This window comes from Carcharhinus amblyrhynchos, chromosome 5 (genome assembly GCF_965287045.1).
Source record: "Carcharhinus amblyrhynchos chromosome 5, sCarAmb.v2.hapA, whole genome shotgun sequence".
In the NCBI taxonomy this organism is placed as follows: Eukaryota; Metazoa; Chordata; class Chondrichthyes; order Carcharhiniformes; family Carcharhinidae; genus Carcharhinus; species Carcharhinus amblyrhynchos.
This window is the reverse complement of record NC_137328.1, coordinates 22965826-23110004: the sequence shown is the minus strand read 5'-3', so window position 1 is coordinate 23110004 and position 144179 is coordinate 22965826. Positions and strand designations below refer to the sequence as shown.

Genomic DNA, 144179 nt, shown 5'->3' with positions numbered 1-144179 from the left:
TTGATCTGGTGTTTCGAACATATCCATCCTACTTGGCAGACAAGGGTCAAAAGGTTCATATCTCACAGGGATGAAAAAACAACTATCCGGTGGTTTTATTTCACCCTGTGACTAAGGAAATAGAAAAGAAAATTGCATTATGGTTTACTTCAGACACCATGGATCAATCTGTGCATCACAAAACCCTACAGTCTTACAATCTTAGATGGAGGCCTTGATGACATATTTGGGGCAATTAGATCACTCCTTTTGCACTCCGTCATTTCACGTCGTTTCAGTTCTTCGATAGTCTGAATGGCAGACGTTGCTTCAGGATTGTTGTCGTAGACATAATTCTTTAGAGCAAAGTGATATTTGCCATCTCTTGGATAGAAGTAGCCTACAATTCAAAATGACACCATTATTGTCTTTTATATAGTAAGGAATAAGTGTTTTGGCTTTCTATGTTCAGACAACTTACAATGGGGAAAAGAGGGGTGGAAATAGCTGTTTATTACTGCAACGATAATTAGCTGTGAGCCCACTGCAAGTTGCTGAGGAATAAATAGAATAAAAGGCATACAATGTATAATATAAAATTAAAACAGAAAATTGCTGTAAATATTCAAGGCTGGCAACATCCATGAAGAGAGAAACAGGGTTAACGTTTTGAATCTGTCTGACTCTTCCTCGGTGTTAATGAGAGGGAGAAATGTGATGGATTTTATACTGCTTAAGATGGGGTTGAGCAGAGTAGAATGTCAGTGATAAGTGAGAGCAAGGAGAAAGTTAACAGAGATACTTAGGGTACAAGACAAAGGTGCTTCGGTCTGCCTTGTTGTCCAACAAGGGGCATACACGCGATGGGTCGTATGAGGGCTGCTCTTGGTTGTTTCGAGAGTAACCTAGTACTTCATGTTGTTAGTGTATGCTTAAACTGGACCAGATGCTGGGCAACACGACAGCTCAGTGACTATCACTGTTTGCTGTGCAGATACATGGATTTGGGCCAGTGTCTGCGGGAGTTTGTGAGTTTGTGCATTCTCCCCGTGCTTGCGTGGGTTTTCTCCGGGTGCTCCGGTTTCCTTCCACACCCCAAAGATGTGCTGTTAGGCTGATTGGTGTAACAAATTGTCCCTAAATTAGTCTTCCCTCAATGTGGAATGCCATAAGCATTGACAAGGGTCAAGGGTGGAGGGGGGACTCATAATGTTAAAATGGCGGCGCGGGCTCGTTGGGCCGAAGGGCCTGTTTTCCGGGCTGTGTTGGTCTTTGTTCTTAGGTGTAATGGCAGTATTAAGGGCTATAGAAAGTGCTGATATTGGCACAAATGTAAGGGAGCAGAGTATGTCAATAGGAGAATAAAGGTTAGTGCTCAGTGAAAGCAAATCTAGAGAACAAGCAACAGATGGCCCAATGTGGAGTTCAATGGGGGGCTGTTGCAATGGGACAAAACATTTTTGGATTTAAAAAAAGGTGAAAGTGGAGGAAAAAGCTCACAGTCTAAAGTTGTTGAACTCAATTTTGAGTCCAGAAGGCTGTAAAAAACTGGAAGATGTGGTCCTTCTGTTTGCATTGAGTTCCACTGGAGCAAGCCAAAGATGGACATGTGGGCTTGAGACTGGTGTGCTAAAATGGTAAGTGACAGGGAGATTGGGGTCAGGTTTGTCGACTGAGCAGAAATTCAGTGTTCAGCAAAGCGGTCACCTCAGTCTGCATTTAGTCTCCCCAGTGTAGAGGAGGTCACATTGTGAGCAGTGAATGCAGCAGACCAAAGTAAAAGAGGTGCAAGTGAAATGCTGCCTCACCTGAAAGGAGTGTTTTGGGCCTTGACTGGTGAGGATGGAAGAGGTAAGGTGTTGCACCTTCTAAGATTGCAAGGGAAGATGCCAAATAAAAGATAGTTGATTCTCATTTAACTGAACCCTGGTCAACTGTTGTTCACTGTCTCTAGATAATGATCTGGAGTTAATGAAGGTAACAACAGTATAAGTGAAAAGATAGACTGATTCAGCTGTCGCTCACTGGTAGTGGTCTCCCCTCTGAGTCAAGAGATCCTGGTGAGAATTCAATCCCAAGACTGGGGTACAATATCTAGGCTGACGCTTCAGTGCAGTACAGAGGGAGTTAGAGGTGCCGTCTTTCAGATACAACATTAAATTATCTTTTTCTTCTCTAAGTTCTCTCTAAGAGTTCTCCCAATAGCCTGGCTAACATCTGTCCCGTAACCAAGGTCACAAAAACAGATAATGTGATGACAGTCATATTGCTGTTATGAGAACTGCTGTGCTCAAATTGGTTGCAGCATGACCTACATTACATCAATCACACTTCAAAATTAATTAATTTGTCTTTAAAGAACTCAGGACATCTGGGGTTATGAAAAACGCTGTATAAATGTAAAGTTTTGCCTTCTTTTTTCCCTTCTACCTATTCTAGTAATGTCCTCAAATGTTGTCCATCGTCACAGACTGAGGATCCCATCAGTTTGGGTATGTGTCACAGAACACAGTGTATTTGCTCAGTGAACCATCCACAGGATCTTGTAACCTGTACACAAAATTCTACACAGACTACTCAAAAGGACAACTTGCTGTGATAAAGCACAATTAATATAAAAAGGTGACCAAAGGTGGAAAGCAGCATGGTCAGTAAAAATAGATATGGTCTTAAAGCAGATTGTGGGATGGGAGGGCAAAAGCTTGGCCAACGAAGTAGATTTGGAGCAGGACTTTAAGAATGGAGAGTGAGGTGGTGAGTTGAAGAGGTAGAGAGGTGGTGAGGTTTAGAGGGTGATTCTAAAGGCATGATGGTGCTAGAAAGGAAGAAAAGGGAGGAATAAGGACAAGTGGTCCAAGTCAGAGTAATGCAGAGTTCAAGGATTGGAGGACAGGAGAAGTTTACAAAGGTAGTGAGGCAGAAGGGATTTTAAACGCAGGGTGAGAATTTTAAATAACCAAAAAAAAATTTAATTGAATCGGACAGGCAGTCTAATGTTCCTGTATACCTAATATCAAAATTACCCAGCTGGTGATTTTCGGTACTTACACACATGTAATCATGAAATCAAGTAACATTTTATAACATATCAGTCAATATTTTAGAATAAATCTTTGACGGATTAGGCAATTGGGAATCAGCAATAAATTCTGGCATTGCCAGAAATGTCTACATTCCACCACCTTTTACTTATGATTTTCAGTTATCTTGTTTGCAAGTACGTTCAAGCAACAAGGAATCCCATTAGTCCCATATTATTCAAGCTCTTGAATAATATGGGACTAATTTCCGAGGGATCTTCTTTCTAGAACTTGTAAAACGAAATCCTTTTCTGATATTTGAGTATTATTTCTTTTACAGTGTGAGATGACATTGAACTAAACATTTCTTGTGCTTCTTACGCATCAATTAATTATCACAAAACAAGCCTCAATGAATCACAAAGATCAACGTTACCATTTTTAATGTTTGTATTCTGCACCTGTCCCGCGTACGTGGTAATTTCTGGATGCCCGTAGGTCCTATTCAGCAGGTGCCGTGGAACCTGGGGATTGTACAGTGGTTTGGTTTGGGTGAGAGTTAAACGTGGTGACTTGGGCTGCCCAGGCTCATATGATAGTAGTCCTAAAGTAGCGTTGCCATAGGTCTCTCCGAAGCGGCTTCGTAACTTCGGAATGTATCCTCCATACCTGCAAAATGAACAAAAAGCATTTTCAAGTCATTTTTCTTATACAGGGAAGGGCAGGTATTTCAGTTCCAATCTGACTATATCACAATGCAAAGGAATTACTATATGAAACACGTTATGCAGCCTACCTAAATCGTCTTCTACCATCCTTTATGTAGAAACAATGGAACATTCAGTGTTTCCTAGCCTTTTCTGCCATTTTGGCTAATCTGTATCTTAACTCCATCTCCTTATTCCCTAACCCTTAATACCATCAGTTAACAAAAATCTATCAACCACAGTTACATGAATCAACATCAATAAAAGCAATCATTCTCTATTGATGAATCCACAGTGGACCCAGAAATGACGAGAGGAAAACTTCAATGGTGGAAAGTTCCTGGAATCACTGGTCAAAGGTTCTTCTTTAAGATTATTTATGAGTTCACAAGTAGGCTTACATTAACACTGCAATGAAGTTACTGTGAAAATCCCCTAGTCGCCACACTCTGGCATCTTTTTGCGTACACTGAGTGAGAGTTAAGCATGGCCAATGCACCTGACCTGCACATCTTTTGGACTGTGGGAGGAAGCTGGAGCACCCGGAGGAAATCCACAGAAGTCACCCGTTCCTCCTGAACATGCAACACACATCAGATGTCACATCCCAAATTATCCATTTACAGTATCCTAAAATGTTATTTTCTGAAAAGAAGTTATTTAATGTTACACTCGGATACTCTTAGATTCATAGATGTATATTTTGTAGTACAAAATAAATAGGTACAATCTATACCTTAACCCCAAGCATTCCCCTTCTCCACTTAATCAACCAGGTATTTATTTTTCTCACTGCTCGTGGTTACCCAGAGACATGAGGAGGTCATTCAGTGAGATCATACTTAATTTCTATCTCACTCCATTTACTTGTATTTATTCAATATCTTTTGACGACCTGACTTAATACAATTAGGTCAGCCTCAGTGCTCTTTCTGGGAAAGGGAGCTGCAGGTTTCCATTATCCCTTGTGTGACAAAATGCTTTCTAATTCACTTCTGCTTCATCCAGTTTTTAGATGTAAGGTTGTGGCCCTTGCGCTCTAGAGGAAACAACTTCTCTGTATCTATCATATTAAATTCTGTTATCATTTGAGATACTTCAGTTAGATCACCCTCAACCTTCTAAAGCTGTCTACCCAATTTTTTTTATTTCTATTTCTAGATTTCCCTCCAATTTTCTCTTCTTCTGAAGACTCATTTTGGGGTTTGTTTCCAAAAGCCCATAACTAGCACTTCCTTCAACACTGGGAAAACACACCAACCAGTAACATCTTTTGCAATATCTGCAGAATATTATGATTGTAACAGATAGCTGGTCATATATTTAAGTTATAAATCTACATAATTATTTAAGTATGCTGATACGAATATGTAAATTGCAGAAATGCATACAAAATAAAACAAAAATAGTCACATGCTAATCTGTATTAAGAATGCAATTATTAGAGCTGGATGCATCAATGCTAAGAAGAAAAAATTACATTTATTACATATCTTTCACAATCTTAGGAAGTCACAAAGCACTTTACAGCCAATTAAACACTTTTCAAGTGCAGCTATTAATGTGATGTAGCAAAACACAGCAGCCAATGTTTACACAGCAAGCTGAATACAAACAGTAAATGGCCAGATAATTTGTTTCTTTTCAGCGATATCAGATTGCTGGGCAACTGGAAAGGGCCTGACTGCTCTCCTTTGGATTGGTGCCACGAGATCTTTTCAAATCACTGGAGAGAGCTGATGGGAGTCTTGCTTTAAGATCTAATCTAAAAGATCCAAATGTATCTTTGACCTTGTAGCACTCCCTCAGTACTCCAGTGATGTTTAATTCTGTGATCAAGTCTCTGGAATGGGATCGGAGCTCAGCTTACTAATGCAGCAGTAAGTGCGCTTAGCATTGAGTCAAAGTTTATGAACATTTTATTTGACCTAATTTTAAAATCTATTTTTCCCCGCCATCTTATAACAGTCATCTAGCCCATGGCTAATGCCCTAATTCAGAGCTCAATGGGAAAAATGGTCAAACTCTAATGCTAGCTTCAAGACATGCTTGAATATCCTTCACAAGAATACTAAAGTAAGCAGTTCTGATCACAGAGTTGGGAAATCAAGTTCATAATAAACAACTAACAAAGGAGATCATCACAAGAACTACAAGCAAGAGAAGTTTAAAGTTTATTTATTAGTGTCGTAAGTAGGCTTATATTAACACTGCAATGAAGTTACTGTGAAAATCCCCTAGTCACCACATTCTGGTGCCTGTTCAGATACACTGAAGGAGAATTTAACATGGCCAATGCACCTAACCTGCATGTCTTTTGGACTGTAGGAAGAAACTGGAGCACCGGGAGGAGACTCACGCAGACACAGGGGGAACGTTGAGACTCCACACAGACAGTGCTCCAAGCCAAGAATCAAACCTCAGTCCCTGGCACTGTGAGGCAGTAGTACTAACCACTGTGCCACTGAACAACCCCTACTTCAAAGTGGCCTGGCCAGCTACCTCAAAATGGGAACCACCAGTTTCTCTTGAGTGATTTAGTTATATACTAGTGTGATTGCATAGATCTTTGCATGTACCTCTGATATTCTACAGGGCATGATTAATTGTCAGTGTTTTTCAGATTCTGCTTAGACTGTATCCATGAATCTAGTAATGAAGTTGAAATTATGACAGAATTTCACTTGTGACTTTGGCTCTTTTTCCAGCTACGCTTATTGGCTAACAAACAGGGTTTCTACAGTCACCAATCTCATTTTTTTGCCTCATTCTCCGAGCAAAATGATAAGGTGGGTTTGTGTTCCCTGGTCCCACATGGCACTCCTGAGTTAATCACTGGAACCTCTGTGGTGCTGGTATGAGATGCCCTGGTCCCTGCTCCGGGTACTGGCAATCAAGACTCAATATATGTATGTGCTCAACAAAAGGAGAAAATGCTGGAAAATCTTAGCAGGTCTGAGAGAGATTAGAGCCAATATTTGGAGTCTAGATGATGACCCATGATTTTGTTTCAGATTCCAGCATCCGCTTGTATTTTGTGTTTATAGACATATGTGTGGGCATTAGCAAGATCTGTGCCACTACCAATGTTGGTAGAACATTGGATCAGTGCCCATGCACAAACAAGAGTCTCAAAATTCAGTATTTCCACAACTTAAAATCTCAGGTCTTACCCAGGCATGAAGTTCGGATCAAACGTACTAAATACATTTTCTGCTTTGAGAGGTAATGGAAACGGCATCTTAAATCAATCTAGAAGTAATAAGTAATGGATCTAAAAGCAATATACTTGAAGAAATATCCGGATCAATTAAGCAAACGATTGTCGTGTCCCAAATTGCTTCTGGCTGTTAATTTGTAGTTGGGCTAAACTGCAGCAGTAACCAGGCAGCAGCATGAGTGTTACTCTTAACAACAGCGTCACGGGACTGGTCACAAACATCCCGGGAGCCTATAACAGAGGTGTAGTCAGCAATATTATATTTAAACAGCAATCATAGGCAGTTACTGCAATCTTCACTATGTTCCCAAAAGTGCAACATAAACTTCCAACTTTTCTAATAAATGGAAGCTGCATAGAACGTGCTGCTTCGATGCTGTCCTTCCCGTTTACTATGTTTCCAGTTATATTTGGGCTATTATTGCTATCTTACACGAAGTGTCTCGGTCGCTGAATTTATGCCTAAAACCAAACGTACTTTGGGGAATTACCCTCGTCCCATTAAAATCCAACTCGCAATCTTTGCACTCAAATGAATAGAGTAAGCGGTTTATTTGCATCATCTGTACTTTTACCTAAACAGATTGCAATGTTCCATTTTAATTTTACAGCTTTGTAAGGTGAGCACCTCTCTCTCACTCCTTTCCCTGTGAACGGTTCTAGCAGATGTGACAGTGTAGGCTGGAAGATGCTGTGAGGCTGAGTAACGAGAGCAAAACACAAACCTATTTGCCTATCAGTTCCCTTCCTCCAATGAATTTTAGTCCAATAAAAAAAGTAAATTACCAGCAATTTTATTATTTGAATGTACATTTTGATCGCCAAGTTCCCCATATTTCTTTTTGCTGCCTTCTGTCCCTGATAGCATTTATACTTCTAATCTCCCTGCTTCTTGCACCATGCCTCTTTTAGGAACAAAAGGTCATTCGGCCTCAATAACCTGTTCCAGGATTCAGTTAGATCACATCCAATTTTCCCACCAATGCTCTTATCACCCTTGATTTAACCCTTACATAACAAATATTTGATGATCTCGAGTAACAGCTTGTAGCCAGATACCACAACCTCTTGTCTCTCTAGTTCAATCTCAATGTCTTAGCTCCAACCTGGACATTGTGCACTGTATATATTGCTTGTTCACAGTATATATTGCTTGTTCTCTGTATGTTTGCCTTCTCCAACTTGCTTCTTTTGCATGGCCCCTCCAATTCTTCTAGTTAATCTCAGGCTCTCTATTATCTTCATTTTGTCCTTCTTGCACTAGATTACAAATGTAAGAACATGAGTCCCTCTCGAGTCCATTCTGCTACTCATTCAGATGATAGCTGATCTGCACTTCAATCCCATTTGCTGACTTTGTGCCACGTGTCCTTATATTCTTACATGATAAAAATGAGTCACTCCCAGTCTTGATCATTTCATTTGAGTAATTTACCTGAGTCTTTTTGGGAAGAGCATGCCACATTGCCATTGAATTTAATGCAAACAACTGCTTACCTTTCAATCTTGAATGGCCCAGTTCTAAATTTAAGACCACCCCTTGTCTGGTATTCCCCACGAGTGGAAATAGTCTCTCAGTATTTACTCCACTGAATTCCTTGATCATGATATGCACATTGGATGGACCCTAGTGCCCTCACTTATTGTGATTTTGGTGATGTGAGTCATTCAAGCAGGTGGCAGGATGGCAAGTTGGACCTCTGCCACTTTCCCGCCTGCACACTGATTAAAACCACATTGTGAAGAGCCACAGACAATTTTCCCACCCAAGGCTAAGTGGAAAATTGATGGCCAATGAAGGGCCTCCAGCAATTATTGGATAATTGCTGGATTATTGGTAATGTGTGTGATTATGGTGCACATAGTGGAGTTATCGCATCTACAGGTCAATTGACCAGAGTGTGTGCTCAGATAATATATATCCCAGAGGGGACTATTGAATGGAGAGATACACAAATTGAGGGATATGTACATTTTTCAGGATGTTCAGTTGAATAGGCGCTTTAAGTTCAAAGTTATTGTCCTCAATAGTTGTAACTCTCTTTTTATGTATAAACCAATGAGATCATTTGTGGGATGTATGATGGTTCGAGGCTGCTTGGCCTAGGGAAACATTGAAATCTATAAACCAACTGGAACAAAAGCAGGTTCAATTCCCATAATAGGATGAGTGATTTGAAGCATTCAAGGAAAATGCAAACCCTAGATTTGTTAGAATGAGCTTGGAGTGAGACTGGACAGTCATGTGTTACCACAAAGCTGTATCAGAATCTAATCACTATGAAATGTAGAAATTGGCACAGTGTATGTCTCTTGTTTTACCATACCGCATGTGTAATCTTTGTATTTTATCGCCTTAGTTTTTGTACTGTGATATATTTCAGTAAAATTGTACAAGTCTTGAAGTACCAATTTACCCACATCATGGCAGTGCTGAAGGAAATGGGAGATACCAGGGGGATCCAGAATTTGGGGAACATCTGACTTGCTGAGCTCTGCATGTCTGAATTGAATTAGTAGATTTGATGAATTCCCCAATGATAGAAACTAAATACTGTGGATGCTGGAAAACAGAAAATGATGGGGAGTTTTCATATCTCGGGGCCATCAGTGGAAATAGAGCAAAATATCACAGGAGTCAAAAGATGTGATTTATGGCAGTGATTAGGGATAAATCACTGCCATTAGCTTGTTGCTGTTCCCACCCAAAAAGGTCAAGAAGCTCATTTGAATTCATTGTTATATCACTAGCAGACAGTCCTGCTGTAGCCTCCCTAATGCTCAATAGTCTACCCCTGGCTTCCTGACGTCACTCCAGCGGGTGTTACACCGCCTCTTTAAAAATGGGAACCTGGTAACCTCACTTCCCAAGGGGATTTTGGAGGTAAGCACACTGGTCGGCCCTGGCCACCAAGGACCCCAAAGAGAGAGAGGCTACTGGCCAGTGCAGGTGGAGGAGCCAGCTATGGGCTCCTTCTGTGAGAGGAGGAGAAGTTGTTTGCTGTGAGTTTTGTGGATGTGGGGGATGGAGCTGCAGATACCCATGGAATGATGTGGAGATGCCGGAGTTCGACTGGGGTAAACACAGTAAGAAGTCTGACAACATTAGGTTTAAGTCCAACCGATTTATTTGATAGTAAACTCACAAGCTTTCGAGGTTTCCCTCTTCGTCGGGTGAATATAGAGTTCTGGCCTCAGACAGAGCATATAACAGCACAGACAGTTTAGAGATTACTGATTAGAACGTGAATCTTTACACCTAACCTGTTATTCAAGTCTTAAAGTGGCCGACAATGTGAATGGAAGGAACACTGTGACAACGGATGAATGAACATCGCTCGACAATCACCAGGCAAGACTGTTCCCTTCCTGTTGGCGAACTCTTCAGTGGTCATGGGCATTCAACCTCTGACCTTCGGGTAAGCATTCTCCAAGGCGGCCTTCATGACACACGACAGCGCAGAGTCGCTGAGCAGAGACTGATAGCCAAGTTCCACACACATGAGGACGGTCTCAACAGGGATCTTGGGTTCATGTCACATTATCTGTAACCCCCATGACTTGCCTGGGTTTGCAAAACCTCACTTACTGTACTGTCTGGAGACAATACACATCTGTTTAACCTGGGCTTAATGCTCCTTCCACTCACATTGTTGGCCACTTTAAGACTTGAATAGCAGGTTAGTTGTAAAGATTCGCATTCTAATCAGTAATCTGTAAACTGTCTATGCTGTTATATGCTCTGTCTGAGGCCAGAACACTCCATTCACCTGACGAAGAGGTAAACCTCAAAAGCGTGTGAGTTTACTATCAAATAAATCAGTTGGATTTAAACCTGGTGTTGTCAGACTTCTTACGATGTCCATAGAAGCCAGGCATGGGATCAGTGAAGGGTGGGACACACATCCAGGCACCGGGGAACTGTTGTTAGATAGGGTGGGCTGTGGGTGTGGAAGAAATCAGTGAGGAGAGGGTAGGGAGGCTACTTCAGAAGCACATCCACCCTGAGTTTGAAAATCATGGGAAACATGTTCCTGGAGTTGGCTGGACAATGATTCAAGGCAAGATATCAACTGCACAATGTTCATCCTTCCCAGGCAGTGATTACAGTGAAAGACATGGAACCAGTAGAATTGGCTGTGATCCTTCATTCCGTGAGGCAACAAAGTCAACAAGAACATTGGTGTGTGGCTCACTGGAGACAGCACCAGCAACCTGAGGAAGAAAGGTGGCAGGAGCTGCTCCACAGACAGGTAAGGGACCACCCAGAACAGCTGTCAGAGGCACCACTTTCAGGCTAGGGTTACAGACGGAGCCTAACTTCCTTGGAGCTGAGTGACAGCCTGTGTTGGAGGAAAGGACACGATCACTCACTTGTGCCATCTGCTCCAGGAGTTGGCACCACATGGACTTGATGGGCACCCACTACCTGTCACCATGAAGGTGACAGCAGCCCTGAACCTTTATGGAAGTAGCTCCTTACAGGGCTCCATTATTTGATCTTTATTGCATCTCACAGGCCTACGCATATAAGTGTATGATGAAGGTTCACAAGAGCGCAATACTTCATAAATCATGATTGGGATCAGCCAGGATGTGAGACCCTTGGGATTCTCCCATATTGCTGGCTTTCCACAAGTACAGGAAGCCATTCGCTGTACACACATAGCTCTCTGAGTCCCTGAACATGAAGCGAGTATGTGAGCACACAAAGCACATCCTACGGGTGTGTGCTAGGTTCCCAGGAAGTGTCCGTGACAGCTTCATCCTTGGTCACTCACAGACACACAAGGTATTTAAGGAAACAGAAGAGCTGCAGGGGTGGCTCCTTGGGGAAAAGAATTATCCCCTCAGGGCGTGGTTGATGAGGCCTGTGAGGAAGCCACAGGGTACAACAGAAACATGATATAATGAGGTTCATACAGCTACTCACACTTTGATGAAGCAGACAATTGGGATGTTGAAGATGCGGTTCTGGTATCTGGGCAGGTCAGTTAGAGCTCTGCAATACAGTCCCTAAAGGATCTTAGGCATCCTTGTTGTGTGCTGTACCTTCCACAACTTGGCATTTCAACAGGCTGAGGAGCTGGCAGAGGAGAAGATGGACAAGTGGCACATCTTCTCTAATGAGAAGGATGTCAAGATATGTAACGAGCAGGAAGCCCTGGAGGAAGCAGAGGAAGGTATCATGAGTTGGTGAGGGTTATAGGGTGCGGTGACCTTGAGAAACCCTGATAGCTTCAGTGATGCCCAGGATGTAGTTGACCACTGGAACCCTATCATGTGAGATGGTCCTTTCTGACTGTTTGCTGTACCACTCACTGAAACCTGATTTGGATCCTGTCTTGGGAGGTCACATTTGCCCCTTATTGCAGAAGGGTGACAATGATGATTTACAGTGAGGAGGGAGCATTGCTGCCAATGCCAATGTCCGACTGTTGTCTGGCTGAACGCAGCCGCAGACTCCCAAGGACCAGGTGATGTGTGTACAGACTCATCTCTCCTGATGCAGGCTCCTCCACACTGAGGGTTGCCCCTGAGGATCAGTGTGGCCATTGCCGGAGACACGGTTCTCACATGGGTCTAGGCGTGGGGACCAATGTGATGAGATGAGAGTTTCCCTATGTCTGGGTTGAGTGATGGGCTTGACCATTGTGGAGGAGATCAGCATTACCTAGGAGATGCTGGCATTATTAATGTGCTGTGTGCCTGCATTGTAGAGGGGGAAACTCTCTGTGTGAGCATTCAAATTTTCACGGAGAGATAGGCAGTTGTTTCAATGGCATTTTATGGAGAGATCCGATGAGAGCAGGGAGGCACAAATAGGGTGCACAGAGGTTTAATACATTGACTTGTAAAGTGATTTACATGAGTGCTCGCTATCTACAATTGCTTAACAGCACCGGTGCCCATTTTGTGCAACTAAACTGTCATCATCTTTCTAACCCGACTTCAGTGTTCTGGTGTACGCCCACAATCCACAGTAGAGGTGGAGGCATCTGTCTGCTATGCCTTCTTATCCATGATGACCATGGCTGGCATCCTCTGGAGCACTGGGACCTGGTGGGCCCGGGTGTGCGTTCAGGGTTCTGCAATGTGGTGAAGGGATGCTGCTTTAAAACTGAGTTGAGGAGGAATTTCTTCAGCCAGAGCGTGGTGAATCTGTGGAGCTCGTTGCCACAACAGGCTGTGGAGGCCAGGTCATTGAGTATCTTTAAGAGGGAGATAGATAGGTTCTTGATCAATAAAGGGATCAAGGTTTATGGGGAGAAGGCATAAGAATGGTGATGAGAATCATATCAGCCATGACTGAATGGTGGAGCAGACTCAATGGGCAGAATGGCCTAATTCTGCTCCTATATCTTATGCTCTTATGGATTGGGAACATTAACACTGTTCCTTTCTCCATAGATGCTGCCAGACCCATTGAGGTTATCCAGCATCTTCTATTTTGATCAATTCCTTGTGAGTAAAATGTTTGCCATCAACTGATTCCACTCCAATTCTTACCTTTCAATTTTGTGTAGTTTCCCCTGCAGTAAGATTGAGGAACACCCCCCAACACAGGAGCTTCTGAATAGTAAATGTCATCTTGATATGGTTATGCATTTGTTGTTATTGTTGTGCTGTTACATGCTCACCTTAAGAGTCCTGTGTATAATTCGTGATGCCATCTGCTGCTTTGCAGGCTTTGCCTCAGCCTGGATCAAGCCATTGTAGAGTTAACAGCTATTCAATAAACATGTATTGTCATCTGCATGCAATCCTGTGTACTACAACTTCACGTTCTTTTGTCCTGAGAGTTTGGTACATAACAGACAACATAGACATAGAAACATAGAAAATAGAAGCAGGAGTAGGCCATTCGTTCCATGTTGTAGCATGCATACATTATCAATAAACTGCCTTAAAATTGAGGATTGCACTGCATTAGAACACTGGAATTTCAGTCCTAGAGCCCAGATTCCAACATAGCTCAAAGAGACAAACACTGATATAAAGAAAGAACAGAATTATGTTTAACACATCAAGTTTCAAGTTTAACACATCATCAGTTCATTGAACTTCTTTCCTCTTCATATATTTCTGGTATTCTCTGCTTCTATTTCAGATTACAATTGTTTGTAAGTTTTTTATTATTATCTAATTGTGCCCAGCTTGTTGAAAGTCTTCTGGGAACAGTTGCGTTACTCCTCTTTCCTACCCTTGCTGAAAAATAACCTGGTGTTTGCATGAAATTCATTATTCCAGCATTATTTTGAAATATGTTCAACTGTGATCTGTTTCAGGTATTGCTCTGGTTTGCCTTTTATTCGTTGGCTGGAATGATGCCGTGTCTTCTGGAAATTTGACTTTTATTATGAGATGAGAGAAGAATTTGAACATCCAATGGAAGCCAACCACTGGGTGAATGCAAAAAATATTATTGAGGAACTGATTAAACAGGGTCACAATGTGACTGCTCTGCTGAGCAAAGTTTCAATCTTTGGGCCACATAATCAGCCAGCAAGAATGAAGACTGAAATCATGGAGCTTCCATATGGAGTAGAGGCAATGATTGATAGCATGCTACAGTTGTGGATGCATGAGAAGTCCCTACAGTCTTTCTGAAAGCTCTTTGAAATAATTAAAATCATTATGGCTGATGTAGCCACTGTTAACAGGCAACTCTGCAACGCTGCATTGAGGAATGAGGAGTTAATGGAAAAACTGAGACAATCAAAGTATCGTGTCATCCTTGCTGATCCAGTAACTGTTGGAGCTGTATTGCTGACTTCCCAGCTCAATGTTCCTTTTGCCTATACCCTCAGATTCTCCCCAGCTTCTGCAATGGAGAGACAGTGTGGTCAATTTCCAGCCCATCCTTCATATGTATCCACTATCTTGTCAGAGCTGAACAGCTCCATGACCTTCTCCCAATGGATAAACAACCTACTCTCTCAAAACACACAGGATTATTTCTTCTCCACATTTTGGGGGAAATGGGATTTATATTAGAGTGAGATTTTAGGAAAGATTTCAGCTCTTCAACTGTGTATTAATTTTTTAAATGTACAATGTAAGTATACAAGGGTAAAAAGCGATTATTCCATGATGTAATAAGCTAATATTGTTTGACTCAATGTTCCTATGAAATAGCAAACAGATATGCAAGAGGATCTTGTAAATGTCACGGAAAATGTTGCAAATGTAAGCCAGCTTCAAGATACTTTGGTTTAGATTTTCCTCTCCACGAGTTTTATAAAACTATCAAATTGCAGGAGGAATGCCATCCCCATACCCCAAATGATTTAATGATCTTGGGTAGGTATTATTTCCACCCTTTCTGGAGGATACTTAAGAAATCATAGAAACCCTACAGTGCAGAAAGAGGCCATTTGGCCCATTGAGTTTGCACTGACCATAATCCCACCAGGTCTCACCCCCATATTGCTACACATTTACCCACTACGCATCTCAGGACACTAAGAGGCAATTTTAGCATGGCCAATCAACCTAAGTGGCTGTAACAGCAGGAGCTCCAGGGTTTCTGTTTTTTATTTATGGGATGTGGGTGTTGTTGGCCAGGCCAGCACTTATTGCCCATTCTTCTTGAATGCTTCTAAAGCCAAAGAAGACTTAAGGAAGTCAGAAGTTGGATCCTAGTGCACCGAGCATAGTGCCGAATCCTGTTATTGCAGCTTTCTTTATTTAACCTGAGGTTGAACTAAAAATTATTTTAAAACAGAAAGGGTGGGATTCTCAGCCCCTGAGACATGTTTTCCAGCAGTGGCTCGCCATTGGCTGCTGGCAGGATCTGATGGTTCTGCCAATGTCTTGCAGCTTTGGCGAGGATAAGAATTTGGCAGATATTGGGGCTCTTTGTGTCTGCATTGGTCTGAAAATGGCAAAATGTTGCATCTGAAAAGTTGTAGGAAGGTGAAGGGAGCGTGATAGTCTTTAGCAGGCATAGTTGAGAATTGGAATATTTAAAAGTGGTAAAACTTGTTCTGGTTTAATCTTAACAATGAAAAGATAGGGATTAATTTTTTATTCGGAAGTATGGGATTTTGATGTGATGACATTCATTTGAGAAAATGTACTATGACTCATTTTGAAGCAAGTAGAGAGTTAACCCATTCTGTCCCACACATGGATCTTTGTGTTTTAAGATTTTGTGGTAGCTTTCAAATAGTAAAATCATTAGCTTAAATCAAAATACAGCAGAGGGGAGAGAGAGCGTTCAGGCATTAGTGAAAAGTTACATAAGTAGAATGGGAGTGTGAGTTTAATGATTGGTAGATTGATGATAAGAAAGAGGTGAGAGAAATGATACAGTGGAATATATGAAGACTTAATGGAACAGGTAAGCGAGGTACAGATGAGATGAGGGAAATGAACAGAGTAATAAAAGAGGCTTTATGGAAGAGATGATAGTAGACAGAATAGGACAGGATTAAGGATGGGATTCATTTGGTGAATGCAGACAACAACAAGAGTAATAAAAAGAGACATTTAAAGGGATTCTGAGAAGGAAGACAGTTTAAATGATAGCTATGGATGAAAGAATAAGCTTTTAAAAAAAAGATAAAATAGATACTAGTGCACAGTTGAAAGCTCACGACACTTGGGATAATTCTTAACAAATGATGGTGTTAATCATTTGTTTAATTGATTAACAAATTAATTATTTTATTTTGATAAAGTAATTTAAGATAAAATAAATCACTGCGTGGAATCAAATTTAAAGGTTGATTTCTGTTTCAAAGATGTTATTATGTTGTAGAAGTCGGTAAGGAAAAGAGAATTTCCAAGGATCACAAGACTTTTTATGTGCAAAGACTTCTCATCAGGAAGGGGTAGGACAAATATTGGAGCCTTTTAACTATTGCAGGAATTTTGTGTACTTGCCAAACCTTTACAGAACCTGATTAAGGGAGGAAAGGCTAGTAGTGAGGAAATAGTATGGGCAGACACGGAAGCACAACCCTTTTCAGATTTAAAACAAACCATGACAAGAGCCCCAGCCCTTGGTCTACAGGATCTTATCAAGCTAGTTCACATTTTTTCACAGGAGTGTGACAGAGCACAAGCTGCAGTAGTAACCTAATGGCTTGGGGATAGATAGATTCAGTAGCCGGGGAATGCATTGATGTACAAGAGCTTTAGCATATGTCTCCTGGGCCGTGAAAATATGCAAGCCGCTTACCTTGATGGGAAAAATAATTCTCTACAGCCCACATAATCATTCAGTTTTTAGAAGCAGGGAGATAAAAGAGTTCCTGATGGAAGATATTCAAAGTGGGAGGCAAATCTTTTGCCAGGAGACAAATATGTAGAGATCAGCAGAGATGTAAGAGGAAATCCTGCAGGAGAGTTAACAGTGCAAGGAACAGAGCATCAATGTATAATGGAAGTGACAAAAGGAGTGAATGAAAGGTTAGCAAAGGGACCACTCACCAGAGAGGGAATGATTAATCTGTATGTAGATACCTGTAGCGCAGGAAGTATGTCAATGGCCAACCCCGTATGGCATTTTGGTATGATATGGTGAATGACGAAGGAACAGTGATCACAGGAGAACAAATCCCAAGGGACAATTCAGCACAAGTAGCACAGTTGTTAGCTTTGACCAGTGCTTTAGAATGGGGTAAAGAAAAATGAATAAATGTGTTCGCAGACGGCCGATACGCCTTTGGCATGGTTTATGACAGATTGGGGAAGAAGGGGATTCGTAAGATGTAGCGGGGTACACATCCAGCATGAACATCTGATCAGGAATTTACTTTGGGCAGCTCACAATTCCATAGAAGCTGCAGTAATAAAACTCAGGCCCATTAGATGATTTGCATCCAGACCTGAGCAGAAAACAGTAGAGCAGATAAGGCAGCTAAAAATCTGTTACAGCAGAATTTGGAAGGAATCCAAATAGCAAGTGTGGTAGCAACACAAACTAGGAAAGTCACAGATTTTGATGTGAAACAAATACAGGAATATGTGTCAAAGCAACAGAAACAAGAATGGCAAAAAACATGGAGAACAGAGTCCAGGTGTCATATGGAGAAAGGAAGGTAGAATAGCCTCAGAATAATGCAAGACCTTATTGGAGGCATACCATGGATTAGTGCACACGGGTCAGGACTGCATGTACAATCTTGTCAAAGGTGCCTGCAGTGCTCCCTAGTGGAATCGATTTGTCCCTGCAAAGTCAAAATGGGTAATCAAACATGTCCTAAAGGTCATGATGTGGATATGCCGGCGTTGGACAGGGGTAAACACAGTAAAAAGTCTGACAACACCAGGTTTCAGTCCAACCGATTTATTTGATAGTAAATTCACTATCTTTCAGGTTAGCCCCTTCGTCAGGTGAACGGAGAGTTCTGGCCTCAGACAGAGCATATAAAGCACAGACAGTTTACAGTAATCTAATCAGTAATCTGTAAACTGTCTGTGCTTTACATGCTCTGTCTGAGGCCAGAACTCTCCATTCACCTGATGAAGGGGCTAACCTGAAAGCTAGTGAATTTACTATCAAATAAATCGGTTGGACTGAAACCTGGTGTTGTCAGACTTTTTAATGGCCTAAAGGACCATGGGGAAAGTTACAGTTGGATTTTACAGGGCTCTTACCCAGAGTGCAGGGAAAGACCTGTTACCTGGTAATTATTGATCAGTTTAGTTGGTGGGTAGAGGCATTCCCATGCAGAGACGTTAGTCAAAACAGTGGCTTTGATATTAGTAAATGAGGTAACACCCAGGGAGGCTATGCCTCTTCACTTTCTCGAGGAGCAGGGTTAACCCCTTTTGAACTGATAATGCGAAGAGCAATGCACCTCCCAGAGGATGCAATATGGGGTGGGGTAGAACTTGAAATCAGCCAAAGTGCAGTGTTTCAGTGCACAAGAGATTTGATTGATCATTTCCATTCTCTTAAAATACAGGTGATTACTCCACGGCAGTTAAATTCAGATCAGAAAACCCACTTCACAGGGAAAGTTTTAAGAGAAACCTGTAAAGTATTGAGAATAAAGCAAGTATTTCACATACCATACCACCCCTCAGAATTTAGGAATGGTAGAGTGGATGAACAGGATATTAAAAAACAGTCTAGCCAATGCTGTTCTACAGGAAGTAAACAACTGGGTGCAGGCCTCGCCTGTAGTATCGTTACAACAAAGAACTACACTTTCTCAAGGAACAGGGTTAATCCCTTTTGAACTGATAATCCGAAGAGCAATGCACCTCCCAGAGGATGCAATATTGGGTGGGGAAGAATTTGAAATCAGTCAAAGTGCAGTGTTTCAACACACAAGAGATTTGATTAATCATTTCCATTCTCTTAAAATACAGGTGGTTACTCTACGGCAGCACAGAGACTGGACAAAACTAGCAGAGGAGAACACTCCTAAATTACAGGTATAAGGTAAAGGTGAAACTCATTTCAGACAGAAAAGAGTTGGGGGTGAGGTGGGGAGGCCCTCATAATGTAATAACTGTAGGACAAACATGTGCCCTCATTGATGATAAGCCCAGCCCGCGATGGTGACACTTGAGTCAGTTAAAATCTTATCTTAATGAGTAATCCTGAAATGGTTAGTATCCGTAGATTGCCCTCCAGTGGATTTATAATCATACTGAATAGGGGGTAATAATGGTTCTTGTAGTTGCTTGCGCTGGAGTAATTTGAATTTGTAGATTAGCAATTAGGTTAAGTCAGATAATAGCGCAAAATAATCAGGGTAGAATTAGAGAGAAAGAGATAGGAATGATTGAATTGATAAGGAACTAACTTAATGCTGCGAGGCATCAGACTTGTTTCTGATTGAGTTGTGAGAGCTCTTGAAAAAAGAAGACAACCAAGCCCAAGTCCATATGCCAGGACTACACCCAACATTGATGACAAGAAGACCACATCAAATATACCGTGATGTAATGCAAGATAAAATTGAACTTTGCTCGTTTAACATTGACTAACGGCTGAAACTTGTGTAAAGGGAGAATCACAGCAATTTTTATAATGAATGCATGTGTTTCCATTTTTTCCAGTACTGAATATGCAGATATTGGGTCAAACTGGATTAGAATCTAAGATCATTCAGCATCTTCTTCAGGAAACACAGGTTAATACTTATATTTGACACACACAAGAGGACATTACGTAGAATCATAGAACCCTACAGCGCAGAAAGAGGCCCTTCGGCCCATTGAGTCTGCACCAACCACAATCCCATCCAGACCCTACTCCCACATCACTACATATTTTACCCACTAATCCCTCTAACCTAAGCATCACTAGTATGCTAAGGGGCAATTTTAGCATGGCCAATCAACCTAACCCGCACATCTTTGGACTGTGGGAGGAAACCGGAGCACCTGGAGGAAACCCACGCAGACACGAGGAGAGCGTGCAAACTCCACACAGACAGTGACCTGAGCCAGGAATCAAATCCTGGTTCCTGGACCTGTGAAGCAGCAGTGCTAACCGCTGTGCTATCGTACTACCCATTAAAATCCTACATATTAGGATTTTTAAGTTAGTACGTAAGGGGGTATTTTCATAACACTGAGGCCCATGCAGGAAGGCTAACTGTATGAAGAGGTACACACTTGTTTATAATTTAATAGGATTAGCTCCTTGTCTAGATTTAAAGCAGCACCTACCCTGAGAAAATCCTACTGCACAGAGAAGTTTGGAGGTTCTGGGAAAACTTAGGGGTGAGCGAAAGTGATTATACAGTAAGCCCAAGAAGTATGCTATGCCTGAACCCACCCAGTAATGACCAGTCATGTAATACATCATATTGCTTCAATGAACCATAATATCCAACTTAAAAATGGTACATTGGATTCATGGAGATATAGCCTACGCTTGGCTCACTGTTGGATGGAAGGGATCTTGTTACCATAAAAAACTTCCGCACACATATAAATTCCTTTGTCCGCCAAGACATTGGTGAGCTATGATAGAAGGAGAATGGTTTCCGGCATATTTATCCAAGAGGGAATGGTTAGAACAATGTGAGAGATAATTGTGTGCTCCATTGGGAACAAGTTGCCAACACAGAAGCTGTCCTCACGATGATCAATGGTAAGATGGTTGCCATGCATACAGAAGGATTATAATGGCATTGGATAGTATCTTTACAGCAAGGGGAGGTACATGTACAGTAACTGAATCAGCATGTTGCACTTACATGCCAGACAGTTCAGTAAACATAACTAATCTGGTTGTACACATCAGGAAAGAGGTCGAGAAACTCAAAGACCCTGAACCATTTACCTTGGGTGGTTTGCTCTCAAGCTGGATAGGCTCTCTGGGAACATCGACCCTGGAAGGGATGATATTATTTTCATTGTGATGCTAGTGTTAGAAGTAATTGTATACCTGATCAAATACGGAAGTGCACATCTTTCTAAGTCCACAGGAGGAACTGCATCAGTGATGGCAGTTAGGGTAAGGAAGAAGAGATTCTGAAACTCAAAATACTTAGCTGCTTAGCTACATCAGTTTAATGGCCTTAGTTGATCCTTGGCCAACGGCCAAAATGATGGAGTGAGATAGGGAGGCTAATTAGGCTAGTAAACACATAACCATAGATTTAGAAACACTAACATGATACTAACTTTAGAATGAATGGTCTTGGGACTATGGGAATGTAAACCAGTCAGGGCTGTTGCCATAAAAGACAGCTCTGTATGATTAACAAATATTTCTCATTTAAAACATGTATTTTGAACTTATAAGATGGATGTGTTTTGCTTTTTGTTACATTTTGTGAAACTTCAGTCAGTGATAAAATACAGGGAGAGGGAAGGAACAATAGATTCACTGAAAGCAGTGATGCTATCAGCAGTGGTCAGGAACAAGATGGCTAGTAATGCTAGCCTCATGAATGGGGTCATAAACCTCTGAGAGGTAATGCAGGTGGCGAGCAGACATGAAGAATTTCTCAGGGTCAGATGAGAATCACGTGGATTCAATTCGGTGGGAATCATTCTCCCATTTCACTGTCCAGCATCCCATATTACTGGGCAACAGAAGGGAGGTAATGTCCATAATTTAATAACAAATGAAATCCCATTAGATCACGATGTACATTGTTGTTGGCTGGAGTTAATGACAGGATGATTACTGACTTTGTATTAATGTTTACTGGATAATGCCCACAGGAAAGGTGGGCAATATGATTTTGGATTTGTATAATTGCCTTCACAGCGGCGTTGTTCTTTAGTCTGATAACCGGCTGCCTGTATTCCAGACATTGAATGCATTGAATGCAGGGCTTCCTCATAGCGTTCTCCCATTCAATCATTTAGTTAAATAAAGTCACATCTTCAAAATCAGCACATGCATTTTGAGTCTTTGTATTAGCTTTAGTATTTTGAGAGAAACCCCCATCTACACCACTGTAACAATACTATTTACAAAATAACTTTTAAATTAATTTCACACAAATTATCCCTTCCATGAATGAATACATATGAGTATGAGAACATTTTCCTTCACAAAACAAAATGGAATACAAATTGCATCATCGGCCACTAGCAAGCTCCTATATCTCTCAAAATTTTAATTTGTTCACTTATTTTGTTTGATGAGCAAGGGAAAACTCTTTGAAAGAAAACGTTCAGAATGTCTAATAGTCTGCCTCTCTTCCCTTGTATTCATATAATTCCCCGAACTATTTTGAGATCTATCCTGTTTTCTCATCAATTCTGAAAGAGCACATTTCACCTGCACCAATTCTATAGTTTAACAGCATTTGTTTTTCTGCAACTTCCATCCCAGTACTGCTAGTGGTCTTCTATTTCATTTCCAAGAAACTGCCTTAAAAAGTCCCACATTGTTACAATTGAAACATTTAAATCTCTAAATGTCATTTCCACCCTTAGTACCTAACTTTCTGATCTGAGGTGAAATTTCCTGACTTTTCCCAACTGTTCCATCTCTTTCTTCACCATCTGTTTTCTTTCCCCCTTCCCATTTTCTATCCTTCTCTTATTTAAAAGAATTTAAAAAAAGGTTTGATTCTATGGACCAGTTAATAATCATCACCTAGTTCTGCTGCCTGTCTAGCTGTTTTAATTTTTTGTTCCACAACATGCATCCTAATAAAGAACAAAGAACAAAAACAGCCCGGGAAACAGGCCCTTCGGCCCAACGAGCCCGCGCCGCCATCTCAACACCACCAGTCCCCTCTCCACCCACGACCCTTGTCTAATGTTTTATGGCCATCCAGATTGAGGGAAACTGATTTAGGGACAATTTATTACTGCCAATCAGCCTAACAACACATCTTTGGGGTGTGGGAGGAAACCGGAGCACCCGGAGAAAACCCACGCAAGCACGGGGAGAATGCGCAAACTCCCACAGACACTGGCCCAAATCCATGGGTCTGCAAAGCAATCAGTGATAGTCACTGAACTGTCGTCTTGCCCAGTATCTGGTCCAGTTTAGGCACACACTAACGCCATGAAGCACTAGGCCAATCTCGAACAACCAAGAGCAGCCCCAGTACGACCCATCGCGTGTATGCCCCTCGTTGGACACAAGGCGGACCGACTTAAAACCTGTGAATGAAAAGGAAAAGAAAATTATTATTGTACCATATCCATTTATCTTACCAGGGATGCCCCAATGCTAATGACCCTTATTTAAAACAATCTCCTATATCCATCCATCTCCAACCCACTCATGTGCCTGTCTAAGTTACTCTTAAATGACTCTAGCATGTTTGCCTCCACCACCTTACTTGGCAGAGCATTCCATACCCCCACTACCCTCTGTGTGAAAAGCCTCCCTCTAATATCTGTGTTATACCTCTCCCCCCTCACCTTAAGTCCATGGCCCCTTGTCCTATGTGTCTCTACCACAGGAAATAGCTTACCTCTGTTTACTCTATCTATACCCTTCATGATCTTATATGCCTCTATTAGAGGTATCTTCAAGTTCCTCAAAAGAATCACCTCTTTAAAGCTTCATTTTTTTCTCTATCTTTAATATTTGAATCAAAATTATTTTGCTCTCTCAAATTGAATGAGTTTGTCCAGGCTGTTCTCTTGCATTTCAAAATTTCTCCCTGCATGCCCCAGGAACTGACCCATGTGCACTAAGGATAGCTTTCCTTACTTCATCATAATCTACAGATGCCTCTGCCAACAATGATGCATATACTTCATTAGTTCTACCTTCCAACCTACTTTGGAAAAGTAATGTCCAAATATATTTGGATCATTGGCTATTTTCTCAAAAGATGTCTCAGCGTGCCTTTCATTTAATTTTGGGCGGGCTTTTACATTTCTAAAGATCACCTATTTTCCTGTCAAGAACCATTTTCCTCCACTGTCTGCTCTGACCTTGCAGTTTCTACGGCCGGTTTGCAAAATTGGAAGTCTACCTTTCAGCTTTTCTCTGTCTTCCCTTGCGGATTGCTCCATTTCTCCTTTAAACTCCTTTCTCTTTCCTCTTGTTTCCTTTGAGAAGCTCTCTCCATTTCCCATTTCTGCATCACTAATTTCTTAATTTATATGTCATTTTGGAATTAGTAATTGAAATTTGTAATTGAAGATAAGCTAATTCAATTCCCTCACTTCATGAAATATTTGGTCCATCATAGAATCCCAATTGTAGAAGGAGGCTCTTTGACCCATCTGCACCGACTCCTTGGCTGCTTAAATCCTTGGTATTTAGGAAACTTTCCTGCTTCTGCATGCAACTCATTGCTTGAGATTTATCTACTTCTGGCACCGTTATTACTAACCGCTGGACCTCAATGTTTTGCTTGCTTTTAACTCCTGGGTGCGTTGCTCAGCGCTGTCTCTTAGCATCGCCATTTTGATTGCTTTCTTGAAAGGCAACTCAGACTCAGCCAACTGTTTCCTTTGTATAGTTTTCACACCGCATACCAAATGACCTCTTAACATCTTGTTTAAAGTAGACCCAAAGTCACAATGTTCTGCAACCTGCTTCAGTTTCACAGTGAAGGCTGCAATGGTTTCTCCTAGCTCTCTCTGTTGAGTTAAACCTATACCTTTGTAGTGTTCTGGTGGCTTTAGGATGGTAGTGTCCCTTTGCTAGCTCAACTGGCTCTGCAAATATCTTTATGTCAGGAGCATCCAGGGACGTTAAACTTTGGATGAAGTTATGCACCACATGCATTAAGTAAAATGACTTTCTTCTTTTCCTCCCCCTCTATTCCATTACCTCTGCCCCTGAAAAAATACTTGAACTGCTCCACATTCTGCTGATCTTTCTCGATACCCGAGCTATGACTGGAATGCTACATTCATCACCCTCTCCTTTGCTTCTCTATAGATGCTTTGTCTGTGTAGCACACAAGAAACAATATTTTTCACTGTACACTAATATATGTGATAATAAACCAAATCATTCTGTACCCAGTTCTCAGTAGTCATGCCAATGGTTTCCAGCTTCCCAAACAGAGGCACACCTGCTCCCTCTTTTACAGGCTTGGAATGATATGATGCAGTCTTCAGTTTTGTAACCATATTCTTTCCAAATTCACGATGGCACAGCGGTTTGCACTGCTGCCTCACAGCGCCAGAGACTGCGGTTCAATTCAAGCCTTGGGTCACTGTCTGTGTGGAGTTTGCACTTTCTCCCAGTGTCTGCGTGGGTTTCCTCTGGGTGCTGTGGTTTCCTCCCACAGTCCAAAGATGTGTGGGTTAGATTGATTGGCTATGCTAAATTGACCCTAAATGACGGTTACAGGAATAGGGCCTGGTGGGAATGAGGTCAGTACAGACTCAATGGGCCAAATGGCCTCCTTCTGCACTATAGGGATTCTATGATATTCCTCTCTGCAAACAAAGTCACTCTGATTTACCTCATTGCCAATATACTAATTGTAAGGATTGACGACTACCCGTTAGTATAATGAAGTACAATGGTTTATTTACAAGCAGATGGATATACACAGAGTACTTCCACAATGTTAACACTTCTAGGATCTGTTCTGGCTGTGAAAACTCACATTCTGCATCAAGATCCCTGCCTTTGCTCCCCATTGAGTGATCAGGTCAAAGGGGCCAGCTACTACATTTTTGAACAGCAATTACTTCTTTCCACCAACATCAATGCTATAAACACTTCCACTTCAACAATGAGCCACGTTAAAATTGGCAGTTTCCATCACAGATATGATAGCAGTTTATAATGGGAAAAGTAAATTTAGGCACACAACTTTCAATATATTGTAAGAGTTACAAGAAAACTGAATCAGATTTCTAAATCATACAAAATACTATTTTAAATATACTGAAGGTATTGTCTTTTTAGCTACAATAACATCCCATCAATGCACGAGAAAGAGACAGCAAGAACACTCAATTCATGAAAAGCAGCATTCTTCTCCCTTAAATCTATTTTAATTCCATGGTAGGATGTTCAGATAATGAACTTTAGGATTTCAGTCTGTGAAGAAAAAGATTGGTGAGGCCAAATACAGGTCCCTTAGAGTCAGAAACAGGAGAATGTGTAATGGGGAATGAAGAAATGGCTTACCAACAAAATATATACTTCCATCTGTATTCACAAAAGAGGACACAAATATCAGAAATGTTGGGGACCACAATGAGGGGACGAAACTGAAGCAAATTACAAGTAGGGAAATGGGGACATTTATAGATTGAAAATTGATAAATCTCAAGGGTCTGATAATCTACATCCCAGAGTACTTAAGTGGGAATAGAATCATGTTGCATTGGTGGTCATCTTCCGAGATTATATAGATGATGGAACAGTTGCTACTGTTTGGATGGTAAGTAACGTAACCCCAATATTTAGAAAGGGAGGTAGAGAGAAAAACAGATAATTCTAGATCAGTCAGCCTGATGTAAGTAGAGGAGAAAATGCTAGGGACCATTATAAAAGATTTGATTGCAGAACACCTGGAAAATAATGACATGATCAGACAGAGTCAGCATGAAAGTACGATAGAGAAATCACGCTTGGCATATCCATTAGAATTCTTCGAGGGTGTAACTAGTAAAATTGATGAGGGGGAGCCAGTGGGTGTGGTTTACTTGGGCTTTCAGAAGACTTTTGATAAGATTCCACCTAAGAGATAAGCTTGTAAATTAAAGTGCACGGGACTGATATATTGAGATGAATAGGGAATTGGTCGGCAGACAGGAAACAAAGATTAGGAATAAATGGTTTTTCAAGTGGCAGGCAGTGACTAGTGGGGCACCACAGGGATCAATGCAAGGACACCAGCTATTCACAATGTGCGTTAATGATTTAGATGAGGTAACTAAATTTAATATCTCCTAATTTGCAGATGACACAAAGACAGACATAAGGGTGAACTGTGAGGAACAGAGATCCTTCAGTATGATTTGGACAAGCTATTTACCATTTATATAGATGATCTGGAGGAGGGAACCGAGTGCAGGGTGTCGAAATTTGCTGATGACACCAAGATTGGGGGAAAGGCAAATTGTGCGGAGGGTGTGGAGAGTCTGCAGAAGGATCTAGATAGGCTGGGCGAATGGGCCAGGAAATGGCAAATGGAATTTAATGTTGGCAAGTGTGAGGTGGTCCACTTTGGTAGGAAGAATGGTAGGAAGGACTATTACTTACGTGGCGAAAAACTGCAGCAGGCGACGGTGCAGAGGGACCTCGGGGTCCTTGTGCATGAGTCGCAAAAAAAAAACCCAGCTTGCAGGTGCAGCAGGTGGTCAGAAAGGCGAATGGGATGCTGGCCTTCATAGCGAGGGGGATTGAATATAAAAGTAGGGAGGTCTTGCTGCAGCTGTATAGGGCATTGGTGAGGCCGCAGCTGGAGTACTGTGTGCAGTTTTGGGCGCCGCACCTGTGCAAGGATATTTTGGCCCTGGAGGGAGTGCAGAGGAGGTTTACTAGGCTGATACCGGAGTTGAGGGGGTTGAGCTATGAGGAGAGGCTGAATAAACTAGGCTTGTACTCGCTAGAGTTTAGAAGAATGAGGGGAGATCTCATTGAGACGTATAAGATGATGAATGGGATGGATAGGATAGAGGTGGAGAGACTCTTCCCGCTCAAAAAAGACAGTAGGACTAGGGGGCACAGCCTCAAGATAAAGGGGAGGCGGTTTAGAACGGAGTTGAGGAGGAACTTCTTCACTCAAAGGGTGGTGAATCTCTGGAATTCTCTGCCTGTTGAAGTGATGGAGGCTGCCTCGCTAAATATTTTTAAGAAGCGGGTTGATGGGTTTTTGATAAGAGAGGGGATTAAGGGTTATGGGGAGAGGGCGGGAAAGTGGAACTGAGCCACAACAGATCAGCCATGATCTTATTGAATGGCGGGGCAGGCTCGAAGGACTAGATGGCCTACTCCTGCTCCTATTTCTTATGTTCTTAAGTTGAGTGACTGGTTTCAGTTAGGTGGTTATATTCCAAACTAGATCCTGCAAAAAATATAACCCTACAAAAATAATTACTTTTAATACAATCATAGAATCCATGGAATGCAGAAGGAGTTCATTTGGCCCATCAAGCCTGTACCAACAACAATTCTACCCAGGCCCTATCTCCATAACTTATGCATTTACCCTGCCAATCTCCTGACACCAAGTGCAATTTAGTATGGCTAGTCACCCTAACCCACACATCTTTGGAGTGTGGGAGGAAACTGCAGCATCCATAGGAAACCCACACAGTCAGGGAGAGAATTTGCAACTCCACGCAGCCAGTGACCTAAGGCTGGAATTGACCCTGGTCCCAGGTACTGTGAGGCAGCAGTACCAACCACAATATATATAGTTATTTGAGGCTTTGATCAGACTTGTGGAAAAAGAGTGGGGTAACTTTCTAAATATTTTTAAAGTTATGATTCTGCTAGATGGAAACATTATCTACCCTGTGGGAAAAAGTGCAACTAGAAACTATTGATATATATTAGTCACCAAAAAATATAACGGAAAATTCAGGAGAAATTACTTTATACACAGAGTTTTGAGGAAGTGGAACTTACTAACAAGTATACCGGTTTGGATACTGTTTGGGGAGTGAGGGGGGGGAAAAGAGTGTGGAATTGCCTATCAGGGGATGGCAAGGGCAGCAGTCAGAGAGGTGGCACTACAGGGAGGATCAAAGTACAGTAATAATAGGGACTCTATAGTCAGAGTCACAAATAGGCATTTGTGTCTGCAAAAGAAACTCCAGGATGGTATGTTGCCTCCCTGGTGCCAGGGTCTAGAATGTCTCTGAGCAGGTATAGGACATTCCTAAAAGGGAGGGTGAGCAGCCAGAGGTCATGGTACACACTGGTACTAATGACATAAACAGAAGTGAAGAGTGAAGAGGTCCTGAAAAGGGAGTTCAGTAGTAAGTTGTAAAGCAGGGTTGTAATCTCAGGATTACTCCTGTGCTATGTGCCAGTGAGGCTTAGAATCATACAGTTAAATACATGGCTAAAAAGCTGGTGTGGGGAAGAGGGATTCAGATATGTAGATCATGGGGATGTCTTCCAGGACAGGTGGGACCTGTACAAGGACAGCAGGTTGCTTCTAAACTGGAAGGCATCAATATTTTGCAATGTCACTCAGGAGGTTTAAACTGGTGTGGCAGTGGAAGGGGTGGGAGCGGGGGGTGGGTTAATCAGAACAGTAGGTCAGCAAGTGAAATGACTGAGGAGGAGTTAGAGTCTGTGGTCAGTGAGGCTAAGAGGAAGTACTGACGGAGAGGTTATTGAACATGGCGGGACCGGCAGTCTGAAGTGTGTTTGTTTTAACATGAGGAGTATGACAGATCAGGCTGATGAACTTGGAGCTTGTACTAGTACACATAACTATGATGTTGTAACTATTACAACTTGATTGAGAGGGTTACAAGACTGGCAGCTTAATACTCCAGGATTTAGATGTTTCAGGCATGATAGAGGTTTACCAGGATGTTGCCTGGTATGGAGGGTCTCAGCTATGAGAGATTGGGTAGACTGGGGTTGTTCTCCCTGGAAAGACGGAGATGAGGAGAGACCTAATAGAAGTGTACAAAATTATGAAGGGTATAGATAGGGTGAACAGTGGGAAGCTTTTTTCCAGGTCGGAGGTGACGATCACAAGGGGTCACGGGCTCAAGGTGAGAGGGGCAAGGTTTAACTCAGATATTAGGGGGACATTTTTTTTTTTACACAGAGAGTGGTGGGGGCCTGGAATGCACTGCCAAGTAGAGCGGTGGAGGCAGACACGCTGGGATCATTTAAGACTTACCTGGATAGTCACATGAGCAGACTGGGAATGGAGGGATACAAACGAATGGTCTAGTTGGACCAATAAGTGGCATAAGCTTGGAGGGCCGAAGGGCCTGTTTCCTGTGCTGTACTGTTCTTTGTTGACAGAGAAGGATGTAAAAGGGACGGGTGAGCTGCGTTACTGATGAAAGAGTATTATAGCTGCACTGCAAGAGGATACCTCGGAGGGCTCATCCAGCCAGCCCAAATGGGTAGAGATCAGAAATAGGAAGGGTGCAATCACTTTGATGGGGTTGTACTACAGACCTCCCAACAGCCAGAGGGAGATAGAGGAACAAATATGTGGACAGATTATGGAAAAATGTAAAAACAGTAGGGTTGTTCTGATGGGTGATTTTAACTTCCCCCAAGGCATTTTACACATATTTAAGGAGCAAGAAGGTAGCTAGGGAAAGGACAGGTGCACTCAAGGACAAAGGAGTGAACTTATGCATGAGCCAGAGAAAGTGGGCAAGGTCCTTAACAAATACTTTGCATCTGAATTCACAAAGAGAGAAGGACATGGTGGATGATGTGACTAGAGAGGGATACTTTGATACTCTAAGGCATGTCAATATGAAAAAGGTGTTTTAGAAAGCATCAAGGCAAATGAGTCCCAGGGATTTGATGGAATCTATCCCAGAATACTGAGGAACGAAATTGATGGGGCCTTTTACAAAATTTTTGTATTCTCTTCAATCACTGGAGAGGTCCCAGAGGACTGGAGAATAGCTAATGTTGTTCCTCTGTTTAACCAGGGCAACTAATGATAGAAACAAACATAGAAAATCAAAGGAAGTTATCTGGCCCTTCAAGCCTGCTCTGCCATTCCTATTGATCATGGTTGATCATCAAATTCAACACCCTGATGTAACTTGTCCCCCCGTCATATCCCTTGAGCCCCAAGTGCTATATCTAATTTCTTGAAATCACACAATGTTTTGGCCTCAACTACTTTGTGGTTGTGAATTCCACACACATGCACCACTTGGTGAAGAAATATTTCCTCACCTCAGTTCTAAGAGGTTTACTCCATATCCTCAAACTATGACCCCTACTTCTGGGCACCCCCAACATGAGAGACATTGTTTCTGAATCTACCCTGTCTAATTCTATTAGAATTTTATAAGTTTATATGAGATCCCCCCCATCACTCTTCTAAACTCCAATGAATACAATTATAACCTAGTCTCTCCTCATATGACAGACCTGTCATTCCCAGGAATCATCCTGCTAAACCTTTGCTACATTCCCTCTATAGCAAGGGCATCCTTCCTCAGATGAGGACATCAAAACTGCACACGTTGCAACAGGTGTGGCCTCACCAACACCCTGTACAACTGTGGTAAAACATTTCTATTCCTATATTCAAATCCTCTTGCTATGAAGGCCAACTTACTATGTGCCTACTTTACTGCCTGCTGTACCTGCTTGCTTACTTTCAGCAACTGATGCATGAGGACACCAAGGCCTTGCTAAGTGTCTACCTTTCTCAATTTATGCCCACTCAAATAATAATTTGCCTTCTTATTTTTGCTGCTGAAGTGGATAATCTTACATTTATCCGTATTATACTGCCTCTGCCATGCACGTGCCCACTCACTCAACTTGTCCAAATCACACTGAAGCATCTCTGCAGCCTCCTGACAGCTCACCCTCCCATCCAATGTTGCATCATCTGCAAATTTGGAGATAATACATTTATCATTATATAATTGAGGTACGAGCACAGATCCCTGGGGTACCCCATTAGTCACTCCTGCCAAAGACCCATTTATGCCAACTTTGCTTCCTATCTGCGAACCAGCTTTCTATCAAGTACTACCCACAATCCCATTCGCTTTGCTTTAACTTTCCACAGTAGCCTGTTACCTGAGACCTTGTCGAAAGCCTTCTGAAAGTTTAAATAAACCACATCCACTGGTTCTCCTTGGTCAACTCCACTTCTACAGCCTCAAATAATTCCAACAGATTTGTCAAGCACAATTTCCCCTTTGTAAATCCACGCTGACTTTGTCATTTCATTTTGTTAGGCTCAATAGTCAATGTTTCAACAAAATTCCTTGTTTTCTCTCTACCTCCCTTTAGCTACCCAACAATCTGTAGGGACCAGTCCAGTGTGCAAAGAATTTTGGAAAGTGACCACAGTGGAACCAATATTTCCAGTGCCACTGCATTTAATACTCTGGGATGAAGATCATCAGGCCCTGGAAGTTAATCCCTATTTAATCCCATCAATCTGGGAAGTTACAGGCTGGTGAGCCTTACATCAGTGGCAGGGAAACTATTGAAGAAGATTCTTTGGGACAGGATTAAATACACTTGAAAAAAAAATGGACTTATTAGCAAGAGGCAGTGTGGCTTTGTGCGGGGAAGGTCATGTCTCATGAACTTGATTTTGTTTTGAGGAAGTACTGAAGGCAGGGCTATGGGTGTTCTCTACATGGACTTTAGCAAGGCCTTTGACAAGGTCCCTCATGGCAGCTGATACAGAAGGTGGAGTCGCATAGGATTTGCAGTGATCTGGTAAGATGGATATTGAATTGGCTTGGTCATAGAAAAACATCCTCCCACCGCTACTGTCTTCTGACTGGAGAGCTGTATTCATGTGTGTTCCACAGGGTTCAGTGCTGGCTCCCTTGTTGTTTGCAATGTATATAAATGATTTGGAGGAGAATGTAGGTCGTCTGATTATTAAGTGTGCAAATGACAGAGTTTGGGAGAGGTTGCGAATTGTGAAGAGGATTTCCAGAGAATACAGTAGGATATAGATTGGCTGGAGATTTGAGTGGAGAAATATCTGATGGAACGTAATCTGGACCAATGCGACGTAATGTATTTTGTTGCCTAATGCTGAAGGGAAATAGACACTAAATGGCAGAACCCTTAAAAGCATTAACATGCAGGGGGACCTAGGTGTACAGGACCACAGTTCCCTACAAGTGGCAACACAAGTAATAAGGTAGTTAAGAAGGAATATGGTATGCTGGCCTTCTTTGGTTGGGGCATAAACTATAAAAATTGGCAAGTCATGTCGCAGCTGAATCAAACTTTAGTTAGGCCATATTTGTAATATTGCATATAGTTCTCGTCACCATACTACCAGAACGATGTGAAAGCTATGGAGAATGTACAGAAAAGGTTTCCCAGGAAACCTGGTTGACGGTATTAACTATGAGGACAGTTTGGACAAATTTGGTTTGTTTTCACTTCAACATTGGAGGCTGAGTGACAACCTGATAGAAGTTTACAAAATTATGAGAGGCATGGATAAAATGGATAGTCGGAGTCTTTTTCCTACAGTACAAATGGCAATTGCTAGGGGACAAAGGTTTAAGCTAAAAAGGGGGAAAGTTTAAAGAGATGTGAGAGGCAAGTTTTTATTTTAAACAGAGAGTGGTAAGTGGAGTGGTAGAAGCAGACACAATAGCAATATTTAAGAGGTATCTTAACAGAATAGGAACAGAGAGATACAGTCTGCATAGGGGCAAAATGTCTTTAGTTTGGAAAGGCATTATGTGTCAGTGCAGGCTTGGTGGGCCGAAGGGCCTTTCCTGTACTGTACTCTTCTTTGTCCTACCACGGGAGTTGATTTAAGCAAGAAGTGTAGATACATTTAAGGAGAAGTTAGACAACATTTGAGGGAAAAGTGAAGAGGGTTATTTTGATAGATAATTGGGATGTGAGGAGACTCAAGTGAAACATAAATGCCAGCATGGACTAGTTGTGTCCATTTCCGTATAGTCTATGTTATGTAATCCTTTGCAATTGTCTCATTTTGAGAGAGGGAAACATACAAAAATTGAAAATCTGAACTTGAGACTTGATTCAACTTGAAACTAATCAAATTTGTCAATTCAAAACCTCTTAAAATTCCAAAATAGTGACGTCAAAACTAGTTTCCCTGAACTGCTTGATGCAATTTGGGAGACTTATGATTTTACCTATGCATACAAGAATCTCTTTCTTAATCTCTCCACAAGTAGCTATCTTCAATCACAAATTAGCTGGCATTACTTTTGCCTCTGAGTCTAATTCCCATTCCAGCAACTTCAACACATAATCCAGTTCTGAAAGGATTGTGTGTGTTGGTGGAAGCGTTGTTGTTGAGATGAGATATTGCCTGGTATTTAAGATAGCCACAAAAGACAACATGGCATTTTTCAAAGATGCCCTGACCAACATTTTGCCTTCAAACATCACCAAAAGAGCTTGGTTATTTACCTAGTTTATTGTTTGGTGTGACCCTGCTGTGCACAAATTAATGTGTTTGTGTACAATATAAGGGTGACTACATCCTCAAAGGCATTCACTGGAGCATGAAGCTCTTCAGCTCAGAGGAAATGGGTTCTAAATAAATGAATGTCTCCCCCTTTGTCACAAGTGGATTTTGTTTTCTTTTTAATCCATAAATATTAATAAAAATACTAATTCCTCATGTGAAGTTAAATATATTTTCTTGTATCTAAAGCTAAAAAGTACTCCAAAGGTATTACACTGTACCAAAAGTGATAAAAATATATTTATATACTAAGCCACAGTATTTACAATACTCATAAATAATCACAAATGTCAGAGATCTCCATGTTTAGAATTATATGCACCATTATATACTGTATCAAAAAAGGAAGAATTTAAATATTTTAGTCAAAATGTTGGTAACAATTTTGCACTTTAAACATTTAGTTAAATTCGTACATTAGGTACTTTTCTTAAACAAAACAGTATTCATGCAATAGGACCACAAAGTAAGTGTTATAGTGTTCACACAAGAAAATACAGGCCAGGTTTTCCAGCAGCAGCAGTGGCTCAGTATTTGCTGCCGACAGGATCTTCCACTCCCAAAGGCAATGGGGTTTTCACTGGCTTGCAAGTCGCGCTGTCTACCAATATAATTGAAATACACAATTCAACCACTTGGTGATGCCCTGTCCATGCATTTTAAAGTTACCAAATCATCATACATATTCAATTAATCTCCCATCCACAAGGAGGAAACTGAACTAGGAGAAAAAAATTATAGTGTTTGCACTGTTACAGGATAGAGAAGTGACAAATGTTCTGCTCCTTTAATGGGTAGCCTCCTGGTTGTATAGTGCTGTACGACCTCAGGAATGCTGTCAAATGGAAGACTGTTCTCTCCCAAGATGTATTTATCTTTGGTTTTGGTCAGTTTCATGTGCATGAAACCTCGGCTGCTCCTGTAAGTAAGCAGAATTACAAAGAATGATCAACCGCAGTTCACTGTGATTTGGCTGCAGCATAATCTCATTCTAACATGACCACCTAGAAGTTACACTCCAAACCATTCACCATCTGACTTGCAAATATATTGCCATTCCCTCATTACCAATGGGTCAAAATCCTGAAACTCCCTTCCTAACAGCACTGTGGGTGAATCTACATCACATGAAATGCAGCAGTTCAAGACGACAGTTCACCATCACCATCTCAAGAGTAATGAGGAATGGATACTAAATTCAGGCCTAGCCAGTGACATCCACTTGGCCTGAATGAATAAAAAAAATGTTCACTTCCTAAATTCAAATTTGATAAATTGTTTTGAGATAGAAAGATCAAAAAGGCTATTTTGTGCAGGCTGGAATTGAATGCAGGTCCCTGACGCGGAGGCAGCAGTGCTAACTTCTGTGCTACCATTAAATGGCCTCCTGTGATCCACGAGTGTAAGTGCCCTCAGTATCCCTGTCATTTCACCCCTCTGTTGCTCCGGTATGTCACTTTGAACCCACATGCCACCTGGTTGGTTCCCAACATCCTGGACTCCCAACATCATCCTCAAAACCCTCATCATCACCCTTAGCAGAACACTCCCTGCATAGGTGCAGAAATTTGCCAATGTCCTTAACCTCTGACCTGTCAGACATTCATCTAACAATATCTCCTTTTGTATCCCTGCATAAAATAGCCTGTAACAGGAACAAGAGAAAAGACGAGTGATGATATGCCTGAGTCAAGGTTTCTGACACCCATACTAGAGCTTGCAAGGGAGGGCCAGGAGCGGGCCTGCACAAAGAACGAGATTGGCCTGTGACAGAGAAGTGATGAGCTCCTGCACCTTCGTCCAGACGACCAGTCTCAAGTGAGTTATTTATTGCCCAAAACATTGACCAGGCCATGCACTAAAACCTTGCCTTGCAGCGTCAAATCGATGAGCCTCGGCCATCACCCTCAAGAGCACTTCAGAGGAGATCTCTGAGGAAAACACTGAAGGTGCATCACGGTTTTCATCCACACCATTTACCATTGCAGAGACAATCACCTTGGTGGGTGAACTTAGAACACAGGCTTCTGGGGGTCACTATCTGGTGAGTGCCGCACTATGTCTGATGCATATCAGGATGTTTGTTGTATCCCAAGGACTCAGCTGTATCCAGCCAGCCAGGTGTCATGCCTCTGGACATTTTCCTCCCTCAGTTGCTGAAGGTGCAAAGGCAGAGCTGGGAACACCAAGATGGGCTGTCAGTAACATTCCTGAGACTGCAAGGCTGAATGGAGGAGTCCCTGAGCCTTCAATTACAGGATATTTTGCTGGCATCCTTAGCACTCAGACTCACACTGGTGACCACAGTGGAAATCCTGGGGCAACACGTCAGAGCCATGACTGGTGAATTCTAAAGCATAGTTCAGTTTCCAAGACCATGGCTGAGGGCTTTGACATCATGGTGCAGACACTGGCAGGCCTCCAGGATTGGCAGCACCAGGTGATGTTGAAGCTTCTGCAGCTCACTCCAGCTGCCAATCTGTCCCATGGAGCAACCCAGGGACCCATGAGCAGCCAGAGAGAGGACGAAGCACTAGAGCCCAACCCAGGTTCTTCCACCCAGGAGACTCTGGGGGTGACCAACTCTTCTGACACCACCACCACCCCCTTTTCCTGATGGCGGTGCAGGCGAAAGAGGTTAAAACAGCTGCATCAATGCCACCCAAAAATTGGTTGGGGCTTTCCAGCAGACATCCGCCAGAACATCTCCAGCAACAGGGCATGGAAGGCAGCAAGCTGCTGCCACTTCTGACATGTGTTCCAGGAACACATGCAGACATAGTGGGAGGGCTCGAAAGATCAAGTTTTAGGAACACAGAGTGGAATGGATGAAATTAGGCACCAGTAGATAGGGTTCAAAATCAATTGTCACATCAGCATTAGTCACCTTATTAAAAGCTGTTGTTGTTCATAATCTTAAGGCCTCACTGTCTTTTACCCTTCCTCCACTGGGATAGGCTCTTATCGCACTCGTCACAGCTTTTCTCACATGCCCTCAATGCAAGGCGAATGGTAAGGCTCACTCAAACCAAGTAACATATATCCTAAAAGAACTCGACCATCATCAGTGAACCCTAGACTTGGCCCCTAGAGCTCCAAGACACAGGGGTGTGGCTCCAATCCTCACTCGCACATGATCCAGGGAGTCTGCGTGCCGACAGCAGACAGATTAGGAGTCAGGCATAAGCAAAAGCTGAGGAACATCAGAACTTTCCTCACTGCAAGATACCATCACCCTGTTCTGGCAGAGGCAGGCACAGAATAAAAAACACAGCTGTGGTGCGGGGGCCCCAGAGAATGGGGTGGGGCCCCCAATCAGAGGTGGCTGTGGGGGCACCAGAGTCTGGAAGCTCAATTTGCTGATGGCCTCCCTTGAGCCTATTGGCAGGCAATCAAAAACATCAGCATCTGATTAGTGGAAAGCACTGCCCCAGTTAAGTGATGGTGAATAGTTCAGACAAGTCTCTGATTGTCCGATCAGACAGACTTATGTTAGGAAAGCAACAGCCTTTTGACATTCAGGCAGACAAACTCATGCAACCTTGACTCTACATTGCAGATTCGTACCCCAAAGCTTTCAGTGAGGACTGAGGTGGCAGCACTGGCCAATGGGGGAGGCTCTCAACCCCCAGGCCAGTGCTAAGGGTAGCTAGGTGACCAACCAACCAAAGAAAGAACAGGGGCTAGGTTAGATAGCTGGTGGAAGCATCCAGGACATACCAGGGCTAAGCAGCTAGGTGGAAACATGTGCTGTCATTGAAGCTCAAGGTTGGGCTGCCTGATCAAGAGATGAGTGGGAGGTGCAAGAGCCAAGCAGATGCTAAGGTGGTTGTCAGGGACCAGCAGGGTGACTTGACCAGAGGCCACGGCTGACAGCAAGAGGGGTGGCTAGCAACCAGATGGGCAAAGATGAGACAGGAGGCCAGGTCAGATAACCAGTATAGCTGACTGTTTAGATCAAAGGGAGCTGTTGCAACGGGGGCAACTTGACCCCCAAGCCACGGCTGAGGGCAGCAGACAAGTCACGTCACCAGGGATGTGGCATGATGTCCCCAGAGGCCCTGGTGCAGAGGCACGAGCCCAAAAGTCCGCCTCTGGATTCTGACAGGCTGTTTGAATGGTTACTGGTCCCGAGTGCAGCGTCTGCTAAGCGTCTCTGTAAACATTGAGCGCTACTGGATCCTCTGTTGCAGGTTCTGGGTTGCAGCTGTTGTGTCCAAAACATTCCCTCCCCTGCACACAACCTTTAATCCTGCATTCGTATATTATATATGTATATATCGTAATGATTTAAATGAGGGAACTAAATGAAATATCTCAAATTACAGGTGACACAAAGCTGGACGGGAGGTCGAGCTGTGAGGAGGATTCAAAAATGCCTCAATGTGATTTGGACAAGCTGAATGAATGGGCAAATATAGTATGATTTGAAATGCTGGCGTTGAACTGGGGTAAACACAGTAAGAAGTCTCACAAGACCAGGTCAAAGTCTAACAGGTTTATTTGGTAGTAAAAGCCACTAACTTTCGGGGCTCTGCCCCTTCGTCAAGTGAGTGGGGAGTCTGATCACAAACTGAGCATATAAAGGCACACACTCAAGTTTACACAATACTAATTAGAACGCGAGTCATTACAGCTAATCAAGTCTTAAAGGTGCAGAAAATGTGAGTGGAGATAGCATTAAGCATGGGTTAAAGAGATGTGTACTGTCTCCTGACAGGACAGTAAGTGAGATTTTGCAAGCCCAGCCAAGTCATGGGGGTTACAAATAGTGTGACATGAACCCAAGATCCCGTTTGAGGCCATTCTCATGTGCGAAACTTGGCTATCAGTCAGTTTCTGCTCAGCAACTCTACACTGTCATATGTCGTGAAGGCTGCCTTGGAGAACATTTACCTGAAGATCAGAGGCCGAATGCCCGTGACCGCTGAAGTGTTAGCCAACAGAGAGAACAGTTGTGCCTGCTGATTGTCGAGCGGTATTCATTCATCTATTGTCGTAGCGTCTGCTTGGTCTCCCCAGTGTACCATGCCTCGGGACATCCTTTCCTGCAGCGTTGGTCGAGTTGCAAGAGTTCGTGCCGTGTACCTGGTGGATGGAATTCTCACATGAGATGATGGCATCCAGGTCGATGATCTGGCATATCTTGCAGAGGTTGCTGTGGCAGGGTTGTGGTCACTGTTCTCCTGAAGGCTGGGTATTTTGCTGTGGACAATGATCTGTTTGAGGTTGTGTGGTTGTTTGAAGGCAAGAAGTGGGGGTATGGGGATGGCCTTGGTGAGATGTTCATCTTCATCAATGAGATGTTGAAGGCTCGAGAAGATGTCATAGCTTCTCTGCCTAGAGGAAGTACTGGACGATGAAGGGTACTCTGTCTGCCGGGTCCCGTGTTTGTCTTCTGAGGAGGTTGGTGCGGTTTTTCGCTGTGGCATGTTGGAACTGTCGATTGATGAGTCGAGCGCCATATCCTGTACTTATGAGGGCAGCTTTCAGCGTCTGGAGGTGTCTGTTGTGATCCTCCTCATTTGAGCAGATCTTGTGTATACGGAGGGCTTGTCCGTAGGGGATGGCTTCTTTAACATGTTTAGGGTGGAAGCTGGAGAAGTGGAGCATCATGAGGTTATCTGTGGGCTTGCGGTACAGAGGTGACCATCCTCAACGGGGATGCGTGTGTCCAAGAATGCAACGGTTCCAGAGAATAGACATAGTGAGTCTGATGGTGGGATGGAACTTGTTGGTGTCATCATATAGTTGTTTCAGTGATTGTTCACCGGGGTCTTCAACATGTCATTGATGAAGACAAAAATCTCGCCAAGGCCATCCCCACACCCTGACTTTTTGCCTTCAAACAACTGCACAACCTCAAATAGACCATTGTCTGCAGCAAACTACCCAGCCTTTAGGAGAACAGTGGCCGTGACACCACACAAACCTGCCACAGCAACCTCTGCAAGATGTGCCAGATCATTGACACGGATGCCATCATCTCACATGATCCACCAGGTACACCATCCACCAGGTACACGGTACATACTCTTGCAACTCGGCCAACGTTGTCTACCTGATACGCTGCTGAAAAGAATGCTCCGAGGCATGGTACACTGGGGAGACCATGCTGACGCTTCAACAACAGACGAACGAACACTGCTCGACAATCACCAGGCAAGACTGTTCCCTTCCTGTTGGCGAGCACTTCAGCAGTCATGGGCATTCGGCCTCTGATCTTCGGGTATACATTCTCCAAGGTGGCCTTCATGACATACGACAGCGCGGAGTCACTGAGCAGAAACTGATAGCCAAGTTCCGCACACAAGGACGGCCTCAACCGGGATCTTTGGTTCATGTCACACTATTTGTAACCCCCATGACTTACCTGGCCTTGCAATATCTCACTTACTGTCCTGTCTGGAGACAATACACATCTCTTTAACCCATGCTTAATACTATCTCCACTCACATTGTCTGCACCTTTAAGAATTAACTATAAAGACTCGCATTCTAATCAATATTCTGTAAACTGAGTGTGTGCCTTTACACGCTCCGTTTGTGATCTGAACTCCCCACTCACCTGACAAAAGGGCAAAGCCCCGAAAGCTAGTGGTGTTTACTATCAAATAAACCTGCTGGACTTTTGAGACTTCTTACAAATGTAGTATAACATGGAGAGATGTGATGCTATCCACTTAAGTAGCAGAAGCTGAAAGACAGATTATCTGAATGGTTATAAATTGAGAGGGGAATGTGCGACAAGTCCAGGGGGTTCTTGTACTGCAGCTGTTGAAAGTTAGAATGCAAGTGCAGGACACGGTGAAGATGGTAAATGGTATATTGGCATGCATAGTGAGAAGATTTGAATACAGAAGCAGGGATATCTTGCTGCAATTATACAACATCTAGGAGAGGCCACACCTGAAATAGTGCATATAGTTTTGGTCTCCTTAACTGAGGAAGAATGCTCTTGCTATAGAGGGGGTGCACAGGAGGTTTACCAGACTGATTCCTTGGATGGCAGGACTGACATATACAAGCAGACAACAAGTTGATTAGGATTATGTTTTGCTGGAGTTTTGAAGAATGAAGATGGATCTCATAGACACCTATAAAATTTTAACAGGACAAGGTAGGGTAGATGTAAGGAAGGAGGTTACTGATGGTCAGGGCTGTCAAGAAGCAGGAGTCACATCTAAGAGTAGACCTTTCAGTGCTATGTTAATGAGTATTTTCTTCACGCAGAGAGCATGCAATTATTTACCACAGAAAGTAGTTGAGACCTAAACACTATGTTTTCAAGGAGGAGTTAGATATAGCTTATAGCTCTTGGGACAAAGGGATCAAAAGATATGGAGCAAGATTGGATTAGGGTATTTAGTTGGATGATCAGCCATGATCATATTGAATGGCAAAGCAAGCTCGAAAGGCCAGATGGCCTTCCCCTGCTCCTATTTTCTATGTTTCTATCTCTTTACACCTCTGTCCTTGACTTTGAGAACGTGGGCAGTTGACAGTGTTTTCTTTAAACATTCTGCACTGAGTAATTCTATTATGAGGTTTCTGACAGGAGGAAATAGTTTCAATATTAAATTCTCTCTTTTGCTCCTCACCCACTCTTCTCTGCTTCCTGTCTCCCTCAATCCTGAGGAGCAGCACTGAAAGCATTTCTGCTTCCTTGCGCACACAGAGGCCTTTGCTATTGGAGAGATGAAACCGCAATGCAGCCTGCTTCGGTGCAGAGAATGGGGAAGAGAAAGGTGGTGCGGGATGGGGGTCGGGATAGGGGTACAGACCCGTCAAAGTTTGGAATAGTTTACACACAGCAATAGCAACTTAGCAGTGGTCCAACCAGAAGTTGAGGGTCTTGATTAACTGACTGATTTCATGCCTTCAATTTTTCCTTCACTGGGTGACATTGGAGGGGCGGGGCGGTGGATTTTCTGGCCATGCATGGCCCAAGACCAGGAACATTGCAATTGGCAATCTCAGACATAAATCCTGTTTCTGGCTCCTTAGTAGATTTTAAAGCCATGGTGGGATTTGTGCCCCCAACTAATGCATTGTGTCCTGTGTCTCGCCGTGTAGCCACTTTTTCAGACAAGATAAAATCTCTCATCTCCATGCTCAATGCATTTAGGTACAAGACAAAGATTCTTGGTTATATCAAAGCTCAAGGTGAAACTTGCTGCATTACTATTATAATCTCTCATCCTGTTACCCAGGATTTTCTCTTTTTTTAAAAAAAGTTTGTTATACTACAATAAAGTTACTGTGAAAATCCTCACAATCGCCACACTCCGGGAATCAAACCCAGGTCCCTGGAGCTGTGAGGCAGCAGTGTGCGAACCACTGTGTCACCGTGCTCTCTTTCCTCGCTAACTAGAGCTTAGTTTGAAGCTCTGCATTTCTACTTTGCATTTATGTTCATTTTCCTCTTTTTCAAATTTGAGCTCTTGCTTTTCTCTCCCTAGTTTTATCTCAAGCTGCTTCATCTATGGCTGAATTCTAACCAACTTAAGCTGCATTCTGCTTGGATCAATCTTTCCTTCTTCCAATCTCAGATACTGTGCTATTACTTCAATTATATTTACAATATGCTTTTAATCCTAACATCGATTTATTTGCAAATGCTATTAACCTTGGTTGATTGGTGCAAGTCACAAACGGGAAAAGCATCCCTCTCCAAAAAAATTGTGGCTTTGACAGCTTCAATAAGTATAGTGAAACTCTGTTGATTTTTGTTAGCCTTAACTTTTAACAATTCCTGGAACCTATATCCATTGTGAAATCAAAAGCCTATAAAAAGCTCCCGATTTATTATGAATCCAGATCAGACAACCAAATTTTGGTCCAATTCCAGACTGCATAGTTTGCTTCAGCAAGTCATCCTGCAGGCATTTTCATCTGTGTTTAACCTTACCTGCAACTGTACTCAATTGGTTAACAAGGTTCCACTTACTTCAGTGAAAGTGAGTAATCATTCTTGTTGCTTTGACTGTTTCGGATGAGATAGCTGCACTCTTTACACAACCGTAGAAGATTTTCTGCATCTGTTCTGCCAATGGCGCCATGGTACCATCTATGAGAGAAAATATGAAAATAAATCAAAATACTGACTTACTGGCAAAGGAAAATCCTTGTTATAAGGTGTTTCAGGAAAACGTTGTTAGGGAATGGGGTTATTATATCTTTCAGGAGCAGTACAGCATCATTTCACAAAGTACATTTTATTCACTTCAGACAGAAATATTATAAAAAGGTGTTTGGTACTGGGCAGTTTGGAGGCTACAGGTCTCATATAAAATCCAGCAGGTGACCTTCTTATCTACCCAGCCCTACCTAACTGCTAGCAGTTGTATGAGGATGTGGGGGAGGTGTCGGATGGTCCACCCGATTTTGGATTATTGAGGCAGTTAGATAGTCAACTATTGGTCACTTGAGGCCCATACTACCCCATTAGTATTTCACCTCAGGCAAACGGGAGGCTCACATCATGTGAGAAACATAGAAACTAGAAACAGGAGTAGGCCATTCGGCTCTGAGCCTGTTCCACCATTCATTTGATCAGCCATGATCAAAATTCGATATTCCAATCCCATCTTCCCCACATATCCCTTGATCCCTTTAGTCCAAAGAGCTATATCTAATTTGTTCTTGAAATCACAATGTTTTGGCCTCAACTACTTTCTGTGGTAGTGAACTTAACAGATTCACCACTCTCTAGATAAAGAAATTTCTCCTCACCTCAGCCCTAAAAGCCCTCTTCTTCAAACCATGACCCCTAGTTCTGGATTCTCCCCATTATTGGGAACATTCTTTCTGCATCTTCTCTATCTAATCCTGTTAGAATTTTATAAGTTTCTATGGGATCTCCTCTTACTCTTCCAAACTCCAGTGAATACAATCCTAGCCGACTTAGTCCTCTCCTCATATGACCGACGTGACATTCCAGGAATCAGCCTGGTAAACCTTTGCTGTACTGCCTCAGATAAGGACGCCAAAACTCCACACAATATTCCACATGCGGCCTCACCAACACGCTGTACAATTGCAGTTAACATCCCTATTCCTGTACTCAAATCCTCAAAACGTTAATTGGAGGCAGAAGACAAAAATTGCAGATTTTCCTTCCTACTTGTACTCAGCCTCCACTGTTTCCACTCTGTGCCGCCACATCTCAGTCTTACGTGTACTTCAAGGAGCAGTCAGAGGAGGAGGACAGACTGTTGATGGTGAAAAACACTTTTTCATCTGTCCAGAAATCTCGCACATAATAAATAAACGTTTTTGTGGGTGCACACTGACATGGTGTTATTGAAGTGGAAGAACATGTTTGGGTGATTTGGAGATAGTTTAATTATGATAATAGTTGATGACTTCCTGCACCTATGGGAAGCCAGCCAGAACCTCATTCTGACTGGTATCATCACAGGAAAAATGCACATCATAACTTCATAGAATCCCTACAGTGCAGGAGGCGGCCATTTGGCCCGAGTCTGCATCGACTCTTTGAAAGAGCATCTTATCCAGGCCTACACCCCCACTCAATCCCCGTAACCCTGTGTATTTACCACGGCTCATCCATCTAACTTACACATCTTTGGACACCAAGTGGTAATTTAGCATGGCCAATGCACCTAATCTGCACATCTGACTGTGGAAGGAAACCGGTGCTCTCAGAGGAGACACACGTAGACACAGGGAGAATGTGCAAACTCCACACAGTCACCCAAGGCTGGAACTGAACTGCGTCTCTGGCGCTATGTGGCAGTGGTGCTAACCCTCTGTGCCACCATGTCACTCTATAATTGGCTCTGGCAAGCATGCCATCAGTTAGCTATGTGGGCTGCCAACTGTGAGATACAGCTCTGCAGAGCCCTGGAAAGTTCCAGAGGCAAGGAAGTTGAGAGTGGTAGTGACTTGTTTCAACAGGCTGCACGTAACTGCCATCACCTGCTGCTCCCGGTGTTCTGAAACATAGAACAAGTTTATTCTCTGCTTGTAGATCCTGGAGGCTGGGCATGGCCTTGTGCAAGCTGACGATCTCCTCTTTTCTATGGATCATCTGGTCTGTGAGCAACAGGCTGCTCCTGCAACTGCTGATCTGCTTTTTCCTCATCTGACATTCAAAGTAACATAGCATTAGCAGCAACCATGCTGATGTGAGAGATCAGAGTTTCAAAACGCTGAATGAGACATACAACACTGTGGATGACACCCTTAAAATTGTAACAGTAGTCTCCAAAATATGTTTTAAAAAAAGCTTCTTAATATAAGTACGGTGAACAAAGCTTTTCATGCAAGCAGGTAAGACGACAGCTATGACGTGGTCTATATTCCTGTTGTCTCCAGACCCCTCCTACCACTGAATTCACACCTTTGTTTTACTGACGAGTTCCAGGAAGCTCATGGGCCACAGTTAAATTGCAAAATCTATGTTACTCTTTGGATATACAAATTCAGAGCAAGAACCTCCTCCACCATCCAGTAAGATGCAACTTTAAACTCGACTTCACATTTCTGCCTACCCCTGATAAGCAATGGGGTTAAAGATGGTCAAAAATCTATTCACTTTAAGGCAGAAGATATCCAAACACTGCTTAAAATCACCATGAGGAGAATTCCAAACTCTCACGACTATCTGAGATACCTCTATGACTCTATAGACAGTTAGATGGGCAAGATGTATATAGAGGGATATGGTCCAAAGGCGGGCAATTGGGCGGCATGGACAAGTTGGGCAGAAGGACCTGTTTTCATGCTGTAAGCCTCTATGAGTGTGACTCTATATAAAAAGAAATCCCTATCAGTTTTGAATCGGCAGCCCTTTATTTTTGAAAGTATCCCCTAAATCTAGATTCTACCATACTCTTCTATATTCCCCCTTGTGAAGTCCTTTCATTCAAGTTGCCTCTTAATCTTCTAAATTCCAGCAGAAATTGATTTGTCCAACTTTTCTTCATAAGACAACCCGCCCATTTCTGGTGTCAATCTAATAAAACAAAAGCACATTATTGCAGATGCTGGAATCAAACAAAAACAAAAAATGCTGGAAAACCTCAGCAGGTCTGACAGTATCTGTGGAGAGAGAACAAAGCCTGGGTGACCCTTCATCAGATCAACTGGATGCAATTTCCAATTCATAAGTTGATCATGACTTAATCATCTGGGTAAACCTTCTCTAGAAGGGGATATGAGAAGACTTTGGTGGATAGGATCAAGGAGGACCCTAAAGCTTTCTACAGGTATGTCAAGAATAAAAGATTGGTTAGGGCAAGATTAGGGCCAGTCAGGCAGCAGTGGGAAGTTGTGTGTGGAGCCTGAAGAGATAGCAGAGGCACTGAATGAGTATTTTTTGTCAGTATTCATGCAGGAAAAAGTCAGTGTAGTCGAGGAGAATACTGCGATACCAGGTTGTAGACTAGACAGGGTTGAGGTACATAAGGAGGAGGTGTTAGCAATTCTTGAGAGTATGAAAATAGATAAGCCCCTTGGGCCAGATGGGATTTACCCTAGGATTCTCAGGGAGGCTAGGGAGGAAATTGCAGAGCCTTTGGCTTTGATCTTCATGTCGTCATTGGCTACAGGTATAGTGACAGAAGACTGGAGGATAGCAAATGTTGTCCCCTTGTTCAAGGAGGGGAGTAGAGACCATCCTGGGAATTATAGACCAGTGAGCCTTACTTCTGTTGCGGGCAAAGTTTTGGAAAGAATTATAAGGGATAGGATTTATAATCATCTAGAGAGGAATAAATTGATTAGGGATAGTCAACACGGTTTTGTGAAGGGTAGGTCATGCCTCACAAACCTTAGAGTTTTTTGAAAAGGTGACCAAAGAGGTGGATAAGGGTAAGGCAGTTGAGGTGGTGTGTATGGATTTTAGCAAAGCGTTTGATAAGGTTCCCCATGATAGGCTGCTGCAGAAAATGCAGATGCATGGAATTGAGGGTGATTTAGCAGTTTGGATCAGGAATTGGCTAGCTGATAGAAGACTGAGGGTGGTGGTTGATGGGAAATATTCAACGTGGAGTTCAGTTACAAGTGGTGTACCTCAAGGATCTATTTTGGGGCCACTGCTGTTTGTCATTTTTATAAATGACTTAGATGAGGGTGTAGAAGGATGGATTAGTAAATTTGCTGACGACACCAAAGTCAGAGGAGTTGTAGACAGTGAGGATGGATGTTACAGTTTGCAGAGGGACATAGATAAGCTGCAGAGCTGGGCCGAGAGGTGGCAAATGGAGTTTAATGCGTAAAAGTGTGAGGTGATTCACTTTGGTAAGAGTAACAGGAGTACAGAACATAGGGCTAATGGAAGGACTCTTAGTAGTGTTGACGAGCAGAGAGATCTCGGGGTACATGTGCATAGCTCCCTGAAAGTTGACACCCAGGTTGATAAGGTTGTTAAGAAGGCGTACGGTGTGTTAGCTTTTATTGGTAGAGGGATTGAATTTTGGAGCCGTGAGGTCATGTTACAACTGTACAGAACTCTGGTGCGGCTGCACTTGGAGTATTGCATACAGTTCTGGTCGCCGCTTTATAACAAAGATGTGGAGGCATTGGAAAGGGTGCAGAGGAGGTTTACCAGGATGTTGCCTGGTATGGTGGGAAGGTCTTATGAGGAAAGGCTGAGGGACTTGAAGTTATTTTCATTAGAGAGAAGGAGGTTACGAGGTGACCTAATTGAGGCATACAAGATGATCAGAGGATTGGAGAGGGTGGATAGTGAGAGCCTTTTTCCTCGGATGGTGAGGGCTAACACGAGGGGACATAGCTTTAAATTAAGGGGTGGTAGTTATAGGACGGATGTCAGAGGTAGGTTCTTTACTCAGAGGGCAGTTAGGTCGTGGAATGCCCTGCCCGCAGCAGTTGTGGACTCGCCAACTTTAAGGGCGTTCAAATGGTCAGTGGATAGGCATATGGATACCATTGGAATAGTTTAGGTTACAGGGTCATTAGATTGATTCCACTGGTCGGCGCAACATTGAGGGCCGAAGGGCCTGTACTGCGCTGTAATGTTCTATGTTCTCTACTTCCAATGCATTTACATGTTCTGTCAAATAAGCAGGTCAATTCTATACATTGTATTCCAGATGTGCTCTCACCAATGCCCTGTGTAACTGAAGCACAATCCCCTAAGCTTCTAACCAAGTCCCTTTGCAATAAGTTACAACATCCAAAGATATGCACGTTAGGTTGATTGACCATGCTAAATTGCCCCTTAGTGTCAAGGGAATTAGTAGAGTAAATAAATGGAGTTATGGGGATGAGGCTTGGCTGGAATTGTTGTTGATGCAGGTTTGATAGGCTAAATGGCTTCCTTCTGCACTGCAGGGGTTTTATGATTCAATTAGTTTTGCTAATTACTTGCTGTACCTGCATACAAACCTTTGTGATTAATGAACTAGGATACCCAGATCCCTCTGCAATCTCTCACCATTTAGATAATATGCTACCTTTTCATTTTTCCTAAAATTATCATATGTTCCCACATGATTTTCCTTTTGCAGACCTTCGTTCACTTACCTAACCTACGTTGTTTTGTTGCCTCCTTATGTCCTCTTTACAACATTTTGCTATTATTTTGTGTGTCATCACCAAATTTAGAATCCATATCACTGGTTCCTTCATCCAAATCATTCATATAACTTGTATAGAACTGAGTTCATAACACTGATCCCTAGTTACCACTAGTAGTTACAAACTGCCAACCAGAAAAAAAAACAATCTACTCTCTGGATCCTGCTAGCCAGCTGGTCTTCAATGCAAGCCAAAACTGAACAACGTTTTATTTTCTTCAATAATCTTTGATGAGGGACCTTATCAAATGCCTTCTGAAAATTTAAATACAGTATATCCACAGCCCTTTTACTTCTTCAAAAACTCCAATAAATTTGTTAAACATTATTTTTTTCACAAGACCTTTTCACAAAACTCTGCCAGAATACCTTTGATTTATCCAAATGTCCAGATATAACACCTTTAACAAAATGCTTCTAATATTTTCTTGATGACAGATATTAAACTAATGGCCTATACATTCCTGTTTCCGGTCTCCTCTGCTTTTGAATAAATGAATTACATTAGCTTTTTTCTAGTTTAATGGAACCTTCTCCAAACCTTGTGAACTTTGGAAAATGAAACCAAACGAGAAAACACACACACACACACACACCATTTATTGCATTAGCCACTTCTTTTAAGATTCTTGGATGAAATTCATTAGGACCCAGGGACCTGTCAACCCACAGTTCCCCTTCTCTGGCAATTGTAATTTTCTCGAGCTCCTTCTTTCTCCATTCCAATTCCTGATTTATAGCCATTTTTGGGATGTTACTCGTACCCTCTATAGTAAAAACTGATGCCAAATACAGCTGTCATCTCCTTATTTTCCATTACAACTCCTCAAGCTTATTTTCTATGGGAAATGTAATTCCCATTTGTGCGTTTTTTTAAATGCTACATGCATTTAGTTACAGAGCCTTTAATTTTGTCCTTTTATTGATTTATGTCTAGCTTTATTTGCTGATTTCCTCTTTAGATTTTAACTCTGTCTATTCCAGGTAGTCTGCTATTATTTCTATTATTAATGCCTTTCTGCCTTGTCTTATCTCTAGTCTTTGGTTTACCACATTTATCCACATTCAATTTCTTGCCCCAAAATTTAATTTATGGCCTCTCTACTTCTTTAGTAATGTGGTTTGGAGAAACACTGATCCCAGCATGATTCAGGTTCAGACCATCCTAAATGGTACTTTCCCGAGTACTGGTGCCAGTGCTCCACATTTTGGAACCCATTTCTCCCACATCAGTAATGAAGCCACACATTCATCTCTGTAATTTTATATATCCTATGCTAATTTGCACATTGCTCAGGTAATAATCCAGAGATTTTAATCTTTGAGGTTTTGCTTCTTAATTTGGTACCTAGCTCCTCATGGTCTTTATGTAAAACCTCTTTTCTAGTTCTACCTGTATTGTTGGTACTTATATGGACCATAACAACTGGATGCTCCTCCTTCCACTGCAAGCTTCTCTCTAGCCTGAGCAAATGTCCTGACCCCTGGCATCAGGCAGACAACAGCCACTTGAATTCATGTTATTTGCTACAGAGAATAACATAAACCCTCCTTTTTTTTTTACCAATATAGTCCTTTTTGCTCTCCCTACTTGAATGGTCTTTTGTACCACAATGCCATGGTCACCTTTCTCATCAACTTTGCGGCCCCCACTCTCACCCAAGCAAACTGATAGAACCCAAATTATGGATAATTGCAGACGTTGACATTTCTTAAACTCTGCCCTCTGCACTCCCTGACTCTCACTCATTCAACTCCTACCTCTGTCACTGATCCAAATCAGGAAGCTGTACCCTAACTGGTATGGCTGTTTCCTGGTACAAAGCATCCAAGTACATTTCTTTCTCTGATGTATCAGACTCTGTGGCTCCAACTGAGCCAAGCTCCTTGAGCCACTGCAGACACGTTTGCCCTGCTTGAAACTGGCATTCACAAGCTCCATATGCTGCAGCCTTGACACATTACCTGTCCTTCCATCCTTAATTATTCAAATTAATTAATTATAATGATTCACTTAACTGTGTTTCTTTTTTTTAAATCTTTTATGAACTTTACCATCAGTTTGTGTCCTATTTTAAACCTTAAGAGTGGAACCAATGTTCACCATGTTAGATATTTGCCAAACAGCCAGTCCCTTTCCCTGTAGTAAAATTTTAGAAGAAATTAATGGATTTTGAGCTGACACCCTTGACTTAGAAGTACATGCTAGTCAAATACTTATACAAACAGTGAACCATATACACTCCAAGGACCTATATCAGCAGAACTCTCCAATAAGGCCTTGGTTGTTTAGTGTTAGAAGGGCAGGCATTAAGTTTGTGCAGATTAAGTGCAGCCTTTGGAAAGATGGAGAAAGACAGGTAGTCTCTAGCTAGGAGGAAATAACAAATCTTGCACCAGGTGAAAAGGTCCAACATAAGCCTATAGGTAGATAAGATTGGAATTTAAACAATATCCTGTGCACTGACTAATGATGTATAAATACAGTGGAAATCTGTGACTCAGAGTGCTATTTCAGAGGACTCTGAGATAAGTGCTCTCTTTGCACCTTACAGGGTAAAAAAGGTAGAACAAGCAAAAGGAAATTCCTACCTCCTTTCTCCCTTGCCAAATTCTCATACGCATTCAATTCCTCAGCTGCACTGGCTTGCTTTACCAGAACTACTGAATTCTGAATTTATAATAAACTGAACTGGAGTTAGAGAAACCAGGTTCAACCTGTTAGCTCATTAACTAGTCAGCTCTCTCAGCCAAAAGTCTTTACCTGTCTAAAGCTGGAAGTAAAAAAAAATGAAACTTAGCCTATTTACACAGAACTTTCCCAGTTATTGCTAATTACAGACTAGACGGGATGTTTCAAGAACAGAATCAATACTTCAAACTTTCCCAATCACCAAACTCTCAAGTATGCACTTAGTTCCTTAGTTGCACTTGTCTACCTTATAGCTGAATAACATTAAGATAGGTAACTCGGTTCTCCCGAAAAGGTTTATACAGTCATCGTCAAGTTGGAACACATCAAGCGCCATTATTTTTGTTGGTTTGAACCAAACTGCACTGAAACTCATGCACTCTTCCTTAATTTGCTCAAAACTGATTCATCGTACGTAGATCAAGAGAACAAATAAACTGTGGCAGCACAGGTGATAACACCATTGTATTTTAGAAGAACAAATTGTCTGACTCAGGCAGGCTCTTCCTAGCCTTCCTGCACTCATGTTTTATTAATTACCTAGAACATAACATTGCAGAGATACAGTCACAGGCAGGTCAAAATTGATTTTTGTTACGTTAGAAGTTTTTGCCTCCACGTCTCTATTGAAAAATATTCCTGATTACTAACCAGTTATCCTTATTGCAAAGTGCTCATGAAGACCACTGTGATGTTACTTGCAGCTGAATAATCTGTCAACATTAGGCTAGACCCAGTAACAACGATCTTTTAGGTAGAGTACTGTTGTTACCCAAGTCATCATGTTCCAATATGTTTTTCCAGTTGAGGGAAATGGGGAAGGAGATCAGATCAGGAGGAACAAAATATTGAATTTGAAACAAATTTCTTTATATCGTGAAATCTCAATTTTTTCCTTCTGTTAATTTAACAGCTATTTTATTTTTCCAACCCACCCTCACTCAATTCCTGGCTAAAAACTGCCAGAAGCGAGTCAGCAGTAGCTTTGGTTACTTGCAAAAAATGCAGTATCCAAATTTCACTCAGCGTTCATCCACAATGGTTTCAGGACAAAGATGAAACATTTAAGAAAAAGAATCACAGACCTAACCTAAATGGGTTGCTGAACCTGAAACCAGTCATTTATGTTACTTTGTAATTTTGAAATTATAAATTCAGTAGAAACATTGATGGTATAAATGGAGTCAAACGTCATCCGTACTTCTACACGTACAGGTCATTTCACAAGTACATTTTACTGTGCTACATGCAGATTATTCTCACTTTGCAGATATAGGCAAGTGTAAATTGATTCACTCTTTAAAAGAAAGATTAAAACAGACACTGGGCTGTTTAGAACTTAGAAGTAGAAAGCATTGACTTACACTTGTTTCTCCAGTGGTGTGTTTGGATCTACTCTCTCTCCTATAATCCCACAGAATTCCAGACCGCCATGTTTGATTAGACCTGGGGGCCTCAGTTGCCTGCGTCTGTCACATAAGGGAGAGGATTGTCTTTTCTCAATTCCATTGAGCTGAGCTACAAGGAGACAAAAAGATACAATAACCAGCTTTAAAAAGTTTTCTCCTTCCCACTGAGTCATTCCCAAATAATGAAACATGTCAGGGTCTGGAAAAAGTTATTGGACCCAATCAGGCATTCTTATTTTTGATGCTGGTGTGTTATAGCGCAAACATGCAATCCAAGTTGTTGTTGCAACATGTATTTAAAACTTTCAAACACATCTTGTAGTTTGTAGTTACGGATAGTGATGGTAGAGGCTCCAACCTGCTTTCTGTAACATGGAAAAGTAGGAATCTCTCCTGATCTTGTACACTATTGGTGTGTTGGAAGGATTTACAGATTGACGCAGTCTAGCTGCATTACGAAAACACCTTCCCTGGCCATTAAGTCTAGAAGTTGGACTTGAACCCTGAGCTTTAGACTCAGAGGCACGAACACTACTGACTGCACCAATTAGTAGATTAATTAAATTATTTTCAGCCCTTTTGATGCATTTATGAAACAAGATTGTCCTGGAGTAGCAAATTAAACTTTAAAATGTCAACATTACCAAGAAACCAATGCTGATTCAAAACTAAACCAAAATAAGGGCACAATTCAAATCACTGAAATACAAAATGATGATGAAAATGGCCAATATAGACATTGCCATAACATAGTTATTAGGGATGATGCAGTGGTAGCTCAGTTTTGTATCTACCACCTTTGCAGCCTGCATTGCAACAAAATTTGTAAGTCATAACTAATCCTACTTCTATTCTTTCCTAACATAGTAAGTTTTGATATTCTTAACTATAAATATGAAATACCAAATGATCTTAATTTGGGAAATACGTACATATTCTATGGCTACCCACACCTTACTAAAATAAGAAAAACATCACCACTTAAAGGTAGCCTGGATTATTCAAAGTCAGCCTTCACCTCCTAAGGGAGATGTGCATTCTGGCTAGAGCATATATTGGAGGTGGCTGAGGAAGACATTTCGAACAGAAGGTCCAAGGTTTGTAGATGCACCATTGGAGGGCTTGATGCAGCAAGTGGATAGATATTCTGTCAAAGAGTTGGTGCAAACTCTACAGGCCAAATGGCCTCTTCTGCATTACAGGGCTTCTGTGATTCTATGAGTAAGAGATGTGTTCTATCTACAGGGGGCCAAATAAACTCAATGCAATGGAAGGAGATACAACCAATATATAAAAATAGCATCCCCAAGGATCTTGATGCAGTTTTGCAAGGAGTTTAATGGTCATATTCACGTGATCATGGTCAGTGAATTCATCTCCACATGCCTTGTAACTGAACTCAGTGGTAATGAAGCACAATAACAGTAGATTTCCAAATCATGGAGGTAACTTTCAGGGGAAACTTTCAGTGGTGTTCTATGCAACTGCTGTTCTTGTTCTTCTAGGTATGGAGGACCATAGTTGCTGCCAGACTTTACTGACTATTTCCAGCATTTTGTTTTTATTGTGACTTTTAATGACTGATCAATCACTACCCTTAAACTATTTTGCTCCTCTTCTACATTTAAACTCCTATTTTCCAGGGGTATGAGGCTCACTTACTCCTCTAGTGCAAATCGACCCCTTCATTTTATCAATATTGAAACTAAAATTTGCCATTTATACACCCATTTCTCCACTGTACTGACAGCTTCAATGAAGATGATAGTCGACATTCTCATTGCAGCTATGCAGAATGTCTTTCATATTTTTTAATGACAAGGAAGATAGACTCAATGTGCCACAGCTACAAATTCCTCTGAAGAGCTGTAATGATTTGAATTCATCAGTGATCTGTCAAAGTTCCTTTATTTTGAAACGGTACTTGTTAAAAAAAATGGGAGCTTTTGTACCAATGAATCCCAGCTCTGTTTATTTCAGAGAATTGATTGTGCTTCCAAAATCTCCCTGCTAGCAACTTTCTCACTTCAATTTACTAACTCTGCACGAAGGCAACAACTGTTAAATACAAGAAACTGTTACATTTGCTTGAAAACAATTTTGAACTAAACAAAGTCTTACACAAGGGAAGAAAATAGAAGCAAACTAAAAGGCACAGCCTTGTAGCCTAAATGTCGTAGTATCTGGCCTTTAAGAGAAGAAAAGCTGGTGTTTTACCCTGAAGCAATGTAACCTCATCAATCCACCTGGAAAAACAGAGTGCAATCTTGCCAATCATTCATGCCATACTCCTGCTGCAGCGAGAATGAAGAGTTTGGCGACCAGCCAAATCTCCGTTCACTGCAGCTGGATGGGAAAAATCCCGCCAACTTTAACGGTGGTAACATTCCGGCCACAATTTCCAACCGAGAAGCAGATAGCAGCACAATTAGTAATTGAACTCGACTACAGGATATCTACAGTTACAATCTAAATAGAAACCAATGTTTTTAAAATGAGGTCCTAATTCCCAGTTATTAACTGAAAGAATGTCAAAAGATTTCACACAAAAATTGTTACTGAACAAGAGTTTAACAAAGCAATCCTATTTACCCTTGTTGATAGGGCCGCATAGTGACTAGCACTATTGTCTCAGCACCAGGGTCTAATTCTAGCCTCGGGTTACTCTGTGGAGTTTGCACGTTCTCCTCATGTCTACATGGATTTCCTTGGGGTACTCCAAAGATGTGTGGGTTGGCTTGATTGGTTATGCTAAATTGACCCTTAGTGTCAGGGGATTAGCAGGGTAGATACTTGGGGTTAGAGCCTGGGTGGGATTATTGTCAGTGCAGAGCCAACATTTTAGGGATTCTATTATTGTGCGCATTTATACTTTCCATCCAAACATATTAATAGCATACTTCATGTTCCACTTTTATTTCTACCCAAGGGTGCTCTCTATGCTTTCTTAGATCTTGCAGGTTCTTTCATTTCTCCTGGAACCAAACCAAACCAATCTATGTCAAAGTTCTCAGAAATTTACTTTGTAGTGTTCACATTATTTTCACCTCAGTGTTCACATTATTCTTTGAGATATGAGATTTCTTGGGATGCATCCACTAACAATGGCTATAAGGTCACTAGGTAACCATTCAACACGTCATGATTGTAGATCAAGCTCAAGCATGGATTTCACTGCTCCCTTGTTTAGTGACTCCAAAATCAGAAAACACCCTTGGTTTTCGATAGCCCTCTGAAACTGATCTAAAGCTCCTGGTGGATTCTCTCTCTGCCTGCATCAAAGCTACTTCCAGGCTGTCTTCAACTTTGACTGCTTATTTGTGTGATTGTGTCACAGGTTAAAAACCCAAAATTGCATGATAACCTGCACCTTGCTCCTCCATTCGGAGACCATTCGGCTATCTTGTCTTGGCTAATGGTCATGTGACTCAGTGTCAGGTTTTGATGGCAATGCGACATCTGTTTTGGTGAGATTATCTCAAAAGTCCAATCCCACCAGACCGGTGGGAAGATGGAGTTGTCTTCCCGGTAGCCCAAGGCAGAAAAGCCAGTAAGTGATCTCAGGTAGTTTTACAGGCCTCAGGGAGTGGATTGGCATGGGCTGTGGAAGTGATCTCATGCAAGGTTGGAGGCTGCAGGCTGAAGGTTGCTTGGCAAAACGGGAGTTACAGGTTTTTAACATTAAAATGTTGAGGGCTGAGGTGGGGCAAAATGTCCATGGGTGAACTGACGGATAAACATCACAACAGCAATGAAATCAAAAGATACAAGGGCACAAGTGAGAGTTGGTAATCTTAATTTTCACTTCCTTGGCAGGGAATGTTCCATTCTCGCAAAGGGTGGGTCCAAACTAGTCTGGCAGCAACAGCTCAGTAGCACCATTATCTTGCTATCAGCTACGATAGCACAGGTGAAAAATATCATGAGATAAAACCGGGCTGTTGGGGCGGCTTTGCGGGCACCTTGCACACCAGCTGCATTCAACTGGTGGTGAGGGGGTGGTGCATGGGGAAGCAATTAAGTGGCACTAAATCAGCATCCCGGGTTTAATCCCTTGACCACAGTCTGGCATTTCCCCACAAAGATGAAAAAGTTTAGTGCATTTCAGCAGTCGTATAAGGTTTTGCGTTGTGTTCTGGAAGTTCCTGGAAGACATCTCTTGGGTCAACCTTGACAACTTGCATGGCCAGCGAAGAAAATGATGCTCCTGTACACTCCAAGCATTATAGTCTAATAGTGCTGTCTGAACATGTCTGAACAGAATGCAGCACATTCAAACACCTGGCCAAAGCAATCTCATCCAAGTCGCTCATGACTTGCAGAAGGGGAGGGGCCAGGGGAGCATCTGGGTAGCACATGATAAGACATATCACTCATGCGGCCAGCATTTGGCAACACAGGAACCAGGCCCATTAACCCACAGTTGCTCATGAGTAATTGAAAGCAAGTTCTGATTCCTGTGTGTTCCTCAAAGAGCAGACCACAAGGTAGATGGGGTCTATATTCATTGTTACCTGCATAACTGAAGCAAAACCGTGGAGATCAAGGTTCAGCAATGCCCCCTCTGGATGCAGAAGTTCAGGGGAACAGAAACATCGTGTATAGGTACCTAGCTACGTCAAGTGTGTACCAAAGTCACCTATTTTATCTGCAGATGACTGAGACCAGTCTTGCCAAAAACTCTACATGTCCAGGGATCGGATAACTCACATTTGCCACATTCTGCATGAATTGGCACCATGTGAACTCAGAGGATATCTTTTGCTAATGATTATGAAAGTAACATGTACACTCAACTTCTATGCCGTTGGGGACCTCTGTGGGATATCTCAGGCATCCACACACAAATGCATACATATAGTGCTCAGATGCTATTTTTGCCGAGGCCCACACTAACATCAAATTTAACAGAGATGAAGAATTGCTAGATTTTAACAGCCATTTCCTTTCCTTGGGCTATCTTTCCAACTACTACAACTGGATTCTCACTTACTTTCCAACAATCTGCCCAAGTATGTCCCACTTTATTATAATGGAAACACTTAGGCCTCCAAGTGTTATTTCCACTCTCAGCACTTTCCTTTCTGATCAGATTCCCAATAATCCCTTCTCGTTCTTAAGGATGTTTTCCTTTCTCTTCCCATCTTTTATCCTTCTCAGGTTTAAAAGAATGGCAGAAAAAAGGTTTGTGCTCAATGGACCAGTTCATAATTATTGCTAGTTCTGCTACCGTCTAGTAGTTTTAACTTTTTGTTCCTCAACATGAGTTCCAATAACCAAAGGAAGTGAATCTTTAAGTTCCTTTAAAATAATCATCTCTCCAAGAGCTTTGTGCTTTACCTCTATCTTCAACATTTATAGCGAATAGCCAAAATTACTTTGCTTTACTCTCTCAACGTCAATACAAGTTTGTTCAAGCTGTTTTCTTGTATTTCACAATTTCTGTCTGTACGCCTCATTAACCATGACCACAGTGGGTAGATCTTATCCCCTACAAACCATCCTAGTAGCCTGGGGTGGTCCTCAAAGACCCCAGGGATGTCAGATCTCTGCAGGATGAAGCTATCTTGGGTGGCATGCGCACACGTGCATGATATTTTGAAGGTGGTTTCACATCATCTGAATGTTGAGTGCGTGGGATTCCTTTCGATTAATAAAAGGGTACCCCTTGAACGTACAGGGCCCACAGGGCAATGTGTTTGCTGTCAATAGTCCATTGCACATGGGGCATCCCAACAATGTTGATGAAGCCTGCAACCTGGGCATCCTGTGAAGCCTGGTCCATGTCAAAGTGGGTGTCACTGAACTCAGTGGTTTAAAAGATAAGCACTATGACCTTCGCTACCGAAGGGTGTATGTGTCCATCTCCCCCTGAGATGCTGCATTGTCTCCTCACTGAGAGTCAGAGCCTGCAGTACAGCACATGATGACCAGCAGATTATTAAAGAACATGTGTGTCTTGTATACCCTGGGTCTCCATCTGTGCCGTCCTCTGCTTCCCCCGCCCCCCCATCCTCTGCTGCAGCCTCTAGCCTGCGTTTTCCTTGTTGTGCTATCCTTCCCATCAGCAGCCATAAGTATAAGCTCCACTGGCTTGAACTCAAAATCCATCATGCCACCTCAATGGGCTGCTGACTGTTGCCACATCCTTGCCACGGCACGCATCGAGTGCATAAGGGTGGCTGCAATTGGGAACCCTTGAAGCATAGACATGAGTGCAGCCACCTGGGCTTTTGGTGCACTGACATCTAAGAATGTCTTGTAGTTCAGGCCAATGGTGGAGAAGCACCCTTGTGACTTTCATAGAAGAAACATAGAAACCCTACAATGCAGAAACAGGCCATTTGGCCTATTGAGTCTGCACCGACCACAATCCCACTCTGACCCTCAGTCACTTAGGACTGAGAAAGAGGAGAAAATTTCCTCAAGAGGGCTGTGAACCTTTGGAGTTCTCTATAGAGCACATTTAAAGCAAAAATTGAGAGATTTCTTATTATGAAATAAAGGATATGGAGATATGTGGGAAAAAGGCATCAAAGTGAATGATCAGCCATGATTGTACTGAATGGTGGATACGGCTCATTGGTTTGAATGGACTACTCCTGTTCCTATTCTTGATTCATGTTTCTTGTTGGTGATTATTCACATTCTCATCAGAACACTGGCAAAAAACCCTTGTATATCCACACGCTTACTTAAGTACACAAACTAAAAAACTTGAATTACTCCCCAGCTTAAATTACATGGAAGATGTTTTAATTGATGGTGAAACTCCTGGATGTACATTATAATGGAGAACACAAGAAAAAAAATTTATAAGACAGTTAATTTCTGGTAACACTGATGAGGACAAGATTGAACGCTCCCCAACCTAACCTCAGTCTAAAATATTGGCAAATATGGAGTCAGGCCTCAGGACCATCTGTGGAGAGAATTGATTTGAAATGTTCATCCTGCTTCTCAGACTCTTCTTTAGAGCATAAACCTTCTTGTGCTTCCAAGTTTAAACCATCTGCATAGACGCAATAGTTCCTAACATTGTTTCGTTCACTCCTTGGCTGGAGAAGCAAGGGAGAAAACTTGACCACTTTCCTCTAGTTAATTGGCATATCTTAAATTCAACTAGAAGAGGTACCTGCAAGGGTTGGGACTGTAACTTTATTCCACTCCCATGGTTGGTCGTATTCCTCTGCAGGCCTTGTATCGTCTTGTGGTAACTTGCTTTCACTTACGCAACTAGCATTACTCTCTGTATCTGAGGCTACAGAGTTTCCTTCAGGGTCATAGGGTGTGTCATATAGTTGAATTACTTTCTTCTGGCTGTCTTGCTTGTGAATCTCTGGCAAACAGAAAGGAATCTTATGAGTGCAAAAGAAAAAACAAACATTTCTGCCAAGCATGCTGTTTAAAATCCGTGTGATTTAATGCAAGTTGCTATAAATTGAGACTACAAATAGAGATAAAAGAAATCACATAAACAGAAAATAAATTGCTGTATCTTTTTCCCCCCATTTGAAATTTTTCTCTTGCCGTTTTAACGTTAAAGCCAGTGATGCCTATTGAGGTATACCTGACCCAAATAGCAATTCTTTGAAAGTCTGGAAAGTGTTGATAGTGATGTGGAGTAATTAAGATATTTCAAGATTCAGATTGATACTAAAATGAACATTAATAGCTCTAAAGTAGGCAAATGTAGTTGAGCATTAATAGCTTTAGAAGTAGACAAGAGTGGTTACTAGAGCTCTTTCTCAAAGTAATGGGAAATATAGTCAACATGAAGGTCCACTGTGGGAAACTAACAATCACAACATTTAATAACCTTCAGAAAACCGGTAAGCAAAAGTGTAATAGGAAGCACAGACTCAGAGGATTTGATCACAGCCTTGAGCCATCCTCCCAGTAAGAAACAGGAACATCTGCAATCTGTACGGGCTGCATATTTAGTGAAATGAGATAACCAAAAGATATAAATATGTCACACGGTCTTTGTATCAGACAGATGACCTGACAACCAGGCTGTACCTCCCTTGCATGCTCAAATAAAAACTCTTTTATTACTGAAGCTTACAGACTCAAGTAGTTTCAATCTTTTACCACAACAACAGGCTGTTCGGTCTCATAAGGTATTACGTCCAACCAACAGCATTTCATTGACTTGATTTATTGTCATATGTATTGGGATAGTGAAAAGTATTGTTTCTTGTGTGCTGTACAAACAAAACATATTGCTCATAGAGGAGAAGGAAAGGAGAGGGTGCAGGATGTAATGTTGCAGTTACAGATAGGGTGAAGAGTAAAGATTAGCTTAATGTATGATAGATCCATTCAAAAGTCTGAGGCCAGCAGGGAAAAAGCTGTTTGAGTTGGTTGGTATGTGTTCTAAGCATTGATACAAGTACACTTTCTAACAGAATCAAAAAGTCACATTCCACTGTTATTCATTTTCCTGCTGTACATCCTGAGCACATTGAGGCCAGCTGTAATCCTCTTTTTGTTGTCCTAAATCGGTGCATTGGCTAAATCAGCAGATGGTCTGAACACCACACAGTACATAAATGCAGAAAGGAACAATGTCTTGTTAATGTAGGATGAATTTTATGAAATGTGGGATCTTGCATTCTTGATGACTGTGACACATTTGATTGACTGTGTGCAGATGACATCATAAACTAACTCAACCGAAAGACATAGTGAAGTTAATGGCACACCATCATCAGACAATAATCTACCTTCTGGAGAGCTTCAGTTTGGTCAATATGTTAATTAAATAAGAAAACTGAATTACATAATCATGTTGTCTCAGGTCCACAAGAAAACAAACACAACCAAACAATCCCCCTAAGAAGGCAAACTAAGCAGTCTACATCTATGCCCAACTGTTCCTCTCCATATCTACATGGTACCTGAAGCTTGTAAAATGAGTATATCAATATGAACATAGAAACATACATAGAAAATAGAAGCAAGAGTATGCCATTTGGCCCTTCGAGCCTGCTCCATCATTTATGATGATCTGGCTGATCATTGGATCCATTACCCTGCACGCTAACCCAGCACCCCCCCACCCAACCACCATTTCCCTTCAGTCCCAATAACTATACCTAATTCCTTCTTGAAATTACCCAATGTTTCGGTCTCAACTACTTTCTGTGGTAGTGAATTCCACAGATTCACCACTCTCTGGGTGAAGGAATTTCTCCTCACTTCAGTCCTAAAAGGTTCACCCCTTCTCCTCAAACTGTGACATGCGTTCTGAACTTGCCAGTCAGTTTATTTAGCCTCCTGTAAAAGCTACACTAAGAAAGTGTAAGATTTACAAAATCATTTGGCCAATTCTTCAATTAACACGTCCATGAAATAAGGCTCCGTGCCTCACCTTGTGAAACTATTCTTGATAATGTTTATACTGTGGAAATTTATTGTTAAGTTTTGGTATCTTTCTTGAATACATTTATAATGATTGCATGAAGATAAAGGTTTAATAAAAACTTGAAACAATTAATAAAGCTAATCAGGGATTAAAATATTAATGAGAGATTGAGCTGCAGAATTATGAATAATTATATATACATCAACTTTAATATAATTCCGTTATTACTGAAGGCAGTCTCTATTTTTGAATGCCTCAATTATTTTGAGTGCCCTAATTATTATAATATATCATATAACTCATGGAAGATTGATCCTGATTGCATTTATTAAGAATAAAACGCTGGATGTGTACATTGAGTCCTTGAGGAACCCTTTTTTAGTTCAGTTCCAGAGCTGTCAAATTTCTTTGCCTCCCAGCAGTTAAAGTGCTGTTTGATCCACACAGACAGCATTACAATAGTTCCTTGTGACAGACGTACAACCTCACTCACATCAGAACTAGTATAACAGAACAAAAACGTTAGGTGAACTTTTCCTAGATTCATTTTTAGAATCGCGCATCATTTTCTGCATTTCAGTTTTTATTTCCAATGTCTAGCATCTGAAATATTTTGATTTTTCATAAAAAAACAGTTTGAGAGATTGCTGTTGTTAAATGGATCCATGCTGGATGGTGAAGTGCAAAACAGACAAAACTCCTTTCCCTGAGAGTATGTTTATTCACAGGATGCAGCCTTTCCAGATTTTTGCCACTGAAATACTATCCAAAATTTTCCCAGATGATTCACTTTATATGCTTTTGATTAGCCAGATTATCAAGGGAAAATAAACAACTAAATAAGTGATAACGGCTTAAAGGAGCACTTTGAGATACATATTCTAAAGGTATCTTTTCTAATAAAATTAAAATAGTACGTAACGATCACAGAATGCTTCATGCGTACAAGTGGACATCATGAGCTCTCTTCCTGGGGCACTGAGTAGGAACACAGCCATGGATAATCAATCCAAATGACACCTCAACAGCCCCTACCTGGACCTGTTGATAGCTTAGCCAGGCCCAGGAGCAAACTACCACTTTTTCTTTCGTGGGATGTGGACATCACTAGCAAGGCCAGTATTTGTTGCCCTTGAACTGAGTGGCTTGCTAGGCTATTTCAGAGTCAATCACATTGCTGTGGGCCTGGAGTCACATGTAAGCCAGGCCAGGTAAGGACAGCAAACTTATTTCTCTTACAAGCATTAGTGAATTATGTGGATTACTAGTCACCATTACTGAGACTAGCTTTATAATTCCAGATATGCTAATTGAACTCAAATACCACCAGCTATACATTGGTGGGATTTGAACCCATGTCCCCACACCATTAGCCCAAGTATCTGAATTACGAGTCCAACAACATTACCACTCTCTCCTCTTAGATTCACATTATATTCTTTATTATTTAAACAGACCCAATTAACCAATAACCAAGTTAGATAAAAATGATATCCCCTCAAGTGGGCAATGCAACAAAAGACAAAATCTTAAAAGAAACTTAACAACTTAAAATGTAACTGTGGGGCCAGTGATGCACTCAGACTCACTGGTCACAGAAGGCCTCAACTGTACTGGTGGAGACTATGTGCTCCCTCTCCAGGGACACTTGGGTGCGAATGTGGCAGCAGAAAATCAGGCTGGATGACCCCTCTATTGCCAACTGCTTGGACCTGTTGATTGCCAGCTTGGCAAGGCCCAGGATCAGGCTTTTGACTTACTTTATGTACAAATAAGTGGGCAAATTAACAAATTAGCAGTTTAAATTAGTGATATGATAACTGAAACATCAACGTGAAAGGAAACTTAACTAGTGAAACCAGAATGTGATTCCCGAGGTCAAAATGCACTCTTGCCTCCATGGTGCCCACCGGTCATGGAATGTCTCAAGCTGGAAAAGTCAAGCAGACACTGCATGCTTTCCCTCTGTAAAGACACCTGGCTGCGAACATAGCTGTGAAAAATAGTAGGTTAGCACTGCTGCCTCAGTGCCAGGGACCTGGGTTCAATATTGGCCTTGGGTGACTGTGTGGGTTTGTACGTTCTCCCCGTGTCTGGTTGGGTCTCCTCCTAATGCTCCGTTCCCTCCCACACTCCAAACATGCAGGTTAGGTGGATTGGCTATGCTAAATTTCTCCTTAGTATCCCAAAATGTCTAGGATAGATGGATTAGCCATAATAAATGTGTGCCGTTACAGGGATTTGTCCAGTTTCTTGTGTACAAGACACAACTGGGCAATTTTCCACATTCCCAGGCGAATGCCAGTGCTGTAGCTGTACTGGAATAGCTTGGCTAGGGGAATGGCAAGTTCGGGAGAGCAAATCATAAGAACATAAGAAATAGGAGCAGGAGTAGGCCATCTGGCCCTTCGAGCCTGCCCCGCCATTCAATAAGATCATGGCTGATCTGTCGTGGCTCAGTTCCACTTTCCCACCCTCTCCCCATAACCCTTAATCCCCTCTCTTATCAAGAACCCATCAACCCGCTTCTTAAAAATATTTAGTGAGGCAGCCTCCACCACTTCAACGGGCAGAGAATTCCAGAGATTCACCACCCTTTGAGTGAAGAAGTTCCTCCTCAACTCCGTTCTAAACCGCCTCCCCTTTATCTTGAGGCTGTGCCCCCTAGTCCTACTGTCTTTTTTGAACATAGAACATAGAACATAGAACATAGAACATTACAGCGCAGAACAGGCCCTTCGGCCCACGATGTTGCGCCGACCAGTTACAAAAACAATGACCCACTAGCCTATACCAATCCCTTTTCGTCCATAAACCTATCCAGAGATCTCTTAAACGCCCCCAAACTAGACGCATCTACAACTGCAGCAGGCAGGGCATTCCAATCCCTCACCACCCGCTGGGTAAAGAACCTACCCCTGACATCCGTCCTGTAGCTACCCCCCCTTAATTTAAAGTCATGCCCCCTCGTGCTAGCTTTCTCCATCCGAGGAAAAAGGCTATCACTATCCACCCTATCTAAACCTCTAATCATCTTATATGTTTCAATAAGATCCCCTCTTAGCCGCCTTCTTCCCAACGAAAACAACCCTAGATCCCTCAGTCTCTCCTCATAGGACCTCCCCACCATACCAGGCAACATCCTAGTAAACCTCCTCTGCACCCTCTCCAACGCCTCCACATCCTTCTTGTAATGCGGGGACCAGAACTGCACACAGTACTCCAAGTGCGGCCGCACTAGAGTAGTGTACAGTTGCAACATTACACTGCGACTCCTAAATTCAATCCCCCTACCAATAAACGCCAAGACACCGTACGCCTTCTTGACAACCTTATCTACTTGATTCCCAACTTTCAGGGATCTATGTACACACACACCTAGATCCCTCTGTTCATCCACACTATTCAAAGTCCTCCCGTTAGCCCTATACTCGACACATCTGTTGCTCCTACCAAAGTGAATTACCTCACACTTCTCCGCATTAAATTCCATCCGCCACCTCTCGGCCCAGCTCTGCAACCTATCTAAGTCTCCCTGCAGACTATGACACCCTTCCTCACAATCTACCACACCTCCAACTTTGGTGTCATCAGCAAATTTACTAATCCACCCAACTATACCCTCATCCAGATCATTAATAAAAATTACAAACAACAGTGGCCCCAAAACAGATCCCTGAGGCACACCACTCGTAACTGCACTCCATGATGAATATTTACCATCCACCACCACCCTCTGTCTCCTATCTGATAGCCAATTCCTGATCCAACTTCCTAGATTACCCACAATCCCATACATCTGCATTTTCTGCAGAAGCCTACCATGGTGAACCTTATCGAACGCCTTACTAAAATCCATGTATACCACGTCAACTGCCTTACCCCCATCCACCTCTTTGGTCACCTTCTCAAAAAACTCAATAAGGTTAGTAAGGCACGACCTACCTGCTACAAAACCATGCTGACTATTTCTAATCAATTCATTACACTCCAAATAACTATAAATCCTATCCCTAATAATTTTTGAGCGGGAAGAGTCTCTCCACCTCTATCCTATCCATCCCATTCATCATCTTATACGTCTCAATGAGATCTCCCCTCATTCTTCTAAACTCTAACGAGTACAAGCCCAGTTTATTCAGCCTCTCCTCATAGCTCAATCCCCTCAACTCCGGTATCAGCCTAGTAAACCTCCTCTGCACTCCCTCCAGGGCTAAAATATCCTTGCGCAGGTGCGGCGCCCAAAACTGCACACAGTACTCCAGCTGCGGCCTCACCAATGCCCTATACAGCTGCAGCAAGACCTCCCTACTTTTATATTCAATCCCCCTCACTATGAAGGCCAGCATCCCATTCGCCTTCCTGACCACCTGCTGCACCTGCAAGCTGGGTTTTTGCGACTCATGCACAAGGACCCCGAGGTCCCTCTGCACCGTCGCCTGCTGCAGTTTTTCGCCACGTAAGTAATAGTCCTTCCTACCATTCTTCCTACCAAAGTGGACCACCTCACACTTGCCAACATTAAATTCCATTTGCCATTTCCTGGCCCATTCGCCCAGCCTATCTAGATCCTTCTGCAGACTCTCCACACCCTCCGCACAATTTGCCTTTCCCCCAATCTTGGTGTCATCAGCAAATTTCGACACCCTGCACTCGGTTCCCTCCTCCAGATCATCTATATAAATGGTAAATAGCTGAGGCCCCAGCACCGACCCCTGGGGCACCCCACTAGTCACCAACCGCCAATCCGAATAGCACCCATTGACCCCCACTCTCTGCCTCCTATTTGACAACCAATCCTCTATCCACGCTAACACCCTACCCCCAACTCCATGTCCCCTGACCTTCTGCAATAACCTCTTGTGAGGTACCTTGTCAAACGCCTTCTGAAAATCCAGAAAGACCACATCCACCGGCTCTCCTCTATCCACCGCCCTAGACACATCCTCATAGAACTCCAGTAAATTTGTCAGACACGACTTCCCTTTAATGAAACCGTGTTGCGTCCGCCCTATCAAGCAATTCCCTTCAGGATGCCTCGCAATTTCCTCCTTAATGACGGATTCTAACATTTTACGTACCACAGACGTTAAACTAACCGGCCTATAATTCCCCGCCTTTTGCCTGGCACCCTTCTTAAACAACGGCGTAACATTAGCCGTTTTCCAATCTTCCGGCACTTCCCCGGAATCCAGCGACGTCTGGAAAATAACCACCAAGGCATCCATTATAATCTCCGCCATTTCTTTCAGAACCCTCGGATGCATTCCATCTGGTCCTGGGGACTTGTCCACAATCAGCCCCTCCAGTCTGTCGAGCACCACCTCTCTAGTAACAGTAATGTCATTAAGACCCTCCATTCCTACCACCTTTCCATCGCTAACACCTGGCAAATTATTCACGTCCTCCTCCGTGAAGACAGAAACAAAAAAGTTATTCAAGACCTTAGCCATATCCCCATCCCCTACCACTAGCTCCCCATTCTCATCCTCTAAAGGACCAACGTTCACCCTAGCCAGCCTCTTCCTTTTTATATATTTATAAAAACTCTTGTTTTATTTATAAAAACTCTATAAAAATCTTCAGTACTATTGCCAGAATTTTGTTAGGGCCAACAGCTTTGCAGTATCCACTGCCTTCAAATGTTTCTTGAAATCACGTGGCATGAATCGAATTCGAAGAAGATTGACATCTGTAATACCAGGGACCACCAAAGTAGGCTGACATGGATTATCCACTAGGCACTTCTGGTTGAATATTGTTGCAAATGCTTCAGCCTGATCTTATGCACTGGCTCCTTCATTATTGAAGGATGGGGATATTTATGTAGCCTCCTCCTCCAGTGTCCATCATTCACAGCTAAGATCTGATCCGTTGGTTGTGGAATTGATTAGCACTGTCAATTATTTGTTGCTTACCATGTTTGGCACCCAAGTAATTCTATTTTGCAGCTTCACCAGGTTGACACTTCATTTTTGGGAATGCTCCTGTACTCTTCACTGGACCAGGTTTGATCCTCTGCCTTGGTGGTAATAGTAGACTGGGGGAATACGCCAAACCATGAGGTTTCTGTTTGTGGTCGAGTATAACTCTGCTGCTACTGATGGCCTACATGGTTGCGTTGCCAGATTTGTTTGAAATGTATTTGATTTGATACAAGCCCACTTAGCATGGTGATAATGCCTTACAACATGGGAGGACATCCTTAACGTGAAGGCTGGACTTTGTCTCAATAAGGACTGTTTGGTGATCGCTCCTTGTGATGCTATCATATTCAGATACATTTACGGCAGGTAGGTGAGGATGTGGTCACGTATGTTTTTCCCTTCTGTCGTGAACAGTCTAACTGCTATGTCCTTTAGGACCTGGTCTGAGCGGTCTATGTTGGCAATACCGTGCCACACTTAGTAATGAGCACTGACGTTCAACATTGAGTAGTACTGATTCATTAGTGAAGGGAGAGAGGGAATGGTATGTAGTAATCAGCAGGAAGTTTCCCTTACTCAGGTTTGACCTGGTGCCATGAGATTTGAGGAGTCCAGAGTTGATGTCATATGTACGTCCATGTAATCCGAAGGTAATATGAACAGTTGCTAGTGAGCAAGAGAAAAAAACTTCACTCCCCATTAAGTATTGCAGATTTAAAATGTATTTTTAAATGTCTTGTAAATTTTGGTCAAGAAGCAGCATATCCCAAAGCATAAACGGGAAATAAGCAGGATTAGACAGGCCACATTCTTGGAAAACAATAAGGTATAGAACATATCCATTATTGTCAGTAGGTGACCCTGCAGCTGCAATCTAACAAAATTTTAAAAAGAAGAGATATTTAGCTTATAGTTGCAGTGAATATAAGTATTCAGCCTTTACTGATAAGAGGTAGCTAGCAGACAGAGGGACTCCCTCTCTGTTCCCATGGTTTTCAGGTGGTGAGGGCGATCCTTGAACCTACAGGATTTGCTTAGGTAAGTTTGCTAGGTCATGTGGGGACGGGTTGGGGGGGCTTGTGTATCCGGCTGACCAATGAATTCCTAATTCTTCTAGAAGGCAGAATGCTATTGGACAAGTAGCGTGTACTAACGTAATTAGGTCATCCAGTTCGGATGACAGGTTGGGTGGGAGAAACGAATCTTCGAAAAAGTATATCTGTTTTACATGTGTACTGTAACTTGAGAAAAGTTGGAATTTACCAACCGTCTCTCTCCCAAAGCATATTGGCTAATAAAGAATGTCTGTAACCACATACTGACTTTTGAGTGTGGACACCTAAAAACTTGAAGCTCTCAACCCTTTCTACTTTACCCCCATTGATGTAGACAGGGGCGTGTCTTCCACTACACTTCCTGAAGTCAGTGATTATCTCCTTTGTTTTGTTGACAAAGAAGGATCTCTTTCTTGGATTCTGTTTGGTCATCGTCGACCCACTACGCTGGTATCATCAGCGAACTTAAATCAAATTGGAGGGGAATTTGGCCACACAATCATAGGTTTATAGAGAGTACAGTAAAGGGATGTAGACACAGCCTTGTGTGGCACTGGCACTGAGGATGATCATGGAGGTGATATTGTTGCCTATGTGGTCTATGGTTTAGGAAGTTCAGGATCCAGTTGCAGAGGGATGAACCAAGCCTCAGGCCAAGGGGTTTGGAAATGAATTTCATGGGAATAATGGTGTTGAAGGCTGAGCTATAGTCAATAAATAGAAGTCTGACGTAGGTATCTTTGTTAGTTATCGAGGTACTCCAGGGTTCAGTGCAATTTCAGGGAGATAGCATCTGCTATGGACCTTTTGCAATGGTAGGTGAACTATAGTGGATTCAATCAATCTGGGAGACTAGAATTGATTTGTGCCATGACTAACCTTTCGAAGCACTTCATAATGATAGATGTCAGAGCCACCAGACAATAGTCATTAAGGCACATTGCCTGGATTTTCTTTCGTACTGGATGATTGTCGTCTTTTTGAAGCAGGTAGGGACCTCAGATTAGTGTAAAGGGTTGAATATGTCTGTGTATAGCCCCACCAGCTGTTCTGCGAAGGATCTGAGTACTCGTCCAGGTACCACATCGGGCCAGTCACTTACGACGGGTTGACCTTTGAGAAGGATGCTCTGACATCTGCAGTGATGACCTTTGATACAGGTTCGTACGAGGGTTCTAGGTGGAGGGCGTGTTCTCACTGACCTCTTGCTCAAGGGCATCGAATGTATTGAGCTCCTTGGGGAGGGGTGCATTGATGCCAGTGATTTTACATACCTTCATCCTGTAACCTGTTATGTCTTGCAGATCTTGCCATAGTCAGCAGGAGTCCATGTGGCTAGCCTGGGGTTCTAGCTTGGTCCGGTACTGTCTTTTGGCATCTTTGATGGATGTCCTTAGATCATACCTGGCTTTCTTGTATAGGTCAGGGTCTCCTGACTCGAATGCCTCAGGCCTGGATGCCTCAGACTTAGATTTCAGTAAGCATTAGATATCCTTATTCACCCATGGTTTTCTGTTGGGAAGCACAGATCTGCTTCTTTGGCACACAGTCTTCTACACACATACTAATGAGGTCAGTTACTGTAATAGCACATTTGTTCAGGTTGGCCACAGAGTTTTTAAAATACTGACTCTTAGCAGTCCCATAGGCAATCATTCGATTCCTCAGACCAACATTGCGTGACTTGCTTTAACGGATTGTCAAAGCTTCTTTTAGAGCTTGTTCCTCATATTGATTAGTTACAGTTTGACAATCACTGTTCTGACCTCCATCCATTTGACCCAACAGCACTCAAAAAGATTAGGCAACTATGTTTGTGCAATCTTTGTTGATTTCTCTTCAGCTTTTACAAAGTTTATTGAAAGCCCTTGATGTTCTACTCTTCGACTTTGGTGAATGATTACATTCCCAACAGAATCTAACGGGTGTTAGTTTCTGGGATTTACTTAGAACCCATAACAACAAATACTGGATCCCCTCAGGGCTATGTACTTTCACTTTTCATCTTTGGTACAAATAATTGTTGGATCAAATATACTGATGATATTCACATCTCATCAGGTATAACAAGTGAATGAAAGGATTCAGTTGAGCGGCTCATAAAATGGTGTAATAACAATTCTCTTGAACTGAAGGAAAACAAGATGAAAGGGCTAGCTATAAATTCGAGGAAAAATCCTTATTGTTCCTATGAAATTTTATTCCTCAGCTGGAATATTGTGTACAGTTTTGGGTATCACATTATAGGAAGATGTGAATGTACTGGAGAGGGTGAAGAGGTTTACTGGAATATTTCCAAGGATGAGAAACTTCAGTTATGGTGACTGTTCTTCTTGGATGGCTAAGAGGAGATTCGATAGAGATGTTCAAAATTATGAGTAGGCTGGACAGAGTAGATAGGGAGAAATTGTTCCCGCCCGTAAAAAAGGATCAAGAACCAGAGTGCATAGTTTTGAAGCGATTTATGAAAGAAGCAATGGCAACGTGAACAAAAAACTTCTTCACACAAGTGGTTCAGGTCTGGCATGCACTGCCTCCAAGTGTGGAGGAGGCAAGTTTAATCAAGGCTTTCAAGAGGGAATAAGATGATTACTTGGATCAAAACAATGTGCAGGAGTATAGGGAAAAGGCAGAGGAATGCCACTAAATCACAATGCTCATTTACAGAGCCAGTACAGACATGATGGGCCCAATTGCACCCTTCTGCATCACAATAATTCTGTGATTCTGTCATAATATAGCTACTGCCTATTTTAATACCCACAAGAATCTAGATTTCAGAATAGGTGATCGGTTGAATTGGAGGACACGTGTATGGGTGTAGTGGCCAAGAGACATACAATCAGCTGATCGGTGAGTAAGCCCTAGTGAGTATTTTCAAAGTAACTCATTGCTTAATATTGAGGTAGGGACTAAAAAAAGTATATATTAGCATGTACAATTATAAAAGTAGTACTAGTGTTTGGTAAGAAACAAAGTTCCTAACTATCGTAAATAAAGCCCTCAGCTAACATTTTTTTTTAAAAACGGTAACCGAGAGGGATAGCAGGACAGGAGACCTCAGACTTGTGATATGTTCTTCCTGCATGGGAAATGAGGGATGCTTGAGGGTGGTGTGTGCAGAGGCGTGTCCAAATGCAACTTCTAGCTAACTGGATTTCAGAGCTGGAGTTGTGGTTGGACTCACTGGAGCATGTGCAACGCTGAACAAGTCATGGATAGCATGTTTAGCAAGTTGGTCACACCATAGGTGAGGATTGCACAGGCTGAAAGGGAATGGGTGACTATCAGGAACAGTAAAAGACTCAGGAAGATAGTGCAGGAGTCCCATGTGCTCATCCCCTTCTCAAACAGATATATCGCTTTGGATACTGTTGGGGGTGGCATGTGGGTGGCATTGCTGCTCAGAGGGGCAGGAGGAAAATGAATGACAGGGCTATAGTGACTGGGCAACCGTTAGGGGCACAGACAGACATTTCTGTGACTGCAAGTATGAATCAAGGGTGGGATGTTGCCTCCCTGGCGCTAGGGTTCCAGGATGTCACGGAGTGGCTGCAGGGCTTCCAGATTCAGATCAGAGAAATGGAGGTAGAGTATTAGCTCGTGTTGAAGATTTAGCGATAGACTTGGAATTACAGGAAAAGGAAAGTTTAAAAGTGCTCAGCAAGCAAAATTGACAGTGTTAAACTATTTATACTTCAATGCAAAGAGCATTACAAACAAAAAAGAGGAGTTAAGCGCACAGGTAGGATCACGGCAGCACGATTTTATTGCTATAATGGAAATTTGGCTAGAGGGGGGCAAAATTGGCATCTCAACATACCTGATTATGGAGTCATCAGACTTGATAGACTGGGAGATAAAAATGGAGGGACAGCTGCACTAACAGTTAAAGAATCAATTCCGGTTGTGAGATGGGATGATGTACTGAACGGGCCAAACAAGACCTTATGGGCTGAGTTTAGAAATGAAAAAAGGATGATCACACTATTGGGAGTTTATTGCAGACCCTCAAATAGTGAAAGGGAGATAGTGGAATAAACATGTAGGCAAATCTCTGCCTGTAAGAACAAGGGTCACTAATACTAGAAGATTTAACTATCCCAATAACAATAGGGATTCAAACAATATAAGGGGCACAGAGAGAATGGTTCATACATATGTTCAGGAAAACTTTTTCAACTAATTAGTGACAAATGCAAAGACAGGAGATGCAATTTTAGACCTAGCCTTGGGGGATGAAGAAGGACAGAGGTGAAGTGATAGCTGGTGACCATATTAGGGTAGTGTTCACCATTCAGCTAGATTTGGCATTGCCATGGAAAAGGACAGAGAGAAAGCAGGAACAAAAGTTTTGAACTGAGGGAAGGCAAATTTGCATGAATGAGAAGAGACTTGGCTGAGGTGGGCCGGACAGCAGTGCTAGAGAATAGATCAGTGGGAAACACTAAAAAGCTGGATCCTAAATGTACAAAGTAGTCATGTTCTCTCCAAAAATAAGAGTGGGACTGTCAAATCTAGACCCCCCAGTTGTCCAGAAGAATACAGGGGAAGATCAAACAGGAAAAGAAAGTGTATGATTGACACAAAGAGCTAAGCACTGCAGATAGCCTATATGAATATAGAAAGTGCAGGGTGAAATAAAAAAGTAGTAAGGAAATCAAAGACAGGGTTCTTTGATTAAAAAAAAAATCAGCAAGTTAACGAAAACCCAAAGATGTTTTTACCAATACATTAATAGTAAAAGCTAGTTAAAGAAAAAGTGGGACCCAGAGATGAAGGGAACTGGTGTGTAAATGCAGAGGCTATGGGAAGGGCCTTAAATGAATATTTTGTCTCTATGTTTACAAAGGAAAGGGATGATGCAGATTTACTAGGCCAGAGATATTGGACCAGATAATCATAGAGAGGAAGTATTCAAAAGGGTTGGAATCCTTGAAAGTTTGTTAAAACACCAGGGCCAAATGGACTGTTTGAGGTTACTGAAGGAGATCAGGGAAGAGATTGCAGATATCTGAGAATGATTTTCCAATCTTTAGAGGGGTACCAGAGACTGGAGAAATGCAAATTGTTTAAATTTCAATTGCTTAAAAAGGGATGTGAAGGAAAGGCCAAACAATTATATGCCAGTTAGCCTTACATCGGTGGTGGGCAAATTAGTAGAATGAATCCCGAGTGATACTATTCATAGTCATGTAGAAAGGCACGGATTTATCAGGCATAGTCAGCATAAATTTGTTAAAGGAAGGTCTGGCCTCACAAACCTGATTGAATTATTTCAGGAAGTGACAGGAAAGGTTGATGAAGGTGGTACAATGGATGCCCTTGCAAATGGAAAGTTGTTTCAAGTGGGGTTGCCTTGCTGTTGTGCTACGTATTAATGATTTGGACATGAACATATGAACATTTGCAGTCGACACAAAGATTGGCTGAGTAGTGGATAGCTACAATCTACAAAACAGCATTGATGGGTTGGTCGAGTGGGTGGTAAAGTGGCAGACGGATTTTGAACAGTGATGGTAATGCATTTAGGGAGGTCAAATAGTTTTAGGGAATACATAAAGAAGGGTAGATGAAATGAGAAGTCTTGGTGTACAAGTATACAGGTCCCTAAAGGCAGCAGTTCAAGTGGACAAGGTTGCAACGAAGACATATACAATGCTCTCCTTCACTGGCAAAAATATAGAATACAAAAACAAAGGAAAGAAATAATGTTCAAATTGTACAAAACACTGGTGAGGCCACAACGGGAGTATTATGCATGGGTCAGGTCACCATATTACAGGAAGGACTAAGTGTTCTGGAGAGTGTGCAGAGGAGGTTTAGAAAAATGTTCCCAGAGCTGGAAAAGTGTAGCTATGAAAAGAGATTGGATAGATTGGGGTTATTTTTCTTCAAACAAAGGCAGCTGAGGAGTGACATGCTAAAGGTGTAGAAAATTTTTGAGGGGAAGATAGAGTGGACAGAATAAAATTGTTTTCCTTCTGGGGAATTCTCGAACCAGGGACATAGTTTCAAGATAAGTGGCGTAGGTGTAGAGGGGATATAAGGAAGAACCTTTTTATGCAACGGGTGATGGATGTCTGGAACTCACTGCCTAAATTGGTGGTTGAGACAGAGACCCTAAACCCTTTTTTAACAAGTATCTGGATCTGCACCTTAAATGCTGTAAACTACAGGGCTATGGGATATGCAGGAAGACAGGATTAGAAAGGACACCTGGGGGTCCTCGTGGTGGCATGGAGAAGATAGGACAAATGGCCTCCTTCTGTGCTGTAACTTTTCTATGATCATACAACCTCAACTTAAAATCTTTTCAAGTAGATCCCACAGGACTCTTCTGTACCATTGTTAAGAGTGCTATCCTTTTTGGATTTCTCTCCTGGTACTTGTGTCACAGAAAGTAGACTCTTCAAAAGGCACAGAAATTACTGAACCAGTAAGGTGGATATTTGAAGAACAGAAGTTCAGAGGTCATTGTGTTCAGGGAAAAGGCTAAAATCCCTCAAGTGCAGAACAAACCAATTGCTGAACGTGTTTGTTATAGTCATAAAAAGCTTACAGCACAGAAAAAGGCCTCTTGGCTGGAAAATGTGCCACTCAGCCTAATCCTACTTTCCAGCATTTGGTCCATAGCTACATAAGTACATCTTGACACCTTTTAAATGAATTGAGGTTTCCTGTCACTATTACCCTTTCAAGCAGCAAATTCCAGGCCCCCACAACGCTCTAGGTGAAAAAGCTTTTCCTCACCTCTGCTCTAATCTTTCTACCGATTACTTCAATCTATACCCACAAGTTACTCATCTCTTTGCTAAAGTAAATAGGCCTGAACCATTGACTCTAACAAGTCCCCTCACGATTTTGTACATCCCAATCAAGTCTACCCTCTGTTCCAAGGAGAACAAACCCAGCCTATCCAATCTGTCCTTTTGGCTGTCGTTCTCCATTTGCCTTTCCACCGAAAACAAATTTTAAGCTCTTTCATAACAAACTTCGGAGTTACAGGCTAACTGATCAACTCAAATTTTGCTGGTCATGTGACATGCAAATCTGAGCCACTGGCAGCCAGAGATTTATGGCCTAACGTACTGCTCTTTAGTTGATGACCAATATTGCTTCTGTGATTCAATGACATCCTTTCTCCTTCAACAGTGAGAGAAACTTGGAAAGAATATTGGAAAGTTTCTGCCTCAGTGGGTAAACACATACACTACCTAGCTTGCTGTATAGTCACATAAAACAGGAAAGTCACAACCTCAGTCTGAGCTCAGTTAACAGCTCTGAGCTGGGATTAGTTTCAGTTCTACAAAGTCAGCAATGGTAAAAATATATACATGAACAAGAATTCTTGATCAGGTAGATCCTAGACCCTTATGGGCTTGGCTATAATGCCTCTTATGATTGAACAGTCTGCTTATGTTTTATTTACAGAAGAATGGCCACTGTTGTACAGAAAAATAGAGAATACTGTACTAAAAATAATTGGCACTCTGACAGCAAACATGGCAGTGGGTGCATTGCAATGAAACTAGAAATATACTTAAAATTTGCGCTATATGCAAGGTGAGTACGAGGTGAGAATACTAAAACCCGATTTCCTAAACTTTATCTCTAACCTCAAGACCTCTCATTGATCCAGAGCAATGAATTTCTCTATGCTACAGTATGCATTCCTGTACTGATTGGGGATTTTGTTTTGTGACACGAGACTCCATTTATAAAAATATTGGTGTTTCACCAGACGCTGTTTGTTGAGGAACAGATGTTGAGTATGACTATTAATGTATGGGGAACATGGATTATTCAGTTGAACTTCTGTTCAAGAACTGCTGCCAAACAGCCATAGGCGAAATTTAGACCATTTCCGCTTTCTCGTCATTCTTCATCTCATCAGTGTCCTCTCCCGATCATACTGAAGGTCATACTGAGATGAAATACTCCCAGGCTATCTTTGTTGCAAAACAAAGTATGCAGCATTCTAACTTTTCAAAACACTCGTAAGGCTTGCCAGGTACCCAAATGCTTGCAAGACTTCAATGTTTTGCTCAAGCTCAAACACTCTCAAGGCATGCAGTATCGCAAAGGTGCAGAATAAACCTATCTCCATCTTAATCTCAGAAGAGAATACTTCGCTTCAGTATTAGTTTTTCATTGTGACACCAAACCCATGATCTTTGAAGAAAATTGTTAAATTAGCTCAAATTATGGCCGGGTTTGTACTGGAACTAAACTTAAACTCCCCAAAAACATGTTTCACTCTGGTCCATTACAGAGATGTTCATCCTATCAATCTTGGATTGATGTAAATCCAGAATGAAAGCATGTTGTTTAATAATCAAGAAATGGATTTTAAACCTTGATGGACTTTTATGGTTCATGCTCAAAGTGGAAGCCTTCCCTTCCCCGATTCTGCCCATTCATTTCTTTGATTAGATCCTAACCATGACCATTCTGTCGATTGTATGATATAGATTGAATGCGATAACCAGGGCGTGAAAGTTATGGGGACATCTACAGAACAGAAGGTAGTCATTTAGCCTATTAAGTCTGCAACTCAAGACTCATCAATGCAGAATGTCAGAGTTCAACTTTGTAAGTTTTGATTCCTGCTTTGTTACAATAGTGGGATAAGTCTCCAAAAGGTCAGAAGTCCAACAATTACAGCTTCAGAATCCGATGGTACTGAAGGAGTCATTCAGCTCATTCATTTATGTGCTGACAAAAATATCTATCCATCCTAATCCCACTTCCCAGTTCTTGGTCTGTGGACTTAGAGGCTACTGCGCTTTAAGTGCACAGCCAAGAACTTTTAAAGTTGATGAGGTTTTGTGTCTCTATCACCCCTTTCATGTGGCAAGTTCAAGGCTGCCCCTGGTTATTTTATCCTGTCTCTCCATATTCTTCCTGCCATAATGAATCACCTCTCCCTTCTCTGGATTCACCTCAATCTGCTCCTTGTCTGTACGTGTGCGGAAAGTGTCTCTATCTACACTCCTGGAAGTCCAGGTTTTGGAGCTGGAGAGGTGGCTCGGGACCCAGTGGAGATTATTGTTGATAGCACCTATAGAGAGGTGGTCACACTGCAGGCTCAGATCCCACAGGTAGGAAGGGAATAGGTGACCACTAGGCAGAGCAAGAGGACAAGGCAAACTATGCAGGAATCTATGGTTTTCCCTCTGCAAAACTGATGTACCCTATTGGATATTGTTGAGGTGAGTGGCCTCCAAGGGGAAAGCATCAATAACCAAATTTGTTGCACCATGGTTGGCCCTGCTGCACAAGGGATGAATACAAAACATGGGAGTGCAATAATTACCAGAGGATTCAATTATAAGAAGACTAGATAGGCATTTCTGTGACTGCAAATGAGATTCCAGGATAGTATATTGCCTCCCTGGTGCCAGGGTCAAGGGCAGCACAGTGGCACACTGGTTAGCATTGCTGCCTCACAGCGCCAAGGCACCTGGGTTTGATTCCAGCCTTGGATGTGTGTCTGGAAGGTGGAGTTAGAGTATACCTAGAGATATACTTTCCTGTTGGGGAACACTTCAGCTGTCACAGGCATTCAGCCTCTGATCTTAGGGTAAGCGCTCTCCAAGGCAGCCTTCACAGACTGATAGCCAAGTTCCGCACACGAATCTTGGGATCATGTCACACTATCTTTAACCCCCATGATTTGCCTGAACTTGTAAAATCTCACTAACTGTCCTGTCTGGAGATAATACATATCTTTTTATCTGTGCTAACACTCTCTCCACTCACACTGCAGGCAATCATGTCTTAAAGGTACAGACAGAGACTTGCATTCTAATCATTATACTGTAAATTGAGTTTGTGTCTTTATATGTCCTGTTTGTGATTAGAGCTTTCACTCACCTGATGAAGGGTCAGCTAGCACTCCGAAAGCTACTGGCTTTTGCTACCAAATAAACCTGTTGGACTTTAACCTGGTGTTGAGACTTCTTACCCAGCAGGTAAGGCCAGAGATTGCAAAACTAGTAAAATTAGAGTTAAATGCTCTGTGCCTGAACGCACGCATGATTCATACCAAAGTAGACTGATTGTCAGCACTAATAGAAATAAATACGTATGACCTGATAGCTATCACGGAGATGTGGTTGCAGGGTGACCAAGACTGTAACTTGAATATTGAAGGGTATTTGACATTTCAAAAAAGACAAGATGCTCGGAAAAAGGTGGTGAGGTAGATTGTTTTAATTAAGGATGGCATTAGAACATTAGTGAGAGATGGCTTTTGTTCAAATGAAAAAGATGTAGAACGAATTTGGGTAGAGATAAGAAATAGGAAAGGTATAATGTCACTTGTGGGAGTACTTTATAAGCCTCTTAACCCTAGTTAGACTCTAGAACAGGAAGAAATAAATGGGATGCATAAGGAAGGTAAGGAAGAAATAAGTTGGATGTATAAGAAAGGTACATTTGTCCATAAGATCATCAGACACAACAGCAGAATTAGGGCACTTGGCCATTGAGTCTGCTCTGCCGTTCAATCATGGTTGATATTTTTCTCATCCTCGTTCTTCTGCTTTTTCCCCCATAACACCTGATTCCTTTATCAAGAGCGTATCTATCTTCATCTTAAAGACACTCAATGACCTGACCTCCACAGCCTTCTGCGGCAAACAGTGCCACAGATTCACCACATTCTGGCTGAAGAAAATCTGTTTTAAAGGATCACCCCTTTAGTCTGAGGCTGGGACCTCTCATAGCATCATAGAAATGATTCTATGATTGGTTCTACCTTTTCCTACTAGTGGAAACATCCTCTCCACACCCAATCTATCCAGGCCTTGCAGCATTCTGTAAGTTTCAATAAGATTCCCCCCAATCATCCTTCTAAACTCCAAGTACAGACCCACAGTCCTCAACCATTCCTTCTACAACAAGCTCATCATTCTGGGGATCATTCTTGTGAACCTCCTCTGGACCCTTTCCAAGGCCAGCATATTCTTCCTTAGATATGAGGTCCAAAACTGCTCACAATACTCAAAATGCGGTCTGACCAGAGCCTTACACAGCTTCAGAAGTACATCCCTGCTCTTGTATTCTAGCCCTCTCGACATGAATGCTAACATTGCATTTGCCTTCCTAACTGCTGACTGAACCTGCACGTTAACCTTGAGAATCTTGAACAATGACTTCCAAGTCCCTCTATGCTTCTGATTTCCTAAGCATTTTCCTATTTAGAAAATAGCCCATGCCTCCATTCCTCTTTCCAAAGTGCATAACATCACACTTTTCCAACATTATATTCCATCTGCCATTTCTTTGTCCACTCTTAGTCTGTCCAAGTCTTCTGCAGCACCGCCCCCCCCCCCCCCCACCACTGCTTCCTCAATATTACTTGTCCCTCTACATTTCCTTGTATCACCTGCAAACTTAGCAACAGTGCCTTCAGTTGCTTCCTCCAAATTGTTAATGTATATTGTGCCAAGTTGTGGCCCCAGCACTGACCCGAGGCACAGTCATCAGCTGCCATCCTAAAAATGATCCCTTTATCCCTACTCAGCCAATCCTCTATCCATGCTAGGATCTTATCCTCAACAGCATGGGCTTTAACTTATTTAAGAGTCTCCTATGTGATACCTTGTCAAAAGCCTTCTGGAAATCTAAATAAATCAGGTCAACTTATTCTTCTTTATCCAATTTCCTCACTACCTCCTCAAAGAACTCCAACAGGTTTGTCAGACATGACTTCCCCTTGATGAAGCCGTGCTGACTCAGTCCTATTTTAGCGTGCACTTCCAAGTACTCTGCGATCTCATCTTTAATAATGGACTCTAAACTCTTGATAATGACTGAAATCAGGCTAACCAGCTGATAATTTCTCATCTGCTGCCTCCCTCCCTTAATCAGTGGTGTTAGATAAGCTACTTTCCAGCCCTCAGGGCTCTCCCGGCCTCGAGCGACTCCTGAAAATTCACCACCAATGCCTCCACAATTTCCTCAGCTGTCTCTTTTAGAACCTTGGAGTGTAGTCCATCTGGTCCACACAATTTATCCACCTTCAGACCTTTCAGTTTCTCCAGAACCTTCTCCTCAGTGATGGCCACAACACTCACCTGTGTCCTCTGAGCTCTGGCATCCCATGGTGTCTTCCACCATGAAGACTGATGCAAACTATTCAGTTCCTCTGCCATTGCTTTGTTTCCTATTATTACTTCTCCAGCCTCATTTTCCAGTGGCCCAAAGGCTATTTTTGCTTCTCTCTTTTTCATATATTGAACAAAATCCTTCATCTTTTAGATTACTAGCTAGCTTACATTCATATTTCATTTTCTCCCCCCTTATTGCTCTTAGTTGTCTTCTGCTCACTTTTAAAGGCTGCCCAATGCTCATTACTTTGTATGCTTTTTCTTTTGCTTTTATGCTGTCCTTGACTTCCCTCATCAGCTATGGATGCCTCGTCCTCCCCTTTGCAGGTTTTCTCCTCCTTGGGATGAATTTCTGTTGTACCTCCCGAATAACTCTCAAATGCTGCTGCCATTGCTGTTCCACTGTCTTCCCTGCTAAGCTCCCTTTCCAATCAACTCTGGCCAGCTCGTCCCTCATGTCTTTGTAATTATATTTATTTACTTGTAATGGTATTACATATGGTTCCAGCTTCTCCCTCTCAAACTGCAGGGGAAATTCTATCATATTGTCCTGATGGGTTTAAAACAAAAGGTTTTGACAGCATGTTTAGTTGTTCCATAACATTCAAGTTCCAATCCTACCAACAGACTATTTGGATAAAGTCAGGTTTATTTATCAAGCAAAAATTTGGTAGATGATAAAGAAAGAATAAAGAAATGTATAGGGCAGGAACAGGCCCTTTTGTCCTCCAAGACTGCTGATCACGATGCCCGAACTGAACTGAAAGATTTTTTAAAAAAACCTTCTACCCTTGCTCTGTCCATATCCTTCTATTTCCTCTGCATTCATGTACCCATCCGCAATGTTGCTAATGCGCTTGCTTCCACCAGCTCCTCTGGCAGCATGTTCCGGGCACCCACTACTCTGCATAAATAAGCAGAGCTCCTTTCAACTCAATCCTGGGATGAAAGAAACCTTCTTCGTAATGCTTCTAACACCATTTTTTTTTTCAAGACCACCAAAACTATACACAGCTTTTGTCTCACCAGTACACTCCACAACTGCAGTAAGATATCCCAACTTTTATATTCCATTCCCCTTGTAATAAATACCAACATTCCATTTGCCTTCCTAATCACTTCCTATATCTGTATATCATTTTCTTTGATTTAGGTACGACACCACCGAGTTCTGAAATCTTTCTCAATTTAAATAGTACACTGCTTTTCTATTATTTTTGCCAAATTAGATTTTCCCCATTATCACGTTAAAGGTTGAGCAGGTTTTACCGATACACATTGATGAATGAGAGGTGATTTTATTGAAGCATTTAAGATCCTGAGGTGACTTGACTGGGTACATATTGGAAGGATGTTTCCACTTGTGGGGGTAGGCTAGTGTTGGTAGTTTCAAAATCACTAGTTTTGGTGTGACTAATTTTGTAGTATGAACTATTATGTTAAGCATTTTCTGCTAAAATTGATGGAAGCCGTTTTAATAAAAATCAAAACCAGTATTATTGGAAAACAGCTAGACGAGTTCAGTACACACCTTAATTGTGACACCATTAAATATTAAGTAATTTATTAATAGATATGTCGGAAAGGCAGGAAATGTAATTTGAAACACAAGTTTATAACTTTTATAATTATAAACACATGAACACCGGATTATCAATGCAGACTCCTAAAGTGCTGTTGGAATAAGAATCTTGTGCACTTCTCAGGCTCAGAGTAAAAAGAGATACCAAGATTTGATGAGGATGACTGAAAGGGCCATTTCCAAAGAGACTCAACTTTCAATGACAGACAGCTACATTAAAGAATTATTGGGTTGACACTCAGCCTACCTCAAGATAAGAGCTACAGTTTGAGAAGCAGCATTGTCTGAAAGCCGAGATAACGTGCATACCGTTCATAGAGAAGGAAATGAGACTGCAGAATGTGGTGTTACAGTCATAGCTAGAGTGTAGAGTGTAGAGAAAAATCAACCTAATGCAAGGTAGGTCCATTCCAAAGTCTGACCAACTTCACAAGTTGGTCTGAGAAGGGTGGTGAGAAGTCTGCTCAACTGTGAAAGTAAAGCTTACTTTTCTTTTACTGTTAATTACTAATTGCTGTTAATTGACATTTATCTTTCTAAATTCTTACCTTATTAAATGGCAAAAGTTCATTAACCATTAAAGTGTTCTTTCTTTCTATATGGTTAAGTCTCTAGAAGCTGACACGATTTACAATGGAAGGGTGAGGTGATATTGTGAACAAATGATCTATGTTTTCTCTCTCAAGGTCAATGGTTGTTATGTAATGTGATGATCGTAGTGCAATTGAAATGGATGCATATATGCTTCAGGTAGTTGGTATGTTTGGAAGAAATACGGCTCAAAAGCTGGGAGAGGAGAATAACTACTCATTTCAGCCACGTGGTGTTTGCCAAGATGGAACAAATAGAGTTCTGTTCGTAGATGAAGATTTTGATTAGGCTGATCAACAGGGTCATGTGATAATGTGGTTAATGGGAGGAACTAGGTTTGTAGCAGAGAAACACAGTTTTTCTGTTCTGGCTGGGATTTGTTTAAAGACAAAGTTCTACAAGCTGCTCTGAAATGCAAGGAGATTCATGGGTGCTTACTGTATTTGAAGCGTGATTAGAAATCTAAGAGGAATGCTTCTTATTTGGAACTGAAACAATGATTAATTAAAACTTAGTGCTTTCCTTTCATTTTTAAATATTGTACATTGCTGACAGTTGAGCTGCTTCATTTATTAAATTTAAAGTTTGTTTTACTACAAGGAATTCCTAACTTGTCAGTAAAATTACTCCTGAAGTGAAGTATCCTATCTTCATATTTATGCCAAAATATAAAAGATTTTGGGGTTTAGTCTGACTTCCTAATGTAATTTGGAATTCTGGTCCAGCATCCTAAGAGGAATGAGCAAAGGATAATTGGCAATCTAATTGTGTGAGGCCCCTTGTGGATGAGTGACCAGAATACGATGGAATTTTTCATCAAGGTAGAGAGTGATGTGATTGATTCTGAAACGAGGGTCCTGAATCTAAAGAAAGGAAACTACAATGGTATGAGGTGCAAGTTGGCCATGATTGATTGGAAAACATTACTTAAAAAGGGATGACAGTAGATAGGCAACGGCAAACATTCAAAGCATGCATGGGTGAACTGCAACAATTGTTCATTCCTGTTTGGCGCAAAAATAAAATGGGGAAGGTGACCAAACCAATGTTTACAAGGGAAATTAGAGGTGATATTAGATTCAAGGAAGAGGCATGCCAGTTGGCCAGAAAAATAAACAGACCTGAGGATTGGGAGCAGCTTAGAATTCAAAAGGAGACCCAAGGAATTGATTAAGGGAAAATAGAGTATGAGGGCAAGCTTGTAGAGAACAGAAAAAAAGACTGTAAAAGCTTCTATAGGTACGTGAAGAAAAATAGATTGGTGAAGTGCGTTTCCTCTGGGCGCTCCGGTTTCCTCCTACTGTCCAAAGATGAGCAGGTTGGGTTCCCTGACCATCCTAAATCGTCTGTCAGTGTCAGGATAAAATATATTGGATTGCAGGGATAGGTCATTGAATCCTACAGTGCAGAGGGCAGCCATTCTGCCCATCAAGTCTGCACCAACCTCAATCTGACCCAGATCCTATCCCCATACCCTTAGGCATTTACCCTAGCTGGTCTCCCTGACATTAAGGGGCAATTTAGCATGGTCAATCCACCTAACCATCACATTTTGGACTGTGGGACGAAACCGGAGCACTTAGAGGAAGCCCACGCAGACAGTGACCCAAGGCCGGGAATTGAACCATGAGGTAGCAGTACTAACCACTGTGCCACCTTGCTGCCCCAGGTCTGGGTGGGAATGTTGTTAGCGCAGGCCCAGTGGGCCGAGCAGCCTCCTTGTGCACTGTAGAGACTCGATGATTCTATTCCCTTCAGAATTTACAACCTTTTAGCTCCTGCTTTTGAATGTCTTCCCTTGCTTCGCAAGTTTTGTCTGTAGGATCTGAGTCCTTCTCCTTCTATCTACTTGGTGGGCCACAGTTTCTATCTGTCATTCACAGCATGGAGGCAAAACCCCATGTGAGTCTTGCATGGCCCCCCGACTAATAAAGTTATATCAAATGTATATGGGCTAAGAATTAAGTATTTTGCTTCATCAATGGAAATCAATAAAGTCTTTCCATGTTCTCTAATGACCTGTAAATACTACAAACTGACAGCAACAGTTGTGTCAATGACAGCATTTTAATGGCTTGCGACTGCACTTTGCTTCAGGTAATTTGTATTGCCATCTGTTCACTGATTTCAGTTATTTATATATCTAATCAGTGGCTACTCTAGCTGTAATGTAAGTCAGAAATTTTACTTTGAGCATAACAATACAAGATCCATATGAGAATTGTCAGAGACCTGCAAAAAAAAACTTCTCAATAAAATACATACCCACAAAACAAGTGGATGGCCATTCTGTTGCATTATACAAATGTTATAATTCTGGCTAATAGTTAGTTCCTTGCTCATTATCACGTAATACTAAAACAGATTTCCCAAATGACAACAGTGACTGCACTGGAAAAAAAACTTCTCTAATAAAAGCAAAATACTGTCCATGCAGGATATCTTGAATAAAATAGAACATGCTAGTGTGATGAAAGTGTGCAAGAGATATAAAAAAAATGGTGTGTTATTTTTAATGTTTCAGGAAAATGTTTTAAAGTACAGCTTTTTTTTTTACAGGTAGTAGGAACAAAGCTTAGATACTGGGAGAGCAGAATAATTACTAATTTTAATCCTGCGAGTGGTTTAGAGCTTTCTTGAGTTCAGAATCAAGAGATAGATAAGGTCATGTGATGTGATCTATGTGCAGTCCTTGTTCTGTTGAAAAAAGAAACAGGTTTTTGCAGATAGGAGTTGGAGTTTGGCTGTTCTCAAAGTTAAGAGAATTTTAAGCTTCTGAAAGCTCCAAGGCTATCTACACTCAAAATATATTTGTGATTGTTAACTATTTAAAGTGGGTTTTAAGTCTGTAAGAAGAATGTTGCTTATTTGGAACTGAAATAGTGAATGGTTAGAAATTAGAGTTGTTTCTTTTCATGTGGAGAAACTATTCAGAGTTAAGCTGCTTCATTTTGTTAGAGTTATACTTAAAGTGTATTTATGAATAAAGCTTGATAAAAGATCCCTAAATTTGTCACTGGAATTATTTATGGAGTAAAGCATCCTTCCCTTACACCAAAATAAAAAAAATTATTAGGGTCTAGTCTGGCTTCATAATGCAGCTTGGGGTCCTGGTCTGGAACCCTAAAACTGGAAAAACTGTCAGGCCTGTTAAAGTGTTAGAACAACTCAGCCAGTTTATTTCAAACAGCAAACAGTTCTTCATTGACTATAAAGCATTTTGAGACATCCAATGGCCATGAAAGGCACTATATGCAAGTCTTTCTTTCATTCCTTCCTGAACCATAAAATATAAGCTTTCAGAAGATAAAAAGGGGCTGGAATGAGGTCTGGAGATATATGGCCCTGGTGGAACCCAAACCAAGGATTGGTGAGCAGGTTATTGCTGTGTAAATGTCACTTGATAGCACTGTTAACAACACCTTCCAATTTGCTGATTGAAAGTAAACTGATGTGCCACTATGTGATCAAATTGGATCAGTGTTGCTTTTCACGGAGAGGACAGAGTCAAAAAGCCATGGGTTCTTATAGCATAGAAATGGATGGACGGACACACACACATGCATGCATGCAACCCTCTCCCCACCCCCGCATACACACCTCCCCCAACCAACACACATGCACATTGCGCACATTAGTGTTCCTTCTGCCACACAGACTGTTGCACTTTCCAGGGTGGACACCTAGTATAAACCCCGAGAGCACATCTCAGTTGAAGGACAACCAGATGATTCCTGAAGTGTGCATGCATCCAGTGCAGAATAGACACCCAGCAGATCCTCTTTCCAATTAACTGTATTATAATTACTGAGTAATAATAACTTGCCTATATACATGTTTTCTGATGACTATATAAGGATATCATAGTAATTCATTGCTCTGGAACCATAGAAGTAAAAGGGAGAGGAATGTAAGAGATTAGGAGTTATTGTGTTGCATGTCACTTTAAGGGTTTGGTCACATGGTGAGTTCATGATGTCATCAGCTCCTTCACTGAGCTTTAGTCTAGACCCAGCCACAGTGGAGTAAACAGCTACCGAACAAACAGGTTCTGTTGTTACACCCAAAACCCAGATGTTAACACTTTGTGTGTTGATCTCTTATCCTGTAAGAAGTGCTACAAACACAGAATGGATTCCTTACAATGCAGAAGGAGGTCATTTGGCCCGAGTCTGCACCGACTACAATACCACAGTGGCCAAATAGGCCACCTAAAATGGCGATTTTTAGAGCATTGTGGGACAATTAGGCAAGAACTAAAATGGCAAGCTGCAACCTAAAAGACAGAGATAAACAGGCTGCAGTTCAGACAACTGAATACACAGGATATGGGCCAGCTCCAGGATGAAGGGGACTTTCTGGTCAAACTGGGTTGTTTACCAGACATTGGAGCCCCTTCTTTGGGGAGGAGGTACGTCTCCTACGTGCCCCCAGCACCTACAGATATGGCTGTTGGGGATACACCCAGAGATTGGCGTGGCAGCACCCAATTGGACTTAAATTGATCAGGGTGATCAAGTCCTGATCGACTGACTGTTGGCCTTTGCCAACAGGGTATAAAGGGCGCTGCACAGCTAAGAATCTCTCCCTCTCTCTCTAATCCCACGAGCGAGCTACAACAACAGTAACCATCACTAGCAACGACCACCACAAGGAGAACCACCATACCCAGCGTGTCAGACCAGAGCAAAGGACCTGACTATTCAGTGGACTACTGAGACCAGCGCACAAATAAAAGCCAATGATGGTTCTACCATTTATCCAGAAAGTTCAGGCTGATAGGCTGGAACTGATGAATGACATTAGTGAGTGAGTTGCCATTGGCTGAAATGGTAGTTGACCACACCCTCTGGGCAAGTGCTTCTCTGCTGTTGGTTATTGGAGCTTCAGCCTGTTGGCTATCTGCAGACTGGTGGGATATTGGATCACAGTGGGGCGGCACAGTGGTTTAGTGCTGCTGGTGTAGGTTGAATGGGCTGGATGATATTGGAATAATGTAGGTTAAATGGTCATTGGATAAACATATGGATGATATTGGAATAGTGTAGGTTAAATGGGCCAGCAGCCACATGGTAGCTGTATTAGAAGGACACAACAAGACAATCAAATTATCAGGGAAAAATTAGAGGTTGATGACCGACAACAGAACTGGACTTTATGTTGTGCAAATGATCAGTAGATGATAGAACAGCTAAGAGAAAACTTAGAGCAGGTACGCTCCAGTAATCTGTCTTGGATTAGTGGTGAACAGATGGAACACCTATTTACAGGTAAGAAACACCCAAAGTTATCTGGCTGCCAGACGTGACAGTTGACCAAAATCTGGTTCAATGATGACTGCAAAGGGACTCCAGGGAAAGCCCTGGGAATGATCTCAGGGCTCCTCATAATCACTGACAACTCGGTCAGACTGAGGATCTTTGAAGTGGAGAATATAGGGATTATTCATGAGGATATCTAGATAAATCACGACGACAATTTACCATATGCAATGGAAAAGAAGGGAGACTCAGATATTACTCTGGACAGCTGTCAGCAAACTGACAAAATAATCATATGCCTGTACCCAGTTTACTTAAATGAGCATGCACTGTGTGGCTTTGGAACAAACACTAGCCCACTACTACAAGCTCATAGCCTGGACACAGACATAACTCAGGTGGCTTACAAGGGAGCAGGGAGATACTGTCTCATCACCTCCCTGAAATAATAGCAGTATGGCATGACAGATTGTAACATTGCTAACACTACCTTTTGCATCAAACCAGACATACCAGCCTGGGTGGGCCTCATTCAACTAACAGACATTCAGAAGAGGGAGAGGGTGGATTTGAACACCACTGACGAGTTCCGACAGACTCCAGGGGAGCCCCATGAGAAATATGACATAAGCCTAAAACTCCTGCCAGAGGAGTTGAACCTGATTCAGGTAAAATTGGCTACGGCCCACAGAACCTTCAAAGTAATACAGCAGACCCAAGAGGTGAAAAGGGGAATTAAAGAAATTAAAGTAATCTCCTGGTGGAATGATCTTTGGAACTGGGGCTCAAACATCCAAATTCACCCATTTGTTCGCATAATGTTACACCTGGTGGTAGTATTGATTTTGTGCACCCTGGTATATCTAAATCATCCTCAGTCCAATTCAACCGATAGATAAAGAAGACACCCATTTGTTTGAATGTTTTGAGTTTGCAATTAGTTTATCGTAATAAGAACATAAGAAATAGGAGCAGGAGTAGGCCATCTGGCCCTTCGAGCCTGCCCCGCCATTCAATAAGATCATGGCTGTGGTTGTTTGTATTTGTAGTGTTGCTGTCTGTAGCTTTTGGAATGTAAATACGCTGTAGGGATATATTATTACTGTACATGCCAATGCCTGGGCCCTGCTTGACTGTTGAGTGACTGGGGAATTCCTGACAGATATTGGTCCCGAGTTTGTGATCCATCACACTTCACGTTCAGGATCAAATAGGAGGGACTGTGGCCAAATGGGCCACCTAAAATGGCGATTTATAAAGCATTCTGGAACAATTGGCCAGGAACTAAAACAGCAGGCTACAGCCTAAAGGACAGAGATAAACAGGCTGCAGTTCAGACGATTGAATACATAGGATATGGGCCACCTCCAGGACAAAGGGGTCAAACTGGGTTGTTTATCAGACATAGGATTCCCTTCTTTGGGAGGGAGGTGTGTGTCCTACGTGCCCCCAGCACCGACAGATATGGCTGTTGGGGGCACACCCAGAGTTTGGTATGGCAGCACCCGATGGGACTTAAATCGATCAGGGTGATCAAGTCCTGATCGATTGATTGGCAATAGCCAAAAAGGGCGCCAAAACCAACGGGGTATAAAGAGCGCTGCACAACCAAGAATCTCTCCCTCGCTCTCTCTCTCTGACCCCATGAATGAGTTACAACAACGGTGACTATTGTTAACAATGACCAGCACAAGGAGAACCACCACACCCGAGAAGGAGGGAAGACCAGAGCCAGAGTGCCAGACCAGGCTACGCAGAGGACTACAGAAACCAGCACACAGATAAAGGCTAATACCTGCCTGGGTACCTGCCAGTCATAAAGTCAAGTCAAGATCTAGTATTGAACTTGAACTTTAGTATTTCTGTAAGATGACTTCTTGTTGGTCGGGTGGGTGATTATTGATTGTGTTTTAAATAAATATTGTTGTACTAACAAGAAGTCTACTCGCAATTCTTTGTCCATTCTGTAAGAGTTAAAACAGATCGTGAGGCAGGCACACCACCACCCAGGCTCTGTAACTCCACATATTTATCCCAACACTAAATGGCTATTTTAGTATGGCCAATCAACTTAACCTGCACATCTTTGGAACTGCGACAGGAAACCCAAACACCTGGAGGGAACCCACAGGGGGAATGTGCAGACTCCGCACAGACAGTGACTCGAGGCCAGAATCAAACCTTGGCAGCAATAAATCATAGAAACCCTACAGTGCAGAAATAGGCCATTCAGCCCATCGAATCTGCACTGACCACAATCCCACCCACACCTTATTCCCATAACCAAGCATTTACTTTAGCTGGTCCACTGACACTAAAGGGCAATTTAGCATGGCCAATCTACATAACCTGCACATCTTTGGACTGTGGGAGAAAACCAGAGCACCTGGAGGAAACCCATGCAGACACGACAAGAACATGCAAACTCCAAACCGGGAATCGAACCTGGGTCACTGGTGCTGTGAGGCAGGAGTGCTGACCACTGTGACACCATGCTGCCCATAACAGATGGCACAAATGAGAAATTTGCAGGTTACACAAAAATTGGCTGTGCAGTTGACAGTGAAGACCATAACTGTCAGCTCCAGATGGATATGAATGGTTTGGTGGAGCGGGCAGAGAAGCGGTCAATGGAATTCAATCTGGAAACACATTAGGGATTTGGGAAGGGCAATTGAAGGGGGTTGAGGAAACGAGGGACTTTGGACTGTCCCTGAAGGTGTCAAGGCAAAGTGGTCAAGGAAGCATGCAGAATGCTTTTCTTTATCGGATGATGCATTGCATACAAGAGCAGGAATGTAATAATGGAACCATATAAAAGTGGTGGACAGGTCACAACTAGAATTTTGTACACAGTTCTGGTTACCACATTACAGGAAGGACACAATTGTTCTGGAGTGAGAGTGCAGAGATTTACAGAAATGTTGCCAAAGATTCGATAGGTTAGGGTTGTTATCCTTAAATCGAGTTGCACAAAATTATGGAGGGGTCTCAACAGTGTAGACTGGAAAGACTGGTTTCTTCTAGAGAAGTCAATTACCAGGGGGCACAGATTTAAGATGATTTGTAGAAGGATTAGAAAGGACACGAGTAAAAGCTTTTTCACCCATGGAGAGCTGGGTGTCTGAAATTCACTACCTAAGTTGGTGATTGAGGCCGAAGTGCTCAATTCAGGCTAACCAGATCTGCACCTGAGGTGTTGTAAACTATAAGGCTACGAACTAAGTGCTGGGAAATGGGATTAAACTGACTGGCTAGTTTCCTTTTTCTCTTTTTTGTACAGCACAGGGATGAAAGGCTGAATTAGCTTTTGTTGCAGCATTATTTCTATGGCTCTTTGGTTGCTGGAACAGAAAACCTGTGGATGGCTGTACACAGGCCTTTTCTCCAAACTCTCCACCTTCAAAAGGTTTGAAATGAACATGAGATCCTTCTAAGTAGTGGCACAAGATAAGGAGTTACACTAAACTGTCACAAAACGTTAGTTTGGCTCAAGCTGGAGTATTGTATTCAACTCTGGGCAACAGAAGTTAGTAAGAAGTCTCACAACACCAGGTTAAAGTCCAACAGGTTTATTTGGTAGCACGAGCCACTAGCTTTCGGAACGCTGCTCCTTCATCAGGCAAATGGGAGTTCTGTTCACAAACAGGGCATGTAAAGACAAACTCGATTTACAAAATAATGGTTGGAATGCAAGTCATAACACAGGTAATCAAGTCTTAAAAAGGTATAGACAATATCTCATGAGATCATCCACCAGGTACACAGTTCATACACTTGCAACTCGGCCAACATTGTCTACTTGATACGCAGCAGGAAAGGATGTCCCGAGGCATGGTGCATTGGGGAGACCATGCAGACGCTATGACAACAGATGAATAAACGCTGCTCAACAAACACCGGCAAGAGCGCTCCCCTCTTGTTGGGGAGCACCTCAGCAGTCATGGACATTCGGCCTCTAATCTTCAGGCAATTGTTCTCCAAGGCAGCCTTCACGACACATGACAACGCAGAGTCGCTGAGCAGAGACTGATAGCCAAGTTCCGCACATGAGGACGGCCTCAACTGGGATCTTGGGTTCATGTCACACTATCTGTAATCCGCTCCCTCCCCCCCCCTCCCCCGGGCTTGCAAAATCTCACTAACTGTCCTGGTTGGAGACAATACACATCTCTAACCTGGGCTTAACCCTCTCTCTACTCACATTGTCTGTATCTTTAAGACTTGATAACCTGTAAAGACCTGCATTCCAACCATTATTTTGTAAACTGAGTTTGTGTCTTTGTATGCCCTGTTTGTGAACAGAACTCCCACTTACTTGAAGAAGGAGCAATGCTCCAAAAGCTAGTGGCTTGCGCTACCAAATAAACTCATTGACTTTAACCTGGTGTTGTGAGACTTCTGTTGATGTGGAGATGCTGGCGTTGGACTGGGGTAAGCACAGTGAGAAGTTAGTACAGATGCAAAAGAAAGAGATTCATCAGAATAGTAGAATGAAGAGATTTAAAACTCAAGAGTTTTGATGAAAACAAAAACTGTTTTCAGCGCCATTAGCCAGAAGACACAAACAGATTTAAGATAACTAGCAAAAAAGGTGAGAAGACCTTTTCTTTGTTTTTCACAGGGATCTAATGTGGTCTGGAACACAATGCTTGAAATAGTGTTGGAAGCAGATTTAATAATAATATTCAAAAAAGAGAACAGATGAACAATTGAAGGAACAAAATTAATTGGATAGCTCTATCAAAGAACCAGCATCAATCTTTAATGCCACTCAGGAGACTGCAGAAACCAGAAGTAGTTAAAATACATTTACACTATTGCGCACACAGACCTTACCTGCCATTATTTTCTGTGCCTCATAAGGTTCCATGTAACCATTATTTCCCACTTCTGGCTTTTTGATAACTTTATTCTTTGATTCATTTTTGGCATCAAATGGGTCAGAGTAGTCATCCCTAATGGCAACCTGAAACAGTCAAAAAGTGATTTGATTCATATCTACAAGTGATATGGCAGCACTGAAATATAGTGCATTCAATCAAGTAAAATTTCTCGCAACGCTCTATAAGAATACAAACAGACAGAAGGTAGGGGGAGACAGTAGCTTTGTGATATTATCACTAGTCATCCAGAGACCCACAGTAATGATCTTCGGAGCAGGATTCAAATCACACAATTTAAATTTAATAACTATCTGGAATTAAAAGTTGAATCGTGACCATAAAAATGTTACTGATTGCTGTAAAAATCCATCTAGTTCACTATTTTTTTAAATTAGTGTAACAAGTAGGCTTACATTAACTCCACAATGAAGTTACTGTGAAAATTCCCCAGTCACCACACTCCAGGTGTCAGTTTGAGTACACTGAGGGAGAATTTTGCATCACCAATGCACCTAACCAGCACATCTCTTGGCCTTTGGGAGGAAACTGGAGCACCCAGAGGTAATCCATGCAGGCACAGGGAGAACGTGCAAACTCCACACAGATAGTCACCCAAGCTGGGAATCGAACACAGGTCTCTGGCACAGTGAGGCAGCAGTGCTAACCACTGTGCTGCCCATTTAGGAAATCTGCTGTTGTTGCAATTCCAGTTGATGTTACTACTGGACGGGAAGATCCCAGTATGGAAACTTGGCTCAAAAAGACCATTACTTTTACGTTTTAAAATGCAGAGTAAGGACTGCTAATTAGCTTTCAATAATAGAAAAAACAAAAACATAATTTTGATTATAAAAAATGTCCATTCGTAGAATCATAAAAAGGTTACGGCACAGGAGGCTACCATTTGGCACATGCCAGCTCTAATCTCACCTTCTTGTGGCCGGCCCATAGCCCTGTAGCTTACAGCACTTAAGGTGCAGATTCAGGTATTTTTTAAAAAGGCGTTTAGGGTCTCTGTCTCCACCAACAACTGAGGCAGCGAATTCCAGACACCCACCACCCTGTGTGCAAAAAAGTTATTCCTCGTGTTCCCTCGACAAGTACTGCCACTTATCTTGAATCCACGTCCTGAGGTTCTAGAATTCTCCTCCAAGGGAAACAAATTTATCCTGTCAACTTTATCTCTTCCCCCATTATTGTGTACACCTCTATCAAGTCACCCCCCACCTCAGTCTTTGTTACAAGGAAAATAACCTGAACCAACCCCAACCTACCCAGTCTCTCCTCTTAGCTACATTTTTCTAACCATGGCAACATTGTTGCAAATATGCCATCTTTATAACCTTGTCTACTTGAAATGCTGTCTTTAAAGGACCTGTGCACTTGTACACCAAGATCTCTCACTTCATCTACCCGACTTGGTACATTTTCATTTATTGTGTATTCCCTATAACCTCCCTAAATGCAGTACCTCACACTTCTCTATGTTAAAATATATCTGCCACTTTACCATCCACTTCACCAACCCATCTATATTGTTTTGTAGATTATAGCTATCTCTATAGTATCCAGTACTCGGCCAACCTTTGTGTCATCTGCAAATTTTCCAACTGTGCACCCCATGTTCAAGTCCAAATCGTTAATACATAACACAACGGCAAGGGTCCCAACACCGAAGCCTGCTTGAAACAATTTTCTATTCACAAGGACATCCATCAAGTATTACCCTTTGTTTCCTTTTGCTGGGCCTACATTTCATCCAGTTTGCCATATTACTCTGTATCCCTGGACCTTTTCTTTTTTGATCCATCTGCCAAGTGTCAAACGCCTTGCTAAAATCCATGAACACAACATCCACTGCATCACTTTCATCAAATAATTCGATCAAGTTCCTGAGGCAAGGCCTTCTTTTAACAAATCCATGCTGACCATCTCTGACAAGTTCACACTTTTGTATGACAGTTAATCCTATCTCTCAGGATTGATTCTACTAATTTACTCATCATCTTCACAAATCTGCATATATTGCAAGGTGAACATAGATTAAGCTTTATATTGTATGTTACAAGGTTCTCAGTAAATGCACAGTTCCTGTAACCCATCAGGCTCACTACAGTCTTACAACACAGCACTCCAAAATTAAAATGGTAGATGTCCCCTAATCAGATGAAAATTTTTCCAACTGATTCTTAATGTTTTCAAACTCCACTCAAAATGGAATGCTTTCTATTTCTTTTCAACAATGATTTCTTTTAGCTGCTTTTACAAAGGATCCACTTCCAGGATTTCCAACTCTCCTTTCAAACAAGGCACACTCTTGGCTGTTATAATAAAAGTCTCACGCTCCTGACAATATTCCTTTGTCTCGAATTGTCATGTACATCTAAACTTCCAAACAAATTATTAGTTACTTACAGAAACCAGAAGGAGTAGCTCATTCGGCCCTACGTGGCTGCTCCACTGCCATTCAATTTATCATGAATGATCAAATTCGATACCTTGATCCTGCCTTCCCCTCATATCCCTTTATCCACTTAGCCCCAAGAGTTATATCTAATTTCTTCTTGAAATCACACAAATATTTTGGCCTCAGCTACTTTCTGTAGTACTGGATTCCACAGATTCACCAGTGTTTGGCTGAAGAAATTTTTCCTCACCTCTGTCCTAAAAGGTTTACTCCTTACCCTCAAACTATGACCTCTACTTTGGATTCTTCAACCATGGAGTATGTGCTTTCTGAATTTAATCATGTCTAACCCTGTTAGAATTTTATAGGTTTCTATGAGAAACTCTCACCCTCTCACTCTTCTAAACTCCAATGAATATAATTCTAACTGACTTGGTCTCTCCTCATGTGACAGATCCACCTTCCCAGATATCAGCCTGGTAAACCTTCTCTGCACTCCCTCTATAGCAAGGACATCCTTCCTCAGATAAGGACACCAAAATGGCACACAATACCGAAGGTGTGGACTCACCAACGCCCTGTAAAACATTCCTACTTCTATACTCAAATTCTCTAGCAAATGAAGGCCAACAAACCATCTGCCTTCTTTACTGCCTGCTGTACCAGGGCGGTTACTTTCAGTGGCTGATGCACAAGCACACCAAGTTCTCACTGAGTATCCACCTCTCTCAATGTACATCCAAACAATAATCTGTTTTCCTATTTTTGCTACTGAAGGAATCTCACATTTTTCTGTATCTGCCAGGCATGTACCCACTCAGCCTGTTCAAATCATGCTGAAGCATCTCTGCATCCTCTTCACAGCTCACCCAACTTTGTATCACCTGCAAATTGGAGATAATCCATTCAGTTCCTGGTTCCAAATCATCAGCATATAATGTGAACAGTTGGGGTCAGAGCACAGATCCCTGTGGTACTCGGCCGATCACTGCCTGCCAATTGTAAAAAGACTCTTATGTCAATTCTGTTTCCTATCTGCTAACCAACTTTCTATTCATCAAGACACTATCTGCAATCCCATGCACTTTAACTTTACATAGTAGTCTGCTATGAGAAAGCCATCTGAAAGTCTAAATCATATCTACTATTTTCCTTGGTCAATACTGTAAAGGTAGTGTGTCCAGTTTTATTTTTGCCTCAGCACACAGACAGGTCTTCAGCCCTAATGTCTTTATAAGTTTTATATTTATGTATTTCTAATCAAATGTGTCCAGATTTAACAAAAGTCAACAAAATGTTCACTCAATCCCTGATGAATGAATGGTAATTTCACTATCATCCAACTGGAAGTATTTGATTCATGACACATACATTTGATTTAACTGTTAAAGTCAGAGAACCAGGATCATTCCTAATTGAAAGGCATAGCTGAATGTGGTTTTACAATCCATACAGTCAAATGCTTTGCTAAAATCAGTTAGCACTAATGTTGTTTTCTGATTGCCAGTGTTACGATACAGCTGACTGAGGAGATACACGAGACAATGGACTGTGGATAATCCTTTTCTATTAATAATCTGCTGATAGTCTAAGTGTTTCATTCTTTTGCTCACCATCCACTTTGCAATCAATCATTGAGGTGGCAGAGGAAGTAGAGGTAGTTATGATAATTTGTGGATCTTAGCATCTTAATAGATGTATTGTGTTCCTTATCAATCTTATTGTAATTGTCTATTGACTCTTTATTCTCTGTGCACGATTAGTCAACCCAGTTACAAAAAAACAGGAACTAAAGAGTAAGCCGGAAGCTTATGCTGCAAACATTTCAACAATATTGGAAAAATATCCCTACCACACAGCACCAGAGATGTGGGTTCAGTTCCTGGCTTGGGTTGCTGTCTGTGCAGAGTCTGCATGGGTTTTTTCTGGGTACTCCAGTTTCTTCTCATAGTCCAAAAGAATGTGCTGGTTACCCTGGTTAGGCTAAACTGCCCCTCAGGTGTAACTGAACAGGTGCTGGAGCATGGCAACCAATGGATTTTCACAATAATTTCATTGCAGTGTTAACGCAAGCCTACTTGTGACGATAATAATAAACTTTTTAAACAAACATTACAAGAATTGTAAATAAAGCTGTTTGCACCATCTCTGCATTTCTGCAAAGCTTAAAACACATCAAGTCATAAAAAATTGGCACAGCAGGATGGGAGAGTCATGGCCCAGGAAGTCAAATTATCTGAATGACTACAGATTGTGAAAGGGGAATGTGCAACGAGACCTGGGTATACTTGTACATGTGTTGCTAAAAACAAGCATGCAGATGCAACGAGCAGTAAAGACGACAAATGATATGTTGGCCTTCATAGTGACAGGATTCGAGTACAGAACAGAGATGTCTTACTGCAATTATACAAGATCTTGGTGAGACCCCAATGAATCACAACCTTGTAGCATGGGGTCCCAAACAATGGAATGGCCCCATACTAATAGGTAACAGTGGGAGACCCATCAGAGTCTGGGAGCTCTGAACTTTCTGATAGAGGCTCGACAATGCAAAGCAACATTGGGCTCCGATTGGTGGAGTCCCCTTAGAGAAAAAAAATCACCCCAGAGGTGGTGGTGGCTTGACAGCCGTTTGGTCTGGTCTGAAGTTTCTGTTGGTATATCAGCAGCGGGGTTTCCGACACTTGAGCCTATCAGATTGAGGCAACAGTGAAGCAGCAAACCTGCAAGGTCAGCAGGGACTGAGGTGGTGGTGCTAGCCAATGGCCATCAAAGGGAGCAATCTCAATCTCCAGGCCAGGGCTGAGGGGGGGCAAGTGGGTGGGCAACCAACCAAAGAACAGATTCCAGGCCAGGGCAGGGTAGATAAAGCCAGCAGCTAGGTTTCTGGGGAGCAGTGGAGAGCTCGATCAGAGGGGACAGGCATGGGTGAGAGCAGAGGCCAGGGCAGGCCAGGTAAAGCCAGCAGCAGCAGCCTCGCAGCCATCCAGGAGCATATGTGATCAATAAGACTTAAGCCTGGCCACCCAAGAGGTGAGTAGTCAAGAGGTGAGAGGGCCAGGCACGCACCGAGGTTTTTGGAAAGCAGCAGGGTGACATGACCAGAGGTCAGGGCTGAAAGTAAGGAGGGCTGGGCAACTGGACTGATGAGGGTGAAAGCAGAGGTCAGATGGGCAGAAGTAGCAGCCAGGCAGCCACTGAGACACCAGCACATCTGGCAGCTTAGGTCATCAAGGGAAACAGCTGCAGGGATGACTCGACTCCCAGTACAGGGTTGAGGGCTAGACTGGCAAGGACAAGGGCATACCACAGCTAGGAGTGAGGCAAAGTCAGCGCTGCCAGGAGCAGCAACTTGACCCCCCGGGGTTAAGGAAGATAAAGAAGCTTGCTCTTTCTGAACATATATACTTACTGAAATCAAGACAGATCAGTCAATATGAAGTGACACGATGAATCTGGTAATAAAACTGAAGTTGAGGCAAGAGGACGAAGCTTGGCAAAGGGACAGTTAAAAGATTTCCAAGTATTAAGCAGTGCTCAAACTGCACATTAATTCTGTTGACAGACCTCAATCCAGTCGACTGACAGACACAACATTGCATTCTCTAATCAAATCACTTCTTTATTAAACAAAGTTATAAATTCCCAATGCTCATCACTACTACAGCCTGATTAAAAAACAAATACCTTCTTTTGTTACCATTACAAATTCCTCAGCGTAGATTTAAACAAACAATACTTATCTAATGACTTCTCACGAAGTTGTGGAGACATCATCACCTAATCATACATGCCTCTCTCCGTTTTTGAATAGTGGTGTCACATTGGCAATTTTCCCAGTCCTCTGGTACTTCTCCAGAATCAAGGATTTTTCGAAAATTACAACCAATGCATCCAATATCTGTGTAGCTACTTCTTTTAGAATCCTACGATACAAGCCATCAGGGCCAGGGGATTTATTTGCCTTTAGTTCCACTGATTTGTCTAATACTACCGCTCTAGTGACAGCGATGGTGCATAAATCCTTCCCTGTGTGCTTCATTAATGGGATGTTTCAAGTATCTTCCACTGTAAAGACTGATGCAAAATATCTGCTTAACTCTCTACCGTTTCCTTGTTCCCCATAACTATCTCCCCAGATTCATTTTCCAAGGGACCCATGTTCACTTTGACCTTTTTTTTCCTGTATTTGAAGAAGCTCTCAGTTTTTACATTCCTTGCTAGCTCGCCCTCACCTCATTTTCTCTCCCTTAGTCATCCTTTGCTGCACTGTATGAAACCAAGCTGCCATCTCATGCCTCTATTTATTCGATTATCAAACTTTTGACTTAAATATCTGAAGACTCACCAATCTGTTGCTTCTCTTGTGGCATGGTGGCACAGTGGTCAGCACTGCTGCCTCACAGCACCAGGGACCCAGATTCAATTCTGGCCTCAGGTATTTTTTTTTAAAGCTGATTTATTAGTGTTATAAGTAGGCTTACATTAACTCTGCAATGTAGTTGCTGTGAAATGACTGTGTGCAGTTTGTACGTTCTCCCAGTGTCCATGTGGGTTTCTTCCAGGTGGTCCGGTTTCCTCCCACAGTCCAAAGACGTGCGGGTTAGGTTGATTGGCCGTACTAAGTTTACTCAGTGTTAGGGAGATTAGCACGGTAAATACGTGTGGATATGGGGAAAGATCCTGGGTGCAGGTGCAGTTGTTGGTGCAGGCTCAATGGGCTGAATGGCCTCCTTCCACTGCAGGCATTCTATGACGTGACTTCATTTTACAGGGAGGTTAACTGAAATTTTTTTTTAATTTCACTCCTATTATCCAAGAACATTCAGATTTCAATTTTCTGAAAAATAAGTATCCCCTTGCTATTTAGTTTGAATCACATCCCCTTGATTTGGTTAGTTAATTGAACACTGTATATTATCACATTGTTATTTGCTGCTTACCAATTAATTGGTTACATATTGCTTTAAAGTTGATCAACATAGATAAAATTGTTAAAATAAAATTTCAAGGACTACCACAAATGACCTTGTCCCATGATATCATTTTACAACATGTCTCCACTTCTTGATATGTTCATCCCTCCTGCTGTTCATTGCTGCTGTGCCACAACTGGTGGTGCCCATGCTGTACGTAAAAGGTTCCTCTCTCCTCCTGTGTCTTACTGCTGCCAGGACTTTTGATGGTCAAATTATGAGCAAGATTACATTTTTCTTTTTAATTTTTCTATATTGCAATGATCTAACTCATTTGGATTAGAATTTTGAACGTATTGGTTGCTCAGTTAGTGAAAAACCTCTCACTTGTGCCTTGTCAGAAGACAGGAAGAGAGGTCAGTTAGGCTATTGGTTTGGATGTGTGATAAACAGCATGGTACTATTCATCCAGACCAAAATTGAATGGTAAAAGTCATCACAGTCTAAACTAAAGTCCTCTTTGTTCCACTGCCAGAGCATGCTGCTGGATAAATTCCATCATAAATAAATGAACATTCCTAATTTTCAAAGGATAACAATAGATGCCTCAGTGATCTTACATCCTGGTCAGGATAAAAGACAACATAAAATCAGGAGTACAACCACAAGGGGTAAAAGTCCAGGATTAAAGATAAACTGCAGGATAGTATAGCAAACCACAAGCTTGTAAAGGCCAAAGCCATAAGAGGGTTGTCGGGCAACATTCAGAATCCATCCAGAAATTCCAATAAACTCAAAACACTCAGGCCCCAACTCCCCAATGTAACCAGGATGTCCAAAATACCATGCAGTAGGATATCCAAGGATTGAAATTGAGCCCTCACAAAGCAAAACTACCTTCTTGACAGACAGGATTCTTTTCTTCACTTCAACCATTTTCTCTCAGATAGTTTGTGGTTCAATGTGGTCACTGATGATTTGTGCCAGGGAGCCTGTTGTCCACAATTTTACTCACAATGGCAGCCATCACCTCAATGTATGCAACATAGCAAGAGCGTGAGCCCATTCACCAGCAAAACCGTCATGAACAAGGCCCTACACCAACCATCTCCTATCACCCTGGTCAAACAAGGATTTTGTTGACTCTCCTCAGCATTCCGTCACCAATACTTCAGCCAGGATCTTCCAAAATTACATTATGGGTCATTCATCAGGATTAAAAAATAATTTGAAGACAAGTACCACCAGAGCATGTGAAAATACAGCCATTCTTGCGCTTATATTATGTGACACCAACAACGCACCCCCCCACCCCCCTGCCTCCAAATTCATTGTTTTCTCTTTCAAAAATTGGACAATTGTTGAGCTGATAAAAATGGCTGCAGATGGCCATATGCTGGCTTTTGGAAGATTCTAAGCAGTTTGAAAGTAAACAAACCTCCTGGAATGTAACACTCCTTACGTTATATGAACATTCTAGCCAAGGGGCAGCATAGTGGCTTGGATCAGTTTTCTTGAAGCTGCTGCAGATGCAGAAGCGGAGCCATGGACCGCACCCAGAACAGTGCACAGTCTTCCAACTGAGGTCTAATTAGCGGTTAGCACTGTTGCCTCACAGCGCCAGGGGCCTGGGTGATTACCTGTGGAGTCTGCACATTCTCCCAGTGGCTGCGTGGGTTTCCTTCCATACTCCAAACATGAGCAGGTTAGGTTGACTGGCCATGCTAAAAGTTGTCCCTTAGTATCAGGAGATTAGCAGAGTATATACGTGGGGGTTATGAGGATAGGGTCTGGGTGGGATTGTGGTCGGCGCAGACTCGATAGGCCTCCTTCTGCACTATAGGGATTCTAACATGAATACAATGGTTTAGCAGGCGAGATGTCCGTTACAGCCAGCTATGGACAAACGGTAAGTCTTTGTGACATCTAATCTCCAACATGGCATTAAAGGCCTCATGGTTACGTGCTCCAACCACAAGTGGATTGACACGGGGCTTTGTTGGTCATGTGATGGTTGCATTGACTAAGACTTGATCTGTCTGAATTCTTTTATTCAATAAACTATTAGATTTTATCTTCCGTCACTATTTAACCTCAGAAGAGAAATAGGAAATCAAACAGCAACTTGTCTCAGTCATTTTCCGTCTTATGGGTAACAGCAGAAAGATCCCATGCCCAGGATTACAAATGTCTGGCCCTCAACTAAACTGCAAACAACAACTGGAACTTGTATTTTCAAGACTAATTCAACTCTACATGCCTTCCCCCATCAGCCAAGTCCATGACAAGGGCAAGGGGATGTCAAATCTTAGCCAAGCATTCAGTACAGCAGTTGCAAACACTTCTAAGAAGGTGGTCCAAGGACAGAACATCAAGTGCCAGCACAATTAAAAACTAAATCAGAATTTTTTTAAAAAATAGCCAAGGGATATCAGAGAATCACAGATTGGTTATAACCACAGAGGCTGGTAGTCAGCCAGTCATGTCTGTGCTGGCTCTCTATAAAGCAAATCACCTTGTGCCATGACTTTGCCTTTCACCCCAAAGCCTTACAAATTCATCCTCCTCAGATTAACAATTCAATTTTCATTTGAAAGCCATGATTGATTCTTGTCTCCACCATATTCCATGTATTTGAGATCTTAACCATTCACTGTGTAAAAAAAAAGTTCTCTTTACGCAACATTGGCAAAAGAAGCAATCATTTTAAATTGTTATCGTCAGTGACTCAACCCTTCCATCAATAGGACTAGGTTGACTGAATTAGTTAATCCAGAGCTCTCATCAGCAGAATTTTCCCAAAATATTTCTCAGTGACACAACAGCGAGAGAACAGTAGTTTTCCATGTCAGTCTTTTTGGCATATTCCACATCACAGTCTTCTGACACTCATTGTTTCCATGAGATTCATTGCCTCATGGAAGCTCCAGGCACATGACTCATCCAAAGTGGCAACAGCTGTGCACCGATAAGCAGGGGGAACTCCATTTAAACACTTCCAATGTACACACAGTCGTACGAGGAAAATGGCACCAAACACAGCAGCCCCACGATTTATGGAGAGAAAGTTAGGGTGGCTGCTGGATGCTGTGGAGATGAAGGCCATTTACTTCCCGAGACAGTCATTGACCCAGGGATCAGGCCACCTAGGCAGCAGCTGCCGGTGCCCATGCACTGGCACAGAGGACCAGTGCCCCGTGCTGAAAGAAACTGAATGACCTTGTGAGGTAGCAAAGAAGAGCATCCATCCTGTACTGCCATTAACCTCATGCATCACCCATGTCGAGCCACTCCTTGAAACCAAGTGGCCTTCCTGTACCCACCCAGCCCCCCACCATCTTCCTCCAATTCCTCTGGCAACACCCATCATAAACCTGAGTGCCAAGGCCAGGCCCTGACATATGCCACCTGACTGCCCCACTGCCAGCACCCATAACATCTCACACCCTTTCAGCCTTCTGGCATTCAATCCCCCTTCAGTCCCACAGCCAGACATCAGGTGGATGCAAGGACACCCAAGAGCTCGGGCAGGCAGAAGTTTTCCAGAGCCAAGGAAACAGCTGGCCCCCCAGCCAAGTGCTGGGCCGCTGGGTTCAGTTCTGCTGGAGTTTCTAGAAATACAGAAGCAGAGCCGGGAATGATCCCAGAGCTGTGCACAATCTTCCAACTGAGGTCTAACTAGCGTCTTGTATAAGTTCAGCATAGCTGCCTTGATCTATGCCTCTATTAATAAAGCCCAGAATACTGTACGTTTTATTAACTGCTCTCTCCACCTATCCTGCATCTTCAGTGATCTATGCAATTTACACCCAGGTCCCTCTTTTCCCCTGGCTTCTACGGCCATTTTTCATCCCCTCACCCTGCACTATAAATATCTCCCACTTTCTATGCCTTTTAGCTTTGACAAAGGAACATCTGTTCGAAATGTCAGCTATTTTCTCTCCTTTCAGATGCTGCCAGACTGCTGAGATTTCAGCATTTTCTCTTTTGGTTTCAGATTTCAGCATTGGCAGTAATTTATCACTTTTATCCAGTGTTTACTCACTGCCACTCCTTTTCCAGGTTAATGCCTACCCTGAAGTACTGGTCTTCTCTCTGACAAGGTTTCTGTATGTCTCTGTCTCCCTATCCACGTTCATTGTTTTCCACTTCTCTCAATGTTGGACAAGGTATTTACCAAGACTTGCTTCCATAACCACATTTCCTTCCTCAGTGACTGCCTTCGTCTCCGACTTAGCCCAGGTGGATTTCAACTCAAATTCCACGCCGCATGTAATCTCCAGGATATACAACATTCTTGAACTGCTATTCTCACCGCAACGTGAAAGCTACTCAGTTCCATGCGCCGCCACACGAAGACATTCGACATCTCTGTCCAGCAATACTTACTCTCTCCAACTAACTCTCTCTCAAAGCTGTCCGTGTTCCCAGTTTCATTTCATTCTCCACATCATTCAATATCTTAAAAAACTTTTTCCTGTTTCTTGCAGATATAAAGGAATGCAAGCTTCAACAACTTACTACTGTCCACCCCAGGCCCTTCACCAGTCCCAATCAACTTGAACTCCATCTCTTCTAGCTCCAGCCCTTGCTGTGTTTTCACCATACCCCCCAGCTTTCCCCTCTGAGACTGAGCATGATGTTCTCAGCTTTGTGCCCTTACATCCCCATCTCAAAGAACTCCGGGCACAACATGATTTTGAACTCTTCTTTCGTTGCCTTTGTCTCCATGCCCATTTCTTTAGTTAAGAGTTCTCCTCCCACTCCACAGATCCTTTTATGTGCCTCCAACATTCTGCCTCCAATTGGACACCAACACTGGGACAATTGTCTGTCCTCAATCTTTTCATTGGAAACTGTCGTCGGGATATTGGCCATCTCAATTTTTCTGCCCCCCTCACCCATTCCAAACTCTTTCTTCCAAGCTTTCTGCCCTTCGCTCTCTTAGGCCGAATACTGACTGGTCAAAGCTGCCAGAAAAGGGGATGCTGTTTTGTCTGGTGTACTGACCTCTACCTTGCAGAGGCTGAGCACCTCAGATACTTCTTTCAATCTCCCCCGGGATCATGACCACACTACTGAACATCAAGCCATTATCTCTAACACTGTCACCAATCTCATTTCCTCCAGATGCTGACCCTCACATTCTCCAACTTGTCTCCCGATGCTGGACAGCCTGCTTCTACCGACTTCCAAAAATCCACAAAAAGGACTGTACTGGTAGGCCCACCGTGTCAGCATGTTCCTACCTCACTGAACTTATTTCCTCTTACTTTGACTCCATCCTCACTCCCCTGATCCATTCCCTCCCCATCTACATCCAGATTCCTCTGATGCTGTGTGTCATATTGACAACTTCCAGTTTGCAGGACCTAAACTGACTCTTATTCACTATGGACGTGCAATCTCTCTATGCCTCCAACCCACACCAGGATGGCCTGAGAGCTCGTCACTTCTTTTCAAGAAAGAGTCTTGAACAATTGCCATCCACCACCATTCTCCTCCACCTGGTTGAACTTGTTCTCTCTCTTGACAGCTTCTCCTTTACCTCATCCCACTTTCTCCAAATCAAAGGAGTAGCAATGGGTACCCACATGGGTCCCAGTTACCCCATAAAAAGACGAGTGTATGTGGAACATTCCTTGTTCCACGCCTACCCAGACCCCCTCCCACAACTCCTTTACATCGATAACTATTTTGGTGCTACTTCATGCTCTCTTCCAGACCGTGAAAAATTAATTCATCAACTTCGCTTCCAGTTTCCACCCCTTCATTGTCTTCACCTGGCTCATGTCAGACGCTTCCTTCTCTGACGCCATTTCTGGCAAAAGACTATCTACTAATATCCATTACAAGCCCACTGACTCCCACAGCTGTCTGGACTATAGCTCTTCACACTCCATATCCTGTAGGACTCCATCCCTTTCTCTCAGTTCCTTCGCCTCCGTTCTGATGATGTCACTTTCCAAAGTGGTGATTCGAATATGTGCTTATTTTTCCTCAACCGTGGATCCCCATCTACAGTTGTCGATGGGGCCCTCAACAGCGTGCTGTCCATCTCCCATGCCACAACCCTCACCATCCTCCCAGAACAAGGTTAGAGTCCCCCTTGTCCTCACATTTCACCCTGCCAGCCTCCAAATGCAAAGTATAAGCCTCCGCCATTTTTGCCAACTCCAGCGTGATGCCACCACCAAACACATTTTTCCCTCACTATCTCTATCAGCATTCTGCAGAGACTGTTCCCTCCAGGATAACCCAGTCCACTCCTTCACTATACCCAGCACCTCTCCAGTCATTCGTGGCACCTTCTAATGCAGTTGCAGAAGGTGTATCACCTGTCCCTTGACCTCTTCTATGCTTACCATCCAAGATCAAAAACATTTATTCCAGGTTAAGCACTGTTTTGCTTGCACCTTTTTCAATTTGGTGTATTGCAATCGCGGCTTCCAATATGGTCACCTCTATATCAGAGAGGCCAAGTGATAAATTGGGTGATTGCTTATAGACCAAAGGTGCTTAGTAAAGCAATCAGGACCCTGACCTTCCGGTTGTTTGCCATTTTAACACACAAGCCTACTCTCATGCCCACATATCTATCCTTGGCTTGCAGCAATGTTCCAGTGAAGCTCAGCGCAAACTGGAGGACCAACATCTCATCTTCCAGCTAGGCATTTTATAGCGCTCTGGTCTCAACATCGATTTCAACAACTTCAGATGATTTGCTCTACCCTACCTTGGCTCCTTTGTTTTTATTCTATATTATTTAATTTTTTTTTTACTGTTCTCTACTTTTTTTTTTAATTGAATTTCATTTTTCTTCCCTGCCCACCCTTTCTCCCTACTTCCTCCCCTTTCCTTTTCTACGCACGCTTCCCCTTTTCTACATTCTACCTCTGTCCCATTCCCCTTCCCCAACATCTTCATCTGTCAAAGCTTACAGCTTCTCTGCCACTTGGCCATTCACACCTTTATTCTCTGTGGACAGTTATTAGCAGTCTTTTCCCTGGTTTCCATGGTTATGACTCATCTGTCATTCCCTTACCTTGCACTATAAGTATCTCCCACTTTCTATGCCTTTTAGCTTTGACAAAGGGTCATCTGGACTCAAGATGCCAGCTCTTTTCTCTCCTTACAGATGCTGTCAGACCTGTTGAGATTTTCCAGCATTCTCTCTTCTGGTTTCAGATTCCAGCATCCACAGTAATTTGCTTTTACCCTCTGCTCCTACACTTGTTTAAGAATTTTACCTCATTTCATACTTTGTCTCCACGTGCTTTCTACCAAAATGCACCATCTTATACTTCTCTGCACTGAACTGCAACTGCTACCGATCTGCCAGCTCCAATCTGTCTGTGTCCTTTTGAAGTTCTACACTGTCTTCATAGGTTACAATACTTCCCAGCTGTGTGTCATCTGCAAACTTTGAAACAGCCCGCAGCACACCAACATCAGGAAAGTCAAGGGTCCCAATGCCTAATCCTGGGGAACACCACTTCAAACATTCCCCCAGCCAAAAATTAAAATGTCCATTTTAATATCCATTGACTATTACTCTGCTTTCTATTACTTAGCCAATTTTGTTTTCACATCGCTTGTGAAGGACAGTAGCAATAACTGTTCTCACAAGTCTATTATGTTCTTGCCGTCTGAAAGTCCACATGCACAACGTCATAGAATCCCTACAGTACAAAGATGGCCATTTGGCCCATCAACCATCTCACCCAGGCCCTTTTCCTGTTACCCTCATTTACCCTGCTAATCCCCGATATTAGGGTCAATTCAGCATGCCAATCAACCTAACCCGCACATCTTTAGACTCTGGGAAGAAATCGGAGCAGCTGGGAGAACCCACACAGACATGGGGAGAATGTGCAAACACCACACAGTGACCCGAGGCCAGAACTGAACCCGGGTTCCTGGCGGTTTGAAGCAGCAGTTATAAACATTGTGCTACCATGCTGCCTGCCAATAGCATTACCTTCACTGTCCCTTTTTATACCCTCCTCTAAAAATTCTAGCAAATTAGTTAAACAATATTTCTCTGTAATTGATAAAATTGCAGATAACAGAGTGGGAAGTTTTTGAAAAGTATTGGTATAACATAAGACAAGAACTCTGGTTATGATATCAAAAGTCTAGTCATCAAAACTAAATGGGCTACATAAATACAATAATAATGAAAAGTCTGCAGATTGCTGCTCTTTATATCGTCCCCCAAAAAAAGAGAAAAATCAACAAGGTTTATCAAGGCCAACACTGAATGTTTTTATATCTGCAGACTGAGAGAGATTGGAGCTTTTAAAACAGTCACAAGTGATGCTGTAGTCGGAAATAAGGAAATAACATATTTGGTTATTTTATATCTGTTATCGCAACAGAGAATGAGGATAACATAACAAAGATATTAGGAAAACTAAGCTACTAGATTTAACACAAGTTTATTTTTAAATGGTAATGGAGAAAATAATGAGATTGGAAATGAGTAAACCTTCAGATCTGGTGGTCTACAAAATAACGAGGGGCATAGATAAGGTAGATTATCAACATCTTTTGCCAAACTAGAAGGCATAGGTTGAAAGTGAGAGGGGAGAGATACAAAAGAGTCCAGTGGGGCAATTTTTTCCACTCAGAGGGTGGTGAATGTCTGCACCAAGCTGCCAGAGGCAGAAGAAGAGGCAATTATAATTTGGTCTTTTAAAAAGCATTTAGACAATTACATGGGTAAGATGGGTATGGAGGGATATGAGCCAAATACAGGCAATTGGGACTAGCTTAATAGTAAAGGCTGGACAGCATGGACAAGTTGGGCTGAAGAGCCTATTTTCATGCTGTAAACCTCTGACTTTAGGAATGGATAGTTTCCACCCCAGAACTTTAAAATAAGTCCCAAAAAACATTTAGATGCTGCAGTCATGTCCTCCAATTGAAATTCTTCAATTGTCCTCTTGGGAGTAGAGAATAGCAATCATATTCCCATTATTTAAGAAGGGCAGAAGGCATAAACCTGGAACACCTGTTATGGAGAAGTTACTGGAGTCTTACTTAGTGACAGAGCACTGAGACAACAATATAATGATGGCACAAATAGATATGAAGTTATAATGGGTAGATCATAACTAACAAACTTTTTTTGAGGAGAAAACCAACATGTTGTTTAAGGTGAACTTATCAATGACATTTATATGGACTTTGCACAGAGACATTCAATAAAGGTTCCATACAACAGCCTACTAGGAACAATGAAAGTGCATGCAACCAGAGCTAGCCTCTGACATGGATCACAAATTGGTAGAGGTCAGCAACAAACAGTAGGGATAATTGGCATGTAATCCAATTTACAAGATGTAACCAACCAATTTCAAAGCCTGGCCAATAATTATTCCTTAATTTCAAGCACTTCAACATAAGCTAATAGTCTCTCAATTGCCTTCTGGATATTGATATAAATAATATCCATATATCTGCCTTCATCCATCTTGATTCTCACAAATGGGTTGTAGTTGAATTTGAGAATGTTTTAAAATTTAAACATTTTTAAAAACTGATAAGGGTTTGATTTTTTTTAATCATAGAATCAGTGACATGGTGGCACAGTGGTTAGCACTGCTGCCACACAGAGCCAGGGACCTGGGTTCGATTCCCAGCTTGGGTCACTGTCTGTGTGGAGTGAAGTCTGCACGTTCTCCCAGTATCTGTGTGGGTTTCTTCCAGGTGCTCTGGCTTCATCCCATGGTCCGAAAGACATGCTGGTTAGATACATTGGCTGTGCTAAAATTCTCTGTGTACCTGACCAGGCGCAGGAGTGTGACGACTAAATAGAACTCTAAACTAGAATCCCTACAGTGCAGGAGGAGGCCACGTGGCCCATCGAGATCACACCGACTCTCTGACAGAACATCTTACCGAGGTCCGCCCCCCTGCCCTGTCCCCACCGTAGCTAATCTATCTAACCTTTACCTTTGGTGTCCCAAGATGTATTTTTGCATGGCCAATCCACCCAATGTGCACATCTTTGGATTGTGGGAGGAAACCCACACAGACACAGGGAGAATGAATGTGTGGAGTTTACACAGTCAGCCAAAGCTAGAATCAGGTTTCTGGTGCTACGAGGCAGCAGTGCTAACCGCTCTGCCACTGTGCTGCCCATTACTTGCTGCATTTTCTGGCTGTTTTCTCGTAATTAAAAAGACAAAAACCAAAGTCAAGATTTGTCTGTCACCAGTACAATTTGCTAAGTGCTTAAATATTTACTGCCAAAAATGTGAAGTTTTGAGGTTTATATTTACAAAAGCAAGAACAAAATGTTTTCATATTCTAACATATGCTCTCATAATCCAGCACACATTCAGCATCAACGTGCCCAATGCAATCAATATATACAATTATTGTTCTGTGTTTACACATTGCACTCACTGCAAAGGAGGGACTTCACACCTCTTCCATGCCACATCTTCACGAAGTAGCTCAGCATGCAGAATATGGATAAAAATTGTAACTGGTTCAAAATCTACACTGTGCCATATTAACTCACGGGAGAGGGAAATTCCCATTTGTTATACTGGAACTGTTATTTACATCAGCAATTAAAAAAAAATCATGAAATGCTAGGTGTATTAGTGTGGTAAAGAGGCGATAATTAAAAACAAGTCTCTAATCAGCAACCTCGAACCACAGAATCTTCTAGCACAGCAGGTCATTCAGTCCATGTTGCCAGCACCAAGTTATATATATTTATCTTGGAGTATTGCTACAAAAGGGCAGATTTGTGCCAAAGCACTCATCAGCACAGGAATATCAAATTGTAATGGGAACAACAATTTATTGTAAAAGAACAACAAACTTGTCAAATCAAGCAACACTCTTCTTATGCAGTATAAGAGCCATAGGGTGCACAGTGGCAGTAGGGTTAGCACTGCTGTCTCACAGTGCCTGGAACCCAGGTTCAATTCTAGCCTTGGGTAACTGTCTGTTTGCACATCCTTCTCATGTCTGCATGGGTTTCCTCCAGGTATTCCAGTTTCCTCCTACACTTCATGCAGATTAGTTCGATTGGCCATGCAAAATTGTTTTAGTGTCAGGGGGACTTGCAAGGCAAATACATGGAGTTATGGATATAGGGCCTGGGTGGGATTGTTGTCAGTGTAGACTTGATGGGCCAAACATCCTCCTCCTGATAAATAGTTTATTTTATAATTTGGTATTCTTGTGAATTATCCAAGTGAGTGCAAGACAAGATGACTTTTTTCAGCAATAGTCAAGTTTTAAAGTACCAAACAGCTTTATATATTTATCTCGTCAAAATATCATACCAGAGGATGAATGGTAATCGCTTATGTGAAGATTTTAAGGTCATAGCTGTGTAAGGCTGGCATAGTAACATTCAGTAAAGTTCCATTATTAAGCCCCAATGCAGTTCATGACAGCACAGCTGCAAAGCACACTAGATGTATACACAAATAGGGCAATATCCTACAAAGAACAAGCTGATTTTTTTTCCCCCTCTCAATAAAATGCTGCGAATTAAAAAAATTCTCAGGATGTCTCATTCGCTTGTACACAAGGTGGGACTGTGAAAAGAGGAGGCAGAGGAACAAGTATGCACACACCTATGAAAATAATAGGTGTGTACGTCACTTATACAGTAGCTACGTACATTGTGGAGAGCAACTTTCCAAAGATTAATTCACAGCAGGAAATTGACATCTGACAATACTATTTAGGTCAAAAGTCAAATCTGAAACATAACTGCAAAAATGTTGCCCACGAGACAGAGATTTGCAAGCTGCTTTGGAAATCAAAATATTTTGACAGAAACAGAGTGCTATCAAACTAATTATTTATAGTTCCAGCTGATTTTTGATAACTGCTACCAGTCCAACTGAAATCAAGTAAAGCAAAAAGTGGTATCTGAACAGTTAGCAACATTTCAAAGCTGAAGAGTCATAAAGCCATGAGTTTTAAACATGGATTACTGGCAAGTTCACTGAAACCTCACGAAGGGCAAATTATCAGGTGTGATAACAATGTGCTTTGATATATTTTATGTTCAAGGGGAATATTTAAAAGTTCAACTTTTTTCCCCCCAATTAAGTAGTTGGTATGAATGGAAGGAGTACAGCTTAGATGCTGGGAGAGTAGGACAACTACTTACTTTGCCGTGTTGTGTTTTCTTAGGAGAGAACTAATGGGTTTTTGTCTATAGATGAAGATTTCCCTGGGATTTTTGATTAGGTTGATTGACAAGATCATATGATAATGTGGTTAATGGGATGAGCTAAGTTAGTCGCAGAGATAAAACAACTTTCAGTTCTTGCTAAGGTTTGTTTAAAGACAGAGGTTTGCAAGCTGCTCTGAAAATCAAAACCTCTCTGAAAGCTTTGAGACTTGTGCACTCCTCATCTTAAAGCATGATGCGAGAAAAGCCAACTTTATACCGACGCAAGAACTGTGGAGGAAGCATGATTACAGCTTAACGAGTAAGCCTGCTGAGCAATCTCAGAAAACGCTGGAAAATCTCAGGTCAGACAGCATCTGTGGAGAGAAAGTGTAGACAATGTTGCGAGCCCAGATGACCCTTCATCAGAGCTCTGTACCAGCATCAGCTACGTAAGGCAACGTTTCATCAGAGATGTGAGTGGAACTTGCAGAAAGAACCATCATGCAAGATGGATCCTGAGCCAGGAGTCAGGAAAGAGCCTGATCAGCTCCACCTCATCTGGTAGTATCTTCCAATCCAAGTTAGCAAATCTTATTCTAATCTGTTATTTATAAATGAGTATTTATTAATGGACCTGTAAGCATGTGATTATCTATATTTCCAGTGAGACTCTGACCATCAACCTTCTGGCATTCCTGGTGGGCCCGATTGTAAGTGATCCCTTGTAGTCAATGGACTCGAACTATCGGAATTGCAAATAGTTGGGAAAGTTAACGGAGCTACTTGTAGAACCTTGGGACTCTGGGAGTGCCTAAATTAGGGATCTATGATCCTGTGTGGGAACCCTTGAGAAGGCAGAAAGGGAAATGAGGATTGGGAGAAGGTGCTCCAAAAGTACCCAAATCGAAAATGGCCCAAATACGTTGATTACGCTGAAAGAGAACGAGTCCAGGATGACTGTTGAGCAATAAGGTTACAGCTATTGCTTCCTGAAATTGAGTTGCAAAGAGATAGATATTAAGCAGAACTAGTGTGATATTAGAAGGAAGATGAACAATTGAGTGATAAGTTTAATGCTGAGCAGCTTGCTAATCAACTCCACGTTACTCATCTGGGATAGTGTCACACATTGCTGGATAAGTCATACGTGGAGAAGGAACGAGATGAAAATTAAATCAGTAAAGTTGAAGATGAGGTAAAACAGTTACGGCAAACATGTAGTGACTTGAGGAGTACTGTGAGAGTTTTATATTGGAATTGGGTAGAGCAGAGACATAAAGCTGCACATCATACTAAGTGTATGCAGAAAATAGAGAAGTTAAAACAGCAGCTGTCTGTTCAGAGGTATGTCATTTGCTTTTACAGAGACAGAGTTAGGGAATGAGGGAGTGGACATAGACCCAAACAAGCTGCCGTACACACGGATGCACATTTGTTTCCACTCCCATCAGGGTGGCATGATCGTAATTCTGGCACTGGTGCCAACAGCAATACCTATTCATTCTTTCACCACCACAAAGGTAGACACCAATACTGCTGCAGGAGCAATTGGAGGGAAAGTGCAACATACTACATCTTTTCCCACACAATTACCATCAAAAATAGCCAAATCTTAGAACCATAAAAAAATTACAGCTCAGAAACAGGCCTGTTGGCCCTTCTTGTCTGTGCCGAACCATTTTTTGTCAGTCCCACTGACCTGCACTTGGACTATATCCCTCCGCAGCTCTCTCATCCATGAGCCCGCCCAAGTTTTTCTTAAATGTTAAAAGTGACCCCGCATTTACCACTTTATCCGACAGCTTATTTCACACTCCCACCACTTTCTGCGTGAAGCCCCCCCCCCAAAATATTCCCTTTAAACTTTTCTCCTTTCACCCTTAACCCATGTCCTCCGGTTTTTTTTCCTCCTCTAGCCTCACTGGAAAAAGCCTGCTTGCATTCACTCTATCTATACCCATCAAAATCTTGTACACCTCTATCAAATCTCCCCTCATTCTTCTACGCTTCAGGGAATAAAGTCCTAACCTATTCAATCTCTCTCTGTAACTCAGCTTCTCAAGTCCCGGCAACATCCTTGGGAACCTTCTCTGCACTCTTTCAACTTTATTTACATCCTTCCTGTAACTAGGTGACCAAAACTGTACACAATACTCTAAATTCAATCTCACCAATGCTTTATACAATCTTACCATAACACTCAAACTTTCATACTCAATACTCCGATTTATAAAGGCCAATGTACCAAAAGCACTCTTTACGACCCTATCCACCTGTGACGCCACTTTTAGGAAATTCTGTACCTGTACTTCCTTTTAACCTGGGGATAATCCAATGCATATTTTAGGTAATACTGACCAGATCAGAGAGCTGAAGGGCTAGGTGTAGAGAGACAGAGGAAAAAGAACGTGCAAACTGGAATTCAGGGAGAATCAAGAAATGTTTTATAAAAACATTAAAGAGAAGAGGTTAACCAGGGAAAGAGCAGGACCCATCAGATTTCAAGGGGGCAGTGTGTGTGAAGCCACAGGATATTGAAAGAATGTTAAATGACTCCACAGGCCAGTCAGTATAACATCATTCAAAAAACATTAGAGTCCATTATTAAAAGATCTAATAGCAGAGCATTTAGAAATACATAAAATAATCAAGCAGAATCAGCATGGCTTCATGAAAGGGAAATCATGTCTGACAAATTTGTTAGAATTCAATGGGATGGTAACGATCAGGAACCAGGAGATGCAATATACTTGGATTTTCAAAAAGCATTTGATGAAGTACTGCACAAAAGGCTATTTAACATGTTACTAGCATGGATGGAGGATTGACTGACTGACAGAAGACAGTGTGTTAGGATAACAATACCATAGAAGAGGAATTCCTAGAATGCATACAGAATTGGTTTCTGGACCAATACATGGAAAAACTAATCAGAGAATAGGCCATCCTAGATTGGCTATTGTGCAATGCCCAAATGTATGAGGATGAGCGACGATAATGAGTGGAGAGGGATGTAGTTGATACTGAAAATAGGGCCCCGAATCTTAAAGGAAATGACAGTGGTATGAGGTTCAAGTTGCTTGTGACGCATTGGGAAACATTACTTAAAGGGATGATGGTGGATAGGCAATGGCAAACGTTCAAAAGTGCATGGGTGAACTGCAACAATTGTTCACTCCTTATATAACGCAAAAATAACCTGGGAAAGGTGGCCAAACCATGGCATACAAGGAAAATTAAAGACAAATTAGATCCATTCAAATTGGCCAAAAAAAGACTGAGGATTGGGCACAGTTTAGAAATCTGCAAAGAATGACAAATGGATAAGAATAAAATGGTGTTGAGCAAATTGATGGGATTGAAAGCCAATAAATCCCCAGGACCTAATAATCTCAGGCCAGAGTACTTAAGGAAGTGACCCTAGGTGGTCATTTTACAAGATTCAATAAACTTCTGTAACCACTTCCTACAAATTGGAGATTAGTTAGTGTAACCCCACCATTTAAAAAGGGAGGTAGTGAGGAAAATGCTAGAGTCCCTTATAAAACAATTAATGACAGAGCACTTGGAAAACAGTAGCAGAAGCAGAAAGGGACATTACGGATTTACCAAAAAAAAGAGGGAAACCATGCTTAACAAATCTACTGGAATTGAGGATGTAACTAATAGACTTAATGAAGGGGAGCCAGTGGACATGGATAATTTGGACTTTCAGAAGGCTTTCGACAAAATCCCACATAAGAGATTAGCTTTAAAATTAAAAGCACATAATATTGGTGGTAGTGTATAACTGATTGGCAGACAAGAAACAAAGTAGAGATAAAAGGTATTTTTCCAAATGGCAGGCAGTGACTAGTGGGGTAACGCAGAGATCAGTGCTGGGATCCTAGCAATGCATAATTTATATTAATGATTTCGATGAATTAAATGGAATATCTCCAAATTTGCAGATGACACAAAACTAGGTGGAGGGTGAGCTGTGAGGAGGATGCAGAAATCCTTCAGTGTGATTTGAACAAGCTGACTGAGCAAATGCATGGCAGATGCAGTACAACATGGAAAAATGTGATGTTATCCATTTTGGTAGCAAAAACAGGAAGGCAAATTATCTGAATGGCTATAGATTGAGAAAGAGGAATGCACAACAAGATCTGGGTGTCTTCTTAGACCAGTCGCTGAAGTAATCATGCTTAATCTCATCTTTACATTGATAAAACCTACTACTGAAATCCATAAAAGTCTCAGTAATCAGCAGATTTTTTAATGCTGACATTGCTTTATTTTATAGAGATTAATTGAAATATTATTTCATTATCTGAACACCTTAAGAATTTAATTTAAAATATTAATTGTTTAGTGTTGTTAACCCAATTAATTAAAAAATTTTATTGACACTTAACAGGAGAAAAGTTAAATGCATACTTTTCTCAACCTCCGTGGTTTGCTTAATAGGTCAATAAACTAATGTTTCATAGAATCATAGAAACCTTACAGTGTAGAAGGAGGCCATTCAGTCCGTGTCTGCACCAACAACAATTCCACCCAGGCCCCATCCCCGTCACCCACAGATTTACCCCGCTAATCCCTCTAACTTACAATTCCAGGACACTAAGGGGCAATTTAGCATGGTCAATCAACCTAACCTGCGCATCCTTAGAGTGTGGGAGGAAACGGGAGCAAGCCCATGCAGACACGGGGACAATGTGCAAAATCCACACAGTGACACAGGCCAAGAATTGAACCCAGGTCCCTGGAGCTGAGAGGTTGTATTACTAACCACTGTATCATCACATCGATCACATCAAGACAGTCTATATGGTACCACATCAGTACGGCTTAAAACAGGTTGAATGATCTTGAGCTAAAGAAATCTGATTACAGCTCCTCTGTAAAGTGAGGACAAACTAATTTGCTTTTCTATGGCCCACCATATGTTATTTTAAATTTGCTGTCAGCAATGCATTTGACTTATAGGCTTGAAGTCATCAGTGAAGTTTAGAACAAACTCATCATTTTTGCTTTGAGAAATAATCAGGAATGCTACAATCCTTTCACATTCAATCATGGACCACCTACTTCATATTCTAATTAGTAATTGTCTCCCCCCACAATATATTGTGATATTGTCCACAGCTTTCATATGATATATGCAGAATTTTGTTAAAATCCATTCACAATGAGATACCAAAGATGAATAATTTAAAAGTTCTTCAGAACAGATGACTTTTCTTTGCAGTGGTTCATAATAAAAGATGATGCAGTCATATTGTTTGCTGGGGCAGATGAGAAGGAGCAGAGAGCCAGATAAGAAATTATCTGTTAAAAACCTGTTTAAATAAGTTTAAAGCACTTTGTAGTAAGAACTTACCTTGTAGAACTGTTTAAATCATTTAAAAGCATTTTTGCGGGCTTTTTGTATTTACCGCTTTAAGAATTCTGAGGGAGTGGTTAGAAGGGAGTTGTGGGCCAGCAGGCTTTACATCAGCGCCAGGTATAGACAGCGGGCAGCGTCGGAGCGGACAGCGGAGTGAGCTACTAGGGCTTAAGATCAAAAGGGCTGGGGAGAAAAAGGGCCAGGTAAGTTCGTGTGGAAATTTTCAATACTACTGCAGTGAATAATGGAGGGGCATGTGATGTGTTGTTTCTGTATGATGTGGGAACTGGTGGACCCCAGGGTCCTTCCCAGTGACCATGTCTGCAGTAAGTGCAGGTTGCTGGAGGATCTCCAGCTCAAGGTAGATGAGCTGGCCTCTGAGCTACAGACACTGAGGCTCATCAGGGGGAGAGAGGGTGCCATTGTCAATGGGGTGCAAGTGACATCCATCCCCCCTGGACTGGCTAACTCTAAGGGTCAGCAACAAGAGGGGGCTGCTGAGAGGAGGAAGGGGGGTGGGGAGAGGAGGAAGGGGGGTGGGGAGCAGAGGCCTCAGCCTCTCAACCTGCATAACAGGTTTGAGGTTCTTGCTTTCAGTCTGGACGAGAACGAGGGAGGTGAGGCTGGTGAGCAAACTGCACACGGTACAGTGATGCAGCAGGGCGTAGGCATAGAGAAGGTGAAAAGGAACGTAGTAGTAATTGGGGATAGTGGGGTGAAGGGTATTGACACTGTCCTTTGTCACAATGACAAAGTGCACAGAAGGGTGTGCTGTCTGCCTGGTGCTCGGGTCCGGGATGTCGCATCTGGGCTGCAGAGGAACCTGGAGTGGGAGGGTGAGAATCCCGTCATTGTGGTACATGTGGGTGCCAACGACATAGGCAAAATGCGAACTGAGGATCTGGGGAGGGAGTATGAAAAGCTGGGAATGGAATTAAAAAGCAGAACCGACAAGGTGGTTATCTCTGGGCTACTGCCTGAACCGAGTGCAGACGGGCGTAGGGTTGATAGGATTAAGGAAGTGAATGGGTGGCTCAGGGAGTGGTGTGGGAGGAATGGGTTTGCATTTATGAGGCATTGGCATCAGTATTGGGGTAGGTGGGACCTGTTCAGGCGGGATGGGGTTGGTCTGAACCGGGCTGGGACCAGAGTCCTGGCGAATTGTGTAAAGAGGACTGTAGACAGGGCTGTAAACTAATTTGGTTGGGGGGGGCGCGCTGGTGGTGGTGGTGGGTGCAAGGGTAGGTGACATTACGGGGTCTAGAGTTAAGGAGAGGGTACAGGTAAGGGTAGAGGCTGAGGATGTCCCAATAATAAAGGGAGTAGGGGGCTTAAGTATGGTTGGTGGTGTTCCGGCAAATAGGGTCCAGGTGAAGGCTGGGATGAAGGCACTTTATCTGAATGCATGAAGCATTCGGAATAAAGTGGATGAGCTGGTGGCACAGATCAGCACAAATGGATATGATCTGGTGGCCATTACAGAGACGTGGCTGCAAGGTGACAGGGACTGGGAGCTGAATGTCCAGGGGTATCAAGTGTTTAGGAAGGATAGGCGGGAGGAAAAAGTGGGGGGGGCGTAGCTCTGCTGATTAAGGATAGCATCAGGGTGGTAGCAAGGGATGATATAGGAACCAAAGAACAGAACGTGGAATCGTTGTGGGTAGAGATTAGGAACAGCAAAGGGAGGAAGACGCTGGTGGGTGTCGTCTATAGGCCCCCGAATAATGATCTGGAGGTGGGGCGGGCTGTTAACGCGCAAATAAGTGCGGCGTGCAGGAATGGGATGGCCGTAGTTATGGGGGATTTCAATCTGCATATTGATTGGTCGACCCATGTTGGGCGCGGTGGACTCGAGGAGGAGTTCTTGGAATGCTGCCGGGATAGTTTCCTTGAACAGTGTGTGTTGGAGCCGACGAGGGAGCGAGCTATCTTGGATCTGGTGTTATGTGATGAGGCGGGTAGAATTAGGGACCTTGCAGTGAAGGATCCTCTTGGGGAGAGTGATCATTGTATAGTGGAGTTTCTGGTGCAGATGGAGGAGGAGAAAGTGGGTTCCCGGACACGCGTCCTTTGTTTGAAGAGGGGAGTACGGTAGGATGAGAGAAGAATTGGCGAATGTGGACTGGGGGAGCGCGTTGGAAGGTAGGTCTGCTGAGGAGCAGTGGAGGATCTTTAACGAGATCTTTCTTGATGCTCAGCAGAAATTTATTCCGATGGTCAAAAAGGACCGTAGGAGGAGAGGTAATAAGTCGTGGATAACAAAGGAGGTGAAGGAAAGTGTTAAATTAAAAGTGGAGGCGTTTAGAGTAGCTAAGAGTAGTGGGCGAGAAGAGGATTGGGAGAGGTTTAAATGTCAACAAAGATTGACAAAGAAGTTGATAAAGAAGGGTAGGAGAAACTATGAAGCTGGGCTAGCGCTTAATATAAAAAAGGATAGCAAGAGTTTTTATAAACATATAAAAAGGAAGAGGCTGGCTCGGGTGAACGTTGAACCCTTAGAGGATGAGAAGGGGGACTTAGCGGTAGGGGATGGGGATGTGGCTGAGGTCTTGAATAACTTTTTTGTTTCTGTCTTCATGGAGGAGGACGTGAATAATTTGCCGTGTGTTAGCGATGGAAAGGTGGTAGGACTGGAGGGTCTCAATGACATTACTGTTACTAGAGAGGTGGTGCTCGACAGACTGGAGGGACTGATTGTGGACAAGTCCCCAGGACCGGATGGAATGCATCCAAGGGTTCTGAAAGAAATGGCGGAGGTGATAGTGGATGCCTTGGTGGTTATTTTCCAGACGTCGCTGGATTCCGGGGAAGTGCCGGAAGATTGGAAAATGGCTAATGTTACGCCGTTGTTTAAGAAGGGTGCCAGGCAAAAGGCGGGGAATTATAGGCTGGTTAGTTTAACGTCTGTGGTAGGTAAAATGTTAGAATCCGTCATCAAGGAGGAAATAGCGAGGCATCTTGAGAGGAATTGCTTGATAGAGCAGACGCAGCACAGTTTCGTTAAAGGGAAGTCGTGTCTGACAAATTTACTGGAGTTCTATGAGGATGTGTCTAGGGCGGTGGATAGAGGAGAGCCGGTGGATGTGGTCTTTCTTGATTTTCAGAAGGCATTTGACAAGGTACCTCACAAGAGGTTATTGCAGAAGGTCAGGGGACATGGAGTTGGGGGTAGGGTGTTAGCGTGGATAGAGGATTGGTTGTCAAATAGGAGGCAGAGAGTGGGGGTCAATGGGTGCTATTCGGATTGGCGGTTGGTGACTAGTGGAGTGCCCCAGGGGTCGGTGCTGGGGCCTCAGCTATTTACCATTTATATAGATGATCTGGAGGAGGGAACTGAGTGTATGGTGTCGAAATTTGCTGATGACACCAAGATTGGTGGAACGGCAAATTGTGCGGAGGGTGTGGAGAGTCTACAGAAGGATCTAGATAGGCTGGGCGAATAGGCCAGGAACTGGCAAATGGAATTTAATGTTGTCAAGTGCGAGGTGGTCCACTTTGGTAGGAATAATGGTAGGAAGGATTATTACTTACGTGGCGAAAAACTGCAGCAGGCGACGGTGCAGAGGGACCTTGGGGTCCTTGTGCACGAGTCGAAAAAACCCAGCTTGCAGGTGCAGCAGGTGGTCAGGAAGGCGAATGGGATGCTGGCCTTCATAGCGAGGGGGATTGAATATAAAAGTAGGGAGGTCTTGCTGCGGCTGTATAGGGCATTGGTGAGGCCGCAGCTGGAGTACCGTGTGCAGTTTTGGGCACCGTACTTACGCAAGGATATTTTGGCCTTGGAGGGAGTGCAGAGGAGGTTTACTAGGCTGATGCCGGAGTTGAGCTATGAGGAGAGGCTGAATAAACTAGGCTTGTACTCGTTAGAGTTTAGAAGAATGAGGGGAGATCTCATTGAGACGTATAAGGTGATGAATGGGATGGATAGGATAGAGGTGGAGAGACCCTTCCCACTCAGAATGGACAGTAGGACTAGGAGGCACAGCCTCAAGATAAAGGGGGGTGCGGTTTAGAACGGAGTTGAGGAAGAATTTTTTCACTCAAAGGGTGGTGAATCTCTGGAATTCTCTGCCCGTTGAAGTGGTGGAGGCTACCTCGCTAAATATTTTTAAGAAGTGGGTTGATGGGTTTTTGATAAGAGAGAGGATTAAGGGTTATGGGGAGAGGGCGGGAATGTGGAACTGAGCCACGACAGATCAGCCATGATCTTATTGAATGGCGGGGCAGGCTCAAAGGGCTAGATGGCCCACTCCTCCTCCTATTTCTTATGTTCTTATTAAGTCAAGCTGCAACACATCTTGCACGCTTAACACAGAAAAATTGATTGCTAATCGTAGTTGTAGCTGACAAATATGCAAAGTATTCATTCAAAATAGCACATCACAAAGCCTAATTTCGCCAGCATAGCATAGCAAAAGGCTGCTTGCCCCAAATGGTCTTAGCCAGCAAATATGTTTCACACAAGCTACCTATTTAACTATCGGTATTTTTCTTTATTCCTATCTCCATTGTGCACTTCCACTTCCCCTTGAATGCATTTATGCTATTCACCTTAACTATTCCTTATTCCAAGTTTTACATTCTTATCGTTCTTTGCACAAAGAGGTTTCTCCTGAATTATCTATTGAATATCACTGTTAATTACATATTCTGACCTCTGGTGTTTTTTTTTCCCGATGTTAGAGATGCCGCCGTTGGCCTGGTGTGTCTTTATATACCTTTCTCTGATCAGAACCTTCCACACACTTGATGAGGGAACACCGTTTCTGAAAGCTTGTGGGGTTACTAACAAATAAACTGGTTGGACTTAAACCTGGTGTTGTCAGATTTCTTACTTTGTTTTTCCCCCACAAGAGATACATCTTCTCTATGTTGATCGTATCAAACCCCTGCACACTTTTAAAGACTGTTCAGCCTTTCCTGTATAGTCAGACTTCTCTGTAGCATTAGCAATCATTACAGATATTGTTAAAATATAAGCAAGGTCTTTACATAAGAACATAAGAAATAGGAGCAGGAGTAGGCCATCTAGCCCTTCGAGCCTGCCCCACCATTCAATAAGATCATGGCTGATCTGTCGCTGCTTAGTTCCACTTTTCCGCCCTCTCCCCATAACCCTTAATCCCCTTTGCTTTTTTTTGCTTTTATCTTTGCTTTTTTTTTTATCTTTGCTGATAAGATTTCACAGCTTAGATTCTCAGAACATCTTCCCAGCTATTCAAAAACAGAAAATGCTCGAAAATCTCAGCAGGTCTGACAGCATCTGTGGACAGAGGACAGAGCTAACGTTTCAAGACTGGATGGCTCTTTGTCAGAGCAGATTATTCAATACTTAAACTTTATATACAGCACACTTATAACCAATTTACTGGACACATGCAAAATGTTCTGTAAAAATAAAATTGCCTTGGATTTTCCAAAACTGCTTTACATCTAATTATTTTCTAAGTCTTACCACAACATAACTACCAATTTGCACGTAGCAAACTTACGACATCAACAAGTAAAAACTTGCCTTGAAAGGGATTTGGGATTCTTTTCAAATCAAACAGAAAATCGTTTTATGACCATATGCTAAAATGTGATCCTACAATGTGTGCTCATTTGGAAGTCAAAAAATAAGTCTGACATGAACATCTTTTTGAATGTAAAACTAAAGGACGTGCATGAAACAAATTTGAACAGATTGATTGTAGCAGGGCAGCTTATCTTTAAGCTAAGCCATCCCCAATTTGTTCTGAAAGTGACAACATCCCATCTGGATGAACGAGAGGAAACTAAAAGGGCTATGTCCTTAACCAGTGATTTGAGGATTTGTATTGTGACAGTTATAGTGACATTTAATGTCAAACCAGGTACAGAAAGGATAAGGGGGACAGAAAAGTTTGAGTGCGAGCTTAAGAGACAAATGAACAGTGAGAAAATAAAATTTACAAATTAAACACTTCCCAAAATAATTCACTACAAATTACTCTAATATTATTTTAAAAAGTCATTGACATTAGCCCATTACTGTGATCAAATTCTGGCTGAGTTATTTTGAGGAAGGACAGGCATACATCTGCTGAATACTTAATAAACTACGCTCAATTTTAAACCACCTTGTCCAATCAGAGGAGTGTTTTGACTGGTGTGTTAATCTAAGGCCAAGTCAACAAGCCTCAAGACCTTAAGATAATGTCAAAGTCAAAAGCCATTTGACAGTCACACAACAAGTGTGTGGAAAAATGATAGTTCATGGATTAAAAAGAACAGTAGCAAAGCGGATACAAAATTGGCTGAGTGGAATGGTCAACTGATATTTTTGGGCTTGAGGAAGACTTGTATTGGAGTTCCCAGGGGTCAGTATTGGGTCCTTTGCTTTTCCTGACACACATTAATGATTTCGAACTTGGTGTGCAGGGGACATTTTCCAGTTTGTGGATGACACAAAATTTGGAAATATTGTCAACTGTGAGAAAACAAGAAATAGAAGCAGGAGCAGGCCACCAGGGCCTTCAAGCCTGCCCTACCATACAATACTATCATGGCTGATCTATGCTAGCCTCAACTCATATTTTGTGCAATTTCCCCACAGTCCTCTATTCCTCGGTGGCAGCAAGTTCAACTGAGGCACTCAAGTGGGAATTAAATAATTATTTGAATAGAAACAACGTATGAGGGTATGGAGAAAAGGCAAGAAAATGGCACTAAGTCATAGTACTCATTTGGAGAGCTGGTACAGACTCGATGGGCTGAATTGACTCCTTCTGCATCACACCAATTCTGATTTATCAGCTTGATGCTAAGTTAGCTTGGATGAGAATATAAGGGACATGGTTAGTAAGTCTGCAGATGACACCAAGATTGGTGGCACAGTGGACAGTGAAGAAAGTTACATCCAATTGCAATGGGATCTTGATCAATTGGGCCAGTGGGCTGACAAATGGCAGATCGAGTTTAATTTAGACAAATGCGAGGTGATGCATTTTGGTAGATTGAACCAGGGCAGAACTTACTCAGTTAATGGTAGGGCATTGGGAGGAGTTACAGAACAAAGAGATCTAGGGGTACACGTTCATAGGTCCTTGAAAGTGGAGTCACAGGTGGGCAGAGTGGTGAAGGCGGCATTTGGCATGCTTGGTTTCATCGGTCAGAACATCGAATACAGGAGTTGGGACGTCTTGAAGTTGTACAGAACATTGGTAAGGCCACACTTGGAATACTGTGTGCAAATCTGGTCACCCTATTACAGAAAGGATATCATTAACCTAGAAGAAGTGCAGAAAAACTTTACTAGAATGCTATCTGGACTGATGGATTGAGTTATAAGGAGAGATTGAATACATTGGGCCTTTTTCTCTCTAAAGTGTAGGAGGCTGAGGGGTGATCTTTATAGGAGGTCTATAAAATAATGAGGGGCATAGACAAGGTAGATAGTCAATATCTTTTCCCAAAGGTAGGGGAGTCTAAAACCAAAGGGCATTAGTTTATGGTGAGAGGGGAGAGATACAAAAAAAGTGTCCAGTGGGGCAATTTTTTCACACAGACTGGTGACTGCCTGGAACAAGCTGCCAGAAATTGTAGTGGAGGCAGGTACAATTCTATTTTTTAACAAGCATTTAGATAGTTACATGGGTACAATGGGTATAGATGGATATTGCCCACATTTGGCCCATTGGGATTAATTCAGGGGTTTTAAAAAAAGGCAGCATAGACAAGTTGGCCGAAGGGCCTGTTTCTATGCTGTAAACCTCTGACTCTAGCTGAAACTCCCATTACAAACAAACTTACTTTAATAAATGGAAGTCATTGGTGTGACTTGATTTAAGATGGGCAGGTTGCCTACCTGGACTGCACTAACTGGGACACTGTGAGCCAACAGGAGCATAGTCAGCATGGTTTTGTGGCGGGTAGGTCGTGCCTTACTAACCTTACTGAGTTTTTTGAGAAAGTGACCAAAGAGGTGGATGGGGGTAAGGCAGTGGACGTGGTCTATATGGATTTTAGTAAGGCGTTTGATAAGGTTCACCATGGTAGGCTTCTGCACAAAATGCAGATGTATGGGATTGGGGGTGATCTAGGGAACTGGATTAGGAATTGGCTAGCGGATAGGAGACAGAGGGTAGTGGTTGACGGTAAATATTCATCATGGAGTTCGGTTACAAGTGGTGTGCCTCAGGGATCTGTGTTGGGGCCACTGCTGTTTGTGATTTTTATTAATGATCTGGATGAGGGTATAGTTGGGTGGATCAGTAAATTTGCTGATGACACCAAAGTCGGAGGTGTGGTAGATTGTGAGGAAGGGTGTCATAGTTTGCAGGAAGACTTAGACAGGTTGCAGAGCTGGGCCGAGAGGTGGCGGATGGAGTTTAATGCAGAGAAATGTGAGGTAATTCACTTTGGTAGGAATAACAGATGTGTTGAGTATAGGGCTAACGGGAAGACTTTGAATAGTGTGGAGGAGCAGAGGGATCTAGGTGTATGTGTACATAGATCCCTGAAAGTTGGGAATCAAGTAGATAAGGTTGTTAAGAAGGCATACAGTGTCTTGGCGTTTATTGGTAGGGGGATTGAATTTAGGAGTCGCAGCGTTATGTTGCAACTGTACACAACTCTGGTGCGGCCGCACTTGGAGTATTGTGTGCAGTTCTGGTCCCCACATTACAGGAAGGATGTGGAGGCTTTGGAGAGGGTGCAGAGGAGGTTTACCAGGATGTTGCCTGGTATGGAGGGGAGATCCTATGAGGAGAGGCTGAGGGATTTGGGGTTGTTTTCGCTGGAAAGAAGGCGGCTAAGAGGGGATCTTATTGAAACATATAAGATGATTAGAGGTTTAGATAGGGTGGATAGTGATAGCCTTTTTCCTCTGATGGAAAAATCTAGCACGAGGGGGCATGGCTTTAAACTAAGGGGGGGTAGTTATAGGACAGATGTCAGGGGTAGGTTCTTTACCCAGAGGGTGGTGAGGGATTGGAATGCCCTGCCTGTTGCAGTTGTAAATGCGCCTAGTTTGGGGGCGTTTAAGAGGTCTGTGGATAGGTTTATGGATGAAAAGGGATTGGTTTAGGTTAGTGGGTCATTGTTGTTGTTTTTTTTTTAACTGGTCGGCGCAACATCGTGGGCCGAAGGGCCTGTTCTGCGCTGTAATGTTCTATGTTCTATAAGTGCTTCCGCCAGATCCTGCAACAAGTATTCAAGCTTCCCTCCACTTGCCACTCCCTCTATACAATAGAATTAATGCCAAAGCCCTTACCCAGTGCTAAAATTCTGCTAATAACCACTCCTTTGGGACCCCAGAATCCTAAGATTATGGAATCAATTTTCAACTCCTGCCAAATGGCAGTCCCAGTGGTCTTGGGTGGGACACAGCATTGGAACATTTAAGTATGGCCCAGTGCTGATCCTGAGCTCGCTGTGGGGGGTTTGCCTCTGGCATCTGTCGATTCCAAAATATTCCCCAGTTAAAATAAGGGTTGTGGTGTGAATATCAGAACGATCATTCTCTAACTTCACAATTACCAGGAACTTTATTACCCATCTTAATCTGATGACACAAGTTGAAACTGGTGGATCAAATGCTTGTTTTATTCTTTCACAGGATGTAGGAATCATTAGCATTTTTATTGCCCATCCCTAATTGTCCTTGAGAAGACGATGGTAAGCTGCCTTCTTGGACTACTGCAGTCCAAAATTATAGAGAAGCACTGCTAGCCCACAGGGACACCACCATTTAACAGAAGGACCAATGTGCACCTTTAAATAAAATGTTTCAAGAAACAAAGTTCTCTGAATTACTGGCACCCTTGATGTTTTGCTTTGCCACCAAATAAAGCTGCCTTTTCTGGGTAAAATGTTATGGCATAGTTCACTAATGGGCGACATGGTGGTTAGCACGGCTGCATCACAGCGCCAGAGACCCGGGTTCGATTGCTGGCTTGGGTCCCTGTGTGGGGTCTGCACATTCTCCGTATCTGCATGGATTTTCTCTGGGTGCTCTGGTTTCCTCCCACAGTCCGAAAGATGTGTTGGTTAGATGCATTGGCCTATGTTCTCCTTTAGTGTACCTGAATAGGTGCTGGAGTGTGGCGACTAGGGGATTTTCACAGTAACTTCACTGCAGCGTTAATGTAAACCTACTTGCGACACTAATATCTAGAAAAATGAAATTAGGAAAAAAAAACAGAATAATTTTCCTCCTACACTGCATGGTTAACAAAACCTTAACGTTCACAAGAGCAACACGTTACTTATTTCCATCGCCTTGTCACACTGAACCTCCGGTTAATGTTCACTGTTGTACTGACCCAGCCTTCCTTTGCTTCCACCCCCGCCCCCCGACCAATAGAGCCTTGAGTTTCGGTCCTGGATTCAAACAGTCTGCCAACAATCCACTCCACGTTGTTTGCTCCCCACTGATCAGCAGCCTCAGAACTTGCAGACTGTCAAGTGATTTTGGCCTCTGAAGTACTTTGGGAAACGTTGCAAGTTGTCGATGTCATTCATTGAAACCAAACGTGCAGCAGGATCACTGCTACATCAGGAGGCTCCAAACACACATCGTCCCGAGTTTGTCCAAAAGCTTTCAAAATCAGAAGGAACTAATGCATTCCTGCGGCGACAAATCTACGCCTCTCTCTCTCTCTCACCAGGCGTTCAGCATCTCGAAAACTACAACTCCTTTTAGAGCTTGAGTTGCTAATTCAGGACCTCAGTAATTAAATGACCGCAGGAGGCTCCTTACTTTTTCCTTTCACTCGCAGCACTTACGTAAATCACTGAGTAATGTCAGCGACACATGGCAACATGGGGGGGGGGGGCACAAAGGTCGCTCACACCTGCCAAATAAAATAACACTTTAAAAAAGATGTGATTCATCGTTTCTGAAAAAGGACTTACAGGAAGTCACACCGCTTCGCCAGGTCAAAGTCGCGCTAAATGGAAGTCAGGGCTGTGGATGCATTTCCTAATTCAGAACTTGGCACTGGATTTGGGAGGAGGGGGGGGAACGATTTTAAAAACTCTTCAGTTTTCAAAGAAGCCCCCCCCCCCCACCCCCCCACTGCGAAATATCCACTCACTCACCTCGCTCTTCACGCTGTCCGATTTGTGCAGTTTCTTGGAGTTGGTGCCGGGGCTCCAGGTGATTTTGCTGTCCCCTGCAGGGGTGGTGTCGATCTTGATGAGCCGATGTTTCGGAGAGGGGTACTTGGCACGGGGAGTGGAGTCCGGCCTCCTCTCGCTCTGGCTGCGGGACAGGAACGGGTTGAGGTTGAGGTTGGGGTTGGGGTTGGGGTTGGGGTGGGGGGCCAGCCGCTTCTCGGCGCCTTTGCCGTCCTCGGGCTGCTCCTGACACATGTGCCGGAGCCGGCGGAGGCTGGAGCCCGGCCCGCCGCCGCCGCCACCGCTGCTGCTGCTGCTGTAAGGGTCCTCAAAGTCCCTCTCCTTCTGCAGCCGGTAAGCTCTCATCAGATCGCTCTCCTGACAGGCCGGCTCGCCGCTCTGCTTCTTCCTGCCGTAGTCCGGTCGGGGCGGCTGCGGGGGATTTTTGCTCTTGTGGTGGCTCCCAAAACTGAAGTACTCCCTCAGCCACTTCGCCATCTTCGCTCCCTTCTTGGAGAGGGAGTCCCTGGCTGCTTTTGTCTCCCGGTGCTGTAAGTACAGCCCTGGCAGCTGCTGTCCTGCCAGCCTGTCCCCGGGCCTTTCACTTACTCACTCATTCCCAACTTTGCCTCTTGCACCTCCTCACTGGGACTGATCCTCACGCGCGCCCTCCATCGGCTCGCTCTCCCCACACACACACTCACACACACACCTGTCCGCCTCTCGCTGCCCAGGTGTTCACCTCTCTCCCCTCATTTCCTGCCTTCGCTCAACCAGCACCGCAAGCTCGCCTCTTCAGGTAAAGGGGCGGGAATCTCATACTGGCTGCCAAGGGCGTTGGGACCTGAAAGAGGCCAACATCTGTGAACCTAATAAAGAGACCAAGGGCTCCGGGGAAAGGCAATTTTTAACCTACTTCACCAATTCAGGTAACTCAGCACAGAGCCCAGTAATGCAAATTGCTGCTTAGATAAATGCAAAAGTTAGGCAAACCACCGTGGATGCTGGAATCTGAAACACAAACAGAAAATGCTGGAAAACCTCAGTATGTTTGACATCTGTGTGGAGAGAATGGAGCCAATGGAGGCCACTCTCCGAAAAAAAATTTGAGTGTCGCATTCATGTAAAAACTGGAATAATATGAATCTCTCACACACTATGCACTAAAGCGGGCACTAGCGTAAATCACTCCAAAAATCAGTAGGCGAGGCTTATTCCCACTGGCGACCTCAGCAAAATAGCACTGATCGGGCCACTGCACATGCACCAGTCTGTGAGCACTGAGATCGGCACACGCACAGTAGCCACACACTGCTGGCCTCCCAATCGCTGGCCAGGTCGAATCATCCGGCCAGCCCTGTGACCCAAGGCCAAGATTTACATTGACCCTGATGCTACATTTAGGTATTTTAGAGCAAGACTAGACCCCTACTCCAAACCAGAAAAGGTGGAAATTGAACTGAGGTGTCTCAAGTTTAGATATCATAGTGTCCGTGGAACTTGTAGAATGGGCTGTGTCTGTAGGTCATGTTCTTAAGCGCAACAAATCAATTTGTCTTTGTGGGGACTATAAACTAACAATCAGCTGAGTCTGTAAACTCAGTGCATATCCCAGACCCTGAATCACAAATCTTTATGTTGAGCTAACAAGCAGCAAGACGTTCCCCAAGTTGGACATGAACTATGCCGATCTGCAGCTTAAATTGGATGAGTTCTCCTGAAAATATATGATGATCAATATGCAACAGAGACGCTATGAATATATTTGTTTGATCTTTTGAATCTCGTCAGAATTTTCCAAAGTTGTGGAGAACATCCTCCAAGGGCTATCCAAGGTAGCAGTATACTTGGATGATGTCTTGGTCACAGGGGCTTTAGATCAGGTACACCTGGCCAGTTTAAAAGAAGTCTTGCAGAGATTTTTTAAAGTAGGAATTCGTTTGAAGAGGAAAAAATGCATTTTCCAAGCGATTGAAGTAACCTATTTAGGCTACTGAGTAGATAACAAGGGGTTAGACCCAGTAGTGGATAAGGTAAAGGCCATCAAGGATGCACCAATCGCAAGAAATACCATGGAGTTGAAAACCTTCCAGGGGTTAATAAATTATAATGGAAAATTTGTCCCAAACTTAGCTTCTATGCTGGCCCTCTTGAAGGCCCTGGTATGAAAATACCAGAGATTGTCCAAGGAAATTCCGCAGGTAGAGGCTTTTTCTAAAGTTAAATGTTAGCTACTGTCATCTAACTTATTGGCCCATTTTGACCAGAACTTATGTTGACTTGTGATGCTTCCCCATATTGGGTCGGGGCAGTGCAGTAACATTGCTGGAAAGATGGGATAGAAAAGCCCGTTGCATATGTCTCAAAACCCTTTTGGATGCAGAGCAGACATATTCTCAGATTGAGAAAGAAGGGTTGGCAGTTGTATTTGGTGTGAAAAAATTCCATCAATGTGTTTATGATCGACATTTTTATAGTTACCAACTAAGTTAAACACTCATTGTGACTTTACAAAGAAGACAAGGCAATCCCATCACCTCCACTCCAATCCAGTGCTGGGCCTTCAAATATCTTCTAGAACACTGCCCTGGAACATAGATAGCCAATGTTAACAAACTGAATTGCCTCTCATTGTCTACAAGCCTGGCTCCTTTATCAGCATTGGAAAAGGTTGCGATGACTCTGAGTTTTTTGGAAACTTTGCCAGTAGCAGCAAAAAAACCAACTTAATCTAAAGTAAGGCACATGATCCTTCACGGTGGATTCCAAGGGCAACTTTCCGAGGAAATGAAACCCTACCTTAATAAGAAAGATGAATTTAGTATTGAGGGTGAGATCATTCTTTGAGGGTCCTAACTAATTGTTCAGTTCCCAGGACAGCATTCAATATTGACAGAACTACATAATGGCCACCTGGAAGGATCAAAAGTGAAAAAGCTGACTAAGAATTGCGTCTGGTGGTTCGTTTTTGATTCTGCCGTCACAGACTTGATGAATTGATATAATCTATGCCAGGAAAGTCTGCCTCCCTATACCCATGGGAGGGACCTGGCAGGCGATGGGTACATGTAATATGAACTTTGGGGCTCTTTATGAGTTCCATGTTTTTAATCATGGTTGATGCAAACTCCAAGTAGTTGGAAGTGTGCCTCATGAGCTCCACAATTGCTCAGGCTACTATTGAGAAATTATGACAAAGCTTCAGTCCACACAGAACACCGGAAGTCCTGGTTTCTGATAACAACGCAGTCTTCACTGCTGGTGATTTCCATAACTTCGTGCTGTCCAATGGAATCCAACATGTCTGAACTGCACCTTATGTTGCCCGGCGGAGCTGTTAATATGATGGTGGCTTTATACCAGATTAAGCCTGCTATTCCCAAACATGGCGGGAAGGATGGTGCCCCAACAAGAAAACCAAAAATTATGGTTCTGCAAGATCAGAAAGAACTTTCACAAGAGATGATCTGGTTCACGTAAGAGACTTTGGGGATGGTCCCAGTTGGGTCCCTGCATCATTATGGAGAAAATGAAATCTGTATCTTACAAGATCAAAGTCCAGGGTAAAACCTTACAGAAGCACTTGGACCATTTCAGAGCTAGGGAGTCTATACCCAAGCAGGCCTCACTACGAGCCAATAAGGTGACAGCTGACAGTGTCAGCCCTCTGTTTGAAGCTGACTGTGTTAGTCCCTCTGGATAGTGAAGATACGGACTTGGAGATGGTGGCTGATGAAGTAGGTCTCTGGGCTGAAACAAAACAGGAGGAAGAACCTGCGTTGCATGCTGTCTCTGGAAATGAATGTTCCCTGTTCGGTTCACACTGCCTGACCCATCCCACCTTCACACTGACTGCTAAGCAGGACTTTCTTGCAGTGGGGGTGCCAGGAGACACACTGACCTAAGGAGGGGAGGGACGTTATGATGGCCACGGGGGATCATCGTTAGATTTTCCCTGTGAGCTTCATTGGATATGAACTTCCTTACTGAGTGAGCAGAGGATTGCCCAATGAGAAGCAGTCGGTGGTGGGGGGGAACGGTTTAAATCTGCTGTTAATCCCAGACCTGTTTTGTTGGTCCCAAGGCTTAGACTGCCTAGCTGTGAGCCGCAGGCACAGCCCTTCTCTTTGACGCACAATAAAGGGTGTTCAGTGATGGGAAACTGGCGTTTGGCTCAATCGCTACAGTGTGCTCGTTGAAAGGAGTCATGCAGCGGAGGCAGCTGATTCTGTAGTCTTGATTTAGTAACAAAGACATTCATGAACTCTTCTCAGAGGTGAGAGCAGAGGTGACAAGGAAAAGGATTAAGAAGTTGGTTTGCAAAATATCATAAAAGCTCCAGAAATCAGTTTTAGCAAATGAGCAGGACTGAATACTGTTTCCAGTGGTCCACAGTCAGATCTGGTGGTTTTGACAAAGGGCCATCTGGACTCGAAACCTCAGCTCTTTTCTCTCCCTACAGATGCTTCAGACTTGCTGAGATTTTCCAGCGTTTTCTCTTTTGATTTCAGATTCCAACATCTGCAGTAATTTGCTTTTATTCAGATCTGGTGGTGGATGGCTAAAGTAGTTGTCCACTGGAATAACTCCTTTGAGGCCAGTGTCCCTTCACCAAATTTAGATTTATTTACATAGTAAACAAACCTCAGCCAGGTACTTGGCTGAGTACCTGGAACTGAGTACAAATGATGTGGAAATGCTGGCATTGATCTGGGGTAAACACAATAAGAAGTCTCACAACACGAGGTTAAAGTCCAACAGGTTTATTTGGTAGCACATGCCACTAGCTTTTGGAGCGCTGCCCCTTCATCAGGCGAGTGGGAATTCTGTTCACAAACAGGGCATATAAAGATACAAACTCAATTTACAAAATAATGATTGGAATGCCGAGTTGCAAGTGTGTGTACCGTGTACCTGGTGGATGGTGTTCTCACGAGATGATGGCATCCGTGTCGATGATCAGGCACATAGATCCACCTCCCAAGGATACACAAGGCAAACACAACCGGCCATCTCATCGTATCGGGCAATGGGACCCTGTTCTCTTCTTGTTGGGGAACACTTCAGCAGTCACGGGCATTCGGCTTCTGATCTTTGGCTAAGCGTTCTCTAAGGCAGCTTTCATGACACACGACAATGCAGAGTTGCTGAGCAGAGGCTGATAGCCAAGTTCCGCATACATGAGGACGGCCTCAATCGGGGTCTTGGGTTCATGTCACACTATCTGTAACCCCCATGCCTTGCTTGGGCTTGCAAAATCTCACTAACTATCCTGTCTGGAGACAATACACATCTCTTTAACCTGTGCTTAATCCTCTCTCCACTCACATTGTTTATATTTTTAAGACTTGATTACCTGTAAAGACTCGCATTCCAAGCATTATTGTGTAAATTGAGTTTGTGTCTTTATATGCCCTGTTTGTGAACAGAACTCCTACTCACCTGATGAAGGAGCAGCGCTTCGAAAGCTAGTGGCTTGTGCCACCAAATAAACGTGGTGGACTTTAACCTGCTGTTGTGAAACTTCGTACTGAGTATAAATCCAGAGTGTCAGTAACTCTGACACTCCACATTAAAATGTGGAGATGCCAGCATTGAACTGGGGTAAACACAGTAAGAAGTCTCACAACACCAGGTTAAATCTAGCAGGTTTATTTGATAGTAAATTCCACAAGCATTTGAAATGCTGTTCCGTCGTCAGGTGAGTGGAGAGTTCTGTTTTTCTGAGTCAGTTTTTCCTGACATTCTCAGATACTTTCGACCAGTTTATTTACTCAAAAGTTTTACCCCAGTGCCCTTATTTGGAAGATGGACAAAGGACAAACACAAGCAAAGGTTCAATAAGTTTATTAATAATCATACTAATAACCCTTAAATTACCCACATAAAACAAGAGGATATCCCAGATTCAAGTATACTACCCGCAAAGATGATTTGGTTAAAATGCAGGTCCAATTCTCTGAGTCCCTCTGGTCCATCGATGGCAGCTTCTTCCTTCATTCCTTCCTTCTCTGGTCAGTCTTTTAGATGGTCAAGATCACCTCACTCATCAAGTCTTTCCTGCTGATGTGATTTGAGAAACTCCTCTGGCTTCCAACCAATGAGGTCTCAGGAGGGGGTCTCAATACCCAGTGGGTTTCTTGATGTCTGCCTGACAGGACAACAGGGTCCACCCCCAGGTGTCCACTTCCATGCTGTTACTTACATGTAATCTGTTGCCAGCTAAGGTAACTGCAGGAACTCTGGGTGACAGAAAGTCTGGCCTGATCTGGGCTTCTAACGGTAGGCTGGTGCATTTCAATGGGGTGCAATAATCTCCTGCTGTGTCGCAATAGAGTGCAATGATCCTTGATAGGCGATTGATGGGCAGACCTAGACATGTTCCTTTGTCTTTGTATATGTGACTTTTGTCAAGTCTGGCCTGCCCGAGATTTGACTGTGTTTGATTTTACTATGCCCAATTTTTAAATTTAGGATATCTTATCTAATCAACCTTAAAACTAGGCCCTGATTATGTTACCACACTGGGCATTGTATGTTTGGGAGCGGCCTAAGAATTTAAGGCTCTCAAATGGTCCAGGTGTTTTCTCAGTATGGCATTCTCTACATGGACTTTATATGAAACTGGCCCTGTCCTTGAACCAACAGTGCCTTATAACCATTCCCATGATTGTTTAATAATTTAACACCCGCCTTTACGGCTGGTGTTGTTGTAGATTCGACACTAGCTTTCTTGACATCTTTCCATCCTCCCCGACTCATGGCTGGAGTTGTTGTAGATTCAACACTAGCTTTCTTGACGCATTTCCATCCCCCCCGACTCATGGCTGGTGTTGTTGTAGATTCGACACTAGCTTTCTTGACGTCTTTCCGTCCTCCCCGACTCATGGCTGGTGTTGTTGTAGATTCGACACTAGCTTTCTTGACGTCTTTCCATCCTCCCCAAAGGTTTGGGAAGATCAAGCTTCACCTGGTGTGGAGTCGTTTGCCCATGAACAACTTGGCAAGCACTATTCCAGTAGTTGCATGGGAGGTTGTTCTGTAACTGAACAATAATCTGGAAAGTTTGTTGTCCAAAAGAGGCTACAGACTGTTTCTTTAAGGTTGCCTACAAGGTCTGGACCACGCTTTCTGGAAGCCTGTTAGACAATGGATGATATGCTGCCATCCTAATGTGATCCGAATTCCACTCGACTGCACAAAATAGGTGAATTCCTGGCTGGCAAACGATGGTACATTATTGGAAACCTGCACTTCCGGGATCCTGTGCGCTGCTAAGGAGGTGAGAAGTTTCTCTACCGCCGTTCTTGTATTTGACAAGTGCACCCTATCCATCTATTTGGAGTGGACATCCAAATTTATGAAAAACATCGAGCCCATGAACAGAACAGCATAATCGACATGTAGTTGAGTACAAGGCCTACCCGGAAATTCCCAAGGGTGTAAAGGAGATGATGGTGGTGATTTATGCCCTTCTTGGTCTTGCTGACACTGACCCACAAGTGATGCTGTGTCTGTATCCATGCCTGCCAGACATAGCTCCTTGCAAGCATCTTTGTTTTGGTCACTCCATGGCACTGGTGAAGTTCAGCCAGGATGGGACAGTGGCTCTGCTTAGGATGAGAACTCTTGATCCCCATAAGAGTATGCTATCTTCTATGGTCAGCTGCTCTCTCTGACTCCAATTTGAGTGGAATTTGGGCTGTAACGGCCTTTTGGTTTCCCCTGTCAGCACTGTCTTAATTTAGTGAGTTGAATATTATTTGCTGCCACTAGTAGAGTCTCCAAAAAATTAATTGTCATTAATTCCAGTCTCTTCCATTGAGGGTACCACCAGTGGGGTGTCTGCCAACAGTAGCTGACTCAAGGCATCTGTGTTAATGACTCAGGCTCCTGGACAATGTTCCAATTGGTAATTGCAGGCAGTCAGTCATAAAGCCTCTCTGGATTCGGGCTGATGGTATGGGTGGCTCCACCTTGTCCTCTCTTAGCAATCCCAGCAGTGGATTGTGGTCTTTGATCATTGAATCTACAATACAGAGGAGGCCATTTGACCCATCAAGCCTGCACCGACAACAATCCCACTCAAGTCCCATCCCCGTAACCCCATATATTTGCCCTCCTGATGTCCATGACACTATGGGGCAATTTATCATGGCCGACCAATCTCAGAAATGATCTTAACTCCTGAATGAATGTGGGAGCTGGGGCACCTATGATCGCCTGCACCTTACTCTTCAAGGGATGTAAACCAGACTTGTCTGCTCTGTCACCCAGATAGGTCCCCTGGGGGTGGGGTGGGGTGCCTTGAGTACACATTTCTCCCTCCTGAGCATATGCTTACCTTGGAAAATCAACTCACTACTTCCTGAATGTTTTCTAGGTGTTCCTTGTTTGTTTTTCCTGTTACAAGGATGTCATCCAGAAAATAGTAACCTGTGGTAACCCTTATAAAATGTTCTCCATCGTTTGCTGGAAGATTGAACACACCATTGCCTTGTTTGTAAGCTTAACTCAGCAGTAGTCAATTGAGAGAACTGACTAGAATCTCCATCAAATTCTCATCTCTCTGCCATCAGCAAGGAGAACAAAGAACAACCCAGCATGGGAAACAGGCCCTTCGGCCCAACGAGCCCGCGCCGCCGCATCCTCCTACACCTACCCTGCCCTGTGTGTATGTGAGTGGAACCCCTAACTTAGCCAGATTCAGGGGAGAATAGTGTCAATTTGGTCTACCAATCAGCCTAAGAGCACATCTTTGGGGTGTGGGAGGAAACCGGAGCGCCCGGAGATACAAATATGCCTTTGAAAAGAGCTGGAGTGACTGTCTTCCATTTCTGAGGCTCCTCTCACGATGCTCTGAGTGTGGAACATGTCTCCTCAGCCCCTCTGCACGTGGGGCCTGTAAAATTTTGGAAAGATCAAGCAACCATCAAGTAGAGTAACTAAAGAACTGTTTATTAATAGGAATAACCGTATACAGAAAAAGATGCAACCAATTACTTCGACTCCAGTCTCCAGACCCCTCAAGATTTGTACACTTTGGCCTGGTTTGCCAGACAGGTCACATGACTCTCCAAAGCTTTGTCCCTGAAAAGGGCTCACTATTTTAGGCCCTGTAGGCCTCTCGCATCCAGAGGACAAATGGCAGTGTCGCCCTAGGCCACGGAAAAGCACTATCAGTAGCCTGCCTCCACCTTGGCTGCAAGCACCACATATGAACATACTTAACTGCACTACAAAGCACCAAGGTGCATTTGGAGTTCATGTGAGTTTAGACTCTTTAATTGTTAAGCTTTGATATAGTGCTGCTCAACAAACGTCAGTCTTACTTTAGTTAGTCAGTCGTACATTCCTGTTAATAAAAACAGAAAATGCTGGAAAAACTCGTCAGGTCTGGCAGCATTTATGGAGAAAGGGTTTTGAGTCCATTCGTTACTAATCCAAAGAAGTAATTGAAAAAGGTCATAGAATCCCTACGGTGCAGAAGGAGGCCATTCAGCCCATTGAGTTTGCATGACCATAATCCCACCCAGGCCCTATTCCTGTAACCCCATGTATTTACCCTGGTTTTGTCCCTGACACTAAGGGGCAATTTAGCATGGCCAATCAACCTAACTCACACATCTTTGGACTGTGGGAGGAAACCAGAGCACCCAGAGGAAACCCATGCAGACACGGGGAGAATGTGCAAACTCCACACAGACAGTCACCGAAGACCGGAATTGAATCTGGGTCCTTGGCACTGTGAGGCAGCAGTGCTAACCACTGTGCCACCGTACTGTCCTGGATTCAAAATGTTAACCAGTCTCTCTCCATGGATGCTGTCTGATCTGCTGAATTTATCCAGCACCCTGTTTTATTTCAGATCACCAGCATCTGCCAGAATTTAATAATCGTACCTAATTAGGTAAGGATTTAATTTGACTTCCACTTTATTCATATTCAATATCTAGTAGGTCATTGATATAGGGAAGCAGTGAAGATAACAATATCAGTCATAATTTTATTTTCTTTATTTCATGGGATTGAGGGCGGTAGCACAATGGTTAGCACTGCTGCTTCACAGCTCTAGGGACTGGGTTCAATTCCTGGCTTAGGTCACTGTCTGTGTGGAGTTTGTACATTCTCCTCGTGTCTGTGTGGGTTTCCTCCGGGCGCTCTGGTTTCCTCCCATAGTCCAAAGATGTGCAGGTTTGGTTGATTGGCCATGCTAAAATTGCCCCTAGTGTCCTGCGATGCGTAGGTTAGAGGGATTAGTGGGTAAAATATGTAGGGATATGGGGGTAGGGCCTGAGTGGGATTGTGGTTGGTGCAGACTCGATGGGCTGAAGGGCCTCTTTCTGCACTGTAGGGTTCTATGATTCTATGGATTTCGCTGGCAAGGCCCAGCATTTGTTACCCATCCTGAACTGGTCTTGAAATGATTGACTTGAACAGCCATTTCAGAGAGCTGTTAGGAGTCAACCACATTGCTGTGGGTCAGGCATAGGTCAGACCAGATAGGAATGGCAGATTTCCTTCCATATTTTTAAAAATAATTTGCAGGGTGTGTGCACCTCAATGTTTGCTTAGGCCATCATTTATTGCCCATCCCTAACTGCCCTTGAGAAGTGGTGCCTTCTTGAACTGCTATAGCTCTGTGGTGTAGGTACTCACACAGTGCTGTTCGGATAAGCATTTTGATCACTGGCAGTGAAGGAATGGTGATGTACTTCTAGTTAGGGTAATAAGTGGTGTTCCCATATGTCAGCTGTCCTTGTCCTTCTGAATGATAGTGGTTGTGGGTTTGGAAGGTGCTGCCAAAAGATCCTTGGTGAAATTCAGCACAAAACCAAGTGTATTTTTGAAACAGTCGATGATTATTTCTTGATCAGTGTTTTTGAGACTAACTTTATATTCTGGATTTATTAACTGAATTTAAATTCCACAAGCTGCCATAATCAGATTTGAACATATGTCCCCAGGGCATTGGCTTGGACCTCTGGATTACTAGTTCAGTGACAGTATTCACCGCACCATCTGGCGCAGAGCTCAGTTACAGTTATCCATTAAAACAACTTCTTAATGCATGAACTGAAGCCATTTTATTCAATTATTTTACTAACTGAGATTTAATTTTTGTTAAATCTGAATGTGTAAATAAAATTAATTAGCAACTAAATTAGAGAAACATATAGCAGATTATCAAAGTGGTACATTGTGTAATAATATATAGTGTTCGTTGTATTCAGTGTTAGTTGTGCTTAATTAATTAAGTACATTTTCTTTTCAGATTATGTAGTGCAGGCATCTTTAGAAATTTGATAGAATTAGCTGTGCAACTTCATTGAATAAATTGAACTTAGCATTAGATGCAGGATGAAAGGCTTTGGTACACAAAATTGTGCTCCAAGCTGAGGCACTGAACATCTTTTTAAATGTATAAATAATCACTTGTCATTTAATTGTTGCAAAATAATGTACGGGCTTAGGTATACATGAAAATACGTGGAAGCACCACTATGCAGGTAGAGACACAGCATTTTAGGCCCGTTGTATTCTCTCCGAGGCATGGGAGAGTGAATAAAGATTGTAGAAATTGAAAACCAGAGAATTTACTGGAATAAAAACAGACAATGCTGTTAATGCTCAATAGGTCAGGCAGTTTCTGTGGAAAGAAACTGAAGTCCCTATTTCAGGTCAATGACCCTGCATCAGAAAGTTTACTGATCTCTTTATCCTGTCTGCTTTTCATTGGTAGGTGCCAATTCCTGCTGGGGTATAGTTTGCTTTGTGTTGGTTATTATTACTTGTCGTGCCTCGTTTGAGTGAACATTCTTCAGCGGTGAGCATAGTCAGTGAGCATTTAGGTAAACTTTTGGATGAATGGCATTACTGCCAAGCTGCAAAATCATGGGATTGTAACAGCAGGCCATTTGGCCCATCATATCTGAATATGCTCTCCATTGGAGCAATTTACCTCGTGACATTTTCCCACCTTCTCCCCAATTCCTTGCACATTCTCCCTTTTCAGATAACAATCAAATTCCCTTCTGAAAGCCTCAATTGAACCTGCCTTCATCGTACTCTCAAGTATTTTCCAGAAGGCAGTATGAGAAGGGATGAGATGCAGAGATGCTTCAGCATGACTTGGAGAGGCTGAGTGAATGGGCATGTGCATGGCAGATGCAGTATAATGTGGATAAATGTGTGGTTATTCACTTTGGTAGCAAAAATAGGAAGGCAAATCATTATTTGAATTGGGTTGAATTGAGGGAGCTGGATACTCAATGAGACTTTGTTGTCCTCGTGCATCAGTTGCTGAAAGTAAGCATGCTGGTGCAGCAGGCAGTAAAGAAGGCAAATGGTGTGTTGGCCTTCATAGGGAGAGCATTTGAATATAGGAATAGGGATGTCATATTGCAATTGTATAGGCGGTTGTGAGACCACACCCTGAAATATTGTGTGCAGTTTTGGTGTTCTTACCTGAGGACAGATGACCTTGGGATAGAGGGAATACAGAGAACGTTTACCAGGCTGATTCCTGGGATGGCAGGACTGTTGTATGAGGAGAGACTAAAACGGTTAGGATTATTTTAGAAGAGTGACAGGGGGTCATATAGAAACTTATAAAATTCTAACGGTTTAGACAGCATAGATTTAGAAAGAATGTTCCTAATGGTGGGGGAGTCCATAACTACGGGTCAAAGCTTGAAGGTAAGGTGAGGTGAGGAGAAATTTCTTCACGTAGGAGTGGTAAATCTGTGAAATTCATGGGGATCGGGATATTAAATTTGACGATCAGCCATGATTGCAATAAATGGCGGAGCAGGCTCAAGGGGCTGAATGGGCTATTCCTGCTTCTACATTCGAAGTAAATCTGGTTGAACTTTCTCAGTTTCACTGCCAGAGTACAGAGGCTACCTGTGGCATTTAACTCAGCACCAACAATGAAGTACTTCAATTTATATAATGCCTTTCACAACAGCAGGAGGCCAAAAGCATGCCACAACAAATGAATTGCTGTTGAAGTGTTGTAATCTGGGGAAATACAACAAATTTGCTCATGACAAGATGCTGTGAGCGTGGTTTTGGGTGAAAAATAAATATTGCCCAAAACACCACCCCTGCTCGTTTCCTGATAGTTCAATGCAATCCTTTAATTCCACTTTAGGATAGAGATAGGGCCTCAGTTTATGTGTAGTATCCCATCAGTGACAATGTGGGCCGGGGCTTGAACACATGACTTTATAACACAGAATTGAGAATGTCCTTGTTGAGTCTTGGAAGAAGAACCTTTGGATCAATTTTCCTAGTTGGTACAGCTGACAGCACCTTTCCCCACTGAATTAATTGATTTAATGTTTAATGGAACCATTCCATAGCTCTTAACCTAAAGGCTAAATTGAGAAGTCTGATATAAAATTGGACAAGAGGGACAAAATTCATTACCTCTACATTTACATTTTAACTAAATTGCTCCGCAAGGAGACAAAAATGACACATGAAACTATTACAACTTGTCCAACTTGATAATTAGCCTCCAAACTGAATTTCGTAATTCTCCTGTACAATACATTCCTATATAATATAGACAACTTTCTTGTTCAATCAAAATAATTCAACTCATGAGTTGTAATGAAGCAAATTTAAATTAGATGAAGTGTATTATGAGGGAGCATAATGGAGCTCTTAAAAATGGTGAACCGTATGAATGTAGATGTAAGCAAACTATTTTGGCTAAACAAAAATTGCAAATTAGTAATGTTGCAAATTGGTGCTTGTACTCTGCTTTCTACAAAGTTGCAAACACGAGGTGAGACTACACATGATAATATATTTTTTTCTAAGTATAAGGAATATTGGAATAGGTAAAATGGAAGGAAATAACAAAAGTCACACAAAGCACAACATAGCATAGGGACAGGCCCGTCAGCTCACCAAGCCTGCACCGATAAATGACACCTTTCTAAATTAAAGAATTCTTGCCTCTATGTGGTCCGTATCCCTCGATTCCCTGCTTTTTCATGTATCTGTCAAGATGCCTCTCAAATGTTGCTATTGTATCTGCTTCTACCACTTTCTACGGCATCGTGGCACAATGGTTAGCACTGTTGCCTTACAGCGCAGGGACCCAGTTCAATTCCCAGCTTGGGTCACTGTCTATGCGGAGTCTGCACATTCTCCCAGTGTCTGCATGGATTTCCTCCAGATGCTCTGGTTTTCTCCTGAAAGACGTGCTGGTTTGGCCCTGCTAAATTTTCCCTCAGTGTACCTGAACAGGTGCTGGGATATGGCAACTAGGGGATTTTCACAGTAACTTCATTGCAGTGCTAATGTAAGCCGACTTGTGACATTAATAAATAAACTTAA

The 144179-nt window shown here is 42.6% G+C and overlaps 3 protein-coding genes across 3 annotated transcripts in view; 1 reads left to right on the top strand and 2 right to left on the bottom strand.

The window, feature by feature from the left end:
• The window catches only part of LOC145343405 (ciliary microtubule inner protein 2B-like), a 10512-nt gene extending 3445 nt beyond the window's left edge, over positions 1-7067 (bottom strand). The window contains exons 1-4 of the mRNA XM_080189627.1: positions 6880-7067; positions 3436-3668; positions 198-379; positions 1-111 (exon numbers count right to left, since the gene is read on the bottom strand). The exon at positions 1-111 is cut by the window's left edge and continues 79 nt beyond it. Of these exons, the coding sequence (XP_080045753.1) occupies positions 1-111; positions 198-379; positions 3436-3668; positions 6880-6947 (594 nt within the window). The 5' untranslated portion in view covers positions 6948-7067. The remainder of the gene's footprint in view (positions 112-197; positions 380-3435; positions 3669-6879) is intronic.
• Positions 7068-14291: 7224 nt separating this feature from the next.
• LOC145343366 (UDP-glucuronosyltransferase 2A1-like) lies at positions 14292-14924 on the top strand. Its single transcript, XM_080189581.1, has 2 exons — positions 14292-14500; positions 14591-14924. The coding sequence occupies exons 1-2, from the start codon at positions 14292-14294 to the stop codon at positions 14922-14924; spliced, it is 543 nt and encodes a 180-aa protein (XP_080045707.1).
• Positions 14925-28273: 13349 nt separating this feature from the next.
• On the bottom strand, positions 28274-130518 carry LOC145342920 (SH2 domain-containing adapter protein F-like). Its single transcript, XM_080188539.1, has 6 exons — positions 129807-130518; positions 93836-93965; positions 60227-60430; positions 53047-53200; positions 43371-43490; positions 28274-35339 (listed from the first exon to the last, which is right to left on the bottom strand). Exons 1-6 carry the CDS (start codon positions 130320-130322, stop codon positions 35156-35158), a joined length of 1308 nt encoding a protein of 435 aa, XP_080044665.1. The 5' UTR covers positions 130323-130518; the 3' UTR covers positions 28274-35155.
• Positions 130519-144179: the final 13661 nt, after the last annotated feature.

Bases quoted from the DNA above. Each gene is read 5' to 3' on its own strand.
- LOC145342920 (XM_080188539.1), bottom strand. From the start codon at position 130,322: ATGGCGAAGTGGCTGAGGGAGTACTTCAGTTTTGGGAGCCACCACAAG. The intron at 93,966-129,806 runs GTGAGTGAGTGG...TGACTGTTTCAG, and splicing joins CGGACAGCGTGAAGAGCGAG to GTTGCCATTAGGGATGACTA. The intron at 60,431-93,835 runs GTAAGGTCTGTG...TCTGTTTGCCAG, and splicing joins GGCACAGAAAATAATGGCAG to AGATTCACAAGCAAGACAGC.
- LOC145343366 (XM_080189581.1), top strand. From the start codon at position 14,292: ATGAGAGAAGAATTTGAACATCCAATGGAAGCCAACCACTGGGTGAAT. The intron at 14,501-14,590 runs GTTGTGGATGCA...CACTGTTAACAG, and splicing joins ATGATTGATAGCATGCTACA to GCAACTCTGCAACGCTGCAT.